This window comes from Haplochromis burtoni, unplaced genomic scaffold (genome assembly GCF_018398535.1).
Source record: "Haplochromis burtoni strain Fernald_Lab_line unplaced genomic scaffold, NCSU_Asbu1 Contig_14, whole genome shotgun sequence".
Taxonomy (NCBI): domain Eukaryota; kingdom Metazoa; phylum Chordata; class Actinopteri; order Cichliformes; family Cichlidae; genus Haplochromis; species Haplochromis burtoni.
This window is the reverse complement of record NW_024582375.1, coordinates 235759-376721: the sequence shown is the minus strand read 5'-3', so window position 1 is coordinate 376721 and position 140963 is coordinate 235759. Positions and strand designations below refer to the sequence as shown.

Below are 140963 nucleotides of genomic sequence, written 5' to 3'. Positions count from 1 at the left end.
GCTAATCATGAAATCAGTGAATCGGGGGCCGTGCTTCATCTGTTTAATGTACAGTACGAAGATGTGGGATTTTATGACTGTGAAGCCATCAACACTAAAGGAAAGGACTGGCACAAGGCCTGGCTCTACGTGGAGTGTAAGTCATTTGTCAGAGCTCAGTGACTTGCCTGTCTGTGTTATCCAGTAATGTATAGTGATTCCCATTATATTTTTCCAGCTGCTCCGGAGTGGGCAGAGACCATCAATAACACGATGAAAGACATTGGCTCAGAGCACACCATGCGCTGTGTGGCATCAGGGAAACCCTTCCCTTTCATCCGCTGGTATAAAGATGGATATATGGTAAAAACTCTTTGACATGTTGTGTGAAACTGGGCAATATGATATCTCAGCTTGGCTTTACAGTTGCTGTGTGTAAGTCTTCTTTGGCTCATGTACACGTTTGGGTTGTGTTTTTTCTAGTATGGTAAAGGTGAGCTGAAGTTTTCCAGCCTGACTTTTGCTGACTCCGGGATGTATCAGTGCATCGCTGAGAACTACTGGGGCATCAAATACGCCAATGCTGAGCTGCGAGTCATCGGTACTTTGATTTAGTGAATTTTGACATTTAAAAGCACAACTGAACTGCTACATTATGGTTTAAGACGGGTATTAAACACAAAATGACACTTCTAACCTCCCTCCAGCCTGTGCGCCAACATTCGAGTTCAACCCTGTGAAGAAGCAGCTTCTCGGAGCTAAAGACGGACGTGTGGTGATTGAGTGTAAACCCAGAGCGGCTCCTAGACCTCGATTCACCTGGACAAAGGGCAAAGAGCTCCTCTACAACAGCTCACGGTCAGCCTAATACCTCAGCTTTACTCCTTTGCTTGTTGAAAAAAGGCACATCAGGAAGCTTAACTGCTTATGTCCATATTCACAGCATTTCAATCATGTTTGACGGGAGTCTGGAGATCTTGAATGCCACCAAAAACGATGAAGGGGTTTACACCTGCTTTGCGGAGAATGACAGAGGAAAGGCCAACAGCTCTGGCTATCTCACCATCACAGGTCAGCGCATGTATATGTGTGCATCTAAACAGAGTAAAGATCCCACAATCTAGAATGATTTTTAAGTGTATTTATAATATTCTTTTACTTAGAGGCTACCAGCATCACAGTAGCACCTGAGGACACTGAGGTTAGAGTTGGTGACGAGGTGATTCTGAAGTGTGAAGCTTCATACGACCCCATGCTGGACATCACATTTATCTGGGCTATAGACTTCAGAGTCATCGACTTTAATGCAGAGTGGCAACAATATGAACGTGTCATGGTAGGGTTGGTGATTTATTACAGCCATATTTATGTTAAACCTTCTTCGAAGATGCAGACTAAAGATCCTCTGTATACTTCACCCACTTTTCTCATTATGCTTTTCTCCTTTGGGTTTCCTTCCTTCTATTATGCTGTTGTTTCCTGTCATTTAGAACGAAGATGGTGTTGGCGACCTGAGAATATTGGACGCTCAAATTTGGCACGAAGGTCGCTACACCTGCACGGCTCAGACTGTTGTGGACAGTGACACTGCCTACTGTGATCTCAAGATTGTAGGTCAGTCTCAGCATGAGGTGAACACAGATGTAAAGAGTCAAGTATAGTCTTAGAAAGCTATGAAGGAAAGTTCTCAGTGCCAGCCCACATCAGCAAGTGATGGCAAAGCTGTAACATTTTCATGGATCCAATGAGGAAATCTCATATAAAAGTATGCTATGTAAGCTGCTGTAGCCTGCCTAGTGTTGCTGCAGATCTGCAAGCTACTTGGGAACCCACCCCCAGCTCAATATTTTTCCATGCTAGCAAATAGGCATGACATCTTTTGCCATTAAAGCCTGTTCTGAGGTGCTAGAACAAAGCAACACTGCTGAATATAAGTGACTACAGAAAAACTGGAATTATTTTTATCCCCCTTATACTCATTTTTCCATGTGTTTTCATTCTCCTCCCTCATCTGATCCCCAAACCCCAGGTGTTCCTGGTCCTCCTGGTGTGATTCGGGTGGAAGAGATTGGGGACACGTGGGTGAAGCTGTGGTGGACTAAAGGAGCTGAGCATAATAGCCCTATTCTCTACTATACCATTCAGACCAGACACTACTGGGCTCTATATGAAGATGACTGGAGGAATGCCAGCACTTGTGAGTACTGCTCGCTGCCAGCAGGGGGCCAACTCACGCCACAGATATGATAAACTAAAGCATCCTTTACTATTTTTTGGCTCTGAAACAAATGAGTATGATCTGTGATTCTTTTGGATATAAATTACTTAAAAAATAATAGATATATTTATTATTATTATTTTCATCATTTAAATGTTCCTTGTGTCCTTCAGCTCCAAGTGTTCTTGATGGCAGTATGGAGAAAGCAGAGGTGACAGACTTGTATCCTTGGATGGAATATCAGTTTAGGATCATTGCTACTAATGAGCATGGCTCTGGAGAGGCCAGTATCCCTTCCCTCAAGATCAAAACCTGGGACGCTTGTAAGGATAAAAAAGAAATTGAAGTTGTGATATGTTAGACATGCTATTTTAAAAATACTAATGATAAACTATTTTCTTGCCCTCAGCACCAGTTGTGTCTCCCACCAATCTGGCCGGTTATGGAGGTCGAAATGGTGAGATAATCATCACGTGGACAGTAGGTGTCTCTGCTTGACTTCCTCATTCGCAAGTTCCATTTTAACAGTTGAATTTTACTGGAAACTGTTTCAACTTGTGACCTTTAGCCCGTGGAGCCTTGGTACTTCTATGGTAAGAAGTTTGGCTACATCGTCGCGTTTAAGCCTCACGATGCTTACGACTGGTGGTACGAGACCATCTCGGACCCTGAGACAAGACGACACGTTCACAGAGACACCTATTTCATCCCCACTGAGGAAGACTTCCAGGTGCGAGAGTTTCAGGTGAAGATCAAGTCATTTAATGTGAAAGGAGACGGACCCTACACCCTCACAAAGGTCATCTACTATCCACGAGATGGTAAGACCTTTGCTTTGGGCTTGATGACATTCCTGTATTTATTACCGTGGAAACTATGAGCACCTTTTTCAATTTCATTTTTCTCCATCTTCTTCAGTACCTATAGAATCTCCAACAGATATCTACGCTAGGCCTGTGTCCTCCACTGAAGCTCTGGTTTGGTGGTTGCCAGTGGTTGACACTGGAACAGGCCTACAACAGTATATTGAGGGATACCAGGTACAGAACCGCAGAGAGATTAGATAGTTGCATTAACAATCAGTTGAACAGGGGTCCATTCCATAACAATCCCATATCCTGTCATCTAGGTCAGATACTGGAGAAAATATGATGATCCGGAACCAGGTGCCAATCGTATTTTTGTCTCAGCCTCAGTCAATCAGACAAGGCTGGAAAATATGCTGCCAGATTCACACTACCTCATCGAGGTCCGTGCCTACAATGGAGCAGGCCTCGGACCCCCTGGAGAAATGTGTGAGATGTTCACCAAGAGGCCACGTAAGACAGACGACTCACAGCATAACTATAATAAGATTTATAATAAGGAGCAAATCTGCATTTGGAGACTCAATAAATGATCTCTTTACAGCACCACCAGATCCTCCCAGGATGTGGCGATACATCAGTTGGACAGGGAAATGGCTGTATGTGTGGTGGGATCATATTCAGTACGACTGGTTCGGTAATATTTCCTTCCCGCTGTACTACAAGGTTTGTAAAGTGTTTCTCTTTTAATTAGAGTTAAAACAAGTTTGTCACATCTGTCGTATAGCGATAACAGGATTGCTGAAGACCTTCCATGTTTCTCATCATCTGCCAGGTCATGTTCAGAAAGTCAGGCTACATCTATGGGAAGGTCTACATCACTGGCTGGCACTTCATGGACTTCCCCATGCCTCAGGTTGGAGATTATGAACTGATGGTGCGCGGCCGTTATGAAGGAGGAGATGGCCCAATCAGGAGGATTAAGATTCTGGGTAAAGCTCAGAAAAATCATTAAATAAAAATGAAAGTCTTCACCCATTTTACCTACTTTTTAATCACTTTTTTGTGTGTTTGATGTTGTTTCTTCTTCTTCCTCAGGTCATGCATCCACAATCACGCCCACCTTAAGCCTGGTGTCTTTGGTGCTGCTGGCACTGTGCGTTGTGGGACTGGAAATTTAAGCCTGCCTCAAGCAACATGTATATAACAGACTCTGGGAAGCAAATACACGGACCATATTGAGGATCTAGTCTTTATTATCAAACAGTCTTCACATTGATGCTCACTAAGATGCCACATCTTGCATCCCTCTAGCTTTTGTTCAGGTGTAACACAATACTGGAAAAAGAAAATTGTTTCTCAAAAATAAGATTTGTTGTTAATCCAAATGCTTTTCTAGACAAATTACCAACCATATTTGTATACCATCATATGACCTAGATCTAAAATGTCTTGAATGAATTATATGACAAGGCACATGATTCTCCAAACACTGTGTAGATAGAAATAAATGCACAAGGAAAAGAAAGTTTAAGTTGTTCGTCAAGCGAAAAGTGCGATTTTCCAGTCTCTTAAGTTATTTTCTATTAGTTTTTTTTTTTGTTGGAAAAATTATGATTTCTTTTTACACAGACAGTCTCCATCTCTGTTAAATCAGTCATTAGTATGTACACAAAACTGTAATAAGAAATGCTTTTGGTTATTTTTAAAAAGTGTTTATGCAAACTATGTAAGGTATTTGTGAATAGCGTTTTTTCTTCTTCTTTTTAAAATTTATTTATTGAAACAGGAGTAATGCTACCAACGATGGGGACAGAATGTTGGTGGGGGAGCTGTGGGTTTCGCAATGACTCTAAATTGTTATTCGGAGTTATTAACAATGAAAGACATATCGCTTTGACATCTACTACTGTATATCACCTGGATCTGTATGCTAACTTCTTTTGTGTCAAGCTGCAAAACCATTAAACTGAATGCAACAAACAAATGACAACTGTGTACTTGTGAAATTTTCTCAATGCGTCCCAACTGAGTCCCAACAAATGACACAACTTAATTATTTTTGGAGGATTTGTGGAAATGTGATGTGTGTTTTCAGTCAACAGATGGCAGTACAGCCACATGTTGTTAGCCACTGTTTTAGTTACCCATCACTGTACTTGCTAAGTGTTTTGTTCTTAACCTGAGTAAAACTCAATAACAGTCACTGCTTGTAGAGAAAACAGGGAGAGAGCTTGGCGGGCATGTTAGCACACATACTGCTTATGCTGCTTTGCTTATACTGGGTTAAGACCTTTGTTGCTTTAATTCTTCATGCCATAGATTCAACAAGGTGCTGGACACATTCCTCTGTGATTTAGTTCCATATTAACATGACATCATTATACAGTCACTGCAGTTTGCCTAAAATCTCCTTTCCACCACATCCCAAAAGTGCTCTACTGAATGAAGATCTGGTGACTGTGCAGGCCAGTGAGCTCATTATTATATTTATAAAAACACAGTTTGAGATGACTTTAGCGACATGGCGCGTTATCCTGTGGTCATAAAGGAATGGGCATGGTCAGCAGAAATACTCAGGTTTGTTGTGATGTTTAAATGATGCTTATTTGGTATGCCATGCAATCATACAACCACTGTGGCCTAAACCACTGATAATGGGCAGCAGAAGTAAACAGTTATCACACTAGGCAATGTTTTCGGGATCTGTGGTCTTCCACAATCTTCTGGTGAACCTTTGTGAGTTGTAGCTTCATTTTTCTATTCTTAGCTGATAGGAGCGGGACCCAGTGTGGTCGTCTGCTGCAGCAGAATCTCTGCTGGCTATGTTGTGCACTTAGAAATGCTCGTCTGAAAACTTTATTTGAGCAGCTATTTGAGCTATATTAGTTATTTTTGCCTTCCTATCCACTAAAAGGAGTCTGGGCATGCTGCTCTAAATTTTGTCACCAACAAGTCATTTCTCTCATCTTCAGACCATTCTCTCCAAAGCCTCTACGGATGGATGTGTAGAAAATCCCAGTGGGTCAGGGTTTTCTGGAATAATGATACCACCCTGAGAACCATGCTAGATTCAGAGTCACTTTTCTTAAATCAACATTTTGATGCTCAGTTTGAACCACAGCAGATTGTCTTTCCATGTCTAAATCCCTAAATGCACTGAGTTGCTGCTATGTGATTGGCTCATGAGATATTTGCAGGTGAACAGGTGTACCTAACAACAACTGGCTAATGGCACTGGAAACATATAGGTCAACCAGGTGAGTAGAAATTGTTGTTATGTGGTTAAAAATGTTGTCTCTGTTTTAAGTACTATGGAGGGATTTTTTGCTGTTGTTGTTGTGACTGATGTTGTGCAGTTTTGAGTTCTCCCCTCCCCAAAGCCTGTCAGCAGACAGCTGACCCACTGCATGACCCTTTCCAAAACAGCCCCCACACCTAAGTTAGGGAGTCTGTTTATTAGGGTGTTGGTCTAGTGATGTAGTGACTTTGATGTGTGTAGTCAAGAAAATGGAAACAGTGACCTGTTGACCCGTGCTGCCCACCCCTGTGCATCCACCAGAACATTCTGTATCCGTAAATCCTAGACAGCGAGACAAGGGTGGAAATAAATGAAGAACTTAAATAAAATCCATAGTTTTCTATATTTATGTTATTTATAGTATAGATTTTATGGTATTTCCAAGCTAATAGAGAGACGAAGAAGGAGGGATTCACTGCATCCCAGAGGGACTTTTGTCATACAGCATATTGCTTTGCTTAGTCCAAAGCAGTGGCTACAGCATGACCATAATATCTGTGATGCTGTTGGAGAGCAAAAGGAGGCTTTTGTAAGTCCATGCTTTTTACTTGTGCTCTTGCTTGTATATAGTACAGTAGTCTCTGTGGGTGGCTTTTATCTCTCCTGCAGCCACCTTCATTACCAGTTTTTCTCCCATTTTACCTCCTTCCATTCAAACAAATTACACAAACACTGAAAATCCCATGCGAGGCTGAAATCAGTGCTGCAGTCATTTACAAACAATCACAGCAGATGTGCAAAGGTGAGTCTTCCATGGCAGGGGAACGAGTCGTCCTCCAGAGAAGGATATTGAAAAGCCTGTTGTGATTCATGGTTCCTTCAGCTTTTATTAGCATTCTTGGTATAGATCTCCTCTGGACAATGAACACAAATATATTGTTTGTGGCAGAGACAGCAGTAGCTCTGCAAAATGGTATTTTTGTTGGAGTTTGTTGCAGTGAAATTGTGTTTAGTTTGTCAGCAGAACTTGAAGTTGTGTTGATAAATGAGACTGATTTCCAACATGTATATTCAGAAAATTACATATAGCAGCTGAACACTGTCACTTTGAGGATGTGTTATACTGAACATCGATATGTGCAGGAAGCACAAAAATCCTCTGGATCATTACTGTAAATGAGAAAGGCGATTGGGTTACATCACCTGATGAATAATACATATGCAGACTGAAGTCCAGCACTGATATCTGTGAATATGCTTTCAATGAATTCATTTGAGCAATTGATTCCATTTATTTTACTTGAACAATTATTTAAAGCAGTCTATGACAAACATTGGACTTCGGAGTTTATTTATTTATTTTTTTATGATAGGAAACCTGCCCCACACACACACACACACACACACAACACACAACACACCACACAACACACACACACACACACACACACACACAACCACACGTTCAGCTATCTTAGTGAGGACCTTCATTGACATAATGCTTTCCCTAGCCCAGGGGTCAGCAACCTTTAACACCCAAAGAGCCATTTGGACCCGGTTTCCACGCAAAAGAAAACACTGGGAGCCGCAAATACTTTTTGACATCTAAAATGAAGATAACACTGTATATATTGTTTTTTTTACCTTTATGCTTTGTGTGAACAACTAAGGTGTGTTGCTTATGAAATCCATGAAGTGCTACAGAGAAAATTACATTTTATTTATGTAATTAACACATTTTGAACTCTTGAAGAAATATAACAAAAGGAAAGACACCCAGCTGAACTAAAATGATCCATGTAGCAAGCAAAAACTGTTATATCGCCTTTGGGCTTTTGGAGCCTTGACCTGTCTTTTAAAAATATTTGGGAAAAAAAGCACCATGATGCTAAAAAATGAAAAATAGATATTTGCAAAATTCTGCCTAAATATGTATTTTACCTGGTTAATGTGTGGTGGGGTCTGCAGTGCCGCTGCATGGGAGTCAGACGCACCGGAGCGGCACCCGCAATCACTCCTCGCCGCCTTAAAGTCTGTACTCTCTTTGCTGTTGTGTTGTCAGGCTGAGAGCTGAAAAGCTACAGCCGACTGTGTGCGTACAGCAACTGTGTGTGAAAAGTGGTCAATAAAGACATGCTGAAAAACAGGGTCATGGAAACATCGTCGGCTCTGCCGTGATATGTTTACGATGGGACTTCTGCTCCTCAACCTCTGCGCACAGATTCTGCAAATCGGGGCTGTAAGAAGTCACTTTCATCTTTACGCAGGACTGTAAGCTGTCATCTGTGAGGCGTGAGCGGTGTTTGTTTTTAACATAGTTCACGGTGGACAATAGCTGCTGCCATAATGTGGATCCGAAGATCCATAACTGGCCTACCTGGGGTTGAAAGTCTCGATAAATGCACGGTGTTTCGGCGGGTACACCGGCTTCTGCGAGTGTGACGCTTATTTTGAGCGATGAAAAATAATAAAATAAAATTTTATTTTTATATTTCAATATCACAATAATCTTCCAATTTAGGACTACAAGTTAAACAAGAACTAAACACAAATAAAATACACTTCAGCTAAAAATACTTCTAATTTATTTTCCCAAACCACCCGGAGCCGCAGTATAAGGACAAAAGAGCTGCATGCGGCTCCGGAGCCGCAGGTTGCCGACCCCTGCCCTAGCCCCTTACCCTAACCATTAAAAATGAATGCCTAACCCTAACTAAATACAACTTTTTCTTATACCTAACCATAACCTAATTGTAACCCTGACACTAAAACCACATTTTGAGCCGCAAAAATGCCTTTAAATGCCTTCAAATTTGTGAGGGCCAGGTGTGTGTCCTCACAAGTGACTGCTGGTTCTCACAAGTATAGTAGAATGCAGATGTCGGTCCTCACAAAGATAGCTAGACAGGAACACACACACACACACAAAGTAGACAATTTAGGAGTCAAGCCAGGAAATTACATTTCTTACTTTTGAAAGGAAATTAATAAATGAATTATTGTTATAACCGGTGAGGGGAACTAAATTTACTTACTGAAGCACTGCAGAAACGTTTTGATGTATGTCTATTTCAAAAACAACAGCAAAAAATTCTTGTAGAAGAAATCGTCCAGAAAATAAAATGAGTTTAATCTTAATGAGCCAATTTTAAAGTTCTGTATAATATATTAGGGATATTAATGATCCATTGATGAAGCACTACTGTGGACAATCAACATAACAGTTTAATATTTCTTTCATTTTGTAGCCAATGCATTGCTTAAAGCAACATCCCACCTCCATGAGATAATTTTAAGAATGGGATGAAGTGATGATGAACAGGTGGAGGACCAGACACTGAAACTGATTGACATCAGCACAACAGAGACAATGAGGGTGGGAAGTATAACTAATACAGGACACCACTGAAAATTAACCTACAAAGTACAATGGAAATAACGTGAGAAAAACTGTAGTAGTCTGAATACTAACACTTAACAAGATGAACAGAGAATGGAAACACAAAGGGAAATTAATACAGACTGAGATGGAGGAAGGATGATAAAAGACTCCAAAAATCACAACAACAAAGCTCAAACATGAATGAAAACCAAGAGCAAAAGGAACGATGAAAACCAACAAACAATAAGAAGCCAGAAAAACTACAAGAAAATCAAAAGCCCTTTATCCAAGACCCAGGACTATGACAACAATTAATAATTTAACATAGCAGGTTAGGAACCACCAACCTAAGGTGTCCACAGATCACTGCAAACTTACAGATCACTGAAAGAAAGGAAAACTAACTGCATATGATAGATACAGTAAATAAACTCGCACTGAATTCTTTGGGATGCTGCTGATTATTTATATTTTAGATATTCCCTTTGCTGCTTTCCATTTGATCCGTTTGCTGTCAGATTGAACCTGTGATGGTGTGAGGTACATAAATAGACTTAGTAATAGAACTGGAGTCCTCAGTGCTCAAAGCAGGTTCAGCATGTGTGACTTCCTGCCTCCAGCATGTGATTGTTGCATTTTTATTGACTTTTCTCAACCCTTTTAGTCCTATTTCCCTTCTCTAAGCTATCCCCATCCTTATCCATAAACCAGAGACTGTACTTTGTGCAGCAGCAATCTATAAATGTAAGCAGGGTTTTTCTCAATTACTAGTAGTTTGATTGCACACAAGGTAATACTATGAAAGCTATGAACACTAGGTAAGGCTTAAAATAAAGAGCCAAACCAGGACATATGCAAAGTAGCCTGCACTGGCCCATAAATCACATGCGTTTGGCAGGACTCCCTGGCTTTTTAGCTAGCTATCCCTGACTAGAGAAGTCCCTACTACTGGTCCCACAGAGCAGAGAGGACTACTGAGCAACATCAGATGGCTTCCCAGGATTGGAAGGAGCCACACTAAATCTCCCCATCCAATTTAGTGTGACAGATTTAGCCTGAGTTAGCAGCACAGCTAACCTGGTTAGCAGCCTGTAACACCATGGATGCTGGTCCCTACCGCTGTTTGATTGGCTGAAATGGGTTGTTGTGTCAGGTCAAGAAGTAATTGCCTCATCTATGGATAGTTTATGACCCTGTTTAGTCTGTGAGGAATAGCTACTTCACATATGGCTCTTTTTGATGGTGGTACTTTATCAGGCTAATGGTTTATGTTGGTGCTGTCTCACTATTAGTGAACAAAGAATGTGCACCTTGAGGCTGAGGGGAACCATTTTAGCTGTACTGTGTGGCATTGAAGGGGAACTGATTGCTTACTGCGCTTCGTATTCCCTCACAGAAAGCACATTGCCTAAATTGTGAAACTTACACATCTAACACCCAACAGTGCAGTCTGTATTCTGAAATAACAACCCACAGGTTTTACTACTGTGTGACTTGGTTTTGTGTAGCTCATCAGTTCCTTGCCAGATTTGTGCTCACTCTGCACCAGGACCCCCTAGTCTGCTTTGGCAGACGCACAAAATCCTCTCTGTTTTCGTCTCTGTCTTGTGCTGGCAGACCTGATGCTTGCCGATGCTGATGCCAGAAAAACTGCTTCCAATCCTTTTTTAGTCCAATTAAAGATTAACACAGAGCCAGGAACCTTTCTTGGTATAAATACCTTTTCAGGTTTGTTTTGCAAATGTTCATTCGGCGTGATTGCTGAAATGGCAAAACAGGCAGTACGTACATAATAAACAATTAAATGGGTCATAGTTTGTCATCTGTAGCAGCGCTTTTAAACAGAAAGTATATGTTGAGCTCCTGGGTGATATTTAATCTAATGTATATAGCAGTGTGCATATAAGCCTCCACCTCACCCAGTCATGTTAAAGGAAAGTATTCAGGTACACAGTAGCTACAATAGGTTGTAGAACCAATGTCAGAAGCAAAAACATGAAGTAATCATTTTCCATAGGACTGTATCAGTCTCTCGCATCACTGGCGAGGAATTTTTTCCTCACTCATTTAGATTGTTTCTTCAGTTCCTTGAGGTTTGTGGGAATTTTTTATGCGCAGTCTCTTAACGTTCTGCCACAGCATTTCATGTACGTTGCTTCTTTTGTTTTACAGCTGTTCTGTTTTGTATTTCCTATTTTAGTGTTTAGCTCAAAGCTGTCCCCACGAAGCACAACCTTACAAAGCTTCAAGTCTAATTCATTTATTATTTAGCACAAACTAAGGCGCTTATATAGGATATGAACTGTCTGCTATTAACATAATGATTACGAGGGAGGAGGAGAGCAAAGTGTTGAAATTACTCACCACTTAATGTTTTTTTATTACTTCTAACAATGCATTTATTAAATTATTTCCTTATCTGCTGGTAACTAAAGTAAGTAAATTTTTAATTTCTTTTTGTGGTTGAAAGGGAAGTGGAACACTTTGATATCTAACATGTAAAACAGCTATTTAAATTACTTGATATCAACTTGAGGGAAATGACACAAACAAGATTTAATCATTTGATAGAGCTTGTTATCAAACCTCTTTGAGGTTGTACAATATCTGGATTTCCAAATGAATATAAGTAGAAACTCACCTATTAAATGTCTGATATTTATTTTATCTTTGTTATATATCAGTGCAATCTTGTCTTGTTTGTGCTGTGGACAGGGGAGACAGGCTCTCAGCTGCCGCACAGGAATAAAGGATGAATGAGCGGTTGATAAAGGAGGAATGTGATACCTGTGTTGTTTGGAAGGACAAGCTGGAGGGATGCAAGCAGGGAGCGGCAGAAAAAAAGAGAGAAATAGAAGGAGGGAAGGAAAGTCAAAATGACGTTGGGCTCTATCAGTCCCCGTGAGGCAGGATGATCACCTCCATCCTCCCTTTTACACACCCACTGTATAATGGCAGGATTTATCACACAGTCCCTGTTCACCGGGTAGCTTTCTCCAGCAGTGAGGAGATGATATGAAAGTGCAAATGTAGTTATAGTTTAAAAGCAGTGCCTAGGTACAACCTCCAAAAATATCCTGCCCGTGTGCTCCAAGATGTCTGTCTGTCTGTCTGGAGGCTGTGATGAAAATGTCATCTTGAAAAGTCTAAAATGACTTCATCCAAATCTGAAGTGGGAACAGATGCACAGCAAGATGGGACCTGTGCGGTGTCTTTTAGTGTCTGCATATTTTGTTTGTGCATGTAAATTTCCTTTGTCTCTGTTTTAAAAGCAGCTCTTTGGGGGATTTTGCCTTTTTTTCCTCCCTGACAGGAAGCCAAATGAAATCCTTTTTCCTCGCATACACACTCACTTCATCTTAGACTCGTGTTTGCAAGGCAAGCAGATTACACCAGGTGTTATGGGCACAAACAAGCTCAGGTTCAGCCCCCGTGACAAGCTCTATTGTCAAAAGAGTTGTTACATAAAGAGTGATTAGTGATATTGCATTAAATGGAAGATGCAGCCTATCACCTGTACACAGTGGAGGCTGTCCACCTTAGTGAGAAGTGTTCTCTGCCCTCAGCCATAAAATTTTTATCTCTACAGAAAAAAAACAACAACACAACAGTAAATATGTCACTTCCTATGAATGATGACTTCCCTTTGTGGGCCAAACAGTAGCAAACATGTTTCATTGTCAGGTTTAACAATGGTACCCCGTTCTTTATCTGAGTATGTGACACTGATCTCAAACAGCTGTAATGGTAATGTCCTGCTTGGGTAGATAAGTAGAACATGGCTACAGATATGACAATCGTGTCTTAAAGCCAAGCTCTTTGCCTTTCGAAAGGGACGCTTTCACTCTCACTTTGACACTAGAATCAGGGATTTCTGTGACAGACATGCAAATGGATAGATGCATACATTTATTTCCAAATTACTATGTAGTTTTTGTTAAACCTGCAGTTATTTCCTGTAGAAAGCAATGGCAACATCAAGTGTCTGCTGTGTCTTTCAGAGCTGGCAGCATGCATGTTGAGTTCTGGTTCTTGTGAGTGTTTTTTGGTCTTCAGATTACAGATTTAAAGTACTCTAATTACTTTTTTTTATTACGATGGAGTCCAGGGAATTAGTTATTTAGTTACTGCTAAGGAGGTCCACATTTATAATTTGAAAAGCACCTTCAAGCTAAGCAGCGCTTCACAGCGAGGGTAGTGAGAACTGCTGAGGGGGAAAATTATGCTGATGTTATGGCTACAAAACAGCAAGCTTTAATTTGGTTGAAGCTGCTGCTCTGAAGGGAAATGAACAAACTTGTTGTTCCTAATGCGATGGAGGAAGTGCTACCAATATCAGCCTTCTATGCAGAGAAGTATTTACTGGTTGGAGACCAACACTGAAAATGTGATATCGCAAATTATCTGATCGGTCAAATACAAATGCAACTCAGGCCTGTAGACATGGTGAAGATGACCTGCTGAAGTTCAAACCGAGCATCAGAATGAGGAGGACAAGAGGGGATTTGTGTGATTTTCAATGTGTCATTGTTGTTGGCTGGTGTGAGAATTTCAGAAACTCCTGATCTACTGTTATTTCTTCCCACACAATCATCTCTAGGGCTCATATAGAAAATGGTCTGAATAAAAGAAAATATCCAGTGAGAACCAGTCTCTTTCAGAAAATGCTTTGTCAGAGATATATATATGTGTGTTATTTGTTATATATATATATATATATATATATATATATATATATATATATAAAACACCCAGCACGCCCCTGCGGGCGGTTTATCCTTCAAGCTCGGGTCCTCTACCAGAGGCCTGGGAGCTTGAGGGTCCTGCGCAGTATCTTAGCTGTTCCCAGGACTGCGCTCTTCTGGACAGAGATCTCCGATGTTATTCCCGGGATCTGCTGGAGCCACTCGCCTAGCTTGGGAGTCACCGCACCTAGTGCTCCGATTACCACGGGGACCACCGTTACCTTCACCCTCCACATCCTCTCGAGCTCTTCTCTGAGCCCTTGGTATTTCTCCAGCTTCTCGTGTTCCTTCTTCCTGATATTGCTGTCATTCGGAACCGCTACATCGATCACTACGGCCGTCTTCTTCTGTTTGTCTACCACCACTATGTCCGGTTGGTTAGCCACCACCATTTTGTCCGTCTGTATCTGGAAGTCCCACAGGATCTTAGCTCGGTCATTCTCCACCACCCTTGGGGGCATCTCCCATTTTGACCTCGGGACTTCCAGGTTATACTCGGCACAGATGTTCCTGTACACTATGCCGGCCACTTGGTTATGGCGTTCCATGTATGCCTTGCCTGCTAGCATCTTGCACCCTGCTGTTATGTGCTGGATTGTCTCTGGGGCATCTTTACACAGCCTGCACCTGGGGTCTTGCCTGGTGTGATAGACCCCAGCCTCTATGGATCTTGTACTCAGAGCTTGTTCTTGTGCTGCCATGATTAGTGCCTCTGTGCTGTCTTTCAGTCCAGCTTTGTCCAGCCACTGGTAGGATTTCTGGATATCAGCCACCTCCTCTATCTGCCGGTGGTACATACCGTGCAGGGGCCTGTCCTTCCATGATGGTTCCTCGTCTCCCTCCTCTTTCTTGGGTTTCTGCTGCCTGAGGTATTCACTGAGCACTCGGTCAGTTGGGGCCATCTTCCCAATGTATTCTTGGATGTTCGTTGTCTCATCCTGGACTGTGGTGCTGACACTCACCAGTCCCCGGCCCCCTTCCTTCCGCTTAGCGTACAGCCTCAGGGTGCTGGACTTGGGGTGAAACCCTCCATGCATGGTAAGGAGCTTTCTTGTCTTTATGTCAGTGGCTTCTATCTCCTCCTTTGGCCAGCCTATTACCCCAGCAGGGTACCTGATCACGGGCAGGGCGTACGTGTTGATGGCCCGGATCTTGTTCTTACCATTCAGCTGACTCCTCAGGACTTGCCTGACCCTCTGCAGGTACTTGGTGGTTGCAGCTTTCTAGCGGCCTCTTCATGGTTCCCATTCTGCCTGCGGGATCCCCAGGTACTTGTAACTGTCCTCTATGTCTGCAATGTTGCCTTCTGGTAGTTCAATCCCCTCAGTTCTGACTACCTTCCCTCTCTTTGTTACCATCCGACTACACTTCTCCAGTCCGAACGACATTCCAATGTCATTGCTGTATAGCCTGGTAGTGTGGATCAGTGAATCGATGTCTCGTTCACTCTTGGCATACAGCTTGATGTCATCCATGTACAGGAGGTGGCTGACAACTGCTCCGTTCCGTAGTCGGTATCCGTAGCCAGTCTTGTTAATGATCTCACTGAGGGGGTTCAGGCCTATGCAGAACAGCAGTGGGGACAGAGCATCTCCTTGGTAGATCCCGCACTTGATGGTGACTTGTGCTATGGGCTTGGAGTTGGCCTCTAGTGTTGTACGCCACATCCCCATTGAGTTCCTGATGAAGGCTCTTAGGGTCCCATTGATCTTGTACAATTCTAGGCATTCCAGTATCCAGCTGTGGGGCATTGAGTCATAGGCCTTCTTGTAATCAATCCAGGCAGTGCACAGGTTGGTCAGTCTGGTCTTGCAGTCTCGGCTGACTGTTCTGTCTACCAGTAGCTGGTGTTTTGCGCCTCTGGTATTCTTGCCAATTCCTTTCTGTGTCCCACTCATGTATTGACCCATGTGCCTGTTCATCTTAGCCGATATGATGCCTGACAGGAGCTTCCATGTAGTACTGAGGCAGGTTATTGGTCGGTAGTTGGAGGGGACCGGTCCCTTCTTGGGGTCCTTGGGGATCAGGACCGTCCGACCTTCGGTTAGCCATTCCGGGTGTCTCTCGTTAACTAGCAGCTGGTTCATTTGTGCTGCCAGACGCTCGTGGAGTGCAGTCAGCTTCTTTAGCCAGTAGGCGTGAACCATGTCGGGCCCTGGTGCTGTCCAACTCTTCATACTGGAGACCCTTTCTTGGATATCTGCCACTGTGATGGTTACTGGACCCTGTTCAGGGAGGTCGCTGTGGTCTGCCCTCAGATCCACTAGCCACTGAGCATTGCCGTTATGGGTTGCGTCCTTCTCCCATATGCTCTTCCAGTATTGCTCCGTCTCCAGCCTTGGTGGTGCTGTTCTCTTATTGTTCCCTTGCCACTGAGAGTACACCTTTGCTGGTTCTGTGGAGAACAGCTGGTTTATTCTCCTGCCTTCTATCTCTCTGGTGTACCTCCTCAAGCGGCTGGCCAAGGCTGTGAGTCTTTGCTTGGCAGTTTCCAAGGCCTCAGGTATGGACAGCTTGCTGTATTTCTTATGCACCTTCTTTGTCGCACCTTTCTGCAACTCCGTTAGTTGGCTAACCTCCCTCCGTGCTACTTTGATCTTGCCCTCTAGCCTCCTTCTCCATGGAGGGTACTGCCCCTTGTGGCTGTTCAACTTGTAGCCAAGCATCTCACTGATCACTGCTGCCGTATTGTAGATCAGCTTGTTAGTGTCGGTAATCGTGGTTGTAGGTATTGTCCGTAGTGCTGCATTAACATCATCTAGCAGACCTTCTGAGGGTACTTCACGTAATCTTGGTAACCGGCTACGGGGGATCCAGGTTTCAAGCTTGGCCATTATCCTATTTTTCAGGTCAGTTCCTCTCGCACTCAACGATCCTTCTCCTATCGCACTTGGGGCTATGTACCCAATCTCGGGTGGGGGTGATGATATCTCCCCCCTGACCTGGCGTCCTGACTCCTCCTTGCCGTAGCATTTGTGTTGTACCTCGTCAATCTCTAGCTGTGAGAGCAGTCCCTTCTTTCGAATGTTGGAACACTGAGCTACTAGTTGTTTCGCCGTCATTGTGGATGTTGGGTATCGAAGAATCCATAGGTCCGTCATCCTATTCATGTAGCCCCTTCCGCCGGGGTTACTTGCGTAGTAGCATTCCAACAAGCCCTGTTTTCGTCTCTTGCCCACCGATGCCTTCTTGTTCCAGTAGCCCACTTTTCGTCAGGGTGCCCTGGTTCCTCAACACCTGACGCGGACCTTGTTGATCCGGGCGACGTCCGAGCCGGCATGCCTTCATATTTATCTGTCTCGCTCATGTCTGCGGTAGGCTTGCTTAGCATAGGGGGTCTAGCCTTAGGACCCTTACTGGATACAGACGCCCCGGGCAGGAATCGAACTTGCGATCCTGGGTTCCAAAGGCGTGTAGTCTAACCACTACGCTATCCAGCTGCTATATATATATATATATATATATATATATATATATATATATATAATATTCTGTAACTTCTGTCGGTGCTGTGCTTTTTTGGAAATCGAATTTCCCAGAGGAACCCACCCGAGGGATTAATAAAGTTCTATCTAATCTAATCTAATCTAATCAGAGAAAAGATCCAGAATGCTTTGAGCTGATAGGCAACAGAAACTCAAATAACCACCGAGGTGAGCAGAGAGCATCTCAGAATGTTGAACTTTCAATCCCTTTAACTCTAAAGAAGGCAACACCAAGGTGCCACTTCTATCAGCTAAAAACAGGAAACTAAAGCTACATTTCAAGCAGGCTCACCAAAAGCGGACAACGCATCTCAAGCTAGTTTCTTGAAAATGACAGTGAGTTCACACACACTGTCAACACATGTCATGAGAGCACTTTTGGGATGTGATGAAGCAGGTGATTTGCCTCATGGGTGTGGATTCGACAAATTTGCAGCAACTGTGTGATGCTGTCATGTCAATATGAACCAAAATCTCTTCTATCTGCTTCTAGCACCTTTGCTGAATGTATTAAGGTAGTTCTGAAGGCACAAAGGAGTTTCAAATCAGCAACTAATAAACTTTTAAGTGTCTTTTGAGTGTATAAAAGTTTTTTATATCCTAACAAATTGCTTGTCACAGGAGGTAGTTTTTTAATATAGCAGTTTACTTGTTAATGGCAGAAAATTAACAGTTGCTAAAAAGTTAGGATTCTTTTTTAAAAATAATTATTAATCCACAGAAGGGAGTCTGGATATAAACCACTGAGTGTTGTGCCAAATATAAAAAAAAACAATATATGCTTGTATATTAGAGAGAGAGAATTTCCAAAGCAGGTCTGTGGTAAATAGCAATCACATATGGTTTCTGACAGGTACAGAAATGTGTCTATAGCTTTATCAAACATTTGTTAATTAGAGGAAGCATCTGGACCTGCCACGCAGTTTTGCCAAAACTCATTAGAATGCCATGCAGATATTTGTTCATACATGCCACAAAACAAACTACTGGACAACCACAAAAGTCTGCACCAAATATTATGATTCTTCAATAAATAGCAGACACCAGCACCCAAAAGTCAACAGCAAATCAGAAAGAGTCAACCTCTGGGAACCCTGTTTGTTTAGTTTGGGCCAAAAGGTCGACCAACCAAACAACAGAGAAACTCCCCTTCCCTTCTGATTGCACTCCACCACCCCAACCCTCCAGAAAAAAGCTAAAATTCAGACAGACAGACTGTGACCATTAGTTTGTAAGTGAAAATCTCCAAAACCTATATGCATTCTCATAACAACCCGGAGATACTCCTAGGCTGTTGCCAAATCTCCACATGAGCAACAGAAGATAAGGTACATTTACAGACTTTGTAAATGTACCTGTGCTTAGTAAATGCAAAAAACAAAAGGTGAAAGTGTGCCTTGTGAGGGAATGAGTTCATGCGGTACTGCCTTAATTGAGACAGATGCATTTTTAATGACCAGTCCTAGCTCAAAGCAAGAGAGGCATCAAATTATGCTAAGTTAGTAAAAAATGCTAATAGCTCAGCCATGATTCTGGCTTACTGCTGAAAGATGAAACTTACTCGTAGCAGTCCTTTCCCCCAGGTGAAATCTTTTAACTTGCATTTGGTGTATTCCTGAAAAGCTGAAAGGGTTGGTATGCAATTTAGAGGCTCCTTGTGCAGACTAGAATTACTCCCAAGACATAATTGTTTAATTCACATTCAAACATAAACATTTGTATGACATGCACAGACGTCAGCTCATGGTTATACAAATACATTTAATGTTCACTGCTTTTCAGTCCAGACACATTTTCAGTTTCCCTCCCTAGTTCAGTGGGATTCATCTCCAAGTTCTGGCGACACTCAAGATGTGGCATTTTAACTCGGTTGTGACACCTGGAGAGAATCGTGCAATATCAAAGAGAAGGCGTTGCTATGTCGCAGGGACCACTTGTCAGATACAGACAGACACAAACTGATGTTAAGATGAGTGCACATTTCTTTTTTTTCCCCCTTTGGATATGTGATGCAGAGAAATCTGCACATATGCATACATGCATAGACAGGTACATAGACACGCATGCATCCACAGCCTGATTTCCCTTTGCTGCCATCTGTCAGTTGTTGAAACCTCAAGGGAGGTACGGTTGGCTGCAGCCTGTGCCACAGTTGGGTGCTAAAATGAACAGCACAGCAGATGTTTGAGTTGCTTTTTTGAAAGTTCCTAAACCCATCTTTCCAAGAAGACTGCCAGTTTCATTCCACATGAGGCTGCTTAACGTTCTCTTGTCATGAAATAATGTCATTTATTTAATGATGCCCCAGCAAAATGGTTGGAGAAGCATCTGTGTTCTGTTTATGATTGTCTTTGTGAAGGATGACCCGTGTAAGCTGAAAAAAGTCAACTCAAGACCTTTGGAAGACAGCCCAGCAGGACTGTCTGCTCAATTCATTTCAGGATTATTTATATTACACCCAATCACAACACTCGCCTCAAGGTGCTTAATACTGCACGATAAAGATCCTACAGTATTTCAGTGAAAAGCCCCAATAATAAGAAGTTGTCCATCAGATGGATAGGCGACAGTGGGAAGGAAAAACTCCCTTTTAAGAGGAAGAAACGACCAGCAGTACCAGGCTCAGTTAGGTAGATGTCTGCCCCTTGGTATGGGATTGAGGTAAAAGAGAAAAGAAAAAGTAGATCTGTAACATCTGCAAATAAACAAATAAACAAAAAAAGGAGCTGAAAACACTAAAATGCACTGTAGGCCTGGAAAGCAAGATGTCTGTGATGTCACTGTAACATCACGCTTCCTGCAATGGTATCATTTCCCCCTATGAAGGACTGCACAAATAACCCACAAGAGCCTTTTCTATACCAGCAGCCCATCAGGGTGGTGATGAGAGGAGGAAAAGGTTTCACTCGTTTCACATTCACACATTCACATTCACACGCCCGGTATGACATCACTACCTCATTGTAAAGAACCCCTCAAACAATAAGAGGCATGTCCCGTTAATTCCCAGCTGAGGTGATTCTACAGCCTTGCATTAGTCATTGATGGATGACACAGTGAATCCTCTCTTTCCATTGTTCCTGAACATTAAACAAATTAGCTGTGTCTATAAGCCTTAGCCCTGCTGATGTCACAAGAGCTCTTCTGTGGAAGTAGATTAGTTGCTTATATGATCTGGTGGAAGGAGCAAGCCTTCATAAGCCGTTTCTTTGAAAAGAGATATCAAATTCTTCTTTTGGATTGTTCTATTTGGATAAAAGATTGCATGAAGCTCAAAGTCAAACAGCAGGGGTCTCTTTCTTTTTAGATATAAAAGAAATGTGAGCAAGTAGGGATTTAACGCCTTAACAAGAGTATTTTATTATTTTGCATGTCTTCCACATGTGCCCTGGAAAAGGACTAAAAGTCATACTGGCTGCTTGCTGAATAAAAACTGAGTTATAACGCCCTCCGCCACCGTCTGCTACAAGAAAGTGGACTGCCTGTTTTGTCTCGGAAACAGAGTAAATCTACATATAAATGTGTGTTCCATGGAGTTCACTGACTAATAAACATCATCCAGCATTGACTGCCTGTGTACTGTCACTTTAACTACTAAATATGCCATGTGTGAGGGTGGCAGGGTGAAAATGGGAAAGTGCCATAATGAAAGCATGCTAACATGCCTGCATGTTGACTGTAGAAATGTTTACTGTACAGTGATCATCAACCTACTTTTTATGTAAACACTCACAGAAGGTACATCAGCAAACTGCTGGTGATCGCAACAAGTATCACCCGTCTTTGGGATTGATTTTGCTCTGCTGCTTCCAGCAACCTTTAGCAACCACTTGCCAACTAGTTGAGGAATACACATTTTTCCATAGTACCCAGAGGTTATCAGGGGGTCCCCGAACGATTACTAAGCATGTGTGACTTTGGCCTACATTAAATTGAAAAATAACATTTATTTATTTATGCTCTCAGCAGTGAAACGAAAATGGCTTCAATAAAATAGCTAATGTTTAATTTTCATCTAAAGTTATCCAGCAAAGCCAGGTCATTCATAGATCAGCTCACAGAGAGACAGCATATTTCACTTCAGACTTAAGTCTGGTCTATGATTGTGTTCACATGCAAATCCTAAAAAGCAGACCTTTCTCAACAAGCCATTAACCATCTGCACAGTAAGCCCTCATCTATTGATTTCAGGCTACCTTTTGTCAGATGTGATTTCTAAACCAATTTCTTACATTACTTAAATGTAGAGAGGATAGCTTGCTGATCACTACACGTGAGCCTATTCAATTTAAAGACAAAGAAACCCCACATATCAACAAATGGGGTAAAACAAAAGCTTACGTGAGGATGAACAAGTAAACTTTCTGGCCTTAATTCTGTGTAATGGTTAAGGTTTTGTACTTATTCTCCCACTAGGTTTAAATCTGGGACTCCCCACCATTTGACCTTAGAACTGAAGAAGCTTCTCGGATGAGAGGTGAAACATCTTCAAGCAACTTAAAGAAGTCCAGACGCTTTTCTTTGCAAGCTCCTTTGACTACGATGACCTGGATGACTGAGAACCTTCACAGACAATGGTTGAAGTAGTGAGAATAGTGAACAAGGGGTATGATCCTAGAGTGTACGGAAATGTCAGGATGGGGTTAAAGGTCAGAGGGCAGGGTCTTTGGGGTAATGAGGTCAGGCAGTGATACATCACTGTACTCTTAATGCAAACAACTTTCAATGAGCTGAAAAAACAAAAAAGCATGCTTATTATGTGCATGTTCATTTGCTTACATCAACTTTTGGTTTGGGATCAGTTCTGCAGCATCTAACTTAAAAAATATTAAAAGAATAAATATAGCGTCACTATGTCGATACCATTTGTTGAATTAGCTTTCTTAATATTTAACACTATTGCTCATCTGAACTCAATCAAGCATCTTGCAGTCTTACACAGCTGCTTTATGCTTTCATGCAAGCATGCAATCACGTTCCAATCAGTTCTTCCATGCATTTTAACACAGTGTGGCTTGAAAGATGCTCTTATGGTATGAAAAAAAAAATGATTAAGATTATTTCTTGACCTTTCAACTTTCAGAATGAACCCAATGACAGCTGAGTTGAAGATGCAGCTACCAATGATGAGTAATTATAGTTATTAACCGTTGTTAGGAAAGACAGGGGAAAGAGGGGAGAGGGACGTGCTGCTGTGAATCCATTCTTCATCAATACGTTTGACAGGTAAAAGCAGGCAGCACAAAGTCATTATTTTGCTGCAAATTCTAGCCTAGCAAAATCAGTCTGACACCTTCAATGACTGCTTTATTTTACTGAGTTTTCTCAGAACATTGTCACACATACTTTGGAAACATTTGCTTTCATATAACAAAACAATCTGCCAAATTCAGGAGCAAGAGCTTGTCACTGAAAATCTGACATAGCACGTAGCTGATGAATCGCATTTGTCTGTTGAGAGGTACAAAGCTGTTGTGGTGCGTCTGGAGCTTTTTGAAACGGTTCCTAATTACAGGTAGCATCTGGACAAACCGGCCCAGAAAGACATTAAACGTCAGGAGACTGTGACACGTTTTAAAAAGGCTTCTTGTTCAACAGAGAGTTTGGATAGATCAGAGTTTCGGGTGCTGAGAAGTGCACTGATGATGTTGAACAGTTTCAAATGATTTTTTTTTGTGAGCAGCACAGTCCAACCTTTTATTCTATAATGAGTGATATCTAAAACCTCTGCGAGAACTAAAGATAGAAACCATTGTACTGAGGAGCATATTTGCATGTGCAGTGCAGAACGAAACTGTGACCTGAAGACCCCGAGACTGATGAAAACGGAGCCACACGAAAGAGGCTCTGTATGAGAACCTGTTCTTGAAACAACAAGACTTGCAATTATCTCCACCGCGGGCCAATCAGACATGCTGCACTGAGGTAAGAAAACCACAATCAATCTCCAATGCTTGTAATGAGAAACATATTTTTGTCTGCCAGTGAAAAGATAATCAGCAGCTGAACAAAGGGGTCAACGGGTTCCTGCTACAAGGATGTAGCGAAACAAATAACAAATCTCTATCAGCCTCTGTGGCTTCAGTTCTGAATCCTCAAACAAGGTTACCTTAAGACCAGCAAAACCTTAACACAGCTACTTGCTGTGGTATTGATCAGTGAGTATGTGTGTGCGAGCTATTTGTATTTCCAGCAGTTTTCCTGTGTATGCTATGTGAAGCATCCATTGATTTAAACACGTGATATACAGTAAGACTGTGTCCTAATTGCTTACTCCAGTACTTTTTTAACAGTACAAGAAACATCTACTCTGCAACTGGGAGAAGATTTAACTAAAAAAAAAGTGTAAGATGTTCTCATATAATTAGTAATTTAATTAATTCTCCAAATTTCCTGTATCTGCACATTATGCTGCAAAAACGCATTTCAAGATTAACCAGAGGAAAAATCTTTCTTGAAAATCAGTGTTTTGTTTCACTCATTATTCATTTGAGTACTTTTGAAGTTACATGTTGGCACTGTACTTGCCTACATTAATTTTTGCTTTAGGCTATGAAACAAAGGGAATGTGCAGTACAGTGATCTTAAATCTCTCAATAAGGCCTATTGCCGTTTAAAATAGGCTTTTCAATCTTACAAACAATACAAAGACCATTCTGGTTAAAGCAACTTTTTTAAAACATTTTTTTTTTGGTAATAGAACTACTCGCTCATATTTTTTAAGAATATGAAGCTAGCATTAGCTTGCTAGCTTAAGGTTAGCAAATACCCCCCTCTGCTTTTCTTTGTGCTAAACTAAATAAGTTATCCCACTCACAAGCTAATCTGTGAAACAGAAAAGTATCGTGTTATTCCGTTAACACACACAAGAAGCTGACTCATCTGCTTCTTCTATTACAACAACAGTGAAGGAAAAGAAAGGGTTGAGCTGGTTTCGTTCTCTGTGCTAATCTAATCACAGGAAAGGGGCGGTTTCATCTGCAGAATTGAAAGTGCTAACAGTCGATTTGTTCAACTCTTAACAAGAACACATACATATTTCTAGAAATGTTGAATTATTTCTATACCACACTTTGACATGATCTTGTCTATTATACTGTAATTACTGCATATACGCAGCCATACACTCAACAGGCATTTTTAGTAGGTACAACTTTCTAGTACCAGGTTGGACCATCTGTTCCTTTGAAAACCATCTATAGATTCAACAAGGTGCTGGCGAAACTTTGATCCACATTGACGCTGTTTCTTGATTTGTTGGCTGTGCATCCATGAGATGGAACTGTCCCACCACATCCCAAAGGTCTTCTGTTGGATTGGGATCTAGTGGCTGTGGAGGCATTTGAGTACAGGGAACTCATTGTCTTGTTCAATAAACATGTTTGGGATTATATGAGTTGTATGGCATAAGATGTTATCCTGTTGAAAACAGCTATCAGAAGATAAGTTAGCAAGCACCAGGTAGACTCTGACATTTAAACATAGCTCACTTGGCATTAAGAGGCCCAAAAAGTGCCAAGAAAATATCAACCACACCATTACACCACATTATGCAATCACCATCCTGACACATTCATACAAGCAGGTTACTGTAGATTCATCTGTTCCATATTGTTTATGCCAAATTGCGACCCTACCATCTGAATGTTGGAGCAGAAATCAAAGCTTATCAGACCAGGCAATTTTTTTCCAGTCTTCTCATTGACAACAATTATGAAGCCTAAATAGCGATTTTTTGTTCTCAGCCAACATCAAAATCAAATCACTTTTATTGTCACATCACATGTGCAGGTACATTGGTACAGCACATGTGAGTGAAATTCTTGTGTGCGAGCTTCACAAGCAACAGAGTTGTGCAAAATACAATAATGTAAACAAGCAAAATACAAGAATGGCTACATCTGAAACTAATAAATATATGTACAATATATAATAGTATATGCATTTCTGGATGTGTATACTAAATATTTTTCTACGTGTGTGTGTGTGTGTGTACACATATTTTACAAATTAAATAGAGTAAACAATAAATAAAATATATAAAAATATACAGAGTTGAGACATGTGCAAAACAGTGGCATTACTGTACAGTATGGAGTGCATAATGTTAAAGTTCCAGTAGTGAAGCTGAGGTGTCTATGACGTGTTCAGCAGTCTGATGGCCTGGTGGAAGAAGCTGTCTCTCAGTCTGCTGGTACGGGACCGGATGCTGCAGAACCTCCTTCCTGATGGAAGCAGTCTGAACAGTTTATGGCTGGGGTGACTGGAGTCCTTGATGATCCTCCCCGCTTTCCTCAGGCAGCGCTTCCTGTAGATGTCTTGGAGGGAGGGAAGCTCACCTCCAATTATCCGTTCAGAGCACCGCACTACTCGCTGGAGAGCTTTGCAGTTGTAGGCGGTGCTGTTGCCATACCAGGTGGTGATGCATCCAGTGAGGATGCTCTCAATGGCACAGTGATAGAAGGTCCTGAGGATGCGGGGGCTCATGCCGAATCTTTTCAGTCTCCTGAGAAAGAAGAGGCGCTGCTGCGCCTTCTTCACTGTTTTGTTTGTGTGTACTGACCACGTAAGATCCTCAGCCAGATGTACACCAAGGAACCGGAAGCTGCTCACTCTCTCCACAGCAGCGCCGTTGATGGTGATGGGGGTGTGTACTTCTCTGCACCTCCGGAAGTCCACTATCAACTCCTTTGTCTTTGCGACGTTGAGGGTGAGATGGTTGTCTTGACACCAGTGGGTCAGGGCGCTGACCTCCTCCCTGTAAGCCGTCTCATCACCATTGGTGATAAGACCCACCACTGTAGTGTCGTCCGCAAACTTCACAATGATGTTGGAGTTGTTAGTGGCTGTGCAGTCGTAGGTGTAGAGTGAGTACAGGAGAGGGCTCAGTACACACCCCTGTGGAGCACCAGTGTTCAGTGTGATGGGGGATGAGGTGATGCTGCCCAGTCTGACCACTTGGCGTCTGTCAGACAGGAAGCTAAGGATCCAGCTGCAGAGGGAGCTGCTCAGTCCTAGATCCTGCAGTTTCCTGTCCAGCTTCGAGGGAACGATGGTATTGAATGCTGAGCTGTAATCTACAAACAGCATCTCACATACGTGTCTCTCTTCTCCAGGTGTGACAGGGCAGTGTGTAGTGTCAGGGCTATGGCATCATCAGTGGACCTGTTGTGGCGGTATGCGAACTGTAGAGGGTCCAGTGAGTCGGGTAGTGCAGAGCAGATGAAGTCCCTGACCAGCTTCTCGAAGCATTTGCTTACGATGGGGGTCAGGGCTACAGGTCGCCAGTCGTTCAATGAGGAGATGGTGGAGGATTTGGGTACAGGGACGAGGTGGCCATTTTGAAGCAGGCTGGGACTACAGACAGAGAGAGGGAAAGGTTGAAGATGTGTGTGAACACTCCAGCCAGCTGAGCCGCGCATGACTTGAGGACGCGGCCGGGAATCCCGTCCGGACCAGTAGCTTTGCGTGCGTTCACCTTCCTGAAGCACTTCCGCACATCCTCCTCAGACACAGTGTGCGCACTGACGTCATCCGCGGTGCGCACACTGTCCGGTCTCATGGTGTTCGCTGTGTCGAATCTAGCGTAGAATACGTTTAGATCCTCACACAGAGAGGCCGTGGTCTGCGGTGTGCTGGTTTTCCCTCTAAAGTCTGGATCGTGTTTAGTCCCTGCCACATACTCCGAGGGTTGTCAAACTGTTGCTCCACCCTGTCCCTGTACTCACGTTTGGCTGCTTTGATCGTCTTCCGGAGTTGGTAATGTGCGTGTTTGTAGTCCGATGTGTTCGCGGAGGCAAAGGCGGTGCTCCGTGCCGCCAGTGCCGCGCGAACATCTCCGTTAATCCAGGGTTTTTGATTTGGGAAGGATTTAACTGTTCTGGATGGGACGACATCTTCCACGCATTTCCTGATAAATCCGCAGACTGAGTCTGTGTACTCGTCAATGTCCCTAGCAGCCACGTGAAACATTTCCCAGTCCGCGTGATCAAAACAGTCCCGCAGCGCAGACTCCGATTGGTCCGTCCAACAGTGCACCGCCCTCCGGGTTGGAGCTTCCTGTTTCAGCTTCTGCCTGTAGGCGGGCAGGAGCAGGATGGAGCGGTGATCTGATTGGCCGAATGGGGCGCGGGGGAGGGCTTTGTACGCATCCCGGAAAGAGGTGTAGCAGTGGTCGAGTAGCCGGTCTCCACGAGTGTTAAAATGGATGTGTTGGTGGAGTTTGGGTGAGACTTTCTTCAGGTTTCCCTTATTAAAGTCTCCGGCTGTGATAAACGCTGCCTCTGGGTGTGCGGTTTCCTCGCTGCTGATCGCGCTGTACAGTTCCCTGAGTGCTGAATGGCACCTTAGTGTGGTCTTGTGCTGCTTTAGCCCATTTGCGTCAAGGTTTGCCCTGTTTTGTGTTTAGTGGTGTCTTTCTGCTAGCACGGAATGATTATTTGAGTCATTGTTGCATTCCTATCAACTCAAAGCAGTTTGCACAGCCTCCTCCGACCTTTGTAATCAACAAGACATTTTCACCAAGAGAGTTGCAGCTTACTGAATATTTTCTCTTTTTCATACCATTCTCTGTAAACCATAGAGATGCCCCAGTGAGAAAATCCCAGTAGATCAACAGCTTTTTTTTCAGACCAGCCCATCTAGCACCAACAACCATGTTATGTTCACCCAAGTCACCTCTCTGCCTCATTCTGATGCTTAGTTTGAACTTAAGCAGGTCTCGAACATGTCTACATGCCTAAAAGCATTTGCCATGCTGCCATTGGCTGATTAGATAATTGCATTAATGAGTAGCTGAACTAGTAATCTTTATAAAGTGCCATTTGAATGTATGTATAATTTGTCATCTTCAAAGATGATGAAAAATATATGCAACATTTAATTACCCCGTGTAACTGATATAAGCATCTCACGATTGTGCCAAAAATTGAACTCCATCAGTTGATTTGTATTAATTATTTTCATTTGTGAGGCTCTCTCTTTGTAATCTTTCTCACCATGCGCGTGGACTGTGTATGCCTGTGTCTGTCTTTGTGGGTGTGTGCCAATTTGTGGAAGTTAATGGATCTTGTTTTAGTTTGTCACTGTTTGTGAGTTCAATTTCATATAATTTGAATCAGCTCTTGAAATCGATGTTGCCACTTAAATTTCTTTCTGTGGGTTTTATTTGGGTAATTAGAGGAATAAATCGGTTTGAAAGTTAAAAAAAAGAAGAAGAAATCCTTCATTCCTGAAAAGTAGAGAAGAAAAACACACTAAATAATACATTCACCATGCTCTTCTCTTTTATATCGGGTTAAAATTCAATATCTCATTTTTTATTCCCTGCTACAAAGCCTTTGAAGCTTATATAGGTTTTTGTAATTTGAAAGCAGCCTAATTATTTCACAGTTTTCTACAAAGCTGCAGAATATACTGTTAAAGATTTTCCTTATGAGCTGCAATCATTTTTTATTGATTCACTTAACTCATAAACACAAATAACAAAGAAAATGTTGATATTAATACTATAGTAATACTATTACTGTAAGAATCTCACAGAATTTCTCATTATTTTCAATCACTTCATGTGGGCTTGATGCATGCTGATGATGATAAATACAAAAGGATGTGCTCTGATGTGACCTCTGTCCCCATCTGACCTTATGTGACTCATGAAGTATATGACCTGTGACACTGCTAAAAGGACACAAAGGCTTCTGACATAAAGAGACATAAATCCATTTTACAGAGTGTTGTGGGGGATAATTGGACATCGTGTTTTGAGTTACATTTGACACTTGCTACATGCACATGATTGGTATCTTTTGCATGAAAATGCAAACTGATGGGGATTAAATACCTGAAACCCTAAACTGCATTGGTTATATTTAAGTTTTTACTTTTCGTTATCTTAGTGGTTTGCATCGTGTTTTTTTTTTCTTCTTCGTGTTTTCAGACACAAATATCCAAATTTTATTTTTGTGTCCCTGAACATGACTTTTTTTCTGACTGGCTTCTCCTGGTGTTTATGAACACAAAATTAATCTTTACTCTTTTTAAAGAGCTTTAAATCTGGAGGTTGGAGGTGTAGGCAGTGGGGTGCTTTATTCACTTGTTTACACTGGAGACCATATTTTGAATCCCACATATTACAGAATTTTACACTGTATTTACTTTGTATTTTTTTAAATGGATTATTAATACAACCCTATTTGAATTCTCATCCACTGTCAGCACTCACTTCCTCACACACAGACTTCTTTCACACTGATAAAATAGCACATACAGCAACAGACAGCCTCTCATACAATTTTACTCAAGTGTGTAACAGCTTTTATAAAGTTTTGATAGCCCAGTCTCACTCCCAACTTGTTACATTTAGACAGGATCCCTAGTGTCATGTTACATGCTATTTAAACATATTTTTCAGTATGCAGGGTCAGTATTGCAGACAAGTGTTTTGCACCTAAATCATAATTTTGTCCCCCTAAAGCTTAAGTAGTTTTGATGGTTTCCATACATTACAGCCATACTATTACAAGACGTTTTCCAGCCACAGTGTACTTGTCCAAAGCTGAAGTTTTTTGCTGGCAGGTTGTCATTTCGTGGAGCTGTGTGTTTTATTGTTTTCACAGTCTGGAGCAGGATAATTGCCATGCATTGGAAGCAGCGTAGCATGACAGGCACCGATAGATGGGGAGACAAACTACATATATATACAATGTACTATATACTGACTCAACACTCCCATTTGTCTTATATAGGGCAGGGCGAGAACAAAGCTGTACTTTTTGGGTTTTTTGTCATTCTGTCCCTCACCCTTTACCCCTTTGCTTCTAGTCTATAAATTTCCCGTTCCACCACATCCCAAAGGTGCTCTGTTGGATTAATATCTGGTGACTGTGTAGACTATTTATTCAAGAAACCAGTTTGAATACTGTGTCTACTAAAGGGACCAAAAGTCTGCCAAGAAAATACCCCCACACCATTACACCACCAACTGACCCAATGACACAAGGTAGGATGTTTTCATAAATAATCCAAAATCTGACCCTCCCATGTCCCCACCAAACCAGACAATATTTTTACATCTTCTACTGACCAGTTTTGGTAAGTTCACGAAGGTTCTGCTTTAGTTTTGTGTTATTAGCTGCCAGGAGTGACATCAGGTGTTGTCCTCAGCTGCTTTAGCCCATGTGATTCAAGATCAGATGTGTTTTGCATTCAGAGATAATCTGCTGCATACCTTGGTGTACCAAGTTGTTAATGTTTTGGTTATTCCTGTTTTCCTAAATTGGAACCTAGAGGCCTAAAGTGTGCCAAAAAATATCCACCACAGCAATACACCACTAGGTTTTTATGTAGGAAGTGATTGTTTTTACTGATACCCTACCTACTGTAGCTTTTCTGTTAACTTAAAGCAGTCTGACATAAAGCATTTTCACCCAAAGAACTCCTGCACAATCTATGTTTTCTCTTTTTAAAAACATTCACTGTGAACCCTAGAGATGGCAAAGTGGGAAATTCCCAGTAGAACAGTTTCTGAAACACTCAGGCCAGCCCATCTAGCACCAAATTGACTGATCAGATATTTGCTTTAATGAGCAGTTGAACAGGTGCATACAAATTCTGTCTCTGTAGTTTTCTAGAAATGCTGGGAGCAAAATACATGGATGACTGGTTTGAATGGTGTATTCAAAAATAGCCAGTGTAGGAAAAGAAATAGTGATGAAATGTTAAGAGCTGGCGAAGCATGTGAGCTGACATAGAAATGGCCTAATGAATGGACCTAATGCTCTGCCATTAAGACCTATTACATTGAGCTGTGACTATGTTTGGTATGATTAGATGCTGGGACCTCTAATAGACCTCTTTGTATTTTTATCCCTCAATGCTCTAAAAGCTTTTGAGTGGTCTTGCTCGCCATGGTAGCACTTGAAGATACTTATGGGCGCTGCAAGCCCAGACCAAGTTGAAATTATCATAAAACAAAAATGTTGCCTCTGAGGTCAAGCAACCTCACAGATAACCCAGATACTTAGCAGTGAGGTCAGAGCAAGCTTCTCACTTTTAATCTTGGAGCGTTTTATTTTTTTTTATTGGTTACATCATATTTTTACACACTTAATTTTTTTCTCATGTAAAAAGCTTATGAATCAGGCAAAAAGGCAATTTCATCATGCACTGTATAGTGGCAATATCTGGTGTGAAAAGGGTGAGATTCCTATACACAGACATATTTTGCACAGCTGCCTGCATGTTTTAGCACCACACTTGTAGTTCCTGTACCCTGTATAGAAAACATAGCAGAAAAATTACTGCATTGCACCACTGCTCCAACGCAGTAGAGTTTTTAAAAAAAGAAAAACAGCAATAAATCCATGAAGTGAGATGTTTCTGCCTTGAGAATGCTGAAGAATCAGACCAGGAGGAATGCAGCATGTTGATGGTTTTACCCTCATACTGTTTATGTGACAACCTCAGTTCTAACCTTCAAATATTTTGTCTCTCTGACTATAACAAAAGTCCTTCTCTACATCATCTCACCTGGTGAGTTTGTTTTGATAGAACTTACCACCAGAAGATGAAAGCTAGAAAGGAAGCAAGAAGGTTGAGTGGTGCTTTCTGATCTCTGACACTACACCGGACCTGTCTTGGAAGAGCTTCACCCTCATGAGATTAAACCTCTTGAACATTTTGATCTTTGTGACCAAAGAAGACACCTCCCCACTGGGACACAGGGTGACCCCAACACGCCCTAATGATCTGTTCAAACACACTGACCACTAAAGGTCAAACAATGAAAGTGCTTCCATCAAGACTTAAGTGACAAATCTCAAAACACTCATTAAACACACAGTTCTGTTCAAATGTTCCAACAGTGTGTTTTTGAGGTGGACAGCCAGAGGGAATACAGTCCTAAAGTATTTTAGAAAGTGCTATAAATAAGACAAAAATCTGGCAATATTTTAATTTGTGAATTTATGTCCACTCAGCTCCACACTACTGTGCAAAACTCTTGAGTCAGGGAACTAGGTGCAGCAGTTTATCAAACGTGCAAACATAACGATAAATTGAATTACAGCATGTCAGGCAAAATTAGAGCCTGTACAAATCTAACAAACTTGAAAATCAATACTTAGTATGACCACATTTATTCTTCCTTCTATATTTTCTTCAGGAATAGTTCTCCAGGTTTCTTGGAGGACATTCCTCACTCTTTTTTAATCGTTCAATAATGTTGAGGACTAATAATGTTCCATTCCATGTTTTTATACCCAGGTATGCTTTTACTGCATAGACAGTATGTTTGGAATCACTGTCATCAGGTGGCTTCCAGATGATATTGCATGGTGAATTAAAATCTGATGGTACTCCTCCACTTATATAATTCCATCAGTTTTCTTTTTTTGTGACTGCAAAGATACAGTTCAAAACAGGTTCTTTGTTGAACTGTTATCCTTTGAGTTAAGCGCCTTTTTGTGCTTAAGTGAATAATAGGTCAGTGTCTAACTGGCTTAACAAACAAACAAACAAACAACAACAACAACAAATGAGTGGACTGAAAATGGGTATAAAGCTGCAAACGTCCAAAGAGAAATTTTGAAAGACCTTCAGAAAACCCTGGAAAACGACTGCTCAAGACCAAAAAATAAAATAAAATAAAACATTTATGCCACTTGTAAAAATCCTGCCTCGTTCTATATTATAGGGTGGTTATTTGTAGTAGCCTGTAATTGTGCTCTTTTAATATAAGCAGCTACACAATATTGTTTTGTGGCTTGTTAACAAAGATGACTTTGCCCCCAATTGCTGAATTTTTTTTGGATTTGTTTGGTTATTGAAAAAAAAAAAACATTTTTGAAAGTACCAGAAGCAAAATTTTGCTATGTTCATAAAGGATATCATTGGCACTACTTTAACTTTTGCATTAGGGCTGGGCCATATTATACCGTTCATGGTAATACCGGTATAATGTTAGGCAACGATAGGAAAATGAAATATCGCGATAGAATATGAGTAAAACGCGCATGCGCAGTGCCTTTGTTTTCATACGCACATGGCCGATTGTTGAGTGAAACAGATGAACCAGAATTGGTTTGTAAAAATGGTGCAACTTCAGTGATGTGGAACTGGTTTGGTGTTTGTCCGTCAGATACACGACAAAGCACATTTTTTTGCAGAACATGCAAGCGGCCGTCGTTATTGTCGTATTTGTCGGACTAAGATGCTCTTAAATCTGGGAGTAATCTGGGTCCTAAACTCCGTATGCTTCAGGTCAAACGAACACTGCAGCATCACTGAGAGTTAAAAACTGTCTAAATTCTTTCATCTTTAATAAAACGATCAGCATTGCTGCTTTACCAGGTGTAACTATGAAGTTTAACTTCCAGGCATCCATGAAAACAAAATTATTACATTTAACGGAGTTAGAAGTTAGCAGGAAGCTAGCGGAAGTTAGCTCGCTAGTTTCGCTAGTTACCTAAGCATGATATTGCATGTTCTGACTGAGAGATTTCTGAAAAAATCAAACGTACAGCTCTGCTATCACTTCCAACATAAATGAAGACAGGAAACTAAACAGCAGTGACGTTTGTAGGGTTACTGAAGTTGGGCTAGCTGGTATATAATGATGTGCTACGTGATCGCTAGCGACACAGCTATGTTAGCATAACATAAACAGTGAAGCTGGAGGACGAACACTAACACTTTTCCACTTATAAAAGTTAACGTTAAAGTTCCTGATAGTTAGAGACAAATGCAATCGCATGGCAGGATGCTGTAAACGGACCAAACTTCAGTCAGGAGAACAACTGAGATAATCCATCCACAATACAAGGTTAGTCATTAATATACTGCAACAACATGGGAATAGAGCAGAATTCATTCATTAATAAATCAATGGTACAGAAGTGGAGGAAGCAAGAAGAATGAGTTTAATAAAGTTTGATTTATCTGACTGCTTTGTTTCGCTTAATGTGCCTTATAATCCCGTGCACCTTATGGTCGAAAAATACGTACTGCACACTGCAGTTTAATGTTGCAAAGCACCTCTTTTTAACTTCAGTGGATATTATACATGGTTATGCTCAGGATATGTCAGCCCATTTCTACTGGAAATGCCTTTTGGTTAAACTTTCAGCAAGGAATTTGCATTTGCACTGTTACATTTTTATAAAGCTTTAATGTACATAAAAACCAGCTTCTTGTTTAAGTGAAAATAAATGGAAGGTTGTCTTTTTGCGCTAGTAATGTTGTGGAGTTGTATTTTGTCTCGCATCAATTATATCGTCAGTTATATCGTTATCGCAAATTTTCAAATATATATCGTGATAAATATTTTTGGCCATATCGCCCTGCTCTATTTTGCATTGCTTTTTTGAATGGATGTTTGAAAATCTTTTAATCAAGACAAGGTCCCATCATGTATTTAATTGTGAATGTGAAAAGCCAAAAATTGAAAAGATGTAAAGACAGCCATAAACTAGAGGGACTGTCAGTTCCAGTACTTGAACACTACACGCAAGCCTTACAGCACAAAAAGGGGACTCAGTCAACACATCACAACTGAAATGTTCATCCCCGGTGTAAATGCGTCACCTTATACCGCCTCCACCTGAAACATCTAAGACCTGAAAAATAAAACGTACTCTGCTTTTTGTAAAGACTGTTTGCCAGACAGGTTTTATTGTAGCAAGAGGTCTTTCTGCAGGTTGCTCATAACCTTGACTTTCAGTGAAGTGAAGAAACAGAAAAGCCTTATTAGTTTTTGTCTGCTATCAGTAGATGACACACCAGCAAAGCACACTTGACACCGCTCCTTTGTCATCTTTCTGGTGACAGGAGAACTCTCAGGTCAAATCAAAGGAAAAATGCTCGGGCTTTTTCTGTGGACACAGCAGAACAAGAAACAAGAAGTAATGACACGTGCGCGCACATACGCAGGCTGACAGGTATACACATCATTATAGCATGGCTCCCCCATATGAGGCTATTTCAGTGACAGATCTCCGCTTAGCTCTCCTCTGTCATCAGCTCTGTCATATTGCATGGTTGCTATGACAACCACAGCATGATGTCAAGAAAGGGAGTGGGGGGGAGAGAAAAAGGTGTTGGTCCCCGGCACTCTGTTAGTTTTAAACAAGACTGATTTGATAAACATATGGTGCATATTGCACATGCAGGTGATCTGCATTAAGCTGTGAATATATGACAAATCCAATCATATCTGACTGAGAATTGTCTTTAACAAGCAGTCAAAGTGCTGTAAAATGCTTCTGACAGCATCATGACTTACGCCACTGGTATGTGCCAATAAAAACCTACACACTGACTGTCTGTGCTTTTTTTCTCCCTCTGTCCACATTGCTAGTAAAAACAAAAATGCTCGATATTGGACCATAAACAACTGACAAGGCTGCTGTCGGACTAGAAAAACAAGTGATTTTTATAAGGTAAAAGGGAGCTGTAAACATCCAGTGGGTGGATATTTTTTTTATTGCTTACCTTGTGAGAAGCAGTGTTAAATCCAGGTCACGCTAGTATCAAAACATATTCACATTCAGAATATTCGACTTTTGTTTTCATTTAAATGTAATTCCTGCACTTTGCAAATTCAGTAAAGGCCACCCAAAGCAGTTTTATGTGTTTATTTAAACTTTGAACTTTAACCAACTTTATTTTTATTTTTTGTCAATGACTAATTAACAAGGGCAGATGCTAGATTGGATCACCTGGAGGGATGCGACAGAGAGGAGCTGTGATGATTAACTGGGTCAGGGTAGATTAGGTCAGAGCTGAGAGGATCTAGCACCAATTATTAGCAGGCCATGGCAATTAATACTGAGAGAACTAGAATTAAAAAAAAAAAGAAAGTCAATGCTCTTGTGAAATAAAATAGTGTAGATGCAACAGCGTTACAGAGAAATTAATAGTGTATCTTTTTATGTGATGGTCACACTAGGAAACCAGTGGTTGACCAACCTTCCTAAAGATTATTATGAATTTGAAATGACTGCTCCAAAGTTGGGTCCGGATCTGTGACCACTCGCAAATCAAGTGTGTTGGGTCAAGATGGAGATAAGAGTGCAATTAGTCTGCTATTAATTAACGACTGAGTGGAGGTCAGGTTTGCAATTTGCAATAATATGGCAATTGACTTTAAGGTCTTCACCTTATTGTATAAAGTTCCTTGAGATCTGACTTTTTTTGTTTTGGTGATAAATAAACCTGAGCTCAATAGAATAAATGGGCTAAAAATTACAAATTGTTACCAACCTCAGATATGACAGAGAGATTCCTCCACAAAAAAGTGATGTTGATAATGCTGGATGCATGCAAAATAACAGGCATTCAGTAACCTTACTTTTATATATGAATATAACCAAAACATAACGAGTTGGCAACTAGCTGAGTCAAGTCTCCTTTTGCGAAAAGACACACTGGAGATCATGGTCATCATCAACAGACCCATACTGATTACAACATGTTGGCAGCCTTTCTGTGTTCATAATTTACAGCGCACTTATTTGCAATCCTTTGCCAGTTAGCCTGAGAGTGATCAGATGGTGATTGTCTAGAGAAAAGTTGCTACTCTCACCAGGTGACCTATTGCTTGCTGTATCTACTTATAATCGATCAACAATAGCAACAAAATTTTAATCCAATTACAGGGTGCTTTTTTCTAATTGTAAAGAGGTTGCAGTGTATTTTATTAAATAAAATAGTGTGACTGAGCCATAAAAAACAAACAAGCTAAAGAGTTTGCTAGCTATACATTTATAAGCACAAACATAAATTTATTTCCTTAGTTTTCATTAAATATATTGTCTTACACAAGTGAAAAAATTCTCTGTGGAGTATAAAAAAAACACAAGTGCCAGCTCATGCTCTTGATACTTCCAGACTAGCTGGCTAGCAAAGCCAGCTGTCTGCTAGCTAGCTAACCTTTGATTTATTGCCACCAAGCTTCAAAACCAAATATTACACAAACACCAGCTGTGTCACACTCCGGTGTGTTATGACTTTAGTGGTGAATAAAATAATATTAGCTTAAAAGTAAAAATTTTGAGATATAATTTAGGTTAAAGGTCAGTAATATATAGTCAATGTAAAATCCTCTTTTAGCTAGGCTACTTTAAAAATAGATGCATCCTTGTGTATAGCGGGTCTTTAGACACAATCCTCATTAGCATTCTAAAGACGGAGGCCATCTGATCCTTCCATCTCTTTGACCTCTGGGGTCATAACAGAGCTGGTGACAAAGCTTTGTTCATATACCAAACCATCTGTGTTCAAGCTGCTTTTTACTGTCTGTAATACACAGAATGACCCACAGTAGCTCTATACATCAGTGCTAAATAAATCTGGCGCACAATGTTATTTTAGAAACATTCTTCCTGAAATTCCTCCTAAAGTTTTTCTTTTTCTTTTACTTTTTATTGAACATAAAAATGTGTACCATTTATCATTTTATACATATTGTGTACCACCTACACCACAATAAGTAAGTAAAACTTTTACTGTTCCTATTTCATGTTAGTGATTTCGGCTTTTTGTTGTTGTTGCTACTGCTTTTTTTCTTCAGATAAATCTTGGATTTGCTGTAGAATAAAATGAAACTGTTCCTTTCAACTTTGATTGGTCATCTTCTTCTCGTAAAGCAATATTTCACTCTCGTATGGGTGTCAAGGGGACAGTAAATTTTTTATTAGTCAGTTTGGAAAAAGACAAAGACAAGCATGGTGCTACTCGCGTGCCCACTCAATCAAGCGATCAGTCAAATTTATTTGTGTGTAGATCATTTTGAAGACCAAGAAAGAAAAAAAAAAAAGATTTAAGTGGCCGTATTGTGAGAAGGCACAATTGGGATATTTGTAGACGTAGACCTCCTGCGGCTGTCCAGCAGATCCAAACAAAACAAAATAAAATCCACAATGTGGAATAAATTGAAAAACATTTCACCATGGTTTTATTAGAGTAATTTTCTAGAAACAGCAACTATTGCTTTGCCTGAAACACTCAGTCTTCAAAAACATATCCCCTTAAAGCTAAAATGTACAATAGATTTTACCTTGAGGAGTATTTTTATTTAATTGCGGCATTCAAAATGTGTGTTTCTGTGGGAGGTCGTCCTTCTTCATAAAACAACCACATTAGTTGGTTTTGCACGCTAGACTTTTAGCCAGACACATTTTGACATGATGTATTGAAATCCCAAACAACATCCTTTTCAAAACCTATTCAGGCTCAGGTGCCCAAATGTCACCAAAAATAATGTGACAACAAAACTTGAAATTCTTCTTCTCTGCATTTATTAATTTTCCTTCTAAATTAAATTCAGAGTTCCTATTGGAAATAAAAGATCTGTTTAAGGAAGTATCTTTTTAATTTTGCATCTTGCATCTTAAAGCTTTAGTTTCATTACACCTTGCAGAGTAGCTTGGACAGTGTTTGTAGACAAGGCCGTCTCTTCCATTTAATTTCATGTTCCTTGCGAATGCCATCCACTTAGGGCAACTACTCCTAACCAGCTGATGAATACTCATTTTTTCCCCTCCTGGTTGGTGGCAGCCAGATGGTTGCCTATCACTCTCTAAGCTTTTGTGACTGGGGCCTTATACACTTGATCTTACACTGTCACCATGACTGGCACAAATCTAAAACGGCACACAAGTTAATGTCACATGGTTAGTGGTCACATGTCTGTAGAACCGCAACTGTCAACTTTTGGCAATGTCTTCGAGGAGTTATGATAAATGATATTATGATAAATCTGGAACTAACGTTTTTTCTATCAATATCATATCATGTGTCACTTAGAGCACATAGTATTTTCAGAGAGAAACCTTGCTTTATATTTGCAGAAGGTGTGGTGTATGTGACCCTTCACACGATTGCAAGACTGTAATGACTTTGCAGTTTAACATGAATCATGTAGAAAAGTGGTATTGAGGTCATTTGCTCTAAGTTACACTATGATTAAGAAAACAAGTAATTAAAGGATAGACATTTACATTTGTACTACAGAAATTCCCAGCTGACCTGTTATATGGATTTGCCCACTATAGATCTGTGTTCCTTGGGATTTGCCAAATTACTCTATGTTCTATAGTGTGTATCTTATTGAGCATATTGACTGTAAGGACAACCCATTGCCAGTTAGACCAGCAAACCCGTAGACTGAGATCAATACACTGTGCTTATTCACTACATGGGCTCAGGCCCCTGTTGTAATGGATGCAGTGTGGCAAACACAAAGCCTTCATGTGTGATCTCAGTGAATGTTTCTCCTGGCTTGTAAAGGAATTAATATGCACTAAGCATTGGTTTGGTGTCTGTGATTGATCATGTATATGGCCCCAATTTTCTCCAACTGCTAAGAAAGGTCTGATTATAAGTACAAAATCAAACTCAAGCTACATGACTGAAGGGTATTACCTTAACATGTGTACTTTTGTGTCCTTCTCTTCCAGATGGAGCTATTGTGGCCTGTTGGTTTTTTTCCCCCTGTTCTTACTACCCCACACCGTTAGCACGTTTGCATAAGCAGCACCTTAATATACAGACATAAGGATGATCACGGTGACAAAAGACACTTTTTATCTTCCTGACAGGCAAAGGTTTTGTCCCACAGTCAGGATTAGACAAGAAAGGGGGCACCAGCAGCTGGTATCAAGAAGTGAGACGGCAGGCAACACTGCAGACCCCACTTCGGGCTCAGTGGCGTATGACTAATCTTGTGTCCTCTGACCGAACATGCTCTGTCTCTTACACTGCTTTATCACCGTGTGTGGGGCGCCAGATTAAGGCCACATTAATTCACAACAGGGAAGCCCTTTTAAACCAGAGCGGGGCACAGATAAAAATCAAAAGTGCTGTGCTCGGCAATGGGAGGAAGTGCATGCACAAGAGGTAAAAGTAAAAGGGAGGACCTGCAAGTTTCTGAACTAAAAGTTTCAAAATTAACATTTCAGTGTATTCAGCAAGGGAAAATGACATGTGGGTAACGTAAACAATGAGCAAGGAAAAACTTGTTAAAATTGCAAATCTTAAAATTAGAATTTCGATTACCTATAAGCGTGCAATCACATAAACTAGCAAAGTAAGCAAAGAATTGAATTAATCGTTTTCTGCATTACTATCAGTATTTCACATTATTGATGAGGAATTCTGGCCTGCTCCTCTTTACAGCATTGCTTCAGTTTATTCTTTGCAGTTTTTTTATGCACTGCTTTTTTTGGGTCCCGCCAAACCATTTGAGTCAGGTTGAGTGGGCCATTGCAGTACCTTGATTCTTTTCTTTTTCTGCCATTCTATTGTAGATTTTCTGCTGTGAGTGAAATCACTATTCAGCTGCATGGCCAAATTTCAGCTTTAGTTGTCGGACATAAAGCCTCATAGCTGACTCTATTATACCTTGGCATACAGAGTTCCTCATCAGCTCAGTGACTGCAAGGTGAGAGGTGTGTGCTACCAAACAAGCCCAAATCATGACCCCGCCACCACCGTGCTTAGTATTGGTATAAGATATTTGTGCCGATATGTGTTGTGTTTGGTTTTTACTAAATGTGATTCTTTGCATTATGGCCAAACATCTTCACCTTGGTCTCATCTGTCCAAAAAAACCTTTCTTCCAGACGTCTAGGTGTTCAGATACAACTTTGGAAACCTAAATTGTGTTACCGTGCTATTTTTCAAGAACAGCTCTTCCAAACAAGCCATAGTTGTTCATCTATCCATCCATCTATCCATTTTCTTCCACTTATCCGGGGCTCGGTCGCGGGAGTAGCATCCTAAGCAGAGAAGCCGAGACCTCCCTCTCCCCATCCACCTCCTCCTATGAGGGAATACTGAGATGTTCTCAAGATAAAAGATATATAAGACATAAAAGATATAATGTCTCCATTGTGTCCTGGGTCTGCCAGCAGGGCAGCAGGACATACCTGAACTTGTTCAGACTTTTTCTAATTTTACTGTCATAAAGTTTAACATCAAGCAAACTAACTGAGGGAAGATTGCGACATTCTCTTGACACGCACAGAAAAGAAAAGTACCAAAGCATCTGCTTTTCAGAAGTGGTCACACTTGCTGATGGTTATTTACTTACCCTCGTAATTCCTGCCGAAGCATTAGACGTATACTTAGTTCTTCATAGGACTGCATGGAGTCCTATAAAACTTTCTTTTTGTTTCCAACTAGAGTTGAGTGATCAATCTCTGATGAAAGAAAAGGTAACTGTTAGACAAACTGCTGAAATTGTTTGGGAGTAAAATGATCAAAGTTTAATTTAATGGAATTGGATTAAGGTTGGAAAATTTGGTATTGTTTGTGACGATTGATCATAAATAGTTTGTGTTGATTTAACATACGCTACTGCCAAAGCAAACAATCTGTGTGCCATCAGTGTCCACTGCTCAAATGAGTAGATTTAATGTGTAACTCTTTTAAAAATACACAGGAGTGAGAGAAAAAAGAGAGTGAGATGCTAAAAAAGTATTCTTCAGAAAGGAAGTGGAGCATGATTAATAGCAATTGCTGATTATACTAAGAGTTATTTTGATATAACAAGTTACTCAAGGTCATGGTTGCCATAATGACAGAACTCTATTTGCACAATAAATTCCTTGAAAAGGTTGGGTTTTAATCAGAATCACCAAAATGTTCTAATTTTGAAAATTACCATCTCCATCTGTTGATACTTCTGCGAGTATATTGTGTAATTGTCCAGTATAAAGGTCACATAAAATATTTTTTTTCAATTCCAGACTGAATGAGAATAGGCTACATATCAAAAGTGCTCCAGACTGGAAAAAAGTAAAAAAAATTCCACACTGACAAAAAGAAATGAGAAAAAAGGGAAAGTAAAGGGTTTGATATATTCATGTCAGATGGAACCACAAGAGACCTGATTATAGAAGATGAGCAAAACTGTAAAGCGTTAGCAAATTCATTAAAGGTTTAATTAGTGACAAATTATGCTTCTCATAGTATCTCACACGGTTGATGTGAGTATATTTATCTATATGTTATTATTATTTTAAGGAAGCATGAAGCAAAAATAAAGTACAAAAAATGAATAATGTTAGTTTGTGTTAGATTATTATAATTTGTTTTAATAAATATCACAACAACTGTAGATTGTCTGGGGTTGTTCTGCTGTAGCATATTTCTGCTGGTTGTTTACACCTTTGGGTAATATTGAACAACCCAGTAACACAGTATGTGCATGCTTGGCCAAGCATGGCTCTAGTCCTTATCCATAAAGCTGAGGGATGATGTGTCCTTGAGCTTCTCAGTCTGCCTTTGAAGTTTTAGCTAAAATCTGTGCATGGGAGTGCCTGGATGGGTATGAGTATGTGTGTGTGTGCCTAGCCTTGTGGACCTCTGTAATCCTTTTAAGCACCTGGACAATAGAAGAACAGCTGGCTTGGCCTTCCTGTGCTCTACAGCATGGAGAAAAGTAGGACATTAATAAAGTGGACAAATCTAAGAATATCTAGTCATCTATTTTTGTTGTATCAACTATGTTTAACTCTGCCCATTGTTCTATATTTGAGTTTGTCTTATGTGGCTTCCTCCCTTCATACCTCATGGCCCTGGTGCTCAATCCATCCTTACGGTTCAATACTGGCACAGATGTTGTGGAAAGTTTAAGGGGCCCACTTGTGCCATTAGTCCAGCAGCAGGGTCTGGGAGCAGCAGGGGAAGACTTCTCTAATCAGTTTTATTGCAGCTATGCTATTGGGTTAACACAACAGGGTCAGGCCCAGCAGCACTCCAGTGCAAATGTGTGTGTGTGTGTGCGCGTACACAGGGGGAATCTTTGTATGCTTATACCCTAAGGCAATAGCATAGATAGTAATGCCTTCCTGTCCATTCTCTTTTGTGCTCTCTCTCTTTATCTCACACACACACACACACACACACACACACACACACACACACACACACACACACACACACTGGTCAGAGTGAAATGTGAGATTCACATGTGTAAGGGCTCCATTTGGTTTACATTCTGTGATCAAATAACTGCATGAAATCAGAATGTATATTATTAAAATATGATTAATTAAAATAACCGTAGCATGAAAAATAACAAAAGGCAGCAACGCAGCAAGTTGAGCAAGATGAGGTCTTTGAAGCTCTGCTTAACCAGATCACCCACATGCTAATGTTAACATGCTCAACACATACAGTGTTTAGTTATAGACTGTATGTGAAAGACAGACAGTTCATGATTTGCTTAACTGACTGATTTGTGCATTAGCTAACTTGCAATAATGTAATATTAATATCATCTTAACAAGATTGAACCTATTTTACACAATCATTTTGCAAGAGAATGAAAACATCTAAAAATCTTTTTAAAAAATACATAAAAAACACAAAGCCAATAACCATTATGGTATCTCAATCATCGCAGGTTAGGGTTAAAGTTGTTTTTCTAGCCATTTAGTTTTAGATTTAGTTGAGTGACGACTAACTTTTAAAACGGCATATTTTCTTTGTTGTCATTTTACTACCACTTCAACTGAACGGAACTGCTAAAATTTAAAATTTGAAAAAAAATCTCCTTTCATACTGTTTAAATTTTGCTGAGTGGTACACACCTACTGCAGTATCTTACCATAACCCAAAATATTGTACCGTCATTTAACTTTATTTTGAATCTCAGCTTAAGTATTTTGTCTGTTGTTCAAATCAATTCAATTTAATTCAATTTTGTTTATGCAGCGCTAAATCACAACAGTTGCTTATGTTAAACATTGTAGCCTTTGAACATTTCTGAAGGATCCAGGTAGCTGTCCTGCTATACCGAACTTTGGATCTTACTTTGGTTATAGAACTTTAATGTAAAATAACCCCCAGAAATAATTCAGAGCTTAACCAAGAAGTAGTTATTGTTTTCAGATGATGCTTTGTGTTCTTCCAAACATAGCTGAATAGGGCACTTAACAAACAGCTAGTCGGCAGCACTCAAAGTACCCATGGCCCTTAAAGCAGCGGTCCCCAACCTTTTTTGCTCCACGGACCGGTTAATGTCCGACACTATTTTCACGGACCGGCCTTTAAGGTGTCGCGGATAAATACAACAAAATAAAACCAGTACTGGTACCAAAAAAAAAGAAGATTTATTCATAACACATGGGAAAAAACCCAGGGAAACAGATTTAACGATAAAAATGATTAAAAACCCTGAAAACCATAAATTTTACACCCAAGCCTCAACTCTCGTGGCCCGGTACCAAACAACTCACAGACCAGTAACGGTCTGTGGCCTGGGGGTTGCCTAAAAGAACAAAATAACAACAAGTGATTACATCTGCTGTAAATTTGGGCCTTTTAACAAGGGAGTTGAGTTTATTTTTGGAATGCATGGTCAAAAAATCATTTCAAGAACTCCATGCTTTTGCTCCTTCTGCCTTGTCTTCATTTTTCAGCTCGGGAGGTTTCCACTTCGTTTCTTAAAACCTGCTCATGGTCAAAATATTTTATGTCAAAGAGAAAAGGATCATCAAAATTCTTCTAAAGGCAAATATGAATATCTTGGCAAATTTCAAGGCATTGTATTCAGTTTAAAAATGTTCAACCATATAATTCTGCAGGTCTGCAAGACAATGAATATGGAAGGTTAACAGGATTCAATCTCAAGGATTAATGTACAAAGGTAGACTGACACACCAGTGAGCAGTGGAAACCAGTGTGCAAACCAGCATGGATGAGTGTATAAAATTATACTTGAGCTATCATTTTGTCAGAGCAAGTACCTTCTACGTGTTGTAGGTTGTTTCAGAGCCCTGTTTATCCCTCCATGCTGCTCAGTTGTTAGAAAAAAGGCTGCTGAAGGAAACCTGAACCTGTGTTCCAGTGCCTGAGGACAACTCCACCCTTATGGGCTACTTGAACCTACTTGGTGTGAGGTCAGCCGGTCAGACGCCAGTTTGGCTGCTGGCTTATAGAGTAAAGGACGCTGTCACCATCACAAGAGCAGACTGGGAGGAATATGAGACCATAAACTGTTGTATATACTAAATAATGAAATTAGCCAAGCAGAGAGTAAAACAGCATCGGGGTGTCTGGTCAAGAGGAAGAAGAAGCTTTTCTAAATATCTTTGTTTAATGGAGCACTGAAAAAGAAGTCAGTGACTGATTTAGCAACAATTTAACTTCTTCATATGGTTCCATTGCTTTTCTGTATTTTCTGAATTTCTGTGTACGCGCTGGCCTCGTTTTGCCTGGCTGCTCAAAAGGGACACAGTTTCTACAACAACTCATTAATGAATGATTTTTGCCCCACTGGCAGTCTGCAAATTATGAACAAATGGCTCCTCTGTGTTTTGCTGAATACATCCCAGTTAAGCTATTTAGTGTTTTTCTCACTTATGTCGATTGACTGCCTTTTGTTCCTATTATAACTATGATCATAATTTGATAATTAAATCACTAGAATCACCTTTTTTTTACAGAGTCAGTAATTTTGCTTTAACAATCAGGATCGGGAGACAATGAGCAGAAAAGAGACAGTCATTATGAGGATTGGATCTGAGCGCTGGCCTCTTGCAAGCTAATTAGATAATAATGAATAGTTACAATGTAATTACAAGAACAAAAAAAAGAAGAAAAGAAAGCCACTTTTCAATTACTACAGTGCACCATTATTTGCTCTCATCTTCCAGTTCCCTGCTATAAGTAGCAAGCTAATCATATTTTTACCTAGATGAATGGTTCACATTGTTGAATAATGTATGGGTTATGGCTATTGAGAGCTATGTGTGGGTTGCCCCCAGGCTTTTCTCACGCTGTTGGCTTTGAGACGCCCAGTTGTCTGTACTGGCAAAAATGCCACTGTTTAGTCTTTTAGTCTTTCTATACATGCTGTGGCATTTAAAAGCTTTATCACTACAGGTGGCCATTACTCAATTTAGAAAATGGTCAGGTTAACTGACATTAGAACCTATTAGCATTCTTTCTACTTTGGTCATAAGAAACATGGTGCAAATATCACTGCTGGAGAACACCGATCACGGCTGTCATTCTAAGGATTAATAAATGACACTTCATGAAGGACATTCTCCCAGGTTATAAAATGATTTACAAGTCCTGGAGGTGTTACCTGCCTGCCTAGTTTTAAAGATGTACCTTTGCCTTGTCTGACTGTTGATTTGCTCCAATCAGCTGTATGGGAAAGGAAAGGAATGCTTGCACTGGTACGTTATTTAACAGTTTCTTGGTATTCTGCTGCACAAAATGACTGTGTGATTATTTTTGACTAGTTCAGTTCTAATGCCCCACTACTGCACTACTCTGTTGTTCAATTCAATTCATGTTTTTTCTCAATATATAGTGCCAAATTAATGTTGTTGTGATTTGAACATCTCAGTAACGGACCCAGGTAGCTGTCCTGCTATATCTAAGAACTCCAAACTTTCCTAATAGAACTGAATATGTAGATGTAGATCATAAATTTAAAGCTGTTAAGAGCTTAACTAAGAAGTAGTTACTATTTTCAGGTGGAGATGTGCAAAGTGCTCGATTTTCTTCTAATCATAGCTGCACAGGACATTATGTTAATGTGGTGTTAGGCTTTCTTTGAAGTGCAACACTTTCCCTGTGCCAGAGAGCTATTTTTGGTTAACCTTTGACTGGCGGACAGATCTCACTGACCGACTTTACTAATGAATATAAAGTTGCTCAAAGCCACCTCAGCCCTTCTAACCTTAAAGTGAGCTGCCGGTCAAATACTTTACTGGGTATACAAACGGAAGGGTAAGACACCACTCTACTACTTTATTGGAAGTCCAATTCTCAGATAGTGGAATCTTTTGTTGGAGGATAGCTATATTATTCTATACATAATTTCTTAATATTTGATTATAAATTCCATGGTTCTTAAAGTTATACAAGTCTTTGCAACTATATATGAGCACATGAGCTACAAGTTTGTCATACACCTCATCTACAAAAAAGCTATAATTCAGAATGATGAAACTGCTGAGCTGAGTTAAAGTGGTTAATATGAACTATAAAAAGGACAGGTGCATGAGGCGAATGACGCCTTGCATCTCAGATTTGCCTTAATATCAGTCCAAAGATAAAAACTGAAAAGTCTAAGATCATAAATGAAGCACTTTCTATTTCGAATTTATTGCAAAGTTTCTTGTTACTGCCAGCTCAACTGTTTGGGCCGACAATGTTAATGCTGAGAAATATACATGAGGATTAGGATATCGTAGCATTTAAAATGTTTAAGTATGAGCTGGAGATAACATGGAGTCTACAGTCTTCTAATCCATGTTGTTCCAAGGAGTTTTTTGTGAGCTTTGTCCAATGTGGTCGAGTTCAGCCGACTATCTGCCAAGTCAGATAAAGTTAGCACTGCCTGATCTTTGGTTGTTAAATAATTCTTGTAAAGCTTTTGGGCGCGTTTGGGTTTTTACCTCTATAGATTGTAAATAACAGATGGAATGGATGTAGCAACCATGATGTCGCAGGCCACTCTGGATTTTTATTCACAAAATTAACATATTAGCTGCTGCCTGTCCTTACTAATGCTGACAGGTAAAACACTAAAAGTTCACTAACCAAAACTGGAGGACAAAAGGTCCAGGTTACTGGTTTGATTTAGCGTAGCAGAGGCAAGGCCTAGCAAGGGGCTAGCTACAGCTGGTGGTGTTTACAGTGCAAATCAAGGCAGTGATGTTATAACAAAATGCAAAAGGGTGTTGTTGTTTTTTTTTTTTTTTTAAATGTTTCTTTTCTTTTCTTTTCCATGCTGTGATCACATTGATATCATAGCTCATTTGGGGCATTTTAACATACAAGTCTGTTGGGACTGACTTGCTTGCAGACCAACTTGAGGAAATTAAGTTTTTGGCACTGCTGTATTGGCTTGTTTTTCAGCTTTTCAAGTTGTATTATCATGCTGCAGTATGAATCCTTCTCTGGAAAGATACAAACCCGAGGCAGCATGTTTCTGTAGAGTTGTATTTCTCCTTGGACACCGATGCTGATTTACCAGAGTGTCCAACTCCATAGTGGCAATGACTTGCTCTACTGCTGGCTTGATACATTACAATCTCATCTGCTCGTTCGTCTCCTTATATACAGTCAGAATACTGATATGTCCAGTCCACTCCAACAACTTGTCCCCTGAGACCACTACTAGACAGCCTAAGACAGTAATGGCGTGTTACATTCTTTATTTAGAAAAATCTGTAATGAAGTAGCTTTTCTCATGTGACCCAAGCCTGATGTATTGATCGTCTGATGGTGTGGTCACTTTTGGTCTGCCTGATCGCGCTTTAGATACAACTGATGTAGTTTCTGGGAAACGTTTTAGAGTGCCATTAGAGGCCTTCAATGCTGGAGGCACGTTTAGCTCCCTAGTCATTTATGTGTTTGTCAGCAAATCTCAGATTATGGATGAACCACAGTGGCAGTTTAACCAGAGTCTGGTAATATTGGTAATCCTTTGGTTAGACTGCAAACGTCAGCACTAAAAGAGATTTCGAGGCACTTGAAAAAAGTAAAAAAGCTAAAAGAAAATCTGAAAGTTCATTATTTGGTGATATCATCCTGAAAAGTCACCTTCAGAGATTAACAGGAAACACAATGACCTCATCAAAATGGGACAAAAGTGGTCGGAGGGAAAGGGTTAAGTGTTATCTGGGGGGCTGTATCTGGATTTGCTCTGACACCCTTGACTGAACAAGTATGGTCCCTGTACCTGCATGACTAGTGATAAGGACTATGACACATCTGCGCTCTCTGCTCATAGTCTTAGCGGTGACAGCTATTCGTCATGCAGGCATGCTATATCTGCTTCTTGACTAGAAGTTCTTGTTTTTCCATGACACAGCCACTGCAGTAGATTATGTGGCAGTATAAACTGTCTGTTGCAGAGGAAATAAACTGCATACCATGTTTGCTTAGAGACAAAGGGTTTTCTTGCAAATCCTTACAAATGATCAATGAAGAATATGTTATAGTGTTCCAGTTTACTTGAAAAAATGTTATTTTTTTAAATTTGTGTTGAGCTGACGTGAAAGAAACGTGTCTATACATGTATTCATTCAAAAAGAAATTACATATTTTTTATTATGCTAGTGGCTCAGGCTCACACTGAGCATCCTCTTGTTGACTGTTCTGTCCATATTTTGGTCCTGACTTACAGTGCTGCACGGAAGTCACTAAAATATTCAGCTTGTAAGAAGCCAGACTTTCTTGTCTTTTTTAAATTGGTCTGGAACAGTAGTTTGAAGCTTTCTGAATGCCTTTCAATGCTTTTCTTTAAACATTAGCTTCTTTTCCCCTTATTTGCAGTCCAGTCCTTGAGTTTAATCATTTTCAGACGATTTTTTAAGCCACTTAACTCTGACCTATGAATCATTCAAAAATAAAAAAAAAGTTGTTCTGCAAAGGATAAACAAATGTTGTGATCAATCTATATTAAAATATAACACAGATTGGCATTGGCATAAAGTGGTGTTTTTTCACAAACAAGGTGGTTTTCAAAGAGATTTTAGCCCAAAACACTGAGCAGGGCATGTATTGTGTTCTTAAGAATTCAAGGAACTAAGCAAACGGAGGACAAAAGAAGCAGCAGACCTAAAGCCATATCTTTAAGAAATAGGAATAGATCTGGCAAAGACTTGACACAGGACCCAAGCAATCTATCTGCCCCTCTGTTTGAGCCATCTTCACTGAAGCCTCATCAGATATGGTCTCAGAAGAAGTTCGGTAGTCTTCCTTAAGGAAGTGAAGCAAGGAGAAAAAATTGCAGTGGCAATAAGTCTTATACAGTGATGAATCCAGATTGAAACTTTTTGGTCAAATATTGTAATATGTCTGGAGAAGGTCAGGAGAGAGGTACAACAGTGAGCCTATAGCCATCTGCAAAACACTCTGTAGGCTGTGTCATGGTTGTGGGCTGCATTTTAGCCAGTGGTGTTGAGATTAAGAACATAGAACAGTACCACCAGATTTCTATCTGCAGGACTATCTGGAAAATGTCATGATTGGGAATGGCTTCAGTTTTCAGCATGACAATCACCCCACACACTCCCAACACAGTAAAACCAAACCTCGATAGAAAAACAAGTCAGTCATGGATTGGCTTCCCCAGAGCTCGGTACTCAACATTACTGAAGCAGTGTGGGATCATCTTGACCGAGAAGGGAACAAAAGGCAGCCAACATCCAAAGAATCCAACATCCAAAGACATTCATTGTCTTTCAAGAAGGCTGGAGAACTATTTCTGAAGACTACTTGAAGAAATTACATGAAAGCTTGACTAAGAGAATTCAGGCTTTTGCAGAATAAAGGTAGTCATTCCAAATACTGACTTTCAAACTTGTTAGAATTATTTAAACTCAGTCTTTTATAAATATAAAGAACCTCAAGACGTTTGCACAGTCCTGTAAATATCTTACTAACTAAGTCACTTAGCTGCTAAATATGATATAGACATGAAACGTCCTCAGAGGACAAGTCCTGCTGTTCACTCAGTGTTCACTATACTTTTCTGCGTTCACTGCGTTTTAAAATATCGCACATCAAATTACACTAAAATAAAAGGGTGACCACAGTGAGTATTTTATCTGCTAAACACCAGCATGTTGGTAATGGCACTGTGAGTGTGATAGCTCATAGCAATCCAACCTGCACTTGGCATCCCATCTGGTTTGGACCCAGGAACTGCCAAACCATTTCAGGCCCCCCCTTTTCTTTTTACCTGTTTTATGGTCAAAGTCCCAAGGGAATGTGCCAAGTGTAGCATGGAGGGGGAAATTTGGCTGATATTTGCAAGATGCTCTGATATATATATATATATAATATATATATATATATATATATATAATATATATATATATATATTATATATAGGGCATACTTGCTACTGTATAAACAAAATTGCTAGTAGAGGCTCGTAATGCCATTGCTGGACTCTCAGTTTATCTTAGCAGCATCTCTGAGTTTTCCATCCTCCGTTTTTCTTCCTCTTTCCTCTCATCCATTCTCTCTCCTTTTTGTTTCCTCACCCCTGTAGAGATGGATCAGTTGGGCTGGAAGCTAATTTGAAGCCAATCAATACTAGTCTGTGTTTCTTCCTGTGTATCAACCCAGTCCAGTGCCCTTGTCTAACTGCCGGCAGAGAGAGAGGGAGAGAGGAGGGGAGCATCTGTTTTGTGACTAACGCCCTCTGACTGTAAATCTATGGCAGCCGCTAAACACCACTCCTCCAACCATTGTGCTAAGTGCAAAAGACTATCTGATTGAATCCAAATTAGATTGATTTCAATGCCAAATCCAGTTGTTAAATGTGTGGACTGACAAAAAGCCCTCTTAGGAACTTGATTAACTGCCTTCATGGCATTTTAACTGATGTCTGAGGGTTTTTTTTAATTATAGATTGAATGTTTGGTTGAGTATTTACACACAGAAAACTAACAAATGTACTTTACGGCATACAAACACAGATGTTAGTGCAGTCTGCACACTAGCGCTGTGCAATACTGCAAATTTTGATATTGGTCCGATACCAAATAAATGCAGGGCCAATATTACTGATACCAATACTGATACTGATACTTTTTAACATGTAAATAAGAGGGAGGGGAGTTGTAAATGTATATGTCTCTAAAGCAGTTTGGGTCACCTTCTGTTATTTAAAGTAATTTAACCCAATTTACTGGAGTACATATCTAACTTAGAGCATAGATAATCGATCCAATCATGCAAGTATCAATACTATGGATATTGGGATCTGTCTGCCCACCTTTACTACACACACACACGCACGCATGCATGCAGCCTGTCCTTTCCTTTGCTTACACGCAACAGCACTGATGTTCAGAATCTGACTCTTCCCAAGATAAGAGCAGTCCCCTCCTCTCTTTTTCTCCCAGCCCCCTTCTCCTTAAACAGCCAATGAGGATGCCATCTATTCATGAGGTGGAGTAGGAGCAGCCATGTGTAGGCAGCCTGCCACAGGAGGAGGTGTGACTCCATGAGCCAAAAGTGTGTGTATGCACAAGAGTGTGCTCACACTGAGAGAGGAGGTGGTGGAGTATAGAGAGTGGAGGGAGAGAGTGTATGTAGGCATGCAAGTGAGACTCCAGGGAAGGAGTGACAGGCAAAGAGGGGAAGAAAGCCAGGTGCGTTTCACTCATCTAATTACTGATTCACACAACACAAAAACACTTACAAACACACACTCACTTCACAAACTGAAGGTAGTACTTCCAGAGCCTGCGTTGAAAGAGTGAATTGAAACACGTGTGTGGTGCGCTCAGAGCGACAGAGGGGATCTCTGAGGATACACGGATGAGAAAGAGGTGTGGGGGAGCCAAGGAAGAGGAGCCCGAGTGTGTATCGCCCAAGGGGGAGTTCATACACACCGCAGACAGCACACACTCCAGCGGGCACTCGGCACTGTTTCCCTGACAACTAGAATGGGCTGCAATTTGTGCACCTTGCAGAAACGGGAGGAACACTACAAACTGCTCTACGAGATCGCACAGGTAAGTGAGACTTGAAGGAGAGTGCGCTGGCGGCAGCGGAATAATCATTGCCATAAAGTTAATGACAAGCAAAGGTGACATTGTTAATGATGGTGTTTTAAAGGGATCGGGGTCAGGGTGAAACAAAAAAAACCTCAACAACGAGGATAAACTCAGAAAATTGTGAGCAAATCTAAGAAGGGGGGTATAGGAAAGAAGCCGGGTTGAGTGGGAAACCCGGAGGAGAAGAAAAAAGACAGGGTGCATGAGAGAGATGCACAAAAATGAGTTTCTTTCAAGCAAACAGGCAAAGAGCCAGTGGGTATATGTGTGTGTGTCTGTGTCTGTGTGTGTATTTCTTTACTCCATCAAAGTGAGTGAAGCTAGTTATTTCTCCTCAGTAGCAGGAGATGTGAGAACAAGTTCAGCTCTTCTTCCCGAGCTGGCTCCGGGGGAATTCATCACATCTCCTCTGACTGTGACTGTCTAGAAGCAATACAGTTCAAAGCACAGCCAGCAAATGTGTTCTGCTGTTTTCCTTTGTGTTGTTTGTCAGAAATGGACTTCTGTGACCTAACATATGATGGGATTTTTTCCTGCTGTCATGTTAAAAAAAAAGGAATTGTTCCAATTTAATGCTCAAGTGAAAGTCCTAAAATATAGAGTGAGAAATAAAACACATGATTAAGAAATTTTAGATACTAATGATGACGGAAACCCTGCATTACTGTAAAATGTGGTGAATGAGTAACTTGTTATATTGTACAGTGCTTGGCTGGTGGGGTGAATCTGCTGAGGAAAAACATATAGCCAAAAATAAATATTTTCTTTGACTCATTTCAGCAGGTTTCAGGTGTTTAAGACAACTTTAAACAGCAAGTGAAGGTTGGATAACCTTGTAATTTTCAGTTGCACACTTTACATCACTGGGAGGAAACACATGTTCTGGATCATCTCTTTTGTCGGGAACAGTGCTGGCAAACATCGGGCCAAAATTCATTCATCATTTAGTATCTTATACTGTTACAGACAGCAGCGAAACTAGATACAGCATGATGAGACCGAGCAGTGTTGTTGCACGCCAGTTCCTTTTGCTATGTAAAATATACTGTAATCATATACTATCATCCAAAGTGTCAGTCTGAAAAAATATATATATATATATCTATATCTATATCTATATATATATATACACATGTGGGGTTCATACTTTAAATGTCAGCTTGTTGTCACTTAGTTGATGTTAATGATGTTTAATGACGACAAGGCAGCCGTAGGCGTCTTTGTTATGACCTCTCTAAAATGGAACAAATATACTGTCATTAACGTAACTTTCCACCACCGCATGATGCTGCTTTTATGAGCCTTATTCACAGCGCTGCAATCTCAAGCTCGTTATGCTTTCAAACTAAATGCCCCCATGCTTTTAATGAGGCGGTGGATGTTTGCGTTGTCTGCCTGGGTGGAGTGCAAGAAAATTGGTCACGTCAATTTAAGAGAAACTCTAGGAGGTTGCGGCTGCTTTTGTAGGAAACTGTTAATGGACTTGCACATACTTGCCAAAACAAAAGGCGTAGCTGTGATATGTTGGAACACTGAATGTCGTCAGTGCAGTCAGGATGTAGTCAGCAAAATTATAAGATTATGAGTATACAAGCATTTAAATCATACCCAGTTGCTGTCTTAAATGTGTTTATTATTTTAGATTAGAGGATTGATGTCACTCTAAAGTTGCCAAGCAATGTGGTGAGCGGAGCCCATATAAAGCAGCGGTCCCAAACCCCCGAGTTGTTTGGTACCGGTCCGTGAGAGTTGAGGCTCAGGTGTGAAATTCATGGTTTTCAGGGTTTTTATTGGTTTTTAGCATTATTTTTTAAAATAATTTTTAGCGTTAACTTGGTTTCCCTGGGTCTTTTCCCGTGTGTTATGAATAAATCTTCTTTTTTTTTTATACTGGTTTTTGTACTGGTTTTATTTTGTTATATTTATCACCTTAAAGGCTGGTCTGTGAAAATATTGTCGGACATAAACCGGTCCATGGCGCAAAAATGTTGGGGACCCCTGATATAAAGTAAATCAGGTGACTAGGGATTAAATTGCAATTGGTGGGACTAAAGCAACTACCAATGAGAGTGCAGGATACCGCTGATTGACATGTGACCTGATAGTACATATGTTACAGAGTTACCCAGGTTAGCCCTGCGACAGACCTGGAAGGATAGATGGATACTTAGGCAACCAGATACTGAAATGTCCACAAGCAACTCCTTTCAAGGCAACGCAGGATGAGCGTGGACGTAGCATAATGCTTTCATAAAAAATCTAGCTGGAGTCTGATTCCATGCACAGATAACACCATCATCTCTAAAACTCTAAATTCATGTACACAACAAATAAGAGCAATATTATTTGTTTCCATGTGCTTCCACTGCTCTTTGCTGCTAGCAAAATAGCTGCGGTCTTAAAAACCTGTAAGAACAGTAAATTGCCAATAAAAGATGGACATCAACATCGTGACATCATGGTTTATGGAGAACCATTTAACCCTTTAATGCCCGAGTGATGAAATAATTGCCAAAAGATTTCTGGGGGTTGAAGAAGGAAAAAAAATCACACTGATGATATAGAAGTTTTAAAAACCAAAAATCCTTGAAGCCACAAAAAGCCCTGAAGTTGAAGTTTAGTATGAGGTACAGAAAGTTACTCCTCTTTGCAGTCAGAAGGTAACCATGTCTGGCCATTAAAAAACTATCAGGTTTAAAGCCCGATGTAGGCTTGTTGTACACCTCACGATCTTTAAATTTCTTTTCAGAAGAAATTTCAAAAAGGAAAACTCCACAATTTCTTTTCTTCCTGTTTCAAATTCTTCTCCTGCAGTATTAATCCTGATATGGAGGGCTTTTTTCTGAGTGGCGACACCTATTGTTCATAAGATGACTGCAGTAAGTCTGGTGTGCCATCAAGTACCAACATAAATGATGAAGGGCTATGGTGACCATACGCCGATGATTTAACCAAGCCTGGTTTAGACCACCTTTCCTTCACTTTTAGGCCCAAAAGCTATATCTATCTTTATACGTCTACATTATAGACATGACATCATTCTGTTTGGCATAAGAGCAAATGCAACTCACTGATTATTACTGTTTTATATGACACAGATGCATTCATCCAAATGTCAGCAAGAGAACAAAAATGCATGTCTCCCAACCCTTTTTTTTCGATTTGCAGTCTAGGACTGCACCACTTTCACTTTTCAAAAGGTTGGCATTGCTATGAATTAGCTTTCGAATGGCACCAAAAGTAAAATAAAAGAGAATAAGCCCACAGAACAGATAAATAAGGCATTTTTTAAATTTAGAGCAAATGTAATATAAATCACGCAATTTGCATGGGGATTGGCTGGAACTAACACAAAAAGAAACCCCCATGCTTCCCTCCTATTTCAGCATCACACTATTGCCTAGGTCCTGGCACCATGGCAGATGTCCAAGAGTAATATAAGCCCCCCCCCCCCCCTTACTGTTAAACGCTCGGTGGTGTGCATGTGACAGTCGGCGGACACCTACAGTCCTCATTACCAGTGTGAAAGAAAGTGGAGGAAGAGAAAGATAGAGGGCTCACCAGGCAGTAAGTGTGTCAGTATGACTTTGTACCAAAACTTGAGGCTGAGGGGATTCTGCAAATCCAGAGAGACTCCTCAACAATCCCACTGTCTCTCCTCCTTTTATCATTCCAGACTCATTTCTTCTCCTTCCTATTTCATACTTCTCCTCTTCTGTAACCTTCATTAGTCCCGCTCTCCCTCTGACTGGCTCCCTCTCAGCAATCTGTTTCTCCCCTCTCTCATTTTACTTTGGCACATGCACAGCGCTGCAGACTTTAAATGTGTTTCTGTTCTGTTTTACTTCCAACAGTGCTACCCAACAGGACACCACCTGCTCATTAAACAAGTGAAAAACTGAAGGATGCTTATAAGGTAGCTAAAGTGGGGCTTGGAACAGGTTCATAGTGTTACTGGACTCGTGTTTTGCATGAGTATTTTTGAAGATGTTGCGGTGCTATGTGTGTTGCACTTTTCATATTTAGTGGCCCTCTAGGTGGCTTTTGATTTTATTATTCAATTCAACTCGGTGTTTTTACATATATGCTCAAAATCACAAAAACAGTGATCTCTAGGTGTTTTATTTTGTAAGGTAAAAACACTAAGGGTGCAAAACTCCCTCAAATCAAGCAAAGCCCTATGAGCTAGCACTTGGCAACAGTGGGAAGGAAAAACACCCTTTTAAGAGGAAGAAACCTCTGGCAGAAACAAGCTTGGGGAGGGGCAGGGAGTGTGGGGAGGAAGACAGGACAAACAAAACACTGTGGAAGAGAGCCAGAGATCAATTATAGCTAATTTTTATTATGGAATAATGCTGTATAAACACATAGTCATTGAAAAAAGGCAACATTACTCCTACTGCAGTGTAATTAATAAAGGATTTTAGGGTCACCCGATCCAGCTCCAACTAATTTCTTTTGTCGTAGGATGTGTGAGTAACTATTAGTTTTGTTCATTAACTTTCTCTTAATTCAGATCCGGAAAGATGCTTACAAATCTTAGTGGACCAGCTCAAACAAAATGGTATTTGATGCTCTGACTTTAACCTTAGGGAGATAAGTATGATCAGTTAAAGAACTGGTTATGCTAGTTTTAACTCTCTCTACTCCTTGAAAGTTTACTAGTAGTATTTAAGTTGTATTTCAAGCCTGTGCATTAGAAGTTAGTGAGGGTGGCCTCTGGCTACACAACTACACTACAAAAAAGCCCCAGAAACTATTCTAAGGTTGTCAAACCACATCTTTACTGATATACACTGATGTGTAAAAATTCTCCATTAAGAGTACAGGGGAGACTGTGAAATGTCATCTTTATGGGGGAAAGAGTTAAAGGTCTAATAATAACTTCCTTTCTTATAAGAAGTTAGGAGTTAGATTGCCAGCTAGGTCACCAATTATGTCTGTCACTACAACACCAAGCCCATACAACCACAATCTCCTGGTGTGACAGAGCCTTTAGGGACTATGCGGACGAAACACTTACAAAATAGATTGTAGCTATTTTGAAGTTATGGTAATGGCTTGCCCCTGAAAATGGTCATATTGTATAGTACATGGGAACAGAGGACTTCAGAACATTTCATTTAAAAAAAAATACATAATAGAGCATTTTAAAGGCCAATTCCAGATTTCAGCCTGCAGGCTTTGCTGCTGTGTGCTACACCAGTGGCTATCTGTGTTCAGACAGCTGCACTTTTCTGACAGGACTGCTGGCTGCTCGACCCCAGCTGCCCAGCGGCCGTTGGGAGATTTATGACTTTCGTCAGACAATTTACAATTCAGTGTTTCATTTGTAATTTTGTGCATGAGTGTGTCTGCACTCTCCCGCCACAGGACTCCATTCACTATGTTGCAAATGCCATTCTGCGAATTTTGCTTGTGGCTGTGTTAAATCGTTCTAAAGCCTCTGGCCTTCAGACTCTCATAGGGCCTGTGCGCTTTGTGCTTTTAGTTGTAGCAAAGTCAGCACTATTTTACCAGACAATACTGACTGTGTGTGTATATGTGTATATATATATATATATATATATATATATATATATATATATTATATATATAATATATATATCATATATTATATATATATATATATATATATTTTCATATTATATACACACACAACACATATATGATGCAACAGCCATTTGCAACCTAGTGCATTATTCCCTCATCTACATAATCCAAGAGTGTTTGCAGATACACTCCTGCTGTGTAAACCCTCTAAATAGATGTACATATTGTACATAGTCCTGCAAATTTAACTAACCTGCCTTTTTTTGTTTTGCTTTCTTTGTCCCACCCTGTGATTGTGTATTCCACCCTAATTTCCACCTGTATTTTTATCACTCAGTCTTCCTTGTGTGTATTTATAGCCTCACGTCTTCCTCCGGCCTTTGTCAGCTTGCCTGGTGTTCCTGCCTTTTTCCTTGCCTGGCTTTGTTGATCTCACTGTTTGTCACTGTTCTTTGTGCTTACTTTTTGTTTTCATTTTGGATTTTGCTGTACCTTATCCCAGCTTTTGTGTTTTCCTGGATTCTTGATCAGGCCCTACTAAAGACTCCTTTTATTTTCTCAACATGCCTGTCTGCGTGTTTACATTTTGAGCCTTTTTTGAACTGTAAAGCACAAACCAAGTAGTTTGTATTGTTTTCAATTGTATTTGCACACAGAGATGACGTACATACATGAGCAGGATACAAAACTCAAAAAGTCACCTGTGATTTCATTCAATGAAGAACATTCAGCCCATTATTTTATTTCAGTCCAGTGTAATGAGACACTTAACTTCTGTCAGTGCGCCCCAGGGCAGCTGTGGCTACAATGTAGCTTGCCATTGCCAGTGTGTGAATGTGTGTGTGAATGGGTGAATGACTGAATGTAGTGTAAAGCGCTATGGGGTCCTTAGAGACTGAGTAAAGCGCTATACAAATGCAGGCCATTTACCATTTACCATTCTAATGGCTGATACACGTGTATTTCTATTTGCCACTAAACAAGAAAATCTATAAGAGTGCATGCTGGCAAGAAAATAGTAAAGGTTAATTAAAATTACAGTTAAAACAGCTAAGTATAGTTAAAGTGTGGTTTGGATTAGTTAAAAACAAAGAAGTCTTGTAGATTAGATGCTATTTTGTGAACTGTGCATGCCATTGTTTTTCCTTTATTGATACTGCACTCTTGAACCTGTAAAATAACATGGGGCAGTTACTCTGCATGAGTGCCTTCATTTAAAATAATTACACCCAGCAAACACCCCTGAACTGAAGGTTCTGTGGTGCAAAAGCAAGCCTGCAACAAACGTAGTCAGAAGGTCACTTTGCTTCAAAGAGTGATCCAGACAAACCCACTTTTACAAAGCAAGAAATATTGTTCATATTATTGTAATAAACAAAGCAAAATGTATTTTCTCATATAACACATCTCTGACTGACAACTCATGAGGTCATGAGATGGTTGTAATCAGACAACCAGTCGGGGAATACTCATTTTTTCCAGTAACCAGTAATTACTAGTTGGTAACTGGTACCAGTGGGCTTATGTAAAAGGAGCCTTAGGTAAAATTCTGAATATTAAAGGTCACAAGCACAAGTCCAGTACACAGTGAGCAAGATGTTTTCTTTGTTTTCTTTTGCCTGAACTGATAAAAAGAACTACTACTAAAAATAATACTAGAAAGTCCAGTCAGGCAGTGATGTAGAATCACAGATATTGGCACTTTTTTTCTTTTGGGAACCTAAATGTTTGCTGAGCACTGGTATAATAAATAAGCTAGAAAAACAGATGATACCACTGAGCAGTAAATAGTCATTCAGAAAAGCCTTTTAACAACAGAGAGAAGCAGTACAGTACGTGAGACTTCCATACCGTTCACACCCTTGTTATCGCACTTCATCATCTCAGTTATAGCACCTTGAAGTTACATTTGTCCATTTCCCCTATTTTTTAACTAGGGCAGCCTTTTTTGCAGGCACACCCTCCAGAGACAGATGCTGTGCCTCATGTCCAGCCTGTTAGACAGCATGAAGGGGGCTACATATTCACCCCTTTCCTCCTGCCACCACCTATGGTATCCAGCGAGTGCCACAGAGCAAGCGAGGGTGTGGTCAGACCCACACAGCCGTCACCTCCATATGGCCAAATCCGACCTCAACCGTGACTTCATCCCGCCGGTGTTGCCTGCGAGGTCGGAGCTTCTTCTCAACCAGTGTAGCGATGTTCATAGGTGAGCATGATCAATGAAGTTGCACTAGGTGGAATACACATAACATAGAGGTCTGGGATTTACTAAAAGGTGGCATTGGTGATGAATGTAATCTTCTGCTGCCAGGCCTCAACTTTTATTGATGTGTTTGGGCCAATAAATGAGTCCCAGAGGAAGAAAACAGTTTCCTTATCAGAGGAGCACAACACACATGCTTCTTTTGTCTATATCTGTCTCCTTGATGGGATTTCGAGCTTTCGCAGGAAAGTATCGGCTGAACTGACCTTTCCATTTTTTTTCTTGCATTTTTTGGGCCCAACAAGTTGTCTGTCTGACTGTGTGGGTCACTGAGTTTGACCTTTCCACCTGTGACTGTAATTCCACTTGACAAGTCTTTCTCTCTCTCAAACACACACACACATGCACAGTTACGTGCACTTGCTGTGTGTAGTCAGAAAAAGAGAGGTCTCTGTGCTGAATCAGTGTGTACCTGCAGGATTGACAGCTTTTATGATCTGTCAAATTAATTAGCATGACTTGTATTTCCAAAAAAACAAACAAAAAAACCACGTTAATCTAGTATTATGGAAATGAACTCCGCTGCTAAAGACAGATCATCTGGTGTCTTCCATCATGGTTATAGTTGCTCATTGGTGCACAGCATGGTGATAATACCACATGATTTAGAGGTGCATATGGCCTTGTCGCTGGCGCTGTGGGTAGCACGTCTTCTGGTCGCCGGCCAAAAGTGGAAACAGGAAACGGGCGATCATTCAGTGCCAGTTTAATACAGTAAACAGCGTCCTTGTGTCGCACGAGAAACAAATGAAATATGTGGGATATCTTTGATAATAAATACAAGTATGTGTGTCTGTGTGTGAAGCTTAGCAGATTGTGGTGGACTGAAGCATAAGCGCATTTAATGTTCCTTTTTCTTTCTTTGTGCATCTGTGAGCAAACACGCTTTTGTCCCTGTGTTTGTGTCTGAGGGGGAGTCACAAAGTCACAAAGGGAAGACAGGTCCAGTGTATGTGGTGGGGGAGGTTGCGGGGGCAGTAAGAGTTGTCGTTTCGCACCACCGGCCAACAATCTCCCCCTGTGTTGGCTCTGATAAGCCCAGGATGAAAACCCTTTCTGTGGGCAGAGTGACACTCCTCGCCTCCCTCCCCCTGCAGCCCCTCCAGACGAGGCAAAGAACGCACACATGACGCACGTACACCCAACTACACAGCACAGAGGTAGATATGCCTATTTGCGTATCACACAAGCAGAATCGCAGAGGCCATCCATTCACCAGCTTTACTGCGTTTGTTCCCCTCCATTTTCACGACTGTGTAAAAATGTCATTCAAGCCCTCAGCATCTGACAAGAGGACTTATCAGTTGTTATCAGCCTTTCCCGGATTACCATACTCACTGATCAGCCAAGTGGCCTGGACAAGATAGAGGGAAAAAAGGGTGAGGTGGAGGTAAAATTGGAAGGGGAAAGCCAGCACGAGAGAGAATGAGGCAATTGAAAGCAAGGAAATGTGAGTTGTCCATCAATAAGTCTCCAAATTCTCCTGATTTTTTCCCTTGTTAACCTCGCCCTCTCCAAAACACAAAGTGTCACCCTCGTCCTCCCCCCATCACTTATCAGTCACCAGACACTGTTTCAAGTCCGTTCCGTTTGGCTGCTCCTGTCTGTCTTTTTGCCTGTTTGTCGCTGTCTTTCTATCCGACTCATTAATACACTCTGGCATAACCCCACCGTCGGAGGTGGCATGGATTTTCTGTAGACCCTGGAAGGAAGAAGATAGCGGTGGAAGACACAGAGGCAGCCTGTCATTCACGTGTGGCACAGAGAGCCAGTAATTTTGTCTAGTCTCAGTGTGTGTGTGTGTGTGTGTGTGTGTGTGTGTGTGTGTGCTGTCAGCCAATGACTGTTATACAGTCTGAAGTCAACCTTGTGCCAGAATAACCCAATAATACACCTTATGGCCACACGCTGCAGGCTATGTTTTGTCAGGTTAGACAGATGTTATGACGAACCATCTGGAGCTGTTACGGATATGTTGCAGGCGTTTGCTCCTACACACTGCTGCGAAAAATGCACACATACGCGTGAAATATGCAGAAAATACTCCTCCAGACACTCGGCTGTCACAGCAAGGGGTGGGGGGGGGGGCACTGAAACACAACTTCTGAGACATAAAAACCTCACAACCTCCATGTTAGTGTAAAATCTCTCTCGGTCTTTGGAGAAGTTCATTGGCAGAGAAGGTGTGATTCTCATCTGAGACCAAATTTAAGTCATACTTTTAATAGTCAAACATCCTCTTTTTTCCCCTTTAATTTCATTGCCGGGAATTTCTCAAGCTTGCGGGATCATAATATCCACTGCAATGTTTTTCTTTCACGGCCTCCGTGTCGTCTGCTTGGCAGCATGGTGTCTGCATGTGTCTCGAAGACGCTGTTAGCGGTGTGCTTAAAAATGCAAATGGACTGTTATTGTTTCACAGTCAAGTGCGTTTTGAACCCCGGTGTATCCAAGGTCCAGGTGGTCTAGAGGGAGATTAGGTTACAGCTGGGAGATGGTGTTGAATTCCCACTTAACCAACTCGGGTTTAGGAGTCATTAGGCCCACTCAGAGCCTGGCATCGAGTCCAGTTACAGATAGAATAACACTAAACCATCTGCATAGTGGGGGGGTGTAACCATAAGCCTTATGCTGAGATGGGAAATGCCCTCTGGATGGCAGAGTGGCTGAAGCTCTGCTGTTGTTGTTGTTGTTGTTGTTGTTTGTTTGTGCGGATATATATTAAGAGGTGCTTGTTGTGATTAGGGAATGTGTGTCAACCAGTCTCACCAGCTTTTGTGCTGTAATACAAACCAACTCTCTGTACAGTTAAAGGCTTGTGAAAAAAGTGAAAAACAGAGTTCACTACATCTGCTGTTATTGCAATGACAGATAAAAACCTGAGGATGTTACGATCTGACGTTTCTCTGTGCATGCAAGTGTCTTCATGAAAAATTAACAAATGCCCAAAGTAAAAAAAGACTTATACGTATGTTTACACACCCGCCCGTGCTTATGGTCTGGACTTTGATAAGCGTAAGACTAGAAATCCTTCTTTTGGAAAATTTGTGAAGAGACAGAAATCCCTATTTGATAAAACTGCCACACTGGTGTGTGTCTATCTTTGTGAGGGCACTGATCAGTGTAATGTATTCCCTAGCGTCTTAGCTTAACCTCAACAACCCCAGCTGTGTCTAACCCCAACCTTATTCCAAGCTTAACCCTAACACCAAATCAGTGTGAAAACATGACCTTTTTCCCAAGACGTCCAGTGATATGAAACAGAAACTGGTACCTGTAGAAACTATGATAGCTAGGCATGACCAGGCACCCAAAGCCCACTTGACTGTTAACTCCAGATCTTTCAGTCGTATCACTTGGTCTTAATCAGTTGAAAGCTTGTTTTTATTGTCATTGAGAGTAAATAAACTTAAGTAGAGACTGTCTTGTAAAAGGATGTTACCAAGATCTTTGAAAAGATGTTGATTATTTTTGGAAAAATACAGCACTGTGGAAAAGTCTTGAGCCACCCCTCATTTCTTCATATTGTACTTGAGTGGGTGGGATATAGTTGTACGTAGGAAATACACCAGGAAAAATGAAAATACATTATATAAGGCCAAAACAAAATTTAAACAGTTCTAATAAATTTGAAAGTCAGTATTTGGTATGACCACCTAGTTTCTTCAACACAGCCCGAGTTCTCTTAGGCAGCTGTCTTCTTCAAATGAATCCATGATTGATAAATGGTAAATGATAAACGCTGGTTTTTATATATAGCACCTTTCTACTCTTCCTGAGCCCTCAAAATGCTTTATACAAAATGCCTAATTTACACAAGCATTTTATTCAGTGCTTCATAAGTTTTACACTCCAATGGATGCATTGAGGAGAAACTTGGGGTTAGTGTTCACCACCCGAGTATATTTGGCATGCAAACTGGAGCAGGCAGGAATTGAACCACCAGCCTTGCAAATTGCAGATGATCTGTTCTACCTCCTTACTACAACCACCCTGAAAGTGAGTTGCATTGTGTGCTTTTCTATCCATGATGCTTTTATTGCATTGAGATCACTGTCATGCTGGAAACTGAAGCCTTCATGAATCAGATGCTTTCCAGGTGGTATGACATGGTGAATTGTAGTCTGATGGTACTTATCTTCCTAATTCCATCAATATTGACAAGTTCCCCACTACCCCTTGGAGAAATGTAGCATCACAGTGTTTTCTAATTTTTTTACGTACACAGCATGTCGAAATATGCATGCTAATAGCTAATAGCTCTTTGGCACCTTGCTGGTACAGAAATACTATTTTACGCTGTCAAACTGTGTTAGCGTTAGCATTTTTTATAGATTTAACGAAAGAAATGTGAACAACTGGTGTTTTTGCAGCAGGCTTCTAATGACAAGGTGTCTAAAGATCTAAGGATAAACAGAAAACTGGGGTTTTTTTTTGTTAAGTTGTTCATTATAGACACAACACTAATTCATCTCTTATTCATAGATCAGCATTAAGTGGCTTAACAAACAAAAAGCCTTTTGAAAATGGTCAAGTACAAGGACTGGACTGAAAATCAGTGAAAAAGCTGAAGTCAATGAAAGACCAGTTTAAAAATTCCAATAAAATTGTTCTTTTTGAAAGGAAAAAATACAAGAAAGTGAAGGTGAGTCAAGCTTTTTTTCACAGTACTGTATAGGTCCACAAACTAAACCAGGGGTGTCAAACGTATGGGCCACAGGCCGGAATTAGGCCACCAAAGGTTCAAATCCAGCGTGCTGGAGAAGGAAGTCATCAATTTTGGATTTTTACACCAGGACGCTCATCATGATAGAGGCTGTCCTAGTGCTTCATTTCATCCGAGCATTAGCCACCGTTTAACCACTTAGAGACAACATATGCATGAATTTTAGCATTAGGTTAAAAGAACTGTGTTTCCAGTGTGTTTAGTTCAGCTCCTCTAAAGCTGATGACCAAGGCTCATGTTGTGGATGCACTTCTTCATGCAGGATACTAGAAAGCAACCCTATAAGTAATAACAGCTTTCACAACAGACCCCTTGTTGGGGAGAGCGGCCTTAAAAAACATTTTTCACTCTCTGTTGGAAAAATAACACAAAGCAAGCCAGTTTGTGCCAAGAGCTGCATTGTTCAAACAACTGCTTTTGTACCTTTGAAACAAATATAATATTTCACACAGCTACAGCAAGCCCTTTTCAGGCCAGGTCATAGATCATTTAAGGCATGACCTGTGCTGTAGTCGTTCTTGTGAGGAGAGATAAACAACATGGAGCAAAAAGATGAGCGAATGTGTTCTTACTCAGTGAGCCATCATTGTTACAACATGCTTCACTGCCTTGTTATTTAGAAACTCATATGAATCAGATATGCAACACATTTTGAGAAACAATGATCTGATTTAGCGAGTCAGTTTGAAATTCGGCACAGCCCCAGCCACTAATCATCATCCGCCTTATATTATGTTGGTGGCAAACATGATTAGATATTCACTCAGTCATATTGCAGATGTACACTCTACTGCCTGAAATGGTGAATACAGTTTAAGCCTTGATTAAGCTGGGTCGAATGAGGGGTAAATTGCACCACAGTGCGTCTCTCACTTAACTAACCAGCCATGCTTTTGGATGGAAGTATTTTTCATTGCTGGAAGGAGCTCTTCTCGCCCGCTCACAGCTAGTGAAGTGTGAAGTCGTTTTTCTTCCCCACCAAAGGGCGGACCGAGCGAGCTTCATGTGATGAATAATGCTAATGTGTTAGGTGCTTCCAGTGTGCATAAACATGCATCACTTTAAAATGAAATAGGCTAAAATTCAGTAGGAGGAGGGAAAATGTTAAGTTCACACTCTAGGCTTCTTTAGAGGAAAGAAAAAGACTTAATTTTATGCAAAAAGCAGCACATAAATCTTTGATTTTTACTTCTCCCCAGTAAAATGTTTTTACTTCCCAAGCTTTAACACTTTTGCTAATTATGCCCTCTGCATCCAGCTTCCTTCTTTTTGGGGTTTTTTTTTTTTTTTTTTTTTTTGCCTTCAACCACATTTTTGCCCATGTGAATAACTAAGACTCACAGCAAGTCTGCTTCAGTAATGATGCCTACTTCCTGAACATCTCATATTTTATTTAAACATACATACATCACAAACGTCATGGCAAAACAAATATTAAATATCTTGTTGTTAATCGCCAATCAATTAACAAATGATGTTGATATTTTCTTCTGCAAAATCCTGTTCTGCAAAATCCTGCAAAATCTATGTTAGTTGGGTAGATGTTTGTCACTACTTGCTTTAGTTCAACAAGAGGCTAATTTCCGACAGATGTCACAGTCAGCCTTGAATTTCTCTGTGTCTCTTAGCTGATAATGAAAATGGTGTCAGTTCCTTGAACCTGTTAAAACCCTAACAATGTTTCTGTATGGCTAACCCATAGCTATGGGGTTGAGTACACACAAGACAATAAAAACAAAAGGGTCCTCGAATGGAACGTGGCCACACTTAAAGGTATGAGGCTGGACAAGTTCTATTTATTTCTTATCCCACATCATTTTTTGAATACTATACATTACATCCTTTAATCCTTAAAAAAACCCCACTCATAATACTTAGAAGACTTAATATTTACTAGTTTCCCTAGTAAAAGTGAGAATCATAACAAAAACAGTGGTTATTGTTCAGTTTATAGAAGAAATGAGTCGACATTGGTTTAGGAGAAATGATTGGCCTGGTTTATGATTAATGCCATAAATATTAAAGTAGAAATGCTGTAATCTGATGACTTGTTTTGCTATTTGAAAAGGGCTTTCAAGGATAAAATTGTGCAAGAAAATGAGGCCGTCTTCTTTCCAGCTGCTTCTTTCATGGGTTGCTCCAGCAGATCATCTGCCAGCATCTCACCCTAGCCCCTGCATCTTGTTTTGTCTCACCAACCCCTCTGCTTGTCCTCCTTCACTACATCCACAAACCTTTTCTGTGATCTTCCTCGTTTCCTTCAAAATCTTCAAAATGTGGCTGGGTTTGCATGGTATTTAATAACTAAGTGAAATCCAGACTCAAGCTTTTCTAAATTTCAAAATTATGCACATACAGGAGTGTTGTTACATTTTCTCGTACAGAAGTGTTACATGTAACCTCTTTGTGAACTCAACCGTCTGGATGAATTATTAGGGTCTAATCGGTGACCCCGAGAGCCTAATTCAAACTCATTGCTAGTACGTATCAAGGGGCTGGAGGAAGGGGTGCTCTATTGTTAAGCTCGGCTCGCTGGCTGTTGTTTTAATGGCAGATGAGAGATTAATGGCGATCTAATGGCTGTGGGGAGGACTCAGAGCAACAATAGAGTCCTGCTACAGTGCAGCCCCGAGTACATTAGCCAGTCAGAACAGCTATCTGCTATAAACACACACGCGTGAAATGCACACATGAAAATATTCACTTATTCTCCAGGCACCCAGACACATTCATATGTACAGATACTCGAGTCAAAATGATTCACACCGCATTTATTGATTTGTCAGTAAAGAAGTTTTGCAGTCATCCATCATCAGCGCATCCCATCTCATCACGAGCAAAACAAACAGAGCTAATTCTCAACCCCCCAGTGTGACAAAAGGAGGCTAATTTATGCATTGGCGACATGGTGTGCGGGGAATAGGAGCGTGGCAGTGGGGTTGGATGCTCACTCTTGGATCGTGGTAATTGTGATTTGGTTGCTAGGATGTTGAGGGTAATGAATGTCTTGTTGATGCAGTTTGTAATAACCCGTGCCATCCCTGGCTGCTTGAGGACACAGAGCCTATTAGTTAAACACAGACACATTGGCCCTGCCATGATGTATGAGCCCACCATCTAGAAGGCATTAGTCATTTTATGAGAGAAAATAAAGCAAACTGCCAGGTTAGAGTAGGTGCTGAATAAGAAGCAAACCTCTTGACTCTTGCCACTAGCTTTTTTTAATCATCAGGTAGAAACTGAATGAAAGTATCTTTTAATTGAAGCTGAAATAGCTTGGATTGTCTCAGGGATGATACAGCAGGAGGCTGTTTTTTGAAACTGTAGCTCACACTCTGTCTTATGAATAAAATATTTTTTTCCCCCCAAAACGCACAAAATAAGGCAAATCATGTTTCATTCTAAGGCTGAACCAGTAAGAAGGATCTGTATTCATGAAGCCTAATTGAAAGGAAGCCCGTCTTGCATATAGAAGTGGTACAAAGAGCAGGAAATGAGATGGTTCTTAATGCATTCCCTGACAGATGATAACCTCTGATTTCCCCCCACTTACATCAGAAAACTGCTGCTTGGGATGACAGTCACAAGTCAACACTCTCTGATGTCTGTGTGCATGTTTTACTGCTGGTGTTGGTACACCGGGGTAGGAAAAGATAGACTTGAGGAGCGAGAGAGGAGAAAACCCTTGAAATACTCAAAAAAAGAACAAAAACAGAAACACAGAGATATGCGGCATCTGTTTATAGCAACTTCAGCTATATAGAATCTATTTTTAACCTTTTAAATCAAATTGAAATGGGTTATATGTAGAAAGAAAGACGAGAAAAACACCTAGACTACAAGATAAAGAAAATCAGTCCACTAAAAAGAATCTAACAAATAAAAGTACTGATTATATCATTTATCATTTATTATAAATAAAACAGAAGCAAACAACTGCTGTCAGTATTGTATTAACAGTAGGGAGAAATTGTGTGGAACCATCGACAAGTACAATCAAAAGAATATAGAGTACCATACAAATTGTGTACGAGACGACTGATGACAAAAGTTTGTAGGATTTTTTCTTAAAGCTGAATATGATATAAACACAATCCTTTTGTAAGTGGATTTTCTGAACTATTTCTTTATATTCGTCCTCCATAGCTGCTCGTCAGTGTTCAAGTGCTATTCGTGACAGTGGGGCTGTAAAAAGATGTGCGCTGATGCTCATGTTGACAGATTTGTGACCCTGTTATTTTTTTGTTTTGTTTTTTTTTTGTGAGCAGCATTAAACTTGAAATCCTCTCTAAATGACAGTAAATCACAAAGGTATTCAACACCTTTAAAAACTAATTTAGCGTGCACTGATGAGATGCATATTTGAAAAAGGTAACACCCTATCCTTCAAAATGTATCTGTATATGTAAAATCTGTATGCGAGGATAAAGCTACTAACACACTGGAAGCGATTTCCTCTTCTCTTTGAAGTTGACGGCTTGTCGCTTGCGGACAGTCTATGTTTCAGTTGCCAAGGTAACCTTCTAATGTGTTTACTACAAGGTCATATGCTATTCTTCACAATCATTGGTAGTCACGTCAGTCGATCACCTGGAAGTAGAGAAAAGTTTATCTTAAGTCCCACCCACTTCCTGTTGCCGGCGCTTTTTTGCCTATAGTTGCCTTAAAGCCTAATTTGTCTGTTCAGCAGGAAGAGCACTCTACCTACAGAGAAAACTGTAAATCATATGACACCCTATGAGCAAGCACTTAGCGACAGTGGGAAGGAAAAACTCCCTTTTAACAGGAAGAAACCTCCAACAGAACCAGGCTCAGGGAGGGGCGGCCATGATCAGCTGGCGTTGAAGGGAGGGAGACAGAATTTTTGCTACAGAAAAAAACGAAGAAAAGTGTAGACTGCAGCTCATGTCTCTGCTTTTTGTGCCATATTTATTTACTGTTTGTTTTGATGCTTCTCCCCGTTCCCAGTGAACTCCACTCATGCTCCTTGTCCTATACATGCCCATTTATCACCCAATCAGCATTCAGTAGATGCATATGGGAGGTGTACTTGGTGCAAACCCCACTCTGCTCAATGGCCAAATGAAAATGTATACGGGAGCGGACACATTTAAGGAACCTTAAATTACGCTTCGCAGAATGTCATTCACTTCCTATGGTCACCACATCACTGTGAAATGCTTCCAGTTTGGATGTAGCTTAAGATTCTTGGTTTCTGTTTGTCAACTGAGCTGAATTAACCAATCTTATTGGAGCAGACTTTAGAGCAGAAAAAGATCCTGTCAAGAGAAGGTGGAAATGCAAAAACAAAACCATCAGAAAAAGAATACTTTGGAGAATCTCTGAGGAAGTTACGTAAAGAATTCGCAGCAGTGAACTAAATGGTTTTTTTGAGATTACAAGGGAAAGATGGACCAAACTCTATCTTCTGTACTTAAAACAGCTTCCCCCAACGTGGGGATCGAACCCACGACCCGGAGATTAAGAGTCTCATGCTCTATCGACTGAGCTAGCCAGGCTACACCTGCAAACCATTACCAACACTTTCCAAGCGCACTAAGATCCACATGGATCCAAGTGATGTAAATTTGTGAGAGGGAAGGTCTGTGCAGACATCTCTGTGCCCATCAGTTTTTCTGAGTGTGCAGACTTGTCTGCGGAGACTTTACATTATACCCTTACAACTGTGCAAGTGCCCCAGGCAGCAGATATACACCAGGATTAACTACAACATCCTTCATGTCTCCAGTTGTCCTTTCCAGTGTCCACAACAGATTGTAATCAAAGGTTAAGTCATCAAGATATGGTTGAAGGATTCCTAGATTGTATAGTTTTTCACAAAATAAATATTACCACAGTTTGTGAAATCTACAAACTCAGATATGTGCTGAGTTTTGATCCTTACTGGCTTCTTAATGTTTAAAAATGCTAATCAATGCATTTAAAAAAGAAAAAAAACTTGGAACGGAAAAGGAAAAATAAGAAACTGTCTTTTAACTGTCCAAACAAACATGACAGCATATCTTCAGAGCAGAAAACGACATCTTGTTTAAGCACACTTGAGAGGTGACCATGACCCATGTTGAAGGGTTTTCAGTGCAGGATAAGTAGTTGAAGGACAAAAAAACAGCCTGTTACTTTCAGCGATTATCATTAAACAGAGACACACGGAAAACGCCAACTTCTGTAGTTTCAGACCATTTAAAGGACACTCCGCTGTAGCAACATTTCCACCATTTGCTCCCTGTGAGGCTAAGCTCCAGCAGCAACAAGCCAGCGTTGTGAAGAGTGTTTCCTTGAGGAAACACAGTCTAATCTTCAGCGCACAGGCACTGTGATGTGGAAGGGAGTGACCTGAGCGAGCTACTTAACATCCGTCCCCACAGCAGCTTTTTAATCTGTTTTTCATGTTGTCATGCCATCTTCCTCGAGTAGAACTAATTGGTTGTTTTCGCCTGTTATGCAGGAGCCAACATAGAAAAAAAAATCACTGAAGGACACTTGTAACAACTTGAACGCACACTCACAGGACACGGATGCGATCGCAGGTGCAGACAAGTCCAAGTGGGAATTGCTTGACTCAGTTCGACAAGTAAGGGTCCTAATAAAAGCATTTAGTAAACTCTTAGCTTATCACACACACACACACACAAAATGCCCCCCGCCCCCTTCCCGGTCTGCCTCCCCGTCTGATTTGCATTTTGGTTAACACTCTAATTGCCTCTCATTAAATACCTTGTCACTTTGATTAATTGGTGTGATACAGAAATGTAAAACAGCAGAGCGGTACAATGCATAGTGAACAGTTTCTGATTGGAAAAGACGAACAAGCCCATCTAAAAAAAAAAAAAAAAAAAGCACCGGGACAATAAACAAAGTAAATAAAGTTTTTTTTAAAGAATCTGATTTATCCTGAGCTTCTCCTTCTGAAAAAAGGCCGTGCTCTAAATGTTTCAAACCTGAATTGTTTCTGGTTTGGATCAGTGCAACAATACACATTCATCTCTCCATGGACAGCTATTAAGGTGACTATAAGCATGTTAAGGTGCCCTTGAGCGCATCCCCAGCTGCTACAGTTGGTCACAAGCCAAAACAATTGGCCTGAGTTGGTAGGAGTAAGCCATTAAAAACATGCTTGCCATTTCTAAACAATCAAACATAAAGTTTCCTTTTGTTAGTTGCTTAGACTGAATTAATGATAATAAAGATGGTGGAACAGTTGATAGTTGGGTGATAAGTTTGACTTTAACACACTCTGCAGTCACTCAGTGAGAAAGTGTGAGCCTGCTTTCATTACCTGACCACAAAGGCTAAGATCACTGAAAAAATTCCTGCTGTGACAGAGAAACAGAAAATACCTTGGAGCCAAAATATGAGGACCACTCATCCAAACGCCTTCACCCTCGCCAGCACACTTACCAAGTGTGAAGTAGATTGCATGAACAGTGCATGGTGAAGGACAGACACACAAACGCACAGGGACTTCCTCTCTTACATTTATTTTGCTAACAAAAGAGCTACGTGCTCAGACAATATTCTCTAATTAAAAATAGGTTAAAAATAATCGCAGTAAAACTCATCTACTTCAGAGAGTCATCGCACTCGGCTTGAAGTTGGCTGTGACCGGGGTGCATTTGAACTTAAGCCGCTCTGTCACGTCTAAAAGCTATACAGATTCTCTAATGGCTTTAAAGTGGCAGCTTTTGCATGCTGTGTTTTTTCTTTTCTTACTTCAGTGCACTTTAAAAGTTTCAAGGAAACTAAACTTGACCATTTAAAGCTCAACTGCTTGGTTTTTCATATCACATAAAAAGGCACTCACGCTTTGAAAAAACTGAAGATCACTTGATCAACAAAAGATCGCTTGCGATTGGTTTTGAATTTGAGAGAAGATAGTATGTCTTATAGTCAGGCAAGAAAGCAGTGTTGTATTAACCATGTTTGTCAAGGAGAATCGTGAACAGCAAATCATAATCTCCATTTTTAAACTGATATTAATCATTGTAAGAATTGTGTTCTAGTTTAACCAAATTAAAACCTGAAGCAGTTTACAAATTCTACAGCTAAATGCAGTTAACTGTTAACAGGTTCACTTCCAGGCTAAACCTCCAAGTGTATCATATCTCATACATACATTTTTGAGTCCTCTACATTATTTATGTGAATTTTTCTATTCCTGAAAAATCCGATGTATGCATACAGACACATGTATTGCTACCATGATTAATTATGATTGCAATTTTAATGGAAATTAAAGTAAAGATACCAGCTTCCCAAAATTTGAATTTACAGGCAATTATTTCATGGTTCAGGCTTTACAGGGATAACTAACCATAGACTGTATATAAAAGATGGATGTGGCTTGACTGGAAAAAGCTACATGTGCTTAGTAAACTCTTCTTGAATGAGATCTTATTTAATACAGCATGGAATTTCTTTTTCAATTCATTAACCATTCAATCCCAACCAGTTGCAGCAAATGGCTGCCCCTTCCGAGCCTGGTTCTGACAGACGTTTCTTCCTGTTTAAATGGGTTTTTTCCATCCTACTTTCCCACAAGTGACAGTTCATCCCCAGATTGTTGGTCTTTAAAATATAAAGTGCTTTGAGGTTAATGTCGTTTTGATTTGGCCCTACATAAATAAAATTGGATTAAAAGGGTTAGGGTGCATAAGCAGTGGACTTGACTGAAAAGCTGTACGAGCGTGCAGGGATGCCAAGTTTCTCAGTAAAATGCACTTGTAACATCTGATTTCAACAGATTAAAATAGCGAAACCAGTAAGTGGTCTAAGGTTGTTTATAAAAAAATGGATGTAGCCAATCTATGTATCTGAGGCTTTGCGAAACAAGTCTATATAATGTAAACCTTTAGATGATAATATAAATCAAGGCTTTAGAAAGGCTGATTCAAATAAAGCTTTATTTAATCCCACTCAGATTTGTTCTCCTAGTTTTCCCTGGTTGCTTGTCATACATGCATCACATCTTATTCAGTTGGCCGAGCATATAGCTCACCAGTTGAACAGCCTGTCACTCAAATGTATGAAACCATGAGCTTCTTTGCTTCTGCAGCACTAGGAGATATTGCATGTGTTTTATTATTGACTTTTATTATTGAAATGAGACATTTGACAGTGGGCCCTCTCGAATCATCTCAATACAACAAAAGAAGAAAGAGAAATGAGATTTGGCAGATTACCAGGGCACACCACCTGCATTTCCTTATTCATCACAATATAACAATTTCCATGAATGTAAAAGCAGTCTTGCATGCATTCAGCTTAGGTTCACAAAAATTGCGATCATGATCTGATCAAAAAAACAAAACAAAACAAAAGAAAGAAAAAGAAAATACTGCTGGTGTTGAGCTTGCATCTCTTCAGGGGCAGATGAGGTCAGGGTTGAATAAATGGAGGGAGGTTCTGTTCAGGAGCTTATTGTTTCGTGGCCCATTGTGAACTTATTCAGTAGAAGATGCTGGTATTATTCAGTCAAACGTGCTTGCAGCAGCCATATCGTAGTGCTGTTTAAAGTCTGTCTGGAGCTAATGTAATGCTGGAATTGTGTGTGTGTGCATGTCTTCTCTGTGTGTTGGCTTCCATTTGCTCACAATGACACCATATCTGTCAGATTTAGCTGTGAGGCTGAGTGCTTTCCATCTTATCTCTGTGCAGCAAACACAACCATTCAAAAGTACAGCTAGACGCAAGCTCACCCATAGAAACACTTGCTGTTATCGCTTGGCTTTTCTTATCTCTCCTATTGGATTTCAAAAGAGGAAACAACATTTAACCATCTTAGTGGCTAACTGATAAAACCTTTTGACACATTTAAAGGGTGACCAGACATATACAGAATATTAAATGCTTTAGGCCAGATGCTGTGCTACTTTCAGCCCGCTCTCAAGACATATAACAATCATTTCTTCATCATGGTCCACTAGTAACCCTTTATAGGCAATGGTGTGTGAAATGCCTGCATCAAAGGCAGCAAAATATTACAGAGAGCTTGGAAGTGAGGCTTGATAGTACCAAATTCTTTCTGGTCATTAAAGTAAAATATCAAAGAAAATTTTAACATTTCAGACTTGACAAAGAAAGGGACAGCTTACTAAAGTAAGTCTAGGATAACATTGATATTCAATTCAATTCAGTTTTTGTTAATTAGCATCAAATCATAACAACTGAAAAGGCACTTTGTAATGTAAGGTAAAAACTACAATAACATGAGAGAAAAACCCCAAATGAGCAAGCACTTGGTGACAGTGGGAAGGAAAAACTTCCTTTTAAAAAGAAGAAACTTACAGCAAAACCAGGCTCGGGCCATGTGCCGTGACTGATTGGGGGTGAGTGAAGGAAGACAGGAAGGGAGAAAATGGCTTGTTGGTGTTAGAGAAGAATGGCCAGACTACTTTCAGCTGATAGGAAGGTAACAGTTATTTAAATAACCACGCAGAAGATCATCATGCCTACGCCTAAAACAGCAGAACTCCACATTGGGTGCCACCCTTATCAGCTAAAAACAGGAAACTTGGACAAAAACAGAAAATAGAAAAATGTTGCCTGTTCTGATGATTCTTGATTTGGATGTTAGCATCAGAATTTAGTGTAAACAACATTAAAGCATGGATTCATCTTGCCTTTTATGGGCGTTTCAGGCTGCTACTGGTGGTGTAATGATGTGGCGGATATTTTCTTGGTATACTTTAGACCCCTTAGTACCAACTAGACGTATTTTTAGGCACCACACCATACCTTAGTATTGTTGCTAACCAGGTCCATTCCTTTGAGGTCAAAGTGTAGCTCTCCTGATGACTGCTTTTAGCAGCATCATATGCCATGTCACAAAGCTCAATTGGTTTCTTGCACTTTGCTGAATCTATGTCATCAAGAATTAAGACAGTTCTGGAGACAAAAGGGGACCCATTGATAGCGAGACGTATCTGCTGGTCCAACCTATCTGGGAAGACAGCACTAGCTAAAGATAAGCTAAGCTACATTTTCTTTACTAATTACAATTACTCAAAAATCTGTATTGATGCTGTAATGTGTGAAGACATCAGTTTGTTATAGCTACAGACAGCAGATAATTTCAAGCATACTTTATATAAAAAGTACATATTAAAGATATCTTACTAATTACCTAACTATTGCAGAATTAGCAGCAGTAGCAGCATCTGCTACTCTATAGAATTTGTTTGGCACTGTTAAGCTCCCTTGAAATAAATCATTTATATATTATATTAGAAATTAGATATACAGATATCTTGATATTTTATTTTAATTCAATTTTAAGTTTTGAAACTTTATTTTTTCTATTCATAAAATGAAGTTTGGAAAATGGTAAACCTTAAGTACAACTATAAAACGGTCAAACAGTAGGCTTTTGATACTTATTCGACTTACTGATCGACTTATTGCCAACACTGCGCTGGCTGAACACCTAAAGAAACACACACATGAACTACAGTATACAAAATTCATTCCACTCCAGGTGTAGCAGACCGCTTTGGACCTCGACCTTTCAGGAAGAATGTTTGGACAGAAAAGAAGCTTTAGTTTAAGTCTACTGGGAACGCTTTTTATTGGCAATGATAACCTTTAACTTCAGAAGTATATGAAGGCTCTGCTTAGATTGTTGGTTCATTACAGCTGTCCCCATGGGCCCCCTTGAACTGATGCTATTTTTAACACCCTCTTGGAGCTTCTGCGGGTCATATAGATGATGCAATGCTGTAATATTGTCTCTTTGTCACCTTGGTCACAGGAGCATGCTTCAGTAATGAGAAAGGGATCTTGTCATCAAAATGGAATTACTGCTTCATATTGATGGAATCTGCACGCCTATATATGTCTTAATACACCTAGTGCTTATGGATGCACTGCTCCCATATATGCTTATTCACACCCCCACACACATACAGATAGAAAGGTAGATGCTGTGACTTAATGAAATTCACAAGTTAAAAACGCATCAACAGCAGGGAGCTGCAAATGCGCAAGAAAAAGAAATACATAAATTTACTTTGTGACTCAGAAAATGTCTCCACAGTCCACATCTTAATTGTCTCAAAGCTTTAAAACATTTTTCGAACTTGTCTGCATCTCTTTATCTCCTCATTTGTGGCTTAATTATCCCAAAAGCCATAGATTTAATGCATATGATCTTCAAAATGCGTGATTCACAAACACTTGCAGACAAACACACATGCACGTAAAACCTACACGTTCTGAGTCATTATCCCCGGTCTTTGTCACATCTGCTGGCTATTAATCTCGCCCATTTACCTCCTCAATAGTCAGGTTGAATAGAGGAACAACAGCAGGTAAACACGCCGGCAGGTGTACCCGAACAAACAGTTTCGGCCTTACAGAGCATTCCTACTGATTGGAGATTAATGTGCCCATCTGGACCTCATTACAACTCAAATATGTGATGAAACTTTCTCGACACGTTCTTTAGGATGAGCATAAACAGAGTAAACCGGGACATTTCAGTTACAGGTTTTGATTTCAAAGGTGTAGTTGCCAGGATTTGGTGTGTAATGATGAACTTGTATTAGTCCTAAAAACGGCAACAAATGTCACATATGAGTGCAACATAATAGCAAAAACCAGTTGTACAAAACACAGACTTTGCTGCTAATGAGCACTTCCCAAAGGGTCGGTTGCTTGACCAATGCTAAATGTCAGCACAGGTCAAAATTCTGTAGGTCAATTCAGTAAAAGTGTTAAGGTGACATTGAGCTCATTAAAGAAATAGGTACATAAGAATATACAGAAACTGTAGCAACTTGACTGGATCAACTGGAGGACCATACGTTGTTTCTGTGTTTCATTTATTCAGGGTTATAACAATTCTCCAGACCCACAAATTGGTTCATGCTTTGGTTTATCTTTAAAGGAGATCTTTACACTGTTTACACTCCAAGTTAAAGCACAAACATGTCCACCCATAGTGTAGGAATCACGACACTTTGGTAATGAATTTTTACCAGCATATCTGTTCTCAGTTGCCTCTCCTGTGGCTCAACATTTTCTGATCTTGCGATTTAAGTAAGTGCTACTTGCTAAAACTGGTGCTCCCAGTGGGGTGAAGTCTACTCACTCCACTTTGCTCATTTCCCTAAATCATTATTATTATTCTGCATCTGCATCTAATGGGCCTAATGGTTGGGATTCAGAGTAAATAATGTATCTGAGTTAGACTGATTTGCAGAAGAACATGAGGCAAAACTGCTCATTAAAGCATGCTTAGGGAGTATTCTCAAAAGCATTCTCTGTATTTTCTAGTACAGTCTCTGTGGATTTACTACCAGTTGAAAGGTTAGCACATTTTTGAATAACTGGTCAACAGTTAAAATGTTTGAACCTGCTGGGAAAAGTGTGCTGCATTGTTAAAAAACAAAACAAAACAGGAGAGTGCTATATGTAAGGTGCTCTCGGCATCAAGAATTACAGGCAAAGTGCCCTTTATAAAAGCACTTAACTGATGTGGTAGTTGCTTCATTGGAAGCTATTAGTGCTTAACTGTGGAGAGTTATAGCTGTACTGAGATTTCCAGGTGTGAATGTGGAACCAGTTGCTCCTGAAAAGAGCGTGGATGGCTGTCAGATGCATCCTGGATTAACAAAAAAAACACTGGGATCTTAAATACAAGGCTTGTTTCCTTTGCTTTCTCACAGTGACACATTGCAAGACTCACTTCCTGAAACTATTTGCTTTCTGTTTTCCCCCAGGTAAATGGTTTGGCCAAGGTCGAACATGATGAAGCAGTGGTGGAGGCCATCAGGCGAGACCCTATCGTTGTCCAGGTTCTCCGACGTACCCCCACCAGAGCCGCGGCGGCTGTCGTACAAAACGGCACCAGCTCGCCGCAGGACGTGTGTGTGGTCGATGTGTGCACGCAAACAGACATCACCTTTGAACATATTATGGCACTGGCCAAGCTTCGGCCTGCTACCCCACCAGTCCCTGACATTTGTCCCTTCCTGCTGTCTGACAGGTGAGGGCAAGCATTTACGTAAAGGTAAATGAGTGTTAATGTTACATAGGATGGAGATCCTTCCTCTAAATGTTTTTAACCACAACTAGGGAATTATACTCTTCCTGGCCCAAATGAATCTGAAGCTTACCGGAGGTTTCAACGCCGTTTTCTTTCATTTCCTAGTAGCTATTAAGCAGCCGTATCATGGTTTGGAAACCCCCTGGAACGCTAAGTACTCTGATATCATTATGCAGAGCCAAACCCGCATGTAATAATTGCTTCGGTGTGCTACATCCATTTTCTGTAATGGGACCTTTTGCTGGGCGATTAAAAGCCAATGGGCTGATAGAGCAGGCATTTTGATGCTACATCCATTCTGTGGCTGTTTACAGGGCTTGGCTTGGCAACAAATGAAATCACTTTGTCCCATAAAACTACGAATATGCTAGTCGTGGTCAGTGACTACAGAGAGGCTGTTACATTGTGACAATTTTGCAGAGGTCATGGTTTTATGAGAGCAATAGTTGATTACCAAATTGCTTGTTTGGAGTTTTGTGGTGAAATGAGAATCATTATTAAGAAATGTGATATAAAATAATAACTTACAATAGCTGGCAACATAGCTGTCCTTTACATGAAATTATACAGCCCTTGTGTGGTGTCTGCAATATCGCTACATGGATTTGAACAACTTCTGTCTATTTAATGATCTGACTAAACTGAAATAAACTGCCATGAAGCAAAGAGATAACCAGCACATATTTTAATGATCTTTTAACATTCTACTTTTTCTTCTTTCTAGCTGTCACTCAATCCACACTATGGAACATGAGTTTTATGAATGTCCAGAGTACCTGTCTAACACCACAGCAGATGTGGAGAGGATCGTAGAGTATGAGTATGAGGTACAGTCTTGCATCATCTTTTCAGTGATCACTCTTAAGAGTATGTGTTACATTTTTTCTAACCAGCCACCGTTAGGGACCTCTTCCTCGCACCTCGCATACACAAACGTCTTTGCTAAAAGAAAACAAAATCTCCTTTTTGTTTGAACCTACACCAAATTTACAAATGAAAAGAACTTAGTGGAACAATAAGATAAAGAAAACCTTGCATCCTTTAGACAAACAAACATGGGGATAATATATGCTATGAAATGATCTGGATGGACAACCTATAATGAGATAATCTGGCAGCTAGCTAGGCTAGACTGTTTAGGTTAGGTTTTAATTTTACGCTACAATTCTAGGAGTCCATAGCACTAGCAATAACACAGCCCTAACATTTCCTTTTACAAGATCAAATTTCCATTATGAGTGTTTGTGTACAACACTGAATTCAGTTATAACAAAATGAAAGCAGTTGCCACCTTGCAGTGCAATAAAGTAATTGTTTAACTTAATAGCAAAAACTGTAGCAAAGTTGACAAAATTAGCTTAAAAAAAACTGCTGTGAACTCAGACATGTAGATTTATTTACACAAGTGGCCAATCCTGCTATACAAGTACACATGTACTTCTTCCATAGGAATTAGGTGGGTAAGTAAGCCAGGTTCTTTACTACTACAGACCTCTGAAACAATGCACTTTAAACATATGATATCAAAGTGGTAATGATTTGGGTTTGTTTTGCAGCCACAGGACATGGGCACTTTGCTGTCATTGAGTTGACCATGAACTACACTGTATGCCAAAATATTCTTATTCTGGAATCAAATGTGAGGCTGTCTGTCTAAAACTTGGTACTGCAACAGGGCAATAATCCCAACAGCAGACCTACGAGAGAATAGCTGAAAAAGAAATGAATCAAAATGTTGCAATGGCTCCGTCCAGGGATCAACCTGACTGAAATACTGTGTATGGACCTTACAGAACAGTGCATAAACACTTCTGCAAACCTTAATGAACCGAAGCAGTGCTATAAAGAATAGTGGGCCAGAGTTCCTCCACAACAAAGTGAAAGACTGATAAAATCAGACAGAAAATGATTACTTCAAGATATTTCTGGTTCTACAAGCTCTTGGATTATTGGGTTGTCCTTAGTTTTTTACAGTAATGCAGAGAGTCCCGTGAAACCTTTTCACATAACGGCACATATTTCTGCATTCTTAAAGTTTTCTCCTGGCACCAGCAGTTTCAAATTCATAAATTAAAATACCAAAATCTGATATTTGATCACGACCAATGGCATTTCCAGTTTACATCCTTTGCTTTCTGCTATTTCTCTCTTGTTTCTGCAACTGACTTTCCAATAAAAGTCCTTCAGTACGCATCAAAACTCTATCTGGACCTAAAGACAGACATTGCACAATACCTGTGGAATAAAAACCTCATTTAGCTAATGATGTTATTTTAATAAGAACAGATAAAACTTATTTTCCATTGATGTAGGAGAACAGAGGACACCATGTGTCAGTTATACACAATCTAAGAGGATAATACAAGGTTGGCCAAGATGTACGATGCTCACAAATCTAACAATACAAGAAAAATTGCAGACTGCAGTAATAGAAGAAAATTGGCCACCCCTTGTCAAAGCAGCATCTGCTCTTTAGATTGTTTTGTATAGCATAGCAAAGTCCCTGGATTTAGTGCGGAAGGCCATTCTTCATATAATTGTACAAAAAGAAAATCCCTCTCTGAAAAGCCTCCCAGTTGAATTACCTGTATGTTTTATTCACAGGCAGTTAGTTTCCCTTTTATCACGAACTGTCTGTCAGAAATATTTGTGCGCCTTTTCAGTCAGTCACTTCAAGCTGAATAGAAATTGTGAATAGAGCAAGCACTCATTGTTTCAGTGAGAGGGAAAAAAACTTGTAGATGAAATCTGTGGCATTTTAATTAAAGTGGCTATCTGTTGTATATCATAACAAGAGTCTTTAGCCGTGGAATTCAAGGCAAGTTCTTTACTAATGCCAGAATGTTAACATGTTCACAGTATATACACAGCTATGCAATATTTAGCATGTCAATTATAATTCTAGCTTCTCATGACTGCCTAATTAGCTATTAGCAATGTACAGCTGAAGCTGAAGGGAATTTCAATTGTGAGGTCATTGTTTTAGACCAGTAATTAACTTGTTAAAGTTAGGTGTCAGGGGACCACTTAAAATACACTAATTATTCATCACGTTTAGCTGACAAGGCATTTAACAAACAAGCACAAATGTGGTGCTGCCTTATAGGTGCTATTGTAAACGTGACGGGATCATCATTAAGATGTGTTCTCTGGGCACCAATAATGACAAACCACAGCTGTGCATATTCCAAGGCAATGTGTCCCAGATCAGGACCATGTGTATTGAGCAAGGTTTTGTTAGCAAACTGCTAAAAGAATTTATCACAACCCACTTCGGTATGTACACCTGTTTAACTGCTTGTTAATGCTAATATCTAAATAGCTCATCAAATGACAGCAACTTGATGCATTTAGGCATGAAGACAAAGCCAACATGAATACTGCAGCTAAAGTTCAAACCGAGCAAGAAAGGGGGAAGAAAGATGATTTAAGTGACTTTGAACATGGCATGGATGGTTGGTGATACCAGACAGGCTGGACTGAGTATGAAACTGCTGATCTACTGAGATTTTTCTGCACAATCATCTCTGGGTTTATAAAGAATGTTCTGAAAAAGAAAAAAATCAATTCAGCGGCTTATCTTATCTTATCTTAATCAGACTGCTTATAGCTGATAGGAAAGCAGTAGGAACTCAAATAACCATAATTACAACCACACATTCAGTATCTCTGAATGCGCAACACATTCACCCTTGAAGTAGATGGGCTACAGCAGCAAAAACCAACACTGGGTGCCATTCCTGTCAGCTGACAACAGAAAACTGAAGCTATAATTCCCACGGGTTCACCAAAATTCAATTTCTTCTATGAAAATGAAACAGGATCAGAATTTGGCATCAGATTTGTCATGAATCCATACTGCCTTGTTTTGGCCCTAACTATACATTGTTTAAAGCCACAGCCTATCTAAATATTGCTACTGACTCTGTCCATTCACAGTTTACTGGCAGTATCTTCTGTTGGCTGCTTGCAGCAAGGTAGTGTGCCATGTCACAAAGATTAAATGATCTCAAACTGGTTTCTTGAACATAACAATGTACTCAATTGGCCTCCACATTCACCACATTTAAATCCAATAGAGCACCTCTGGGATGTGGTGGAGCAGGAGATTCACATTATGGATGTTCAGCTGACTAATCTGCAGCAGTTGTTTGCATATATATACTATCGTGCCAGTATGGACCAAGTATCTGAAGAAGAATTAAAAAAGTTCTCAAGGCAAAATGGGGTCCAACCTGATACTTGGTGTGCCTAATAAAGTGCCCATTGAGTGTATATCGTTTGGTTGAGTGGATGATTTATGCTTATTGTTCTTAAATTTGCTAATCTCTAAGTTTCTTTTTCCTTCTTACTAAAATCTTGTGATTAAAAGAGCACATTTACCACGTGCACTTGCAAGTGTCTCCATTGTGACAGATGAACCGTACCAATCAGCCAGTAGACCTCAATATCATGCCAGGTGACAGTGATGGGTGATATTTGCTACTCCCGAGGTGCCTTCGCTGGTTTAATAGGCACTTCCTGGTTCAGTGAACTGCATTGTGGGTCATTAGGGTATTGTCTGCTGCCAGCTGTGGTCTTACCTTTACAGTCGTCTGGATAAAAGATTCTCCTGTGTGGGTCTGGGGAAGGTTGAGGGGCGGAGGGCTTGTGTGTGGTAATAGCAGTAGTATCAGAACAAGGTCAGCACACACATCTATGCACAAGCACACACATCAAATCAGCTGTCTACACTTTCCTCTGTCCATTCATGTGTATCTAACTGAAACATGAATTGCTTTCCTGTTGGATGAAACAGAATAGGGCTGCAATTCCCAGGAACATTACTTCTGACTGACAGGTTTAGCTTCACTTCAGTTTGATCGTACACATGGGTACCCCTGCAGTCATAATACCCTGCCAAATGTACCATACCACAATATCGTCAAGTAGCAACAGACTTTCAAAGTAGTTTTTATGTGGATGCTTTGATTACTATTCTAAAAGATAAAGTTCACAGTTGAATAGCAAGCCATTGCAGTTAGGGTACCCAGTACCATGCGGGTATGGAAATGGGTATTTTCTTCAGACACATTTTGATCTTTTATATCCACCTACCAGGCAAAGTAATATTGAGGAAGAACGGATTTTAATGAAGACTCAGTGTGATCACCAGGTTGCATAGTGTGGTTAATAAAGTGGCAGCTGCCTGCCAGACAGCATTCAGTTATCTGTTTGCCAAATTAATCCTGTTCTAATGTCGTAATTATGGACTGTCAACAGGTGCCAAACTTCAAATGCTGAATTTTTAATCTTCCAAACCAAGATTGAAGCAAATACTGGTATGCAAACAGATGTGCAAGAACAAAGGGTCCTATTGAGCGCTGGGTTGTGGAAGTATAAAGCAAAATGAAAAAAATGCAAAAAGGCCTGGTACCACTTTCTCTGGATCAAAATTAAACAAATTTGAAAGAATTAAGAAAAAACAAACGTACGATGAAACTGCAATATTTCTGCAGTTATTTCGAGCTGTAACTAAACTCTCTGCAGCAGGTAGATTTCTGTGTTTCAAAACTCACAGCCCCAATTTATAGCTTGGTTTTTGGACACTCTGCCCCTAACAAACAGTATTTCCTTATACAGCTGGTAAAGACTACTACTACTACAGTCACATCCGCTTAATTCCCTAATGCTTAATCAGTTGAATTCAACTAAGCTGAAATATCTCTAACATAACTAACAGTTAAAAGCTGAAAAGCTCAGTGAAGCTCAAGCAAAATGTGAACAGTAAGCCTGAAAAACAAGTAAAATACAGAATGAACAAAGGTACTATTACCTATTTACTGCAATAAATGGCAATCAGTGGGAAGCCTGTCATTTAAAATCATCCACAATCTTTTTCGGATTGACTGAATTATGATCACTATAAATTCAAAGACTGCCACTTCGAAACAGCTAAAGATGAAAGGATATCATCAGCATCGTCATCAGCCACAATGAGGACACAATGAGGCAGTGAACATTACACTTGGCAGCTATTTCTTTTAAAATGAAACATGAAGTAACAGTTAAGTGCATATAAAAGTGAAATGTTACTACCAGATGTTTAATGTGGTAATAAAATGCCACCCATTGTCAATGTGTCGTTATTTCTCCCATATATTTGTAACATGTGGTAAATGTGATCCTCCCTATTTAGGCTGGGAAACCACAGCAGTTGTCATATGCATTGCAAGCCGGATGAAATGACTTTTTAAGTCATTGCTGTGCCATGCTCCAAACTCAGCGGCACAGATTATGATCCAATCATCACTAATCAAATCACTTCGTAGCTTTAGCACCCGTGGATCCAGGCATCCAGTAATCCACTGAAACCTGGCGAACCGCCCAATGTGCACTGACGTTAGGCATTAGTGCTGCCTGATCTCACTGCATGCAGTTGTTATTTCACTGCCAGGGGCTGTACAAATCAACCAGTGTACTAAACTGCTGAGGAGTGTGGCTTGTCAAAACCAGCACATGGTGTTGCAATATTGTAAACTCCTTTGCACGCCCCACCCAACCTCTGAAGGTCAGGGCTGCTTCCACAGGGGGATAACATGCCAAAGAAATTAATTTCTTCCCCCTGTCAATCTTTGCCATCGTGGCTTCCCATGACAGAAAAAAAGGGGGCTGGGGATTTTTAATTCTTGCCCCCTATGAACACCACACCCACCCTCAGCGTCTTTATACCCCACAATCTATCCCACACAATCCATCCCCCACCCCGCCTTTCATATCACAGCAGTGAAATGAATTTGGCACTGAGGGGTTAATAAAGATTACCATTGGAGTTATCTTTATGCATTACATTTAGACACAGCTGAGATCAAAAGGAACCAGTTGTGAGTCAGGCTAAATTGAGAGAAAATTCCTGTGGGAGGGTATCAGTGAATGAAATGGCATCAAAACAGCCATCAAAGATCTGCACAGTATGCTGCCACATGTTCGGTTTACGTTTGACAGACTTTCATGTTATTGATTGACAGATCGCTTGACAGGGCTCCATTTGAGCCTATATCTATATATATGATGTCATGCGATACTTGGACTATATAAATTATTGTGCTGTATGTGTTTCTGCTTGCTTATCGTGTTTGGTGATCACTGCAGTTATATGTCTCTTTGAAGCAACACCCGGTAAAACAACGTGGAACTGAAAAACCTGCTCGGCCTGTAGATTCTCGATGCTGAAAATACCCAAATTCAAAAGGCTTCCTTACAAATCTTCTGCTGATTAAAAATTCTGTTATCAGTACGACTGACTAGCACCCTGCTAATCTGGCAACAAGCTGCAAAGACTGATAGGTTTTTGTACACGATAACACAATGACTGACTGCACTATAAGTCTTTACTCAGAAAGTATATAAAGTCAAGTAAGAAAGAAAGTTTTCAACGGACTCTGAAGAATGTGCAGTCTTGTGAAAAACTGCCTTGTGGAATCACCTTTACCTGCAATAACTTGAAGGTCTTGATTCTCTTCTGTTTTTAAGCCATTCTGTTGAAGATTTGCAGGTGTTGTAGTGGTAATCATTGTCCTGTTGCATGACCCAGTTTGGGCCAAGCATTAGCTGTCAGACAGAGGACTTCACTCTAGAATACTCTGGTATACAGAGGAGTTTGTAGCTGACTCAATGACTGCAGTCTGTGTCCAGATCCCGCGGCTGCAAAACAATACCTTTCTTTTGAGTAAAATGGTCCCGATCAAAGAGTCCTTACTGTTTTTCTTTTTATGTGTGTGCGTGTTTCTGCAACAGGAAGTGGAGCTATGCAGGCAGAACAGCCAAGAAAAGCTGGGCCTGACACTGTGCTACAGGACTGATGATGAGGAGGACACTGGGATCTATGTGAGCCAGGTGGGGACAGAAACAACACTTCTGATAGAAAACTGTCCTGCAGTGAAGCCCTTAAAAATAAAAAATGATTAAATTCAATAAGGGACAAAGCTGCCTGATCACGTAATAAACCGGGGCCCCATGATCAGCTTTGTTTGGAGTGATAAAAAGTCAAAGAAAGGATGAAATCACAGAAGAATTCTTGTTTTTACATACGAAAGCAGAGCACATGTTTGCTAGTCAAATATAAACTCAGAATAAGACATGCATGAACAAAAAAGGAAGTCAGCTTTGAAATGTGATTCCCTTCCTGACTTTCTCATTCCCTCCTCTTAAACAAGTTTGAATTGAAGGTTTTAATAAGCTCTGAGCGACAACCCCCAACACACAATATATTAAATGGCACATTTAGTGGAATCCACCATCTGAATGCCAAACGCACAAATGAAAGAAGAAATGCATTACGGATGTTCTTTTTTTTTTATTCAAATGATTTGCGCTGCTTCCTGTTGAAAAAAAAACACCTTAAATAACACAAAATGAAAACAAATTATTACATTTTTCCATGACAGAGCTGAATGAATGATAGAATTATAGGGGCTGCGAAACGAATTCAATAATGTTCAATGTTTAGTTTGACTGCAGGTGCAATTTCAATCCCATTATGAACACAAAAGGCAAGGCTGGGAAAAGTAAGAGCTACAGTGAGGATTAGCTCAGCAACATAAGGAGATAAATGGCAGAAACACAAAGACATGCAGTGTGGTTAGCTCATTTTCAGTCTTTTCAGAAATAATTTCATACACACTGTAACTCTGCGAGATGTCACTTATTCCTCCGGTTTTTCACCTGTTAGTTTTCGAAAAGCATGAAAAGGAGAAAAAAAGGGAAAGAAAAAAAGCGCAGGCACCTGCTGAACCTCGGCAGATTGTGACGGCTCCAACCGGCATAACAGATCTATTTTTATACGTTTGATAGAAGGATAGAAATGCTAATTCCCAGTATTATAATGCATGCAGTATTGGTGTAACTTCCAGAAAGGCATGCTTTTTTTTTCTTCAACCCCACTCCACCAAGTTTCGCTTTTTCTGCATATCGCTAAATCTCTTGATCTTCAATGCAAGAACAACAAAGTTTATGAAGTAGTTGTTGAGGGCTTTGGGTGGTGCCGTAGCTTATATGCATATCCACTGAGATGCATTTTGAAAAATATGCACTGCTGCTTCATTCTGCTAAACACAACGATGTTTATGCCACAAACACATGTTTTTAGTTTCTTCTTTCCCTTCTTTCTGTCATTGCTTTTATTCACTGCTTCGTATGTATCTCCATTTCCTTTACATGACACAAGTACCTGAGAAAATCAACCCGCATCATATCAAAAATAGGAGGCAAGAAAAATGAGTGTCATTTCTACATCAAAAAACAGACTTTTCTCCTAACATGACATAAAAGAGCGGCGGTGCAAGTGTGGTGCATCGCTGCTGTCTTTTCGAGATACAGAGCTGCGTGGTGATTGGCTGTCAGCATTGATTTTCAACTTCTTTTGTGCAGGTTGAGCCGAACAGCATAGCGGCAAAAGACGGGCGCATAAAGGAAGGAGATCGTATTCTGCAGGTGGGTATTTTCATGTCAGTGCCCGAAGTACATGAACAGCAGGTTATGTTATGAACTGACTCTGTGTCTGTGCGCAAGTATTCTTCACAGTCACATCACTGGCAGCATGTGATCTTGTACAACTGAACAAGACAAAAAAAAGAAAAAGAAAACAGCAATGCTCTGTTTTTCTATGTTTAATCTGGACGTCCGCCAGCTTGTTTTCGAGGCGGTCCTTTTTAGAGAATATCCAAGCGGCTGGTGTCTCCAGTCTTCGAAAGCTTATGTATTTTTAATCACCTCGTTTTACCAGGGAAATTAAAGTCCTTAGCTGCAGTTACACCAGGCATTACATCAATTCTAGGATCGCTGTCTTTCTCTGGCAATTTCTCACTGTTCCTCGTTATGCAGAAACAGCCATGGGGTCACAGTGCGTACAGTGTAAAGATGGCACAATTAGCTGTGTATAGACGAGACGGGCTGTCAGCACTTTATTTATTAACGGTGAGAAATGTCAGTATTTTCAGTAAATTGTTGTGAGGCCTTAGGGGTTTTAAACAACAAAACATGTGCAGTTCTTTACCTTTATATAGCGCCACATCACAACATCAGACTGAGTTAAGGTACTTTATATTGACTGCACAAAATAAAAATAAAAAGCTGAGAAAACCCTACAATCATGTGACCTTCTATGACCAAGTGCTTTGGCGGCAGTGGGAAAGAAAAACTTTTTTAACAAGAAGAAAACTCCAGCAGAACCAGGCTCAGGGAGGTGTGGCCATCTGCCACGACCAATTGGGAATGATCAGATGAAAACAGGACAAGACAGGACATGCTATGGAAAAGAGCCAGATATGAATAATAACTAATTACTATTTGATATTACATTTAAATGTCTTAAATAATTTTCCTACTGGTATGCAGGATAAACAGTGAAAGGGCTTGCAGGTGTGTGTGACCAAGGTCCCTCGTTGGGTCTTACGCTGAGCTGCCTGATGGATTTTATGTTTTTATTTTTTGATCTACAGCCTGTTATTTTGCATTTTCTTATATTTATACACATGTTCAGATAAAATATGAATTAATATGTCAGTGCATATCAGTAAGTGCATGTATTTCTACATTTATTTAAATACCCTCATAGTACTCATGCAACTAATTCACTGTAAATGTAAATGCTTTCTGCTTCATTGGCTTGCACCAATATGTTGCTGGGCTGTTTAAGCCTCTAGAGACGCAGAGTCTGTGAGGTGTGCTGCTGGCTTATAGAACTGTTTGCCTCTGGCCTTTAAGTTCTTTAGAAGACAATTAAAAAATGAGGCTTCAAAGCAATCACATATCTTTAGATTTTACTGTGTCTCAGGAACTCACAGTGATTCAGAGGGATAAAAACTCAAGAGTTCTCAAAGCATCTATCTTAAACACTTAACGCAGACTTAATATTATTTTTTTTTAGCATGTTACAGAACTGATCTCTTTCTGACGCAAAATCAGATCATTTCAATCTAACAATCACAACTTTGTTGTTTTTTAATATGTCTTTACCTGCACCTTTTTTTCCCTCCCAACATCCCATCCTCTGCTTCTTTTAAGCGTGTCTCAGTGTAATCCTTCACATTTCGGTTTCTGTTGTTGTCTCCCCCAAAACACCAACACGTTTTTGTATGAATTTCCTTTGATTTTTCTTTTTAATTCCATGTGTTGAATTTACCTTCTATTATTGTTGTTTCTTCTATTTCTTGTTTCTTTATTTCGTTCTTTGTGTTTTGTGAGCTGTTACAGTATTTTTCTATTTGCTACTGTTTTCATAAGTTGCAGTTGCATTTGACCTCTCTGGGCCCCCGTACTTCTGGACTTTTATTGGGACAGGATCTCACCGCAACCTTACGACATACCTTGCCTCAATCACTTTACCAAACTCTCTGATGGCAGGTTTTGCCTTTTCTTTGGCAGTGGCTTAAACAGTCCTAAAGAGTGGTTGTGGTTTGCACCACAAAACAAAGTGACCCACACTGTTCCTTTTTTTTTTTTATAACAAGTGGAAAATGACAGGTGGATCGTGTTACAGCCAGTAAGTGCAGTGTTAGATCCCACCACAGCAGCCTGGATCTCATTTTTTCTGGTGGACACCCTGAATGTGTAGCCTATGACTTTCACACAAAGGAGTTATTTATTCATATTGCATAAATCAGATAAGTCGTCTTATTATTGATGACCTCGGTAAGCAACATCTCAACTTGCTTCTAGTCTGAACAACAATACACCAACATTACTCCTCCTCCATATTTATTGCATTCAGCACTCCATTCTCTCTACACTGTTTCTGTTTCCCGGTACTATGAATGATTGTGGGGAGCAAGGCCTGCTGTACTCCTGGCCCTATTATCTTCTTCTGACAGGCCCATTACTCTAGTGAGGAAAAGATGAACGCCACCTGTCAAAGAACAGTTAATTGTATGTCTGGATGGTTTGGTGAGAGTAGACTCTTGTGAGGTCGGACTATGCACTCTCGAGTGAGTCTCTTTGCTATGAGTGCAACAGCGAAGACGTGGAGAGTGCCAAGAAAGAAATGTATTAAAAAAAGAGAGGAGGAATGGAGGAAGAAAAGGGTATAAAGGGGGATAAAGATCAAAAGACATTGTGGTCAAGGTGGCTTGCTAAAACATTTGAATTCATTTTATTTGTGGTAGGTATATGGAGAAAAAGCATTTAATTTCTTTTGTAAGATATGCAGACTGTTGTGTATCAGTTCTTTCTCACTGACAGAACCATCTATTCTCATCTTGATGTACAGATAAATGGCTGTGAAGTACAAGACAGAGAGAAGGCTGTTGCCCTGTTGTCAAGTGAAGAAGCAAGGAGCATCACACTACTGGTGACAAGGCCAGAAATCCAGGTAAACACACATACACACCTACGCAGCCTTCCTGCCCTATCTTGACAGCCTGTGTCATGTCAAATAAAAGCACCTGCCTCCCGTTCCATTCCTGTCAGTGTGATTGGAGTTCCTGCTGACACACAAACACTTTCATTCAAAGCCAAAGAGAAAGAGGGAGGTTTCTGACAAGATGTTGTGATTTCAGTTGGATGAGGAGGCTGGATGGCTGGACGATGAGCAACAGGAGCTCATGGAGGAGATCCTCGAGGAGAGGAGGAAGCAGAAGGAACATGGCTTTGACAGGGGAGATGAGGTAAGAGGGTACGCTAAGTGAAGCAACCAACAGACAAAGTGTCCATTAAAAGTACAGCGGTGAAGAGAGACTGTTTTGGCGTTGTTCTAGGCTAAGGAGGGGAGGAGGCGCGAAGGCCCCAAGACAGACCCAGGAAATGCTGGAGTGATTAGATGTCTGGGCTGTGTTGTGTGTCTATTTCGGTGATTTTATATTGGGGTCAAAACGAACCAGACAAACAAACACAAAAAACCCCCCCACAAAAAATGTTTACTGAAAAATATCAAAAACTAAGAAATACCGGGGCAAATGGGTGGTAAATAAGCTATTAAGTAATTATACAGATTGTACTTGAAAAAGCAGCAAGTTGTATAAAGTATTAATAAAATATTTTTTAGAAAATATGCAAATTAATTGTAATTTTGAACAAATAATAATAATGTTTTTTTCTCTATATTAATTACATAACTAATTATGCTTTGAGATGAAATATGTTTTGCTATCATCATCATTATTAATATTATTATTATTTTGCTTCTCACTGTAAATTAATGTATGTTACATATTTAGGTAGATGAGGGTTAAGCTAAGGGTTTATAGCATCACAGCATGAACTAAAGCATGAGAACCTGTTTGACCGAGAAAGTGAGGTCTGGACGTTCTTGACTAGTTATTTTCACCACCTGCTGTACTTGACTGACCCTCAACATGTACTTTTGAAAACAATTCAGACATTGCCTTTGCTGCTGTGCCGATATTATCCTAAAACAGCAGTTTAGGTATCTGCAGGCTTTTAAATCCTTATGCACCACCTAGCTTAACTTCATGTAGTTCATTGAAACCTTGATGGTGTTAGTTTTTTTAATCTTTGTTTATGTCCAAAGATAAAGCAGTCAAGTACATGTTTTATTTTTTTTTAGAAATACCTTACCTTTTAATAATTTTCTCCTGTACTTAGTAGAACCTTTGTGAAACTACAGTGGTCCCTCGTTTATCGCGGTAGTTACGTTCTGAAAATAACCCATGATAGGTGAAATCAGCGAAGTAGCCAACTTTATTTTTTACAATTATTACAGATGTTTTAAGGCTGTAAAACCCCTCACTACACAGTTTATACACTTTTCTCAGACAGGCATGAACATTTTCACACTTTTCTCTCGTTTAAACACTCTCAAAGTTCAAACCTTTGTAGAAAAATAAGTCCAGTATTGTAGAAACCAAAAGCACCCGCGGTTGCCTTTGACGGTGCAAAACGTTTTGTCGACAGTGTTGTGTTTGTTGGGGAGAAAACTTACAAACACAGTACAACACTTCAGAGTCACACTGCTAGCGATCGAAGATTTATTTAATTTGACAAGCTAAACACATTCTGTACTGTACAGGAGACACGGCACGAGATTGATTGACAATGGTCTATTGCCAATCAGGACGCAGAACACAATGCGCTGTAAGGAAACAAACAAAAAAATAAAAGCATGCAAAACTGCACCAAAAAAATCTGCGAAACAGCAAGGCCGCGAAAAGTCAACCACGTTATAGCGACGGACCACCGTAAATCATTGACAACAAAGAATTTATGGTCTTACAAATGATTGAAACATTCATAAACTAATACAACTGTTTCTCTTTTAATACTCCAGAATCAAGCTGAAGAAGGGATGACAACAGACACAGCTACATGTTCTTCCAACAATCAAGACAGTGGGTTTGGACGCAGTACGGACAGTCCGGAGCACCAACCACTGCTGGCTAAACTCCAAAGAAGGAGCCCAGCTCATTGCCTAAGGGAGCGGTGGCGGGCAGAGCATCCCCACACCAAGCGAGGAGCTGTTGTCCCACGGGAAAACCAGAGCACGAGAACACTGTCCACAGGCCAAGGCCACGAAGGGGTAGGGAGTGTTCGCAATAGTGGAGGTGGGATCTTAGGTTTGGAGAATCGCTTCCAGCAACTCTTGGAGCTCAAGTGTCAGATCCGAAACGGGGGTGAGTGTGGGGTGTACTCAATTCGACACAGTATAGAGTGTAGCCTTACTGAACAAGGGGGAGAGGATGCCGATTGCGTAGATGACATAGGGGGAGGGGTGGAGCAGGAGTTGAGGATGCTAAACGAGGAACTGCGCAGCATTGAGCTCGAATGCCAGAGCATTATGCAGGCCCATCAGCTTCGCCAGTCCCATCAGCAGGAGCACTCACAGCCGTTGCCCTGTTCACCAGGAAGGAGCACCAAAGATGGACACAAGCGGCACAGCAGGCTGGCTGACATTCACGAACACCCAGAGAGGTTGGAAGCCGATAAGATGCGCGAGAAGGATAGCTCCAGTGCCTACAACACAGCAGAAAGTGCACGCTCAACACCACTGGGTATGGAGAGATCTCCTGACCACTCTCTGCAGAGACACATCAGCATTACCAACCAGAAAAACCTCAGACTGGCTTCTTCAACACCCTCAAGCCCTATTCCTATCCCCAAGCCCCAGGGCACATCTAGTCGTAGCAGACAAGCAGATCCAGGTCCTGTAATCTCAAGCAGCCCTGATCAGAGCAACCCTTCCAGGTCTGAGTCAGACCCTGCTCTGCCTGCAGATGATGAGAGGTGTGAGAAGAAAGGGAGGACCAGAGAGTCAAGGAGAGGGCTTCCTTATGCTTCTTCATATCACACGACCCCTTATCATGGCCAGGGAGGATCTAAGCAACTTCAGGTATAATGCATGTGAACCTGATGCTGCTGTGGCTTTGAGTAAAGCGCATATGAAGAACACCTCGTTGTTAACCCTGTTTTCTTTGTTGCAGAGCTACATGCAACTGCTACAGCAGCATTCATCCGTGGAGTATTCGCAGAGCCAGCTGAGTCTCCTCAGTGTCTGCCGAGATCCCGTGCACCGTAACGGACGCCCTGGGGAACCACGACTAGAGTGGAAGGTCAAAGTTCGAGCTGACGGGACGCGATACGTTGCCCGGAGGCCTGCTCGTGATCGCATACTGAGGGAGAGGGCGCTAAGGATCAGAGAGGAGAGGAGTGGAGGCATGACCACAGATGATGACGCCATGAGTGAGATGAAGATGGGCCGCTACTGGAGCAAAGAGGAGAGGAAGCAGCACCTGGCACGTGCCAGGGAGCAAAGAAAGAGGAGGGAGTTTATGCAAAAGAGCCGCCTGGAGTGTTTAAAGGAGGGACCACTGAGTGGAGCTGAAGGCAGGAAGGAGATCAATATCTTGGAGCTCAGTCACAAAAAGATGATGAAGAAACGAAATAAAAAGATCCTGGATAACTGGATGACTATTCAGGAGCTGATGAGCCATGGGGCCAGAGTCCCAGAGGGCTCCAAAGTCCATAATGCCTTTCTTTCTGTCACAACTGTGTAATAAAAGATATTAAGTCAGGTAGACAGCAATCGAGGAACTACTGCTTGTTTTTTCTTCTTTTTTTTAAGTGTACATTTCTGAGATTAAATCAAATACGTTAACGCCGAAGACGTCTGTAGCATTCCCAAAGCAACTCTGGAACTAACACTTTAAGAATGTTTGAATAGTTCAACAATCAATTGCAAGACCTCGGCCATACAAACTGTTTTTTACGCTGGCATTTTGGTAATGCTCCCTGCTTCTGGTAGCGCGTTGGTTCAAACAGATTCACGTAACAGACTGAGGGACCAACACATTAACCTTGTGTATACCATGTACTGTGTCTCCATTACTCTCGTTTCTTTTGTGTCATTGCACATGAAGCGACTTCACTTGCCTCGATCGAGGTGTTTGGCTGTTTTTTTTATAATGGGGGAAATACGATATTTTTCACACAGCTTTTTGTAAAGAAATTTTTACACTGAATGTCAAAGTACTGTAAGCATTTTATTCTAATTTCTTATTTATGTTTATTACCACCAAATCGTCGATGTCAGAAGTGACACTAATTGATTGTATTGTAGCCCGCAGTGAGAGAGACCTCATTACATTGCTAAAGGACTACGACTCCACATCTAAAACCACTGCTTTTATTGTGTTGATAAAGTCACTTGAGTCAGACTTGTCTGATAAGCAGCACTGAATTTAAGGCACTGAAAGACTCAATTTTGCCATCTCAAAAGCTCATTTTGTTCATGAGCTGGGAGGGCTTTTTTGATACAGCTTTACCTCAACTTACAGAACAAACTGACCTGTCAAGTATTTGAATTTTGGGGCAAAAGGAATGGCTGACCTTCAACCCTCCCTTTGAAACATAATCGCGTGAATTGTGTTAAACATGTTAAACAAACTCTTATTTATATTGTTTACTGTCGTTTGTATTTATTGTAAATTCCTTTTTATAGTCTGTCTAAAATGTTTCGGTGCAGCTAGCCTTGAAAAGGCAACACTTTTCAAGGTGCTGTCAATGAAAATGTATAATATTTGCAGCCTTTCAACTCAGTCTGCTGTTTTCACTGTAAAGTTAATTGACGAGGCCTTGAGTTCAGTATTTGTTGATGGTGATATTTGTAATAAAAGAACAATAAGAAAAAAAATCTGTAGAAAGATATTTTTTCAGTGAGTAATCACCTCCTGTTCAACTGCATATCTACCCAAATATCTAGTAAGCCAGTCACATTCTTAGTTATCCTGCAATAGGGTTAATCTGCTGGAGACTTCCCATGATGAATTGAGCATTTCTTCTTCACTCATCATTAGCACTCATTAAAAACTCACTCTCACTACTATATATTGCTATTTGTCCTATTCTCTTGTCCTGCTCTCTTCTCTTTCCCCTCACATCCACCTGGTGGTGGATGACTGCCACTCCCTGAGCCTGCTTCTGCCAGAGGTTTCTTCTTGTTTAAAGTTATTCTTTCCCACTGTTGCTTGCTTACAGCGGGTTTTCTGATCGTTGAGATTCTTCCTAATACCACGTGCTACTCCTGTCAGCTAAGAAAAGTAAACTGAGGCTACAATTTATACAGATTAATTCAGATAGTAGGATGAGAATGTGAAATAAACATGAAAGCATGGATGCATCTTGCCTTGTATTTACAGCTCACAGTGGTGGTGTAATGGAAATATGATCTCGGCACTTTTAAATCCCTTTCGTACTTACTGAATATTGTTTAACTGTCACACCCAACCTGAGTGTTTTTGCTGACCATATCGATCCCTTTATGACCATATTCTGATGGTTGTTTCCAGCAGGATAACACATCACGTCAGTTTAAATTGTCTCAAACTGGTGTCTTGTCCATGTCATTGAGTTCCTTTAGGATGTGGTGGAATACGTTGATTCGTATCATGGATCTGCAGCCAGCAAATATCTCGCAAGTGCGTTATGCTGCTGTGAATTAAGGAGTTCTGAAGGTAAACGTTTTCTGGTGAGTGTATACTGGAGCAAATTTGCATTCAGTAAATTATTTCACACAGCCTTTAAAGCTGTGTTTTTCTAACATAATTGTTGATAATGAAACATGACTATAGCTCTGAGGATCCCAGTTGTTCTACATTCAGATAGTAAACACTATCTGACAGGTAATAAGGACTTTTTCAGTCGGAATATATCCTTACATATCTTTACACTAAACCTATTCAGTGGCATCCTCAAGAGTGGCCCTATGAAACATAAATATTAGTTCCTAAAATCAGAATACTTGACAAAATTCATATCAATCATAGGGTGTTTCTACTATGCATATCTCTCCTACGTGTCAAAGAACCCCGAACACAATTTTTAGTGATTCGCTCTGAATGTCTTCTTCAAACAAACCATGCATTATGCATGCCGAGGATAGAAGTTTACATGTTTGGATTTGAGAGAGATTCTTATAAAAGTGTACTCTTTGCAGACTGCATTGTCTCCTGCAGAGAGACAACACATTTGATGTGCGCGGATGTGCATCAGGAAGCATGAGAGGAGGCGGGCGTGCTGTTTATCTGAGACTCATAATAAAGGAATGCGCTGTAGCTGGTGGAAAGTGAAGCGACTGATCGATACTGTGCAATCGGCTACACGCTCAAATCTTTGTGAAAGATCATAAAGAAATGATTGCTCAGTGAATTCATACAAGGTGAATAAATGCAGCACATGGAAAAACACCACACCTGCCTCAAGGCTTTACCAAGACTCATGATCTCCATATTCACAGGAATTCATAAAGCATTTTGATTTTTTTTTTTTCCTTTGGTGTCTTCATTGCATGCATAGTAATTTAGCCTGTCGCTACAGTTTACAGTATTCATGTATTCATACCAGGATGACTGACTCACATTGTGGGGGGTGGGATATTGGTGCAAGGGATGGGTGTGTGTGTGATGGGGGTGCATGTCCATTTAGTGATAGGAGGCATCAAAGCTAAACTATACTCCCATTTCAAAGCATTAAAGAGACACCGGTGAAGTCTCCTCATTCCCTGTCAGTCTACTGTGTGTGTCCACAGCCCACTGAACTGAGGAATTAATGAGAGACATCCGAGTGACATCCCCATCACCAGGGCCTTTATGCATAACATTAAATCAGGTAAACACTGCACCTACTTTTCTCACAGCTCCCCATCTCCTCATATAATATCCAGCCAGTTTTATCTGTGTGACAGAAGTGGCACAGGAACTGAGGAATAATTCCCTGCAGTCAGCCTAGTATTATAAATGATTAATCCCAGTGTGCAAAGCCAAGATAATTGAATGTATTTGAATGTTGATCTATTACACACCAGTGGTGTTTGGTGGGCTAGGCATGAACAGGCTTGGATTTCCATACGTGTATGAAGCACAATAGCATGACCAAAAATACATAGCTTAATACTAAGCCTTGAAACTAAAGTTGCACACAAGCTTCAGGCTCTAGAGATAAGAGAATGACAAGCTTTGCCTTTTCTTCAGTGTTTCGTAAATAAGCTGTTATCACAGAAAATCCCCTCTTCAGAAGTAAACACGTCTAAAGTTTGAAGATTTTATTTTAAATGCACAGGCATGCAGACACTGAGGAAAGCTGGATGAATCAGATTCAGGTCACTGCTGATCAATATCTGGCTGTCCAACACAATCGGCACAAAGTCAGATCATATACAGATTCGGATAATGAGGGTAAATCCCACATTCAGCCCATAACACTTGAGTATATCTCCAAGAATTTCAACTTATGCCTTAAACAACTTTCTTGCTACAATTAGATTTGAATGTAAGCACTGCTTTAATACCAGTCCAAATATACAGACAAACATAACCCAAGTATTTCATTTATTATTATCCAAATTATTCAATTATATCCATTTGTCCAATCTTAACTGGCCCTATGCAGAAACTCAAGCACAATGAGAAACACAGTCACTGACATATACCAGTATGGAAAGGGTTACAAAGCCATTTCTAGCATTTTAGGACTCCAGTGAGCCACGCTGAGAGCCATTATCCACAAATGGAGAAAACGTGGAACAGTGGTGAACCTTCCTAGTAGTGGCCAAAATTACTCCAAGAGTACATCAACAACTCATCCAGGAGGTCAAGAAAAGAACCCAGAATAACATCTAAGGAACTGCAGGCCTCACTTACCTCAGTTAAGGTCAGAGTTCATGATTCAACAATAAGAAAGAGACTGGGCAAAAATTGCATCCATGGGAAAAGACAGAAAATTGCAAAGAAACATTTTGATGATCTTCAAGACTTTTGGGGAAATATTCTGTGCACTGATTGAAGATAAAAGGTGGACTTTTTTAGAAGGTTTGAGTCCTGCTATATCAGCATTTCATAAAAAGAACATCACACAAAAAGTAGTGTGATGGTTTGGGGCTGCTTCGAAGGCTTTAGAACCTGACAAGTTCTCTTAATTCATGGATCGATGAATTCTGCTCTCTACCAGAAACATCGGAGCATCAGTTCGTGCCCCGAAGCTTGAAGTCCCTTATGCAGCAGGACAATCTGAAACACAGCAGCAAGTACACATCTGAACCGAATGGCTCAAAAAAGAACACAATTTTGGAGTGGCCTAGTCCAAATCCAGACTGAAGTCTGATTGAGATGCTTTGGCATAACTTTAAACTGACATAGCTGAAAACCCTGTGTTTTTCTTCAACACATTTTTTTCTATCACCAGCTTTCTGAGCATGAAGATCATTAAATACACCTTAGTTTAAACAGCAAAACTGCACTGATTAAATGGCTATGACAGAGTAACAGAATAACCTGGTGTCCAGGATCTTTTGTGTATTCTGCCAGTTCACAGTAAAAAGCTTCAACAACAAAGTTTTGGGTAACTTTCAAGGGGTCATATCACCATGTGGGTGCCTGGTCAGAACAGGTTATGACATAAAAACCAACCAAGACAGTGTCAGAATAGTTTTCTCTCTCTAGCCTTTACTTTAATGTATCTGACCTATTTTTTGTTAATCTGTTAATTTCTTAATTAACAGATGTAATATGATATTCATTAATTTTCAATAATTCAAATAGAAACATGTACATAAAAGGGTTTAAACAAAAGGTCTCATCTATTGTTTTGCGTGATTAAATGTGGGCTTCACTGTCCAAAGGAGGAAAAACTGAATATTGTTGGAACATTGCTGAAGTTAGAGTATTGTTGGTTCGAGACACTGCGGTAGCAGTAATAAGTTACGCCCTGAACACAAACACACCCACATGTATTCCATCCTGGTTCGTCTTCCTTCATTCTTCTCATCTGTCTCATTCAAATTCCAGCGGGTGAAGTGAGCAGAGTGGGCCTGCTGCTGCAGCGTAGCTCATGAAAAAGCGGCATCCTGCCTCTCTTTAATCTAACGATGCCTTTGAAGGAGCAGCGAGTGAGAGAAACTAGAACAAAGTCAGGTGTTCTTTGCTGTGATGCTGGTTTAGACACTGTGACAGGGGATGGGTAGCACATTATGCATGTGTTTGGATGTTCACTGTGTGTGGGTCCTTGTGTGTGATTATAGTGTACAAATAACAGGAATAAAACAGAAAATTCTCAGTTGATGCTCTATTATAATAAAGAAAAAGATTATCTTGGGAGTGAAAGCATACTTCAAGACAGAACATTAACCGGATATCATGCACAAAATAAAATAATCAAAACAACTTGTAAAAATAAACATTTTTGTGAGTTGTTGTTGTATACTCTCTAAATTAATGTACTGTTTTTAAAATCAAGCAATTTTTACAGATGTTATTTTTTCATATTTTGAATCACTTATTGAATGATATCATTTACCATTCACTGAGATGCCCATAAGCTTTCTTTAAAAAAGTGGATAAGGTACTGGCAGAAAATTACTAGGTCATTTTCTTTTCATTTTTTTTTTACACATTTACAGTGTTCATAACGTGTTTTTCTTTCGTATTTACATATACGCATATTGGGGGCACTTTGAGATTGCCTAAGGTCTCTTTAATACTAATACTAGTAAACTGAAAGAGCTGGAGATTGAACCAATGACCTTCCTATTAGTAGTGATCCACTCTATTCTTGAGCAGGAAACAGATGCATAAGGTGGAGGGCAGAGAGAAGTCGGGGAACAATGGGAAAATGTGGGTGAGAAAGAACGAAGCAAACAGTCACGTTACTCTGTTTTTGCAATTGCTAGCACAACTAGTACCTTTAATAATATCTACATACTACCACTAATAAAAACATCTATTAGAAATGTGAACTTAAATAATTTCTGGGGCTTTTTTTTACTGTGAATTGTCTCTACTTTCATTCATTGTCATGGATAATAAGCTGTAGCTTTTTGCTGGTCCCTGATAAGAGAGTGTTAGGAGAAGAGATAATAATACATCCATAGCAAAAGTTGTAATTATCACTACAACAATAATAGGACAGTTGGACACATGTGTTTCATTTACACATGCTGTTTCAAGTAATTAAGGTGTTTGTAGCTGAAAGGTTGATTAACTGTGCTGCTGTGTGGTAATTTCAGCAGTTAGCACCCAGTTGTTCCAGTGAAATCGCTACAGGGCAAACAGTACAAGACTGTAGTTTACGGTCACATTAATATCTCACTATATTAATATGCCAAGCACATAACAGAGAAAAACAATTAACAATGTGAACTCAGTTTAAATCTTTGCGCGGTGTTGTATGCGTGACCTACAGATGACGGTTTGATCAATCAGCTTTGTTTCTCATGCCAACAAAATCAAAAAAAGTCTACCATACATTATAACACGCGGCACAATTAAGAGTTGTGTCTTATCATGGAATAAATGACTGATTAGAGTGGGGTAATGACTGATAATTTTCCATTCATTAAACTTCTATTCATAGCCCCAATTATGCGCTAATGGCTCATTCAGACGTCTAATTAACAAATGGATCGTTTTTGCCGTCTTTTCCCCATGAAGAAGGACAGCTGACTGTATTCTTCTGTAACTTCTGTAACGAACACAAATCGCAATCATCAGAATCCTTTCAAATATTTACAGGCCCAGGTCTTGATGCTTTCCAGGTCTGCCTGATACTCAAACAGGAATCGGTGTGTTATTACTGAGGTGGATTTCAAGACATGGAAGCCTTCACATCTATATTAAATACAGTACTCCAAGGCAACAAACACTCAGTAGTGAAGAATAAATTGAAATTTCTTTAATCCTGACACTACAAAGTTTTTGTATGAACTTCACTGCATTGTGGGATTGTTTGGAGAAAGCAGTTGTTTTTGCTGCATTCACTTTTTTGTACATTTTTAGGCTTGAATGCAGCATAAATAAAGTTCACTAGGCAGTAAAAAAAAAACACTGAGATCAATATCAGACAGGCTTGTTTTTCTCACACAGTGTTAGACCTGTTCTTTTAAGTTGCCTTACATTAGTATCAGTAGTACAACAGTATCCCAATGTACAGTTTCAGCAGATCGGCTTTTGCTTTACTTTGTCACCGCAGTCTTTTAAAAGCCTCTACAGTCAAAGACTTTGCAGCCACAGAGCTGTTACCTTTGAAAGAAAACTCACACCCAGCTGGAAGACTCACAGGAAAAATGGCTCAACTTGTGCTTAATGAGTGGCATAAAATATTCAAAGGCCCAGCCCCAGTGCAGATTTAACACTTGTGGTAATTGGAACCGAAGGCAGGGTGGCAGGAAACAGAAAGTGTGTAACTTCTTTTCTGCGGGATGGTGGACAAAGAAGCAGATGATGCATAAATAAAAGCCTCACAGGGATTTCTTGGGTTTGCTAGGTGTGGCACAGCAGGTTTGTGTGTTTTGGAGAATGCTGCATTACACGATTCCCTTCTGGTTCATCATTCTCATAAAGCACTTCACGGAAAGAATCCCACGTTCTTCCTCTGAATCCCACCTGGGTTCATGCCATTCTCTATTTGGTGGTTGCACATTTCATATTCAAGTAATCTGCTGGAACTATGGGAAAAAAATCACTTAGCAACTCTTTCGAGAAACCCACATAAAAGCCCTGCTTCATATGAAGTAGACATAAAGGACAGATATGTTCCTCTTTAGGAGGAAAAGGCTATGATGGTGTAGCAGACTTTTATCCTAGAGTCTTGAGTCTCCTGTTTTAATCCATCCATCCATCCACGTCTGCTTATTGAATTTAGTGGGGGGCTGGAGACTATCCCAATTGTCACTGGGCAAGAGGCAGATATTACTCTTATATTTTATTAGTAATTTATTTAATATATATGATTTCTTTCATTATCTAACACTATTACTGCATTCGGCTGTCATCCAACTCATAAGGTTTTGCACTCCTACCTTTGTCCTGTGGTGAAAGATAAGAGTAGCCACAAACTTCCCTACAAAACTCCCCAAAGGCTGGCTCCAAGATGGGGCTTGGTACAAAGTTGCTGGCTGAATAGAGGATCACCTGAATTTCAGTTGGTATTACACAGGACTAGTTTACCAGAGGCAAGACAACATAGCTCCTGGGATCACACTCATGCAAACCTGTCAACAACAAAAAGGTGACAATTAATGGATTGGTCTAACCGAGAGCAGAGCCAGTTCACACTTGAGAGATTGTGCCTCTCGTGTGGCTTGGGAGAGAGCGATAGCAGCACTCTGTGACCCATACCCAGATATAGTAGGTAGAAAAAGGATTCATTGGCTTTTGCACAGGAGACTTTGTAATTTTGGACTGTTTGTTTATTTATTTGTAGTTTCAAATTGCCATTTGATTCAGTTTATTAAAACACTGTGATTTAGAAATGGCTTTCAAACTGAAATGAGATGTTTATGTGCTCAATATTACTTCCACGGCTACATAATGCTGTGTTAAGAAAACATTTCATATATTTTTCTGTGACCAGCCTCTCTGAGTGAGACATTAAAAAATATTGTACGCTCAAGACAAGCTGCTTTTTATCAAATCCTGACTCTTGGGTGAAACTGCAATCTGCATTTTACAGAGCGATTTGCTCCAAAAACATAAGCAAAACTATGAATACCTACCACCTAATTTCTTGTCTTTTTAGTTTTATTCAAATATCCTCATAATAGTGTAAACAAGTCTGTAATATGAGCATAATTATTTGAAACAGTCTCTTTCAAGGACTTCTCTGTCTCAGCAATGACAATGGCAGGTGGTTGCAGTTGGTTTCATAACCCAGCAATTCTAAATCCTGGTTTATCCTGAGAGACTAAGGTATTCTGTTTCAGTCTCTCCTGTGGGGTGAAGGCTTTGATTAGACAGTGATGTGCTCAGCTATTGATCTGCCTGACTGCTCCTTATCTTGCTCAGTTATTACTGGTTTACTGCAGGCATCTTGATGGACTTAGTGGTTCAGAGTGCTGTGCTGGGAATACCAGCTCTGCTCCGCTTGGGGGGTTTAATGCTCCCTTGAGTAGAGAGAGGACAAGCATAAAAAGAAACACCTTTTTTACCAAAAACTTTTTAAATGGTGTAATAAACTATACATAGAATTACTCTTGTGCTAATTAACGATACTAATTCGCAAATCTCATCCTTTCATAATGTTGGAAACTGAACCATTATCTTTACACGAAGGTCAGAAATATTCAGCATCTTTGGGTCACTTGACCACAGCTATTCATATGTGAAGTGGGACTTTCTGTTTTGGACTGTCAGCTGATTTGATCCTTCACATTCCCTTTAATTATAATGGATATATGGTCTCTGTGCCTGCAGAGCTGGCTACTTAAAGTGTAGCTGCTTTATCCTGTGGAGCAACACTGCAACATGCTGAGCTTTACACAGAGCCAGCCAGCCAATTACATTGTCAACTGTGGTAAGGGACACAATTACTTCCACAAACATCAGACCAGTCATTGCTGGCAATCCAAGATCTTGGATGAGTTTCTGTAGCAACAGTTTTTTATGCTTTTAAACTTAAATAATTATATTGTTTGAAATGTATCCTAAATATACATACGAGAAGTATGCATAAACACAAGCCGTTAACTGTGTGGCCACCTTTCCTCACTTTACTCACTACATCGCAGATTTATCTTTACATTTATATCACAGGAAGTTCATTATACTGCAAGTTTTTGCAGCCTATATTTTTTTATTAGTAGTATTTAAATTTTTTTATATTTTAATTATTTTTGTAGTAAAATAAGCATTTTCGAGCCTAAAAAAATAATAACAACAAAAATACACATGTAACACATTAATTAACACATATATTATAAGTATATTAAATTGAAATAAAACTGACCTGTTGTTTGAAGGCATACAAATTGAATTCTTACTCTCCCGAACACAACATTGTTTATCCTCACCTGATAGTTTTTTCCAGGTACACCATGCTAGTACTGGCTTGGGCCCCCTTTTATGTTCAAAATTCTTTGTAACATAGATTCAACAAGGTGGTGAAAACATTCCTCAGAGGTTTTGGATATATTGCCATGATAGCATTATGTGCATGCAGCAGGTGTGTCAGCTGCACATCCATGATGTGAATGTTTTGTTTAACCACATCCCAAAGGGGCTCTACTGGATTTAGATCTGTTGACTAAGGATGCCATCTGAGTGCAGTGAAACCATTGTCATGTTCAAGAATGGCTGAAAGCAGCCATCAGAAGACGGGTACACTATGGTCACAGAGGGATGGACATGGTCAGCCGCAAAATTCAGGTAGGCTGTGGCATTTAAATGATGCTCAGTTTGTACTAAGGGACCTTGTTGAAGTGTGCCAAAAATATTTCCCACAACATTAAACCACTATTAGCCACAAAACCAACCAAGAAAAGTTTTTTCCAGTCGTCGGTTGTTCAATTTTGGAGAACCTGTGTAAATTATAGATTTTTGCTTCATAGCTGTCAGAAGTAGCACCTTATGTGATTTTCTGCTGATGTAGCACACTTACTTCAAGGTTTGAGATATTTTGTGTTCAGAGATGCTCTTTCACAACAAGTGGCTATTTGTTGCTGTTGCCTTTCTATCAGCTCAAAGCATTTTAACCAGCCTTCTCTGACATCAAGTCCAGTTTTGACCAGAAAACTGCCACACGCTGGATATTTGTTTTTATTTTTCCTGTTTTCCTAGAGATAGTTGATCAGCAGTTTCTAAAATATTCAGATCAGTCTGTCTGGCACCAACAACCACGTTCAGAGTCACTTAACTCACCTTTCTTCCCCATTCTGATGTTTATTGTGAACTTCATCAAGTTGTCTTGACTATGTCTATGGGCCTAAATGCACTGAGTTTCTGCCGTGTGAGTCACTGACTACATATTTGCATTAACGAGCGGCAGGTACACCTAACGAACTGTGCAGTCAATGTATATATAAACAACCAAAGTCTAACATTGACCTATAGTTACATCACTCAGTGTTTCAAGTTATTTTACAATTTTGTGTAATAAGCAATGTAAGCCTCTTGGCTACCAACCTGCAATAAATAAGATGATTTAAATTGTAGAACAGTGTTAGCATTATGTTCTTGTGTTTTAATAGCTGGTTACATTTATCTAGCTGTTTTGCTAGGTTGTAGAGTTAATGGAAATAGTAAGAGAGCTGAAAAAGTTGGGAACTCATTTGTTAGAATGAAACTGGAGTGTATACCAAAAAGCTTTTGCAGGCTTAAACAATGAGATACCCAGATGTTCTACAAATTTGGCCTAATGGGAGCATGCCCATTAATGTCCTTCTCTGTCATGCCCAGTAATAACTGTTGTGTGCACTTCTTTTGATCCTTTCAGCTAAGTCTATTGAGCATATGCATCACTGGATGAGCTACTGAAGTGTTTTTCCAAGTTACTTCATTCTGGACAAATAGCTCCCTGAACAGCCTTCGTGAAAATGGGGGTCCTAACCAAGTGTCATTAAACCTGACGAAAGTAAATTGATTTCCGTGGCAAGAGGATTTCCAATAGAACAAGAGCCTCCATGAGATTATCTCAAACACGAAGAGAACATGTTTTTCTTCTTCATCTTTTTCTTTTTTTTTGTTTGGGCAAAGGTGCACAGATGGTGCCCTCTTGTTCGACAGTCCCTGTGAAGCTGTGGAAAATGAACACAGGAAATGAGACAAGTCCCACTCAAAGTAATTGATCTAGGTTTATGAGAAACTTCCCTGTGATGTTCTAGTTAAAGCACAGGGTGGGCGGGGGCTATGCTGGATTTTGGTTAACGCCTGTTTTAAAGCTACATTATATGAGTCTCCATTGAACAGAGTGAATTTGCATAAAGGCAATAAAAAGCTGTTTAGTATGAGTTTGCTTTTTACTTGATCAAATGGTATGTTTATACAAAAAAAAATATTTTATGCTATCTTCATATGTCCTGTGATATTACAGTATCACACTGGGTATCAGAGATTTCCCATTCATTCGTCCTGTGTGTGGGGGTGAAACTATATACTTTTGAGTACTATTAGTTTGTTTCTTTGTTTAAAGTTTTGAGTGGATTTATTGCCATGTCAGCTGGCACTATGGGCGTGGTTTCACTTTATTTACCATTTCACTCCTGAGGTGGTGTGCAAGGGAGGGGCAAGTAGGGCTCAGGCTCACATATAACTCTTTCTATCACTATTGCTTCACTAATTCCAATATAATGTTATCCACCATTCCCGTTTGCTTTAATAAAATGAGCATCCACAAAGGTCCAATTTAGCCTCGCAGTGACTTAATGGTGCTTCTTGCTGCTGTTAACCATGTTGCCTGGAATTAAAAATTACAGCCTAAACCATTAAAAACCCCAAATAAAATACAAGCAAAGACAGCAAATTCACTCAAGGTCAGACAGTGCAATTCACAGAGACACTGCAAAAAAATCCTATGATATTTCAGTCAATGAGTTAACCACAAAATCCTCTGATACGATGCTGGACTTCAATTTATCGCTATCTGTCCAACTGTAAAGTTAGCTGAAACTGGGTCATGCAACAGGACAACAATTCCAAGCAAACCAGCAAATCTACAACAGAACTGCTGAGAAACACATGAATCAAAGTGTGCTGCAGACCCATTCAAAGGCCAGGCAACAATCTCACTCAAATGCTGTGGTGTTGGATTATGGAGCCCCGCAGGAGACATTGGATAAAAAATTAAATAAAGCTGAAGTTTTGGCCGCATTCTTCGGAGGCTGCTAGCTCGAAGCCGACCGGGAGGTCGAGGCACGATGTGCCGGGAGTGCGGCATTCCCCCCGGCTGTAGTGGGCCTCGACCTCCCATTAGCTTCGAGATAGTGGGTAACAGACGTCTCCGAAAACGTCGGAGCACTTTTGCAAATATGTGATGTCCTGATAAACCGAGCAGATATTTGACGTTTACACAGCTACATTCACGCCTCAAAATATCTTAAAAGTTTATTTTGTGACCCAGAAAGAGTAATATTAAAACTAAGTAGCTGCCGCCATTGTTGGAAACGAATTGGCTGGGCCGCGCTATGAATTCTGGGATAGGTTGGGTTACGAAGCATACACCGACTCGGCCTTCAAATGCGAGATCTCGAAAAAGTTTTGCAAGATCCCGAGTTAGTTTTGCGAGATCTCGCAAAAGTTCATCTGAATTTTTTTTTCTCCCATGTGCCTTGCGGGGCTCCGTATTGGATTAAGAGAGCTAAATGCCCACAAATCTCTATGAACTGAAGCAATGTGAAGTAAAGTGGACCAAAATGCCTCCATAGCGATGTCAAAGACTGATAATGTTACAAAGAAAACAATTACTTCTAAAAGAAGTTCTACAAGGTACTGAATAATGGTGTGTACCCAGTTTTTCACACATTGCTTCTGCATTTTCACTTTTTTTTGTTGAATAAATAATAATACAGTACAGGTGTTTTCCATCTGAGGTTGTATTTACCTAATTTAAAGACCATACAATGTTTTTTTTTTATTGCATCCTATATCAAAAACCACTAAACCGACACAGTTAATATATCTATTCTAAGCTGAACTTCTTGTTGGATAACCGGACTTCTAGAAACACGCTCCCCCATGTCCTACTTCTTCTGCAACTTTCTATAACCAAACCAAAGCCCCCCTGCTTCATTCTGTGACTGTAATTTCTCTGCTTAGTTGAGAAAAAAAAACAGGGTTTTAACTTTAAGCTCTTACTTTCCATTGTGTGCATTACTGTTTCCAGTGACAGCTTTCTTTTCACTTCAGATAATGCCACTTTTCCAATGTAGCACACTTAGCATAGTGGTGATTTGATAAATATAATAATGTTTGCATGCAAAATAAAAGAAGCTTTAAACATAAGCTAAGGCTGCTGGAATTAAGGTTTTGCATGTATTTAGTCATTAGCCAAAAGAAGACTTTGACCTGATGATGGTTCAAGGTGTAAAGTAAGTAAATGTCTCCACCAAAAATCATGTGAGTTCTGAAAGTAGTGGAAATTTCAATTCAAAGCAAAAATGTAAAAAATCAAGAAGATAAGATTCAAGATTACCAACGGTGAAAAATGATGTGGGTTCTTTCCATTATTCTTTCGTTCAATCAATCAAGAATTAATATCTCTACATTACAATCTCCTCTGTGAAACTGCCCTCAAGCATCCTGAATCCTACATGAATAACTTAAAGGATATTCACTGTAGATTATCTAAATAAGATGTTACACTGGATACTGACAGGCTTGGTGTATTTTGCTGGCCCTCTGTCTCTATCTTCTGACTGCATATTACTTATTTAGTCCAAAACTAGCTGAAGGCTGAAAACAGGATCTAAGTTTTCATCACATAAAGAACACCTTCACACTTTAGCAGCAAAGGAAACAGAGTTCTGAAGGATGGGTATCAATAAAAGATACATCTAAGCAAGGAGAGTGAGGAAATAGAAAGAAAAAATGAGAAACACTGAAGAATATCAATAAAAACTGGTGGAAACCAAAAGTAGGTTGTTGTAAATCATGACACAAGTATATGCTTTGGGATCATGCTAATTATATGTTTTTCCACAGCATTGCTCATTAAATATCAACTGAACAACTGGTCAATAAAGACAAACTCTGTACATGTTACATTTGTCTCTCCTTCTGACATTAACGTATGTTTGTTTCACACACTGATCGATTGAGTCACCATTATAAGGAGATCTTTCACCAGTCAGCTGCAGACCCTGCAGCAGACCTTCCTATTATCAGACAGTGTAACAGCCTCATAAATAATTGTCATTTGATAAAGAGTGGGGCAAATAAAAAGTAGACTCTGATGTCTACAAAATTCCCCTTAGGCTAGGCAATGCATACCAAACTTGTGATCCAAATATTCTACAATATCATTAAACGTGAAAAAGCAAAGCCTGTAGAGCAAGTTTGACGCTTTGGGCACTCTTTAGGTTCTGGGACCTTGACATTGGCAGACGGATTATTGGATGGGACCTCACTGGATTTGGGCTGGGTTCTGTATGCTTGATTAGATTGCACACTGTGTAGTTGGGAGGCCAGATAAACACTGGGCTTTTTTGCTGTGTTCTTAGTAGAGATGGACTGATCCGATATTACGTATCGGTAATAAGCAGCGGCTGAACAACAGCAACACGTTTAAGCTTGATAAGCTGTTGTTAGAATTTATTTAATATTACTTTCTACACCAGGATCTTTTTCTACGCAGCTGACGGCTGGTAACTGTGCAGGGGCGGATCAAGCAAAGTTTAGCCAGGGGAGCCGATAGGGCATTAACAGGGAAAAGGGGGAACAAAGACATACTTTTCTTTCTTATTCTCATTTAAAATGTCTAGCTTTTAATAAATAATTTTCCGAATCTTACATCCAAAGTTTTAATCTGATGTAAAATGTATAGAAGTCCATTACTGTATATAGTAACTATTAAGTCTAATATACCCTAGTAAGCTATAGTACCTTTTCCTTTGGGAAGATACCATCTGTGCAGTCTGCAATTCTGTTGAAGAAAGATGTTGAATCTATTTAATTATTCTTGAAAAATAATTGATTTCTGTGCATTTTTTTCACACTGCATCAAATTAAAGTTGATTACGTCAATTAAGCATCATGAGGTGGAGGGTGGTTCCCTTTTTTTTTTTTTTTTTTTCTTTGGCTGGGAGTTTTAGAACCCTATTAGTTAGGTTGCTTACTCTTTAAAATACCAGAATAGGGAGGATGGAGTAGGTTTAAGTTTATTAGATTGATAAAAAAAAAAGCAGCAAGATATTAAAAAAACAGTTTTATTGATTAAAAAACACACTATATCAGATTCATATCGGTATCAGCAGATATCCAAATTTATGATATCGGTATCGGACATAAAAAAAGTGGTATCGTGCCATCTCTACTTCTTAGATGTGTTCCTGAACAATTGTTGCACTGTTAATAGTGAATTTTACAGCTGGCGGAGCATTTACAGTTTTTTTTAAACATAAGACAAAGCCTGACCATCTTCTGAAAATCCCAGGTTAGTTGCTGTGCACTGCCATAGTTGCCTAAAATATACTGAGTTAAACGACTTGTGTGATCCCGTAACATGTAAATTGTGGAGGCGGGATGGTGATCCAGACCCCATTCTGCTTTACCTTTTATTATACCACAGTTTTTTCAACATCAACTTGACTCCTAACTAAATTATTGCAAAATAACAGAGAAATAAAAAGGATTCAGATTTCACAGACTCCTCACAAAAAAATCAAAATATTGTAATAAGTCTCAAACGCCTGGTCATCTACATCAGAGTTTCCTACATAGTTCTGAGTTAGCTTGAATTGCAATAATGATCTGGAGCTGCTGTCTGCAACGTCCTGTTGTTAGAAAGCCTTGAAGGACATCACTGAAGAAATGTTATGTGCATCATTTTTGAACTTTGCAAGTAATGGAGCAGCAGCTATAATGGAACCATGGAGAGGAACAGCCACACTCTAGTGTAGAAAGATGAACCCTGACCATCATTCATTGCATCATTCACAGTTAGAACCTCATGTTTAGTGACCCCAAAGGTCCACTGATGATTTAGGTAAATGAAATAATCCCTGTCCAGAGATTTTGAGCAATGGATAAAAGAAAACGGCTCACTTTAGGAAGCAGAAATAATTGTCATGAAAGTATACTGTTTTCTTAGGTATCCACTGTAGGGGAATACTTAATTCTTTCTTTAATTAACATCATTTTGTATGGACATTATTAAGTTAAATGACACAGCTGGTCAAGTGGAAAGGCAATTTAATTCAGACAACTTAAAAAATATATTACAATATTGCAGTAGACAGGGTTTATATTCATAAGTTCATAAGGGTTACACTGACTGCAGTAATAAATACCCTAGCAAGAATATAGTAGCACTATAGAGCAGCGGTCTCCAACCTTTTTTGCGCCACGGACCGGTTTATGCCCGACAATATTTTCACGGACCGGCCTTTAAGGTGTCGCGGATAAATACAACAAAATAAAACTAGTACTGGTACCGAAAAAAAGAAGATTTATTCACAACACACGTGAAAAGACCCAGGAAAACAGAGTTAACAATAAAAACAATAACAAAATAACGCTGAAAACCGATAAAAACCCTGAAAACCATACATTTCACACCTGAGCCTCAACTCTCGCGGCCCGGTACCAAACGACTCACGGACCGGTACCGGTCCGAGGCCCGGGGGTTGGGGACCGCTGCTATAGAGTATAGGGACATTTCACTCTGGCCTCTTCAGCTGCCATTACTTCTGTAGAGCATTTTGTCGTCTTCCATTGTTTTGGTTTTACTAGTGCTGAAGTTTTTATAAACTTTAGATGCTCTCTTGCAGCCCCAGAAATTGGAAACCCACTCAAGGGATATAAGAAATGCTAATTCTGTTCTGTCGCTTCTGGATGTGTAAACGGAAAACAGATAGCTAGCAAATTTGACATATGAACTTATTTAAGTTGTCAATATTTGCTTTTACCCACAGAAAAGAAATCCATTTGCATCACATATTGAATGCACCCTAATTTCTGTCCTCTGCTGATTACTTACGTTTTTCCTTTCACTGGCTTCTTGTCTCTACTAACGCCAACGCTTTCCCTGCAGGGCTCTTTGTAATCATGTAATCCAACCATTCACCAGATGAACCCTTCTTAAATCTCACTTATATTTACCTCCATGGCCCCCTCAGGGTGTTCAAGCCTGCTAATAAGCAATAAAATACAGCTGAACTAATACAACAAATTCTACAATTCTTCACCACAGATAGGGAAAGGACCTGAGGAAAACTATGGGGGACAGATGTATGCATGTATATGGCTATTAAAAGTAGCTCAGCTTAACAGACACAAACACCCAATTGTACATAAATACACACAAACACATAGTTAACCCTCCCCCTTCTAACTCCGGGTCCTCTGTGTGTTAATTGGAGGCCCATTTGTCTATATAGTGTGTTGTAAACAATCTAAATGCTAATGGTTAATCGTCACTTCTGTAACCCATGGCCTCGCAGGAATTAAAACACACCCCAATAGACGTTCATGTTATTTGATTAGAGCAGTTAGGTAAAATCGAATAACTGAACCTGCATTTTTATATTGCTGTGCCTTGCCTCCAAATAGCCAGGGGACATTTATGCTACATTGTAGACCTTGGCTCCAATAAAGGGTGCTGATGTGCTACCATCTAGGGATATTTGTTGTTGTATATCTATACATTTGTATCTATTACTGCACGACCATTATATAAAAGGAATGGGGATGTGGAATGTTAAAATGTGTTTTATACTATAATTTTTTTGCAATATATATATGATATTCAGTGTTTCTGTTCATTTTTCATGTCAGGGGAAGAGCTTAATTATACTTTAACACCGGCGTAGATGTTTAACCTTTTCTGACACCAATACATTAGTTGCTCTTCTTGCTCGATGTAAACACAAGGGAATAGATCCTCAGAGCCAAGCCAATTACTGGTGGGCAGTTCGAGTCTGTGCTCACTTGCACATTGTAGGAATGGAGAGGAAGAGGAGTGCAAGTCTCACATACTGGAAGCTACATGCTAATTAGATGGAAAGCTGCAACAGAAGCTGCTTTTTCTGGGTTACATGTGGAGAAATATCTGATATACCCAGACAGCTTCTACTTGATACCTTATATAACAGTACGCTGAACCGGGACTCTAAACCTGATAAATATTTCATATCCTCAGTGTGTTTGGTGTGTTTTGACAATGATGGATAACTAAATATTTCCCACACAGGTGATCCGTGACTATCAAAACCATCTACTTCATCTTCTGGCTGTGCATTATACTACGTAGTAACTTTCGAGTGCACATCCCGCTGAGGATAACTTCTATTGCTTAGACATTTTTTTGGCCAGATGAAAACAAGCGCAGAATTCTTCTGGATGAGACAAGATTTTCACTGCAATTATGCAAAAATAAGAGATTCGATTCCGGCGCAATCCCTTGTGAGGACTGAAGTCAAACTAAAAGGCAATTCGGCTTGTGTCTTGCAGCCTTTTTTTTATTTTTGAATAATTCCACACTTCCTGCATTCATTATTGCCTTCATTTTCTTGCTGGCGGGAAAGAAATCATACTGTGGTGTCAGAAAACACAACATATTCATTCCAGTGCTTCAGGCATTTGACTTCTGATGATGGTAGCTGTTTCCAAAGCTGTGCTAAAAAGTCAAGGCCATTTCCTCTTGCTGTAGTTTTCTTTATTTTTTCTAAGATTTTGGCATGAATCCTCAAAAAGTGTGAAGAGTGCTGGTTTAGTGAAGGACCAAACAGAGAGAAAGCGGGAAGTGCTGTCAAGAACAGCAGATTTCAATGCATTTTGAAGGCGAACAAAAACAAACCAGATTGTTGGTGTAAAATTGCTTCAATGCCTCCCCATTAAGCTCCCCGCAGCTTTGTTTAAACAACTCAACGCATCACAAAGGCGACTAATTCACCCCGAGGCAATGAAAGCGTCTTCTAGTTGAGGCCCCGCCCTTTTTTTGCGTATGGCACACACTTTTGTGCACAGAATCTGTCAAAATACATATTCTCCCCAAAGCATTCCCAGATGCCTCCATCCAAGGACAAATCAATTAGCAGCGAAAGACAGGCAGATGGTTTTGAAGGATGTCAGTGCCTGTGCCTCAGGTGAGAGGCATCGGATGGCAGCGAGCAACTGTCAAGTAGGATACTCATCTGAGTCATTCCCCCCATGTCATCCACGCACAGACACACACACACACCTCCCTGCGAGCCTCTGCCAATATCAGACACATGTAGCCACAAACAGCTATAGGACGCTACAATCAATGTTCAGAGAGAGAAATGTGTGAATATTTCATACACATATTATCAAACTGAATCGCAGATTAGCATTCCCACAGAATTACCCCAGGTGATGCTGGAAAGGGCGCCTGGATTTCTGCGCACCTACAGAGCAAAAATGGGAGATCAAAATCTGAATAATTTAAAAGAAAAGGTTACAAAAATACAGGAATTAAACAAAAAAAAAGGATATTTTAATTCTGGCTCTCAGCACTGAAGTATGCCAGTTAATGGTTTTGCTGATTTTTATACCTTCAAAGGGACAATACATCAAAGTGCTTAATTATGCGACTTCGCCTCTATCTTTCATTTTACCTTCCAACTGATGAGATAACAAACTAACTGAATCGGCCTCGCTGCTTATCAGCTGGTAACCAGGACGACCGTTCGGTTTGCTAATAACTGAGGTATAGTGGAAGCAGGTACAAAGACAGCCATTTTGGGGACCTGTGGCAAGGAATGATCTGCTGGCTGAGAGAAAGACCCACCAATTAAAGGCCCATTTTCTCCCATTCAGCCGTAATTAAGGCAGACAATGACAAGAGGATACACTGCACAGTGGCATGCATGGAGGGACAAAGGAACATAGACAAAGCATCAAACATAGGAAATCATTAATTATAAGACAAGAAAAGGCAGCACAAACAGCAGCATCTAAGAAAAAAAAGGTACAAAAAATGCTTTGTAGTGTAAATTCAGTCTGTTTGCCTAAGAAGGCTAACTTTTCACTCTTAGCACTGTTTGATTCGACTCAAATAAGACTGAAATGCAATGCAAAATAGCTATTTGACATCTTCTGGCTCATATCTCATATTTCCTCTTGTTGTTTTTCACAATATTTCCATCTTTGCGGCTCAGTAATTCTGGATAATAGACAAGCAGCATCCAATCATGGAAATGGACTATGTATATCTGCCAAAAAGATCCTAATGCTTGCTAATTGAGATTCATGGCTTGAAATACCAATCAGATAAAGTGATTAAGTCTTAGCTTGTCCATATCTTTAAATCATAACTTCCCCTCCCTGAGCATCATCATCATCTGATAGGCCATGTCTCATCATTTCATTATTAATCTTTCTTTGTTTTGGAGAGTCTCTCCCTTGAGAGCTCAGACTTGGCGCAATCAGAAGATGTAATCATTCCTCTGCAGAGCTGTAAATCTCTATTTCTTCTTTGTCTTCAGTAGACTCAAAGCATGTGGGTCAGTTTCTAAACACTGTTGTGAGAAAGCAAACTGCTCACTTTTTAGGTTGGTGTTTGACTGTTGTGACAACATGCAGGGTGGAATTGAAATAAAGGCACAATAAAGGCTGTGGAAAGTAAACACAAAAGTTTAGCTGCTGAAAATTTGAACCTGACATATTTAAAATGGACACGTTACTGTAATTTCCAGCTCGATGTAATAGTTCTCGTTAGTCACCAAGATTATTACATAAAATATAGAAAAGCATAGTAGGTGCACTTCACACACTGTGTATACCCTTTCTTCTATGTGCATATACAAATGAGTAACATCCATCTGCTAATGAAGATGATCAAAAGGGCTCTTAAATGGCCAGTTCAGCATCTGGAATCTTCTACTACAAAAACTTGCTGTTGTAACAGATGCAGTGTGTGGTTTGTGTAAGCTATCTATTCCACAGACACGGACACTCCCCTAGACAATCAGGCTATTGAACGAAGTGCTTAACCTGCATTTGTGGACGGCACGGTGATCTGAGTTCACATGCAGTGATTTCCATGAAAGAATCAAACCTGTTTTTAATGCCAAGATGACTGAGAAGCCCCTATGTACATCCAGTATTGATTTATGGTTTTATCCCTTGCAAACAGAGATTTCTCCCGATTCTCTGAATCTTTTGATGATATTATGTACTGCAGACGATGACATCATAGCCTTCACAATTTTACACTGATGAACATTATTCAGAAATTTGCAAATAGTGTTTTGCAGATTGGTGAACCAATGCCCAACTTCTCTTCAGTGAAATTTTTTATATCCAATCATCTTACTGCGCAATTGCCAATTAACCTAATCAGCTGCAAAATGCTCCTCCAGCTTTTTCCACTTACTACAACCTACTTTTCAGCCTTTTGTCCTTTGCCTTGAGACATGAGACAATGTAGTGGGCACGCTACAGTCTACTACATTGGCAGAAATCCTAACCCACTTAACACACATATATACACAGTTTTTCTTTTAGTGTTTAACTATTAACACAAAGCTGCCAGCAGACTTGAATACCAGGCTAAAGGGCATTTTACTTTGTGCCAACATCACTCTGGTTCTGAAAGCTACTAGCTTTGTATTAGCATGTTTCCTTAGTGGATGCTTGCAAAGACAAGAGTAGATGTTCGTGTTTTCACAGCTGTGTCTATCCTGGGTGCAGTTTTCACTTTGAAGTCATGTTCTTGTAGTTTTTGTGCAATAAAAATAAAAGTAATATTCAAACCTTCACTCTTCAAACGTTGTAGAGTGCTTCACCATTTTCCTCCTACCTGCTTGGAACTGAAGCATTGTGCAGATAATTTTAAATGAACCACTGTGCAGATAATTGCAAAGGCTTTGTAACACAAGTGATATAAATGCAACTATAAGGTTAATTTAATGCGCTACATCACTATAGAAAAATGCAGCATGATTACAGTAACACATTGCATCAACATTCTTTTTTTAAACCCTACTTTTAAAGTTTTTTTTATAATTCTAATGTATGGTGCATATTAAGTACTAACTAATAATTATTTACTTTATAAGTAATGACTCATCTCAAGTTTGTTTTATCTCATTTGCCAGCGTAATATCATTAGGCCATGAAAACACGTCAGCTAATGAAAAGCAGCCTGTGTCATTTCAAGGAAATAACCTTGCCCTGCAATGACAGATTAATCACAATATTGAGCACAAATAACCCACAATCAAAATTTAAAGCTTTAATCACCGCCGGCCAATATAACAGCCTGACAGCTGAAATAGTGTTCACTTCCACAAAGTGTGTCTTTTTACAGTGGCACTGAATCAAAGTGGAATTAACCATTTTGCAAACACAACTTTTATGCGACGAGCTGGAGGTAAATTATGATGAGAAACTGTCCTCATAGTGCATTCATGGATCATTTTAGTTGCCATCTGCTTTTATTGCTCCCGTGTGAACAAAGAACTAGAGGGTCTTTTTTTTTTTTTTTTTTAAAGTTTCGTGACAGTAAGTCTTCCATGAGCTACTGTGTGCTTCTCTTTTATTTAATATAATAATCTCTGAGATAAAACCTCTGCTTTTTCATTTCTAGTTCACCATATCTAAACACATCTCGGGCAAGCTGTACTGCGAGAGAATCTTTTTGCTACCAAAGTGTTAATTAAACTATAAATTCAGTCTGGCTGTGGAAAAAGCAGCAGCCCATATCTGTGATGGGTATGGGAGAAATGGAGCCCTCTGAAAAAGGGAGGGGTCCATTCATCTTGAAGAACATTAGGCTGATAGCTGAGCTCAGTCTATCCCTGTGACACTTGCGGGGAGTCTTCCGTTGGATGTAAAATTAATTTCACATTTCGAGTCATTAACCTCTTAATGAATGGGTCGGTACAATGTGGAATCCTTCCCTCGGACAGCGAAAGCATCAATGAGGGCATTGATTTCACTTCAGTTTCACCATCAAAGGAGCAGCACATAAAGATTCGGAAGTTATCACACTGTGCGTGACCTTGACTGCAGTGTGACTGTTGCCTTGTGTTTAAGATGCCTGAGAACTCTCCACCATTCCTCTTCAATTGAGACGTTCCTCTCTCAAAACCCACATGTGTCAGTGTTTATTTTGCTTTGTTACCCTTGCCTCTCTCCGAGTGTGTCTCCCCATCTGTGCTCTCAACAGCGGGAGCTGTTTCTCTCCTCAAAGTGGCGGCGATCTGAGCGACAGCCAGGGTTCTGCTGCTTACATAAGCTGTCAGTGGCTAGAGCTCTGTGTATTCCCAGACCAAAGTAAGGCCTGTCTGAGAAGCTGAAAAGCCTTTAATGTATATTCGTCTCAGCAGGAGGATCCACAGGCTGCCTCATTGCTGCTTGTTCAGAGCTCGGTAAAAGAGACATTAAAGTCTCAAGAGGAACACTCAAAAACCATTCAAAAACAGGTTAATCGACTAGGCAGTAGTTCCTTTTTTATTAATAGATATTAGTCAAGAATTTAGATAACATTTTGATAATACATATTATAGAATAATACAGTTGTTGTCATTTACATGCATTCTTCACAGGCATGAATTTCATGTAATTTGGGGCCTTTTCTGATTTCCTTGAAAAGCTCTTTTCCCCCGAGTGGAATAAATGCACAGCACACATCTTTGATGACTGTAAGAACAACAATTGGATGCACAAGTTTAAAGTTATTTTGGAATCCACACAGAATCAAAAGTACATACAGCCTCCAATTGTCACGGTACGGGGTCCATGACCCAGTACCATGGGTTCATTATTGAACTGATAGTTCCGCCTATTATTATGACTTGTGATCTTTTGCTTATGTTACATTCTTAGTCCTTGGGTTATGGTTTCAGTGTTGCTTCCCTGTGCCTCATCATGCCTGCACTGTCCCAACCGTGTCTTCCTCTTGTCTCACATTCCCTAATCACACCAGTTTGTATTTAAGCCCAGTGTTTTTCCCTCCACGTTTTTGTCCTCCACGTTAGCTGTGTGTTCATCCCTCGTCCCGTGTTGTCAGGTTATGACATGCCACGCCAGAAGACATGATTTTTATCTTATTTTTTTATGTGGAGACTTTAAAAAAAAACTAAAAAAACCATTATATCTCTGTCTTAGAAAATTCTGGTGTACATGTGGACGTAGTCCAAACATTCTCATTCAGTCTTTTCATGCATAGCCTTTTTAAACTGTTTAATGGACTTCTCTCCTTCTCCCCACCTGGGTTGTTTGCCCTGATTCTTTGCCTTTCCGTGTTTGACCAGTTCCTGTTTTTGATTAAATCACTGGATTTTGGACTTTAGTCTTTCTCCATGTGTGCTGCAGTTGGGTAATCCCCTCTGTGTACATTGCATTACGTTCCTTCAGAGTCATATCTATTTGTCCAATTTCTTACGCTTTTCCAGTTCAGGGTTGTGGGGGGACGGAGCCTATCTTAGACCTTGGACAGGTCGCTAATCTATCACAGAGCTAACACACAGAGACAGACAACCATTCACATTCAGATTTACACTCGAATTATAATCATTGGTTAACCTAACCCCATGCATGTGTTTAGACTGTGGGAGGAAAATTCAGCAGGTATTCCGAACCCACGCAGACACAACGAGAACATGGAATCTCCACGCTCTCCATGGTGCCATCCTCTAAGTAATTAATTATTTTAAATTAATGGTTATAATATCCCAATTTGCCTACTGAATGTACTACCTCAAAATTCGGTAAAGATTTGACTGTATTCATTTATTTTTAATCAGGATAATGACTAATACCAACAAAACTAATGAAATTCCTACAGAGTGCTAGCTTGGCTCTAGCCTCCCAGAGTAATATATTTTATTCCGTTTTCACCAATGCCTCAGAGGAAACTGACAAAATTTGACTTGACAAGGAGTTTACAGTCATTTATTGTAAGTGAGTTCTTTTGTTTCTCTAAATGCTAATTCTGCCTTTGCAAACTGTAAATTACATCCTTTAAAATTAATCATGTCTTATATTTTCACTTCCCTGTAGTATATTTGAAGCATTTTATATGTGAATGCAGTTTTGGAATAAACAGAGGTCTATCTTAAAGTGGAGGAGTGGGGTTTTTAGGTGTTATGACTGTGTTGGTACTGACCTTTCATTTCAGCGCTATTTTCCTCATCTCTCCTCAGACAGCACGAGTACATCTTTTAGGTCGATAATTATGAGTTTTCCTAATTATATCCTGTGACAGTGTTCCTTCGTTAGGATTCCTTGCGATACTATCAGTGACTGATCACAACCATCAGCCTCATATCCTGCACCCGGAACATCAGGAGATTTAAGCCTGATAAACATCACAGATAAACTCTGAACACATTTGATTACGGAGACTTGGAACCCTGCCAGGATGCTTAGCCATTAGTCGTTATGCATTTTACTCAATGACACTGTTCAGGAAGCACAAAGCAGTCAGTGATGAAACACATTTGACAGCAAATCATCTTCATGCATCACTGCTTTTACCTGGGGAAATAATAGAGCTGTAAACAGACTGAGAGAGACAGTAACATTTAGAGTTTTCACAGGAAGTCTTGTCACTGAACTTGTGTGTTTGGTGTATGCCTAAACCCGCATGGAAATGTTCACACTCTAACCAGTCCATCACATAATATAACGAAAGGAAAAGAGCCGTAATTAACCGAATAGATCCTTTTCGGCACGGAAACAGACGGGATGTTACTAATGTGCTTCGCCACCTTGAGAGGTTTGATGGCGTGAAATCCTGTGTGCGTGCACACACTAATCATGCTTGCTTCGATTTGTAGCAAAGACGTTGCTTCGTCCTAACAGAGCTACACGTACGTGTTACACCTCTGAAAACAGGGGGAAAAGAATCACGAGAGTGATTATGACTTACGTCTCATGCAGTCGTTTATTGCAAATGAACAGAAACGTTTCACATTCTGTACTGCTTAATGTCACATGGTGGAAGAAAAACACTAAATAATAAACCAAAATACTAAAGTGCTTACTATATATATATGCCAGAACAGGTTTCCTGAGAAAATGTCTGACATTAGCAGTGTTTTTAGCTCCTGCCGTTATCTTACTGGCCATTATACAGTCCAAAACTGAGGCTCAAAACCGCCACGTATATGTGCACAAAACTGTAATACAATGCTTCTAAAGCTTACAAACCAATGAAGGATTACCTCTTAAATATCTTAACACTGTACAAATTGAAAATATATCAACCTTTAAACACTTTTACCTGAAAACAAGGGGAAAAGAATCACCAGAGTGATTATGACTTGCATCTCTCATGCAGTCGTTTATTGCAGTGAGAACGCGCGAAAGCCCCCTAGTGGAGAATAGAGACACTACTAATCGATCCCAGAAAAGGCTTACTAGCCGATCAGAGATTTAAAGATTGCAGTTCTCTTAAATAGCATGAAAGCCATTGATATAACATGAAAAATATTAACCTCTTAACCATTTTCCTACCATATTTACATTATTTTTGTCCTTATATCAACTGATATGAATTAGTATTAACTGAACAGTTTTATATGCAGTAGTCCTTCAACCTGTCACATTCGTACAGGCAAATCGATAGGTGCTCACTACAAAATGGACTCAGGTGTAAATTAACCCACCGGGGAGCTGCCAAAAGCAGACGCATGCACAAGATCCATCAGGGCGTAATTTGTACAAATATACGTCCGTTGCCTGTTAAGCAGCATGCTGATTTACGAGTTGCACTCGCCCCAGCACCCCCCGCGACCCTGAAAAAGGATAAGCGGAAGCGAATGGATGGATGGATGTTTAACATCTATTCTTTACATGCAAGCGTATTGCAACCAACATGAGTAAGCTTGTTGAATGAATATTTATTTATTAAACTGCAAATTTAATAAATGACTCCATGAAATAAATAAATAAGTAAATGATGTAAATAAATTAGGTAATAATTTTAGGGAACTCTTATTTCCAAGTGGCCTATTTCTTTATTTAAGGGGACATTAATTTTTAAATGCCTCATATGTTTCCCTGCTTTTTGTTCCCATCTGGTAAATAAATGGGGTGCTTTTTAGAAATCAACAGGTACCAAATCAAAAGTTCCTGGAATAATTGAAAAAGCTTTTATAAGAGTGTAAGTGACTCATTTATGTTTACATTTGTATATGTGTTGATTTATTTTATAAATTTTAATTTGTCCCTCATATTTACCACATTAATTTTTCATCTTTTAGGGCCTTTTATTTATTTATTGCTGACCTTAATAGTCTTCCAAACACAAGTTCTAACCTCTAGTACAAGATGCAAAGAACTGCAAGAGAATTTCACAAGATGTGGCACCAGCTCTGCTATAGTTATTATGAAATGTCAGTCTACCTTTGTGATAGCTCAGTGTGTGATCTGAAATGGTAATGCAGGAGATAAAACACCAGAGAATTTTTTAGATTTTGATTTTTTTGTTCAGGAGCAATCTCATACTGAGGAAAAATCCATGGAAAATGATCATTCATCTTTGTGATTGTGCTTTTTTTACCTCGTGATTTTTTGTTTTAAGATCCCCAACTTTATTATTTTGATTCAGTCTCATTAGTCTTAGTGCAATTTTGAGTGAAAAAGCCCTTTGCATGAACCAAAACACACACACCATAAAGGCCAGATGACAATATTACTTTTTTTTGTCCTTCTAGTTTTCCCCACTATTGCCTCTCTTTTTGGCATAACTGATCTCTTATTACAGTGATATCCTCTCGGGGCGTTAGACAAAAACTTCACAGGGCAGTCCTCCAATTAAGCATTCATGCCATTACATAAAAACAAAAAACAAATAAATTCTGCTCTTCAATTGGTCATGTCTTGGCTAGCAGAGCTAAAAACACTAGACTGCTCTGCTAGCTAAGTGATCTAATGTTAAAGTAAACAAAAGATATAATGTGATGCTAGTGGAAGTTGCAAACATAAACTGTGTCTTTTTCACAGTGAACGGTAGCAGTGATTGGAGTGAGCGGAGTCGAAACATTGATGTAGCTTCCAGATCTGAAAAATTGGTTTTCTGATTTGACTTGACTTGACAGAGGGATGCAGAAAACTAGTTCATGCATTTATTACCTTTAGGCTGAACTACTGTCAAACTGTCCTGAAAACTCCCTGAAAAGCCTTCAGTTGATCCAAAATGCTGGAGCACGAATACTGACAAGATGTATTTCTCCTATTCTGGCTTCTCTTCACTGGCTCCTTGTTACATCCAGAAACAAATTTAAAATCGTCCTCCTCACATACAAGGTCATGAATAATCAGGCCTCATGACATCAAACCTTTATACTGTTTATGGGTGGAATCCTTTTAGGGAAGTCAGGTCTTTCTAAGTGTTATTGTAAATTTTGCACATGTCCTCTGCTGTAATTTAAATTTCGTACGTCCACTGGTCTGTGGCCTCAAGTAGCCACCTGCCTTTCCTTGTAGTAAGCGGCACCTGTGCCTGGCTGACACACCGGAGGACCAACCAAACGCTGCAGTATATATAAATATACACAAAGACACTTTTTATATACCACTTCTCCACCTTGTTCTGTCACCTCCTGCAGTAGAAAGGCTTAGACTTAACTCTTATTCCTTTAGTTACATGTGATCCCCATGTAACCCTGCTTTCTTTGTGCTGCAGATACTCCACATGTGCCAGCTTTTGTTCAGCCTGCCTACTCCTCGTTGCTTAATTCCTGCCTGCCCGCTCTCCACCAGCTCCACCACAATCTGGCGTCCTCGAACATCTTCAGAAATGTTAAAAAGGCCAGCTTTGCTCTTTTCACTACCTTGAGTCTCTCACTGAATCAAGACTGTACAGACCTACAGAAACTCACATTCACATGAATACAATTACAATGCTGCAGATATGATCATTGTGATTTTATCCTTTAATCTGTGGCCTAAAAATAATCGTCAGTCTTTTCAAAGAACAATAAAAAAAGTTTCAATATATGTTTTAAATTGGATGTAGGGTTTCATAAAATTGGGGCAAAATACTTTAATTGAGCACAGTCTGTGTGCAGAGGTGTACGCAAATTGTAGCAGCTGTTTATGTGTCGCGATCAAAGCACTCTGAGATCCAATAAAGGGGAAAAAACACAACATTTCTTAAAATGTTAACAAAGTGTTTTAACAATGTGCTAAACATGCTACTTGTAGGGGGCAGTGGTCACAATACCCCAAATGTAAAATGTACATCATACACATATTCATAATTAAAATACGCTTCCAAAACTTCCTCTGTCACTGAATATGATTAAATGCACTTCGAAGAACATATAATGGACTCTCGGGAGCTGAAATAGGTGTGCGCGCCAACACACCTGCGTTGATACAAAAACAGTATATACACACAGTGAGGAGCGACAACCAGACACAGTTGCCCATTCACCCAAATATGTGCACACAGACAATAGCCTGAAACTCCCCTCCAGCCTGGCAGGTAATTGCTGTCTATGGGGGGACAGGTGCTTCTACAATAGAGCGCCAGTGTCCAGGCAGGCTCTATTCACTGCCACTGTAATTACCTAATTGAAAAGCTCACAGGGGAAAGAGAGAGAGTGTATTGGTGTGTGTGTGTGTGTGTGTGTGTGTGTGTGTGTGTGTGTGTGTGTGTGATAAAGAGAGAGTGTATGGAGACTTGGATAAAAAGAGGAGAAGAGGAAAGATAAGTGCTGAGCTTATGGAGTACAATAAAGGCTTTGCACCACACACACATGCTTGTACTGCACGTGCACATGCGCACGCTTCCGGAATTTTTTTCTTCCCATAAGGAAAAATATTCAAATGGCCACACCTGTATGTCCACACATAGAAGCATTCTGAATCGGATCCCTCCAGGGCTAAATATTGTAGCGAGCATGATTGAGAGATGGAGCGAAGGAGGGAGTAGTAATGGGAAATCTATTGTTGTAAGATAGGGATGCAGCAGGGAAAAGAGGAGGAGGGTCAGGGTGTGTTGAGATATAAAAGCGGCAGGGTCACTCTCATTTCTGATGTCAGCCTCTCCATCTCTGAGCCCTCTCCATGCTTTGGCTGTAAGTTTTATATGTGATATATAGTCAAGGAAGAGCAGATGGGGTCTGCGTGTATGTGGGTGTATGTGTTTCACGTGTGAATTCAAATACATACAAATATGCACCTCGGTGCTCCCATTCACTGCAGAAAAAACAATGTTCTATAACAGTTTTTATTAGCAATAATCCTCTACCTGTACGCTTCTGCAGTCAGATTAAAAGGAACAGTCAGCATTTTGGGGAATACTATTCTTTGCTGAGAGATTCATGACAATATTTCTAACATTTCCTGTCTCTACTGTAAATGTGTAGCTTATTTGTACGTGCAGTATTTCACAAAAATTACATTTCATAAGCAAAGTTACCCATTTGCTAACAGTAGCTTCATTTTAATTACAATCCAAGCAAGTGAGTGCATTTTCACAAAATATCTGACATTTCCTGTCATTGCTTTTAAAACCTTTTCTAGATTCTATATTTTGTAAATTCGGCTTTTGGAAACACTTCAAATCCACAATGAACATCCAATTTGTTGAAAGCTCATCCCAAAAACCTCACATGCTTCGAAAGAACAATAAGGTGCTGTCGTTGTCCTTGGGTTTGGTCGTTGTTTGCCCTACTGTTGCAACCTTGTTTTGGCTCATTTGTGCGTCCGTGGTTGACTACAAACTGAAGGAGCTCGTATGCCCAAGGCTGAGGTAGACTCACGCTGTTGTTCTTGAAATGCTCAGAGAGAAAAACTCCTGTAACAAACTCTTTGAATTCTGTTGCCTATTCTTCAAAATCACTGTGTTCGATCGGATCGGATATTTGTATTCAGAGTACAGCTGGACAGTTTGTGTGCTCTCCGATGGGTACGGGGAAAAAGAAGTCAGGCATGAGAAACTGCAGAGGATTTCAAAGGTGGATCCTTGTCGAAAAAACGGCTAAGGATAGGAATTTAGGCATGTGAGAAGAAAAGACAGAATCGGAGATATGAGTGCAAAATGAAAGGATAAAAAATAAAAGCCAGAAACTGTTTTAAGGACAAAAACAAGCAGTAGGATCACTTTTGGCTGACAACTTAATATTGGTGGGAGAATCCCAAATGCTGGCTCCCTTGAGCACAACACAGTCTCTCACAGGCCTGGATAGGCATCATTTGGCTTGGCTTCGTGGCATTTACTATGTCGAATCTGACAAACACACACTGCAAATAAGCCGTGAAGAAAATGAACCAATCTGCAGAAATTCCCCTCACTCTCTATCAGTGGAACAAATTCAGCGTCAGTGTGAGAGGAGATGTCATACTCTATCGCACTGGGCATCAAACGCACCCTGGAGTTGCACGCGCGTAAATAAGCGTAAGACATGACATGCTTCTTGTGGGGAACATCTTGGCTTAGTAATGCTCTCTTTCTCTCTCTCATGTCTTGCGAGAGTTCTATGTAAACCCCGTTAGATTTAAATGGCACCCTGCTGTGCAATCCAGCGGTGCACGTATACGTCTCCGATGTGGGGAGCAGGAGTTGCACATAGTATAGCAGCAATGTTATGTTTGTTTGCTGTGCGTACATGTTTGAATATGTGTACGTTATGTATCCATATACTGTATGCCAGATTTCATAAGTATAACAAAAGAGCAAAACTTAAAAACAAAACCCTCAACAGTAAGAAATGCTCCAAAACGTGATGATTTCTTTTGTTTCTTTAGGTGTTTATGGACAAATGAGTATTAATAAACACAACAGAAAGGCATGATTACTTTAAGTTAATATTAATTTAATATTATCGATTAAATTAAGTTGACTTTACCTAGAAACTTAAGCAAACTCATCTCATCTTTAAAGGATTTACGCAAACTTGTGCACGACTTAAAGATATGACACATGAACTTATAATCAAAGCAACATTACATGGTAGTTCAGCAAATTAGTAGTAGTTAAAGTAATTTAACTATGTCACTATTAATACCCTAGATTTTTCATGGTATTTACAGTCATGTGAAAAAGAAGTCTTAACAGAACTCTGTGCAGTCCAAAGTGCAATGCTCAGAGAAACTGCAAAAAACCAAGAGCTACGTTCAACTTCATGACAGTATATTGAGAAAAAGGCTGGACAAGTAGGCTGGTTTAGAAGGGTTGCCAGGAGAAAGCCTCTTCTCTAAAGACAACATGGCAGCACTTAGATTTGCAAAGTTGGATCTGATCAAAACACAAGACCCTACATTGCAGCATAGGGCCTGGACCAAATACACAGATCTGACTATGAACTCCTGTGTATATCAAAGTATTCGAGGACCAAATGTGAGGACATCTGTCTGACAGCTAACGCTTGATAAAAGTGGATCATGCAACAGGACAACTGTCTCAAGCACAGCAGCAAATCTACAACAGAATGGCCAAAAAAAGAGGAACAAATCAAGGTACTACAGAGGTCCACCCAAAGTCCAGACCACAACCCGATTGAAATGCTGTGGCAGGACCTTAAGAAAGCTGTGAATAAGTAATGCCTGCAAACCTCAATCAAACAAAGTGCCAAAATTCCTCCACAACAATGTGAGAGGCTGATAACGTTGTATATATACAATAAATTCAAGTTAGTGCTGCCAAAGTTGGTTCTGCAAGCTACTGAATCATGCCATGTAGCTTCCTGCATGCTTTGACGGATGGATGGATGAATGGATGATACAGCACGGGCAGATGGACCATGGATAGACAGATGGATGGATGGGAAAATGGATGGATTGATGCATGGGATGGATGACTTCTTGACTTCGTGGCTCAAGAGTTGGGAGTTCGCCTTGTATCGCGAAGGTTGCCGGTTCGAGCCCCGGCTTGGACAGTCTCGGTCGTTGTGTCCTTGGGCAAGACACTTCACCCGTTGCCTACTGGTGGTGGTCAGAGGGCCCGGTGGCGCCAGTGTCCGGCAGCCTCGCCTCTGTCAGTGCGCCCCAGGGTGGCTGTGGCTACAATGTAGCTTGCCATCACCAGTGTGTGAATGAGTGGTAGTGTAAAGCGCTATACAAATTAGGGCTGCCACGATTTGTCGACTAGTCACGATTACGTCGACTATCAAAATCGTCGACGACTGATTTAATAGTCGACGTGTCGTTTGAAGCTTTGTAAGATCGCAAAAGACGCAGGAATAAGTAGCAGGATTTAAGAGTGTAATAACGGACTGAAACAGAAGATGGCAGCACTGCATGTACAAGGATGCCAGCTGCCGTTAAACACCGAAGAAGAAGAAGCAGCTGTGTCCCAGAATTCATAGCGCGGCCCAGCTTAGTTTCCAACAATGGCGGTAGCTAGTTAGTTTTAATATTACTCTTATTATTCTTTCTGGGTCACAAAATAAACGTTTAACATATTTTCAGGCGAGAATGTAGCTGTGTAAACCTCAAATATCGGCTCAGTTTATCAGGACACCACATATTTTCAAAAGCGCTCCGACGTTTTCGGAGACGTCTGTTACCCACTAGCTCGATAGCTAGCCGGGGGCTAGGTCACTAGCGCGTGAGAACACCGGACTCCCGGCAAATTGTTTTCAAACCCACCGCCGTCTTTCGCGACTCAGGTTAAATATAGAGACTCCCGGCAAATTGTTTTCAAACCCACCGCCGTCTTTCGCGACTCAGGTTAAACATATATATGAGTCACTTAGATAAATTAAAAATGTTGTTGTTTGGCTTTTTTTTTTTTTAGTATTTTATTTGTTCCTGAGTAAATCGGTTTGGCTGAGATTAAAGTTATAGTTTTTACACAGCTGAATAAACGTCAAGCAGACAGCTGATTATCAGAAGTGTGAGATGCTGGAGAATATACTCCGGTGTCCTGTTATATTTTAGATAGCAAGGAGTTTATTAAACTTCACCGAAACAATCTGCAAATTTCATTAAAATTGAATAAACTATCATCTTGTCTTTATTTTTAGTTAGCACCTTAAAAGCTTAAAGCTGTAAGCTAATGATAGTTATATAAGAGCAGATGCTGCTGGTGCAATAAGCTGTAGTTTTACGTCCAGTGGATGATGATCTGATTAGTCGACTAATCGCATAAATAATCGGTGACTAGTCGACTATCAAAATAATCGTTTGTGGCAGCCCTAATACAAATACAGGCCATTTAAATATTGCTTTAATAAAGTGTATTGAATAATTATGAACTTTCAGTAACCAGTGGTAAGGCAAAAAAAGTGAAAACCAAATAAATCCCATAACGGTGGTGGGGGTTTGAGCTACAGTGAACTTTTAAAAACTTTCAGAAGTGCTCTATTCACTATTTATTTTTTGTGATTTCTTTTTCAGTGAAAATGCCAGAATAAACGTATAAACTCTGAAGCTTCTGAAGATTAACAGTTGTGTACATTGTTATGTTTCTCCAAGCTGGATGTCCTTGTTTCTTCGGTTAACTCTGATCACAAGTGACTCCTAATCTGTGGTCCTATATGAGCAGGCACATCACATCAGACTTTTGAAGCCTTGCGCAGGTCTCTGAGTGTTGGTGTGTCATTCATCACTACAGTCCAAGACCGAAATATCACAGCAGCTGCAGACTCTAAAGCCCTTTTCATCAGTCTGTCATTCAGATTTATCTTATTTTTACATTAACATTTCTCAAAGCCTCATTCAGACATACCCACACTGATTGAGAGCCACAGTGCCATAGGTGCAAAACAGCTGTTCTATACCCCCACTTCCACACACGCTTATTAGAAAGGGAGTCCTCTCACTTTTAAACTAGCAATACCAAAAATTTACAAATTTACAGTGCTGCTGCAAATAAGAAACTTTGCCAGTTGGATAAGATGTGCATGTTAATGCAAGATTAGTAATAATACAAGCCTCATTGCTGTTTATGGCATTTTGGTGGGTTGAGGGACTCACAAAGACACACAAGAGTCATCTATCACTGGAATCTCGTGTGTATCAATTAATGAGACGTTAATTGTGAAGTCCTGAAACTGATGTAAATGCCAACAGTGACCTACACGGCTCATTCAAACATGTAATTAACATATTTAGATGCAGTCAGATTCATTCATGGTAACGTGCGCTAGTTTGAAATGGGCTTTAGTGTCTCTTCCTCCATCCACACATAGCAAACAGATCAGCCGCAAAATTTGCCTAATTCACAGCAGACTGTTCTTGTGAACCTTTATCTAACGTCTATCTATAAATCCTCATAAGTACAACTTCCAGCACGTAGGGTAACCCAACAGCTCATCGGATGTTTAGGGAAATGTAGGATGCTGTGCTTTTGTGCTGGTTAAGAGATGCAATTAGTAAACAGTGTGTTGTTTCTTCCATGAGACAGCCCATATACCTGAAATATGTTTCTCTCTGAATCTGCTTCTCTTTGTTTCTTTTGATGATACTATTTTGAGGTTCAACTCTGTTGTCAAGCAAGAGAAGAAGAAAAAAAACCTTCAAAAGATAAAGCTCTGAAGCAACAAAGTGCTCTAATTGCTGTATTGGCTATGACAGCCTCGTTCTTTTCTTTCATCACCAACACACTCCATCAACCTTTTCTCTGTCCTCCTGCAGTGCACTCATCTCTCCTCTTCAACATTTTGTCCTGTGACAGTAGCGAAAAATGGCCGACCTTACCTGGATTTACCCCTCCTTCCCCATTATTTCTCTTTTTGTCCATCGCAAACAGACACATCTAATTATTTTGCGATGTGCCCATTTTTTTCCCCTCTGCATCTTCCACTCGAACCACTCTGAACACTGGAGGTCACATATTTAAATAGTTTCTCTTCCCATCCGCGATGAGCACAAAAAGACATAAAACCAGAGTTATTTATTATGATATAAAACACGCAGTTTCGGGAAAATGAAACCTTGGAAGATGGACGATATTGAATTTTTCAAGATGGTGCTCGGTTCGAGCCATTGTCTTCCCCCTCTCCCTCGGTCTCTCTGGGGACCCGGCACTGTTACGTGTTGCATTTAAGCACACAGGTCAATAAAGGTAATTGATAAGCTCTAGGATATATTGTGATAAATGAAGGATATCTCTGGTGCAATAAATCAAACTACCTCTCAGGCTATAAATGGACAATTGTATGCCCCCGCCTAATGGGAATAAGCATAAACTCATCTCCGTATAACAGACAGACATCTATAGAGCTGTATTATTGGGCCATCACTTACACTTTATGAGCACCTCAGATACTGAGGCAGGGCCAGTGCAGCATCTCGGAAGGCCAGTTTATAGATTATTGGCAAGTCCATCGATCTGTCCGAAGAAGCCTTGGAATCACTTTTTCAACTGAGACGGGCAGAGCTGACAAGTGCCTTATACGGCTAAAAATTAAACGTAACGTAAGATGCTTAAATTTGTCTTCCTATTAAATAATACCAAGAAACTTACATTCCAGACTCATGAGTTATTTAATATTGCTTTATGGCAGTTTACTTGATATTCTCCCCATCAAAGGGTAAACGTCTTCTACAGGCACTAGTGAACACATGAAAAACTGCTGCCCTCTAGTGGTCGCAAGCTGAAATGATCTTTATCCATTTTTATTTTGAACATAACAAAACAATGACGCACATTACTGTCACAAAACCGTCACACTCACATACACACTCGCAGTTATAACATTTTAAATTTGAACAATTAAAAACAAAAAAAAAAAAAAAAAAAAAAAAAACCACCCAGCAGTGCAAAAACTATTTAAAACAAACAAACAAATACTTTGGCATCAGGAAAGAGCTCACAGCTTATTTGCACATTCACCAGAATTATTTCAGCACAACTATATGCTAATATATATTTAGACAGCTATTTCACCCCATTTTTAAACTCACATTTCCATCATGTGTATACTGGCACACGCTTTCAGTACATTGTACGCATTTATTTTTTTTCCATGGTCCTTTCTCATAAATAACTGCTGAGTGGTTTCTGGAAGCTGAACAAAAAAGAAAAGTGGTCCAGTGCATGTGCCTCTCCAACTGAGCGCTGCAGAAAGCCTTTTTGTCCAGTTTTGATGAGATTATTTTCTCTTGTGGCTCACAAGGTTCAAAATAAATTCTCCAATATGGAATAAAAAAAAAAAAATCTTCTGTTCTCAATTTTAAAAATTCATGAAAGGAAAAAAAAAGCGAAGTCCTTGTTTCAATTTGCGGCCAAGATCAGAGCTTTGTTACAAGCCCGTCTGGCCTGTTCTACATTGTAGTCCATTTTAGAGCTTTTGCGTCACTCTTGGTGGTTTACAAGAGCTGAGCAGTCATTAGTCTCAGTCTAAGACTAGCCCAGCTGCCTCAACTCAAGCAGCTGATGACAAAGTTTCACTCATTAGATTTTTTTTTTGTGTTTAGGCTTTCAAGATCAGCAGGTACGACTTCAATTCCTTGCAAAAGCTCATCATCCATAAAGCCCGTGTCCCGTCATTGTCCTTCAGGTTCGTCACCGCTCCCGAGTTTTCCTGTTGATCTTTGCCACACTGTTCCTCAGTCTCTTCGTAAAGAGTGTGTGTGATTTACCACAATAAGTGTGTGTCGTTTTTAACAGTTCCTCTTCTAAAGGCTCCAACAAAGACGTCACTGGGTCTGTGCCGAAAGTGTACTGGAACGACAAAACAGGCCTTTCGTTAAGTCTGGCTTTGTGTTTTCAGCTTAACTTTGAGTTAAATTCCAAAGCTTTAATCTGTTTCAGCTTGGACCACGACAAAGAAAAGACGCGTGATATTTCAATCTGCAGTCTGTTCTGTATCCTATGACCTCTCTGCCTGTCCAATCCAATATATGGAAGGCATAAAGCGAGGAACGCAAACGCATATACAGAAAGCCAGAGGAGGAGCGCATGTTTCATTTAATTTCTCCCTCTTGAACAAAAGCCTAAAGAACATAAAAAACACTAAAAACTAAAGAACATTCTCTTTGTGTGAATCAAAGCTCAATATCAAATTTGGCATTTCACATGTAATGGAGACCTTTGTGTCCAACACGCAGGCAAAATAACTTACACTATCCCATTTCTGTTTCTTAAGTATGCTAGTGTCCTTATGGCTCTGCAGTTGGCTCAGAAACGTGAAACGAGAAGCAGCAGAACTGATCAGATTTCCCAAGTGAGCGAGCAAAGTGGTGTGCTGAGCTGAATTTGTGCTCAGAAGATGCGTTTCCTTAGATACATTAAAAACTAAATCAGCTTCAATCATGAGGGACTCCAAATCTGATTGGTCAGCCAGGCTTGCACATAAACCGCTGGGTGTTGATGGGGGTCAGTTTTATGCTATAGGCTTACCATCCAGTAACAGCCAGGGATTAGAGGAAGAATTTCATGTCTTCCCAATAATGAAGGGCCCTTTACAATACTCTGAGGAAATCAATGGGGAATTACCATTTTTTATGCCAGCTCATTTACTTGCAGTTGGGTCTGATATTCGGTCACAAAGAGCAAGAGGTTTTTATGAGCGCATACTTATACACACCCGCTGCTCATAAAGTTGCATTTACAGTTGGGTGTATTGATTTTGTGCGGCTGATGGGGCGCTGCTGGTGCGCACACTCCAACTCTAAAAGTGCCACCAGCTGTAAAAATTTAACTGCTGCTTCCTGGGCGCAGCTTTTTTTTGCAGCGGCGGGAGGGAGGAGATGCTTTACGACAAACAGGCCGATGTGCTGTGTTGGAGGCAGGGGAGGGGCCGTACCCTCGCTTCTTTGTGTGTGGATGCAGAGCATGGACATTGACTTACACACACCGTCTCCGGTTTATTGGGAATATTAACTGCTAGAATAAAGATCCTGGTTAAAATATTAACCAAAAAAAGGGGGAAAGAAGTAAATCATTAGTTTTAGCATTAGCACAAATGATGCATTCAGGAGCCTTTGTCCTGCTGTGTAGCTGCTTATATATACACGAGTTGCATAACCCAGTGGTTCCTGGGCACAAAATGTGAGAGATGAAAATTGGTCTATTGTAGTAGTCCTGCAGTCATCTCACAATGTGACTGCTGTTATTATTGTCTACGTCTACAAACTCACTCATATTTAGAGGGTATGACGTACGCTCTCATTCTTGCTGCTCCTTCTGAGCCACAGTTTATCTTGTAAATAACATTCTGAAATTTCAAAGTAAAGGCACCGTCAGAACCTGCCTTTTCTCACGGTTTCCCTAACGATCATCACTGTGCCTCAGCCCCAAGTCACCTGACTGCACACCTGCTCTGTATTAGTATTCATTCATCACGTGCTGTTCAACCAGAAAAGCTTCTCCAACAGCTCAGGGGAGTGTGGCACTTCCACTGTGGAGGTTTTGATAAGAAATTTGATAAAAGCTGCCTTGACTGGGGTCGTCTATCCTTGACATCACCGTCCATCAGCACAACCCTGCAGGGATAACGCTGCGCTTCTGCTTTCACAACAGTAACTGTGACAATACATACTTGCATACATTTCTTGGTAAATGCACATGGTACTGTCCTGCTACTATGAAGTGTAGCTGTACAACAAGCTCAAAGCATGAAATGTTTTTTCAGGAACTATTAAACGCACAAGACTAATCCATACTCTTGCATCCTTCTGGCAAACCAGACTTAAATCTATAAAAGTATTGTGCAGAATGAGTGGGTGTCTCCACCTGCACATACAGTGCTGGTTAATGTGTCTACTGCCATAATTGATCCTGTCCTGGAAAGCCACAGTCTTAACTGCAGGCCAAGGATAAGGTATAGATAAGGCATTACGCTGATCTATGTTCAATAGGAAAGCAATGAGGCTCCCAGTGTTGATGGCTTCATTAAGTAAATGCCACTCATGTCGTCAATATCATTACACTGCTGGTAAGCAACCCATAAACATCCTCGTGGGGGAAATTAGCTTTCCTCCAACCTTCTGCCAGTGGTGGAGATTTGTGTCTTCCAATGCAGACAATCTGAAGTCACCAGCACTTTTAGTCTTTAGGGTCAACACCAATCTGAAATCTCATCAAGGAGGGGAACGAATCAGGGCACGAGGTGTGTCTCTGGGTTCAGAGGGGCTATAAAAGGGCTTTCCATCAGACGTTGCGCTAAATTGCAGCTACAATACGTTGAAAAGGTTCAACAAGTCACTTTTTAAACCTGGGACACTTTGACATTAGCTTTTTGCTGCTTTTCATTCTGTCATATGAATGTAAACTTATCCATTTGTCTTCCACTAACAATATCTGTCTTTTGTATTTTTACACACCTCTGTTGCTTGTGAAGCTCGCACACAAGAATTTCACTCGCATGTACTGTACCAGTGTACCTGCACATGTGATGTGACAATAAAAGTGATTTGATTTTGATTTAAAAAGTATATAATCACTGTGTGTTGTTAAAACCCCTAAAACCATACACACACACACACACACACACGACTGTCTTTAGCCGTTTCTGTTTCTAGACCCTTTCACGTCTGTCATGTGTGTTCAGGGTGAACATGCTCTCATCTGTGAAATGCACAGGTCGGCAGTGGTGGACCTGCTCATCCTGGTATTCTATGGCAAATGGCACGGCACCGACAGACCAGGCTCATGTTGTTTGGTCAGAGACATTTACACCAGTGGGCTGCTGGAGGTCATTTTGCAGCTCTGGCAGTGCTTATCCCGCTCCTCCTTGCACAAAACAGCAGATACTGGTCCTGTTGATTGATTGATTAAGGGCCTTCTACGGCCCAGTTCATCTCTCCTAGAGTAACCGCCTGTCTCCTAGAATCTTCTCTATGCTCTTGAGAGTGTGCTGGAAGACACAGCAAACCCTCTGGCAAAGGCACCTATTGATGTGCCTTTCTGGAAGAACTGGAATACCTGTGCAACATCTGTAGGGTCTAGGTATCACCTCAAGCTAGCAGCAGTGACACTGATACTAGCCAAACACAAAACAAGTGAAAGAATATTCAGAAAGGATAAGGAAGGAAAATTATCAGCAGCCTCCACCTGTGAAACCATTTCTTTTCATGGTTGTCTCATTGTTGCTCCTTTTTCATTAACACAAAGCAGTTGAAACTGATTTGTGTTAATGAAAAAGGAGCAACCGACCCCCTCTACTTAACTGACCAGATCAATATCCAGAAGTTTCACTGACATGCTGGTACACTCACATATTTATACCATACCACGATTGTTCCTTTAATTTTTCTGAGCAGCATAAATATCCCAGTAACACTCACATAATCCAAAAACACACCATGGCATGCTGACCTTTTTTATGGCTTCGTAAACAGCCCTGAAAGTAGGCTGTTTGTAGTCGTGGTAAACTCCTCTGTTTCCATGGAGTATGTAGATGCCATCCTCCTCAGCTGAGGCACAGTTGCTGCCATAGATGCAGTGATCCGGGCGATAGTTCCACTGGCACGGAAACTCCAGCAAGGACTCTGCAGACAGAAGCAGATGACAAAGGTGGCACAAACTTGGTATTCTGTACACTTTTACAGATACGATATGCTGTGAATTAGTAACTTAGTGTGTGTCTAAATGCGTGCAGTCATACCAGGGTTATAGTGGAAAATGATATTTAGTAGGTCCTGGTCTCCCCATGTTATGTTCAGTTTATATTTCTGGAGTAGAGGCATCAGGAGCTCTTCCCAGCGCAGCCCCACTGATGTCATGTCATTCTGTCAACACAGACAAGCACACACACACACACACACACACACACACAACACGATTATATTTACAGTTTTGGTGCAGGGAGGTTCGCACTGGCACTTTCATGGACTTGAGTGCAAATCCACTAGAGAAGGAGGACATCTTGTGGTCACTAAAGGTAATACACCGATACAACCTCACCTTAAAGAACATGCTCCTCATACGTGTCAGATTCATGAGCATGACCCCTGAGTTGATGCCCGTCCTGCCGTAGAACGGGTGACGGGCAAAGCGATTGTACCAGGCGATGCGGGGCTCCTCGTGCTCTGGAGCCATAGCAGCCAGCTGAGAAGAATTAAAGTCAGACAGGAACCTCCACAAGAGGTCCACCGGCTGCAGGAAGAGGATGTCTGAGTCCACATACACAATAGAGTCAACGTCCTCTAAGATGAGCTGGGAAAGGACAACAGATGGAATATTTGTGATGCTCATGTAAGTGCAGAAAAGCATACTTCACAGACTTGAAGTAATCCAAAATAAAAATCACTACGAATACATTTTTCAACTTCACTCTTCAGAATTAAAATAATATTACAGCTTACAGGTAAGAAGAGTCGCTGTGAAGCGCAGGGTTTGAAGAGTTTCTTCCACTCCGCTGCATTCTCATTGGGGAACCTGATGGAGTAGACTCTGTAGCTGAACCTGTAGCGAATAAAACCAGGCCACGACTCCAACTGGAACACAGATATGAATGCACTGGTTTTGCTACCTGAAGTAATGCGCAATATGGCATTCGTAATCATCAGCACTCAACAGAAATGGCTACCAATGTTAGGTTTCATTGTTACGCTTCAAAAGCAAAGTTACCCACTCACAGCTTCAATGAAGCCGGCGTGAAGCTGATCGTCTGCAAAGATGTGCAGATGGAGGCGCTTGACGCTGAAGAGCACAGCAGACTTAATCATGGTGAGCGTCTCCTCCAGCCTCTCCCCGCAGGCCACCACAGCCAAGTGCATGGGAGGTTCAGGCCTGGTACCAGCAGCCTCCTGCTGAGCCTGCTGACGCATGATGTACCTGAGGGAGAAGACGTAATTGGAGGTGCGTTACACTCGGGCAGAGCCACACTCGAGATATTTTGGGCAAGATGATCTGAGTCCTATAACAGTAATAAACTTACCATATAGGAGGCAAGCTAGTATTTATTATATTCCTTTAGTGCAAAGGGTGGAGGATTTGGTGAGTGTGACTTGATCTCTCTAGAGCACTCACACTGTAGTTGTTTTAAGCCATGCCTGTATTTAACTGCACCCAGTAATTCTAATCGTGAATAAATCCCCAAAGTAGTCATTTGTCACTACGGTGAAGAACTGTCGCTTTCTTTGTCTTATGTGAAAGAAACTTTTAAATTCTGGACTAAAAAACGTGTTTCAAAATGTATTTTCTAACCCCCTTAATAGAAAATAAAATCCCCCCAAAAATTGTGCTTCAGGCTGGGATACTTAAACCACTACGCTGTACAACAGTATTTGGCGCCCTCTGCTGGATTAAATATGCAAAGACGCTATCTAAAACGTATCCTGAGCCTTTCCCCCCATTATTTTCTGGGTACAAGTAGAAATTGTGATTATTCAGATAAATCTGTGACAGAAAATATCAACACGTTATTCAGATGTTTAATCCATTTAGTATGAAGTACCCACTTTTCTCTTCCTTTACTCTGCCCAAACCTGAACCATAGCAAACACAGCCATGTGTGGACACCATGTTGATTTAAAGCAGCGTGATAAAAACACACATTTAGGCTACGTCAGTTATTTTTGTACTAGCACATTTTTTAATTCATTTGCCAAAGATATGGCTGTGGGACACACAATGTGTGGTTTACACAGATCCTACATCACTGACATATCGACACATATCTTTTATACATGAGACCTGCACGTTAAAGTGCAAACCTAAGCAGGTACTGTGCAGCATGTCTAAATATTTACTTGTTGAGCTTCCCTATGACCGAGTCGCATTCCTGATGTGATTCCTGAGTGATTACACATGAGTACCGGCGCATGCTTTCTGAGTTTTACAGCTTGTCCCGTGAAGCACAACAACGTTGTTTCGATTTATTAAAACATTGAAAATCCTACCAATTGAACGAGAGTGCGTTTTTATCCGTGACCCCTCGCCTGGCTCCAGACGTTCTCAGTGGGATGAGAATCTTCTTTGCTCCGTTTCTTCTGGCGGACACGTCCGAGTAAAAGAGCCTGCTGTAAACATACAAGCCCGAAAACACGGCAAACACCATGCACAGCATCAGTGCACGCATGTACCGCCGCATTATACAGTTTCAAAACGCAACTCGGAGCTGAAATCATTACACAGAAACTAGCATTTAATCATAGGCCGCTAAGCTAGACGCCGCGGTAACGCATATCCGGCGGGGATTTACAAAATTAAACTCACTCCAGCACCAATTACGCCCCCTGGCGGTGGTTTGTTTTCTTTTCTTTTGTTTTTTCTTTTTTTTTT

At 40.2% G+C, this 140963-nt stretch overlaps 3 protein-coding genes across 3 annotated transcripts; 2 read left to right on the top strand and 1 right to left on the bottom strand.

The window, feature by feature from the left end:
• On the top strand, positions 1 to 4993 carry cntn1b (contactin 1b; the record flags this gene model as incomplete). Its single annotated transcript, XM_014329340.1, is given in 16 exon segments — positions 1 to 136; positions 218 to 342; positions 463 to 580; positions 687 to 837; positions 923 to 1050; positions 1143 to 1315; positions 1470 to 1593; positions 2009 to 2176; positions 2371 to 2520; positions 2607 to 2677; positions 2766 to 3018; positions 3116 to 3237; positions 3327 to 3516; positions 3608 to 3729; positions 3839 to 3995; positions 4102 to 4993. Coding segments are annotated over 16 exon segments (2271 nt in total), but the record flags the coding sequence as incomplete, so codon positions are not given.
• Positions 4994 to 52747: 47754 nt separating this feature from the next.
• pdzrn4 (PDZ domain containing ring finger 4) lies at positions 52748 to 99256 on the top strand. The gene is made up of 10 exons (XM_005915583.2): positions 52748 to 53000; positions 53139 to 53366; positions 79693 to 79958; positions 80743 to 80845; positions 87795 to 87893; positions 89427 to 89489; positions 92263 to 92364; positions 92552 to 92659; positions 94279 to 95337; positions 95429 to 99256. The coding sequence occupies exons 2-10, from the start codon at positions 53298 to 53300 to the stop codon at positions 95999 to 96001; spliced, it is 2442 nt and encodes an 813-aa protein (XP_005915645.1). The 5' UTR covers positions 52748 to 53000; positions 53139 to 53297; the 3' UTR covers positions 96002 to 99256.
• A 31703-nt stretch (positions 99257 to 130959) lies between these two features.
• On the bottom strand, positions 130960 to 140954 carry gxylt1b (glucoside xylosyltransferase 1b). The gene is made up of 7 exons (XM_005915580.2): positions 140582 to 140954; positions 139316 to 139514; positions 139043 to 139174; positions 138642 to 138893; positions 138343 to 138466; positions 138054 to 138226; positions 130960 to 134456 (listed from the first exon to the last, which is right to left on the bottom strand). Exons 1-7 carry the CDS (start codon positions 140770 to 140772, stop codon positions 134298 to 134300), a joined length of 1230 nt encoding a protein of 409 aa, XP_005915642.1. The 5' UTR covers positions 140773 to 140954; the 3' UTR covers positions 130960 to 134297.
• Positions 140955 to 140963: the final 9 nt, after the last annotated feature.

What these genes read in the sequence shown, in the direction of transcription:
- gxylt1b (XM_005915580.2), bottom strand. Translation starts at nt 140,772, where the DNA reads ATGCGGCGGTACATGCGTGCACTGATGCTGTGCATGGTGTTTGCCGTG. An exon ending in AACGCACTCTCGTTCAATTG is followed by an intron (nt 139,515 to 140,581) that starts GTAGGATTTTCA and finishes CTTCTCCCTCAG; the next exon opens with GTACATCATGCGTCAGCAGG. An exon ending in CACAGCGACTCTTCTTACCT is followed by an intron (nt 138,894 to 139,042) that starts GTAAGCTGTAAT and finishes GTCCTTTCCCAG; the next exon opens with CTCATCTTAGAGGACGTTGA.
- pdzrn4 (XM_005915583.2), top strand. Translation starts at nt 53,298, where the DNA reads ATGGGCTGCAATTTGTGCACCTTGCAGAAACGGGAGGAACACTACAAA. An exon ending in TGACAAGGCCAGAAATCCAG is followed by an intron (nt 92,365 to 92,551) that starts GTAAACACACAT and finishes TTGTGATTTCAG; the next exon opens with TTGGATGAGGAGGCTGGATG. An exon ending in GAGGATCTAAGCAACTTCAG is followed by an intron (nt 95,338 to 95,428) that starts GTATAATGCATG and finishes TCTTTGTTGCAG; the next exon opens with AGCTACATGCAACTGCTACA.